Genomic DNA, 144,179 nt, shown 5'->3' with positions numbered 1-144,179 from the left:
ATAATTTCACCAGTACGATGCAATGCGAGTTACTATGCGATAGTGTCAGCTTATTATCCCCAGTATGCGGCTCTAGATTAGGACCGCAGCTGTGCAAGAAAACAGGATTTTCGCTGCAACAGCAGTTAAAATTTCGAAATGGGGTCTGCTGTGTCTGTTCGTGTGACGTATTTTTCTTAGCACGACAAGCGGGTGGCTTGTCGTGCTTGAATTGGCCTGCCCAGTTCACGCAAACGCTAGCCGGCCGGACTAAGCGAGCGTCGAGTCAGGCTGAGTCAGCCCAACTGCATGGGTTGTTTTAGCGGGACCCATTTGCAGCGTGCATGTAGACGTGGGCGGGTCGGGCCAGCCAGCGCTGAGATTTGCGGAAAACCACTGGGACGCCGCGATTTATACGCCGGCAGCGGGAATGGTGTCCATAAGGTGAGAAAAGCAAAAGATTTCTCACCACCGCCACAGGGGATCTCACTTTGTCTAGTAACATAGGAAATCAACTCTATAGAGAGGAACTTAAAAATGAAATGTCTTAACGAACTGCTTAAAACAAACAAACAAACAAACAAACAAACAAACAAACAAACAAACAAACAAACAATGCACGCATACCGGAGCTATCGCGCAACATCAGCGTTTGGAAGTTTTTACGTGGTTTTGTACGTCACGCAGACTGCGGGAGGGATGGCGTCTGTGCGCGTATTCCGAAGGGCACAGCGCGCCACACTGTAACTGACGAAGATTATGTTGTGTTCTTCGAAAAGTGGTTGCTTGAGACGTTTCTTATAACTGCGCGAAAAAAATGAGGACACAAGAAACACACACCACACCACGAGTGCAGACTGCCAACTGTTTGGCAGACTGCCAAAACAGTTGAAAGAAATTGAACGTTTGATCGCCCAGACACAACGGCTGCCTGAAAATTCTGTAGATAGTACGCAGCGAAAAAAATGAGGAAGTCGCTAGGAGATTTTCGTCGACAGCCGACGAGAGGAGTAGTACCTGCATGTGAGATTAGCAGCACGTTCATGGATGAACGAGAAGTGTTAGCTGCTGACGATGCCTTAGTGGCAACAAAGGCCGTTGAAGGCGGTAGTAAGAGCGAATAGGTGCTGTGCCAGCCGAGCACGGTGGAGACAGCTAGGCCAGCTGTGAATTGATTAGCACAGTCACCACACGTGTGTGTCGCATGTATTGTTAACGAGGTTGTTAACGAAGTTCAGAGTACCACTGACCCAACAGACACGAGCACCCATGTCGAGTCAGGGCTGCGAGCCGAAGCGCAGTGGAGGCTGGACGATGCAGGTGAGGGCAGTTCGCAGGAGTGCGAGTTGCGTAGCTCAACTTGTTTGGAAGTCTTCTAAATAATGTAACTAAGCCTTCCGTTGTCAAAGTCCCCCTCAACATCGGCCAATTAACGGCCGCACTGGTGAGCCCAGTGCAATGCAGGGCCCACCCGCGGCAGAGGTGAAGCAGGCTTCAAGCACTCCACCACTAATAATAATAAAAAGAAATAATAATAAAGGAAATCAATAAGTCAAGATGCATTGTTTCAAGTCGATGGGTATACCGGAATCGTTTGTGGACAGCACATGGACTCACGAGCAGGAGACACTACCATATACGAAAAGCACGAAATGTATGTACAACCAAAGACCTTTCACTCTCAAGAGGAAAATGTCACTGACTGTGGGGATGTCGGTGCCGTACAAACGAAAGGCGGAATTGTGATTTCCACTGCGTATATATATTTCCAGACACGCCCAAGCGTGATATCGAGAAGTTCATGACCACGCACTTTGCATGGGTTCGCCGTGGTGACACTATCCCTGTGATCATTGTTGGAAACATCAATGTGGACATTTCAAAAGCAGACTAGAAATGGTTCACTCAGTTTGTGCTAGAAGACTTTGGCTTGAAGTGCCACACCAATCCAAGTCACTTAACTACTCAACAACAGTCGTGTATAGATTAACTTTGGCCAAGAACCTGTCTAAGGTTGTAACCGAACCAATCAGTGTATATCACAGTAATCACAAAACCATCGTCACTACCATTACGAAATGATGAAAATTAATACACGCACCCTTGTCTAACCCTATGTGATGTGCTACAGCTTCACTGGTCATTTACCTTCGCAGAGTGGAACGGCTCCTCAATTTTTTCTATGCCTTCTTTCCTGGGGTGTGGCTCGTCTGCTCTGTCGACGTCTTGCCGAATAAGGCGGGCCGGCCCTGGAGATAGCACTATTGTAAACTAGGCTGATCGCGGACATGATCTGGTGTAAAGTAGGCCGATCCCGAATATAAGTGTTATCCACAGTCGTATCGATCACGTGGGTCGCGTGGTGAGGGCTTGCGCGCCTTGCTGATTTCCCCTGCAGGCGCGTGGTCGCTATGCTGCAAAACGCGTTGCAGAAGAGTAGCAGTAATGTGGAAAGTTGGGCTAGTTGGTGAGTAATCATCATACCTTAATGGTGAAGCAGCGCACTGACACGGACACAGTGAAGACACCCAAGAAAAGACGACACTCGCAGTTTTATAGCAGTTTTATAGCGTTTAATTAAACGCTTCGTGAAAGCTTCACGAAAGCCCCTCTCTCAGATTGCTGCAACAGCTCGATCACAAAATCGAGTGGAAAATTAGAACAACAACAGCGCGAGAGACAGGAACAAACGAAAAAAGACACCCGTATAGCGCTGCGTGTGTGCGACTTTCTTCGTTTGTCCCTGTCTCTCGCGCTGTTATTTTGAACATGAACTACCAACATGCCTAAGTCTCTACCCTTCTCGGAAAATTAGGTCGTGAGCCGACGTGTACGTTCTGGCCGTGGTCGAGTGGTTTCGACAACCGGAAATCAAACTCGCTGGTAAGAGGGATGTGAGCTTTCTGGTTCTATTTGGGCTCGGATCAATTGGGTGATTGGTCGCACATGGTGCTCTACGTCACTGCTGGTGTCATCGAGGGAATTTTGAACATAAAAGCTCACTGTGCACCGCGTGGTGGTGGGGCGGCGAAACTCCACTCTAATGTTTCTATTCCTGCAGATAGGTGCAGGAAATACGGGAGAAGAAGGTAAGCGCTCGTCGTCCCCTTCCTTTATTGTCACCTATTTCCTGGTGCACTTAGAGAGTCATTTACATTTGTTAATTATGAAACGCTCTAGTTATAACAACTGACAACACGTTCAAGTCAAATACAGTCAGAGAGAGAAACTATAATAACTTCATTTCCGAAGTTACGTTGATAATTGTTCATTCATTCATTATGTGAGAGCTCTTTAGTTGCCTAAAATGAGGCTGGATGACTGCCACAAAGTAGAGGCGACTGCAGTGGCGGATTTCGAGCAGTTATGAAAAGCGCGCCCGAGAATCGCGCAATCCGCTGCTCGTGCACTTGAATGCGCAGATGGCCGCGGTTGCCGAGTCGTTGCCTTGGGGCAGCCGTTTGTACGCAGTAACAGCCCATATCAGCACGCGTGAGTGGCCGCGATCCTGAGTTCCCTTGACGTTTCGCGTGTTTCCTTTGGGGCATGGAAAAAACGACGAGGACAGCGGAATCTTATCGGAAGCTGTACAGAGGCGTAGCCGACTAACCAGCGAAGTATTTAGCGAAAGTGTTTTTGTAACCACCAGCTCGACAATACGAAATGCGCCATTTGGATGGGGACAAAAAAAGCAAAAGCGCCCTTGTACTATGTATTTGTGAGCACGTTAAAGAACCCCACGTGGTCGAAATTAATGCGTAGTTCTCCCACTACGACGTGCCTCATAATTAGATAGTGGTTTTGGCACGCAAAACCCAAGAATTTAATTTTTTTAGCCTCCCCCCATGCTTCGCAAAAATCTGACGGTTGAAATCGGTGGGCAAGTTTCCTGCAGCATTACCAGATCCTGGTTTTCGCACGTAAAACCCCAGAATTAAAGAAAAAAGATGAAATGAATGCAGCAAGTGATACGCGAAAATCGATGCGGTGCCCACTACGCCGTGTCCGCAGCGCATATGTTTATGCGCGGGTGGCGTTTACAGTGCAGGTGGCTGTGAAATCTCTGACAATAAATTCGCATTAGAAAGAAGGGAAAGATACGCTGCATAACCTCGGTCACTTCATCACCACAGTGGCCGCAGAAAGCATTGTCAGCGTCACGGATAACCTTTTGGGACAACGCGCCGACTTCACAAAGCCTTTTCGTTTTGCTATATAGGGTTGTGTGACATTGACCGGAAGCCTTCGCGAGTACTGTGTTTGATAGCCCTATTGGGCTGTGCCTGTTCTTACGAACCGCGCTCTAACTTATGAATGGCTTCGAGAATGCGGACCTCCGTGCCCTTACGGGCAGAGTTCGCGCAGGAGCGCCTCGCAAAGCGTCACCAATTTGTGCTGACAGGATGAGTACCAGGAGACGCGGTAGGCCAAAAAGCTTTTTGCGCCGTATAGGTGATTTTTATCAGAAAAAGAGCGATTCGAAATAAATTGGCAGCACTGGCACGCAGTGTGTTTCAGCAAACTTGTATACGCAGAAAAACAAAGATACGCAGAGACTCGCTCAGCACCGAACGTGTGTATTAATGATACAGCGGCCAGCAACGGGTACTGCAGGTGAACGCCGAAACGTAACGGCACTGCGTTCTTGCTTCAACTAAGCGGACCCGCCAGCCCACGCATCGCTTTTTAGGCATGGGTACGTTCTACGTGCGAGCCCAGCACGCACAACGCATGTAGGATGGCATGTTTTGTCTGTAGGGCATATGATAGGCCTTGGAGGCGAAACATGCCGTTCTTCCGGGATTAAAAAAATGTGTTGGACAAAGTTTGTGCTATCGCTCTTCCTGTGAATTCACAACCGTACAGCCTGCACAGCAGTCCTCGAAAGATTTATAGAGATTGACTGGAAGCTCGAAGAGCAATTGTATTTATACGAAGGGTGAATATAAGCTGATATTTATTACATATATTCAATTATGAGAGCGAAATACCATATGAGTCTACTCTTTGTCTGCACAACTGATGGTCAATAACAGAAATAGTTACCTAGACGGCCTAAAAACCTTGCTGTACATTTATGTCCACACAGCGCTTGGCCTCCCGTGCATCCATTAAGCATTGCAACGGCTAAGGCGGCTGTCGCCAAAATTAATTAGATTAAATTCTGGGGTCTTCCAAGCTCAAACCACCATTTGATTATGGGACATGGCGTAGTGAGCGACTGCGGATTCATTTTTGACCACCTGGGGTTCTTTAACGCGCACCCGATGCACGGTGCACGGGCATTTTCGCATTTCACCCCCATCGAAATGCGGCCGCCGCGGCAGCGATTAAGTTCCACTCCATCTGGCTTACTACCGCAAGGCGGCTGCCGCCAAGCTATTCCACCAGGGTCCGGATTCAGCGCTGCCAGAGTGCACTAGAAGAAAGGAAGTGGATAGGGTGAGGGACGCTCAACATACACAAGGCACTTATTCATAACGTAACGGATGTTTGCCTATAGTTCTAGCACGGAAACGTCTTTTCAAACACTCGTTCGTTCTTGACTTTGTAAGAACAGCTAGCATTTTCGACCGCGCGCGGCGAGCTTGCCAGCAACAGGAGTCGCGTGGCATTCTGAGCGGCCTATCGCGGCACCGAAATGGATTTCCGTCCGCAGCCGCACGCTATAAAAGGGAACTTGTTGAAAAGAGAATGGGCAAGTCATGTCTTGCACCTCGTTGCTTGACTCGTCGTCGGCTGCACCAAGCATTCTTGAAACCACCTCACCCTCCTGATGTTCCATGCACAACTTGAGACGCCCGAAGCCTCTGGCGGGTAGCGGGCGGAATGGCGGCTGGTGTCAGGGCACGGCTGAACTGAAGGAAGCGCCCGACGCGTGTTGTTTCAGCGGAAGATATTTATAGGCCAAGCCAAACAATGGGGGACCCGCTGGCACCCCGGAAGCTTAGGCTACGCGTTGTTCGCGCGTGCTTCTGCCGCTCCTCCTTGGCGGTTATTTATTTCTCTCGGCCCCTTCGAGACGATCTGCTCACTTCATTTGTTCGGTACATGAAGGCCTCGAGAGAAGCTAAGGTGTATTAAAGGGCAGCCGAGGAGAAGACCGGCTCTATAGTAGGGATGGCCAGGGATGAATAAGGTATAGCAAACAGTCGCTTACTTGCGAAGCAGTGCCATGATTGCTGACGAGTAAATGTTGATGGATTCGGGTCGCTAAGGGTTCATTGAAGTTAGGATTCGACAGACTCCGTTAAAAGAAAACAAAAAGAATAGTAAAGTTTGCCGTACTTATCTTGCAACATTCGGTTTTGACAAGAAAGTGTCAGTGTTCGAGGACTATATAGAAAGGATAAAAATGAAGCGTACAGCTAGTTTTATACTCAATGTTTATGGAAATTTTGAGCTCAATATTGCACGTACACCCTGTTGCGGGGTGTGGAGGCTGTGAGAGAAACCAAGATAGGTAATATAGATAGCTCTGTTGGGATAATCCGAAATATAATTTGTCGAGAAAGAGTGATCTTAGAGGAGGAGGAAAAGAAGGTAAGCTGCTGGATGGCACAAGAAAATCCGCCAAGGACAATTAATCCCGGAGCAGCTGTTGTTTGAAACAGTAACCGTTTTTAAAATGAACGATGCTGACGCTGGCTTCAGAGAACAGATTTTCCGCATTCGTTCGCCGTTGGTCGGTTCTTCTGTGTGTGTTGGGGGGGATTTTTGAAGAATTCTCACGAGAAGGTAGCTAAAGGACGCTGGATGGAACTTTGCAGATATTAGAGCGCGTGTATCCACTGGTGATTACCTTAAAGCCTGTATGGTGAAATTGTGACGGCGGAAATTAACAAAACCGCAAGGAACCTTGAAAGCACTGTGCGGCCGCGCTTTCTTGAACATAATCTGCGATGACGTCTCACTGCGGGTGTGACCGCAGGTCGCATTCGTAAGCGTATTTGAATATAATCCTCATAGTCGGAAGAGGAGAGGTATCGGGGTGAAATTTCGCAGGTAGTGAGTAAAGACAGGTTTGATACTAACGAGATTCTTGAAGGTTTTAATAACTAACGGAGTTATTAAGCCGGCGGAGAGCCTTTTCAAAGTTTCTTGCGATCTTCAAGCAAACTTTCGCAGGCTGAAGTGACCAGGGTGAAAACTCCGATATAATTTAGGGGTATACCATTGGGAAATTATTGCGGACATATAGGTCTTCACTCGTAACATGGCGGAGGCCGCTCTTGATCTATTGCTACGAAGAAGTTAGCCTAAATATGCTATAACTTTTTTTTTCTCCCTGATTTATTCTGTTCGGTGCCGCATTCATATTTATTTTTGTACATTTGCTGTACCGGAGGCCGCGCGATAGAATTATTGTGTTTAATTCGGTGAGAACAGCGCAGGCTGTTGCCTGGGGCAAAGAACGCGAAACGGAGACGAGAACGCAGACGTCGGTGCGGCGCCACGCTGTGTGAAGGAGTGGCCGGCGTTCTTCTCTCGCTTTAGAATTCGTCAATGGGTTATTCGCTTCTTCGTAGCGACAGTCAGGCACCTTATCTTGGCGACTGCACGTCACCTAAAGCACTTGCCATTCTCGCCATAACGTAGCACATCCGGTGAGATAATGGCGAGAAGTGTCAGCGGGCTTCGTGGGCTGAAGTTAGAAAACTGTGACCCCCCTCCCCCCTATTGTTTTATGGAGTTTCGCTTTTTTTATATCTTGGAATGGCGGCAAAACACAGAAGGGAAATTGACGGGCGAAGTAGGCGCTTATTTTCACTTAATCGTTCCGCTTTTTAAGTGCAGATGTTTGCACGGTGTACGTCTACCCTATATTTTGCGTTATGGCTGCAATTGTGTTATCTAAAGCGCCGCAGGTTGACCGACCGAATGATGCAGTTGGAACGTTGAAAAGCAAAACAACGGCTAATATAAACGCCATAGTGAATGGTGCCAAATTATTTTGACCAGTTGCATTAAAAGAACCCCCTCATGTTTTGTTTCTATACAGGGTCACGGCATCCACTGCCGGGAATCGAATTCACGTTCAGCAAACAGAACGCCATAGCAATTGAGCCACCATTTTTATGTTTTATTTCATTCTGTCCAAGGGACCATCACGACCAGTAAAGTAAACAGACACACGAACGCGACAGGAATAGCAATGATAAAAGTCGAATGAAACTGGCGTATTCATAGGACTTCATCGTTTCTTGGAAGCCAGCCCGGTTCAGGCTTTTGGAGTATGCAACCCTTTCTACTCGTACATTCGCGAATATAATTGCTTACTTGCGTCGCGTCCAGGTCTGCATGACAAACGGCCATTCTCGGCAGCAAAATACTGCGTAGGCGTACAAATTGTTACCGTGTTAAATAGCTAGCGGTTTAGAAGCTGTAGCGGTACAAGTAGCCACATGTCCGCTCAGGATAGTAATACATCGAGAGTGGCAATAACGATCCCGGGTACCATGTATGTCATTTCAGTTATTCAAATTATACGCATCTTTCATTTTTATACAACGTTCCTCTTGGGCAGGTCAGTGTCGAAGACAACGGTGAGAATCTGCAGATACAGCCACTTCCGACAACTTGTGCCAAGTGTGGAATCTTCTTTTCGCGGTGCTATGTCCTTGAATGTGATCAACTCTTAGTGTGTCGAACCTACAGGCATTGTTTAGAAAGTCATCTAAACAAAAAGAGCCAAACAGAGGAACGAACATTAGACCCCGGTCAGGGGGCACCAAATGATGCCTGCGGATGAAATCAAATTATGGGGTTTTACGTGTCAAAACCACGATCTGATAATGAGGAGCGCCGTGGGGGCGGGGGAGGGGGGGATTCTGGAATAATATGGACCAGCTGGGGCTCTTTAACGTGCACCTAACTCTAAGTATACGGGTGCTTTCGCCCCCATCGAAATGCGGCCGCCGTGGCCGAGATTCAATCCCACGACCTCGTGCTTGGCATCCCAACACCATAGCCACTAAGCAACCACGGAGGGTCTTGTGCAGTTTAGAGTACCCACAGCCGTATACAGAACTACGGGTAAAAATAAAACTAAATCCGGGGTTCTTTACATGCCTAAACCACAATATGATCATGATGAACGCTGTAGTGGGGCACTCTGCATTAAGTTGTAACGGGCACCGAAATCTAAGCACACGTGCGTTTTTGCATTTCGCCCTTATCTAAATGCCGCCGCCGCTACCGGGATCGAACCCGGGACCTCAGCAGCGCAACGGTATAGCCGCTGGGCTACCGCCACGGGTAAATGAAAACTATTTCTCGATGGACATAACCCACATGCCCTGTTGGAGACTTGGGGTGCTATAACGTAAAACTATTCCAAACATTTCTATTCCAATTCTGCAATCAGCCTTCCGCGATTGGTCAAAAAATTTTTTGGGCCACCCTCACTTCAACTGTAGGTCACGCGACGTCACGAAAACCGCGATAGCTCCCCATCTGATATGACGTGTACACACTGATTATGCATGATTTGACCGAACAAAAGAAAAATAGTTATTCCTGATTCGATGCCTTTTTGGCACTAGCCCTCGGCTATTGGTCAAAAGTTTCCGGGCAGCACCCACTTCACCTGCCTGTCACGAGACGTCACAAAACTGCAAAAACTCACCGCGTCAAAGTGACGTGTACGCGTCAAAGATGCATTAATATGCCGAACAAAACTGAATTTTCTTCTGAATAACCGCTGGCTGCCCCGTTTCAAAAGGAATAAAGGATGGCTGCTGCCGATCGCTGATGCACTAGCTACTCGCACCTGTCGGAGAGCGTGGGTTTATTTGCGTATAATGAAACATTTTGCGTAGCCGTGTAACGTTCTCGAACACTTTCGGAACGTTTACGACCGCGTTCTGCCAACTCTTCTTCGGTGATGATCCGTTTTAGTGTCATTCTTAAGCTTCCGTTGCATACCGCAGCGATTGTCTCCCAGCCACCGCCAGCTAAGTAAGGGAAAGCGGACCAATCGCAGACGCCGGCACCACCCTCTTCAGCCAGTTATCGATATTCAGTACAGTGGCTCGGCCCCATCGAATCCCTCTCCACTTCAGCGTGTTCCTCCCCTCTTGTCAGCCAATTTCGTCATTCATCATTAGTACAGAAGGAGGTCCCGGAGTTACAAGAACTGTCAGGGGGACCTGCTATTAGTAATTTAACATTGCATGAATTAATACATTTTGGCAACATAGCAGCGACAGACATCAGAAAACGCGAAGTTAATGAAAAAATAAACAAATACAAAAAGTTGCTTACAATAATTCAAGTTCAATACACAAGCAAATGAAACCGATACAGCGTATGAATAAATAAATATGTAGTAATTGACACGTTATGGAACATAGGAATGACACATGTCAAAGAACACGGGGTTAATGTAACAGATAATTAGAAATAAATATATGCTTACAATACGCAAAGTACAAATTTTATATAGACTATGCGCCAAAATTTTGAAATGCCTAAGAAAGGAGAAAAAAGAAGACAAAGGAAGATATAGAATTAGATAAGACAAGCCTCTCAGTGTAGGCAATGTTATTCGTTTTTCAAGCAAACAAAAGTAACCTCCCATGATCGAGGAGAGCGTTTGATTGGTCTGCTTAGACAACCCTACGGGTGACCACCCGATGCTTGCGTCAGCGGTTACGCAAATTTGACGTCAGAAAATTGGAATAGAAACATATTGGAATAGTTTTACGTTATAGGGCCCTTGCTTTCGATTACATCTCGACTGCATGGGAAGTACCTCACGCTGGCGTCAGCGGGAAAAAGGCCGGCGCATGCTGATACGGCACCGATACGACGCATTCGATAAGGCCCCCTTTGATGCCTCGTGGCTGCCACAACTCCCTTTGTCGGCTGTTCCAGAAGCCGTGTTTGTTTTCGGTGCGAGCCTTATGAGCTCCCCTCTTGATATTTGTTCCTTCATTTTTTTTTTGCGTTGTGACATGCATGGTTGACTCGCATGATTTCACGTGATTAGGGGAGGTACTGTTGGCATCACTAAGACCAAGTTTATTGAACAAGTCTATTAACTTTCAATCCATTTACTTGCTTATTCCAATACAGAGTACCCATCTGATCCTTGCACTAGCTAACCTTCTTGTCTTTCCTTCTTACTTGCCAAACTCTTTCGAATAGCTAGGCGTTTCGGGAATTTGAAGTAGGAGTAAGGCCGTGCTAGGGGATGCACACAAAAAAGAAACGCGATTTCAGACGGTGTCACTACTGCCCGTAGTATTAGATGTCGTAAAAGTTTCCAAGAAGCGATACCATGGATAATGTGTATTAGCCATCACGAACTCAATTCTGTGAGCCTTCTTCGCGCACGACGCGTCCGTTAAGAACATAAAGGCTACCTATGGCTTTACGTGCAAGCAACTAGCGGCGTTGCCAGGGGGTGGCACAAAGGGTACGTGCCCTCCCCCCCCCCCCTCCTTAAAAAGTTATGTGGTAGCATGTGGCCTACCTAGCTCCCCCCCTCCCCTCCCCCTCCGTCCCCGGTCAAGTGATTGTCCACCCCCCTCCTATCGAAAAATATTCTGGCTGCTCCACTGCAACCAACGCTGTGAATTTTACAGGCTCTTGTTCAACGCCGACCCGTTTTACTTAATATAGCACGCCGCAAATTGTAAGGTTACTGTTAAGGCTCGTTGGCGTGCCACTGTTACTGATTTAGTAGTGCGTTACGGACTAGGGAAAAATGAAGAAACAAATTATATGCACACACACACGGCGCTAACTTTCAACCATCCCTCTGGGCGCACCGTGTGGGTGCCACTTGCTCTTTCTGGCGTCCTTGTCCATAACGCACTACGTAATGTGTATTCTTAAGGGGACACATAAGGCACACACTTATTGGGCATCCGCGGTACGAATTGTGCGCAAAGTGATTGCGGCAGTTACGGAGCAGTTGGGTTACCGAGCAGTATAGGAGGCGGTCACGTGTGCGAGTGAAGTCAGAGGGTGAACCAGCGGCTTCCGTGTATGGCCGGAGAACACGCAGTTCGTAGCGCAGCGGGTGTAGAGAAAACACAGATGGATGCTGGGAAGAGCAGATGTATATGGAGAGCGCGTAGGCGCGCATAGCTTGTGTGGCCTTGGGTGTTGCGCCACATGCAATCTCGCTCCTGAGAGCTGGAGGAAAAGGGGGGTGAAAATTATTATGCATAGAGGAGGTCGTGCGTTCTCAACGTTCCCGGCTCCGTATACCTTCGCGCGCACTGAAGAATAGCGAGGGAGACGAAGAGAAAATAGCAAAAACGAATGGTAGGGAGGTTAACAAGAGAAGAAATCTGGCTTGTTACCGTACGTGGGGAATGATAAAGCAAGGATTAAAATATAAAGAAAGAAGCACAATAAGGGCATTCACACCGGCGTGCTGTGGTAGTCTTTCACAATACAGTGTCCCAACTATCATACACCAAGATTTAAAAATACTCATATACCACGTGGCTGGACAGAAGCAAGATAATATTGTTTGCCGTCGCTTGGAGATGCTGAGTTTATTTATTGCATCCCGCCTAATTACATAATTAGTCTTAATTAAGTAATCGACCTCTCAAATATTATAATTAGACGAAAAGTGTCAATGAGAAAATTGTAGAGCAACATGAAAAACTCTCGGTGCAGGTTTCTGTTCAATGCGTGCTACATAAAAGTGTTTTTCCGAGTGTGAAAGAAGCCCGCGAATACACGCAAAGTGCCTCGAGTGCACAGTCGCGCGACAAATTTGCGTGTATTTGCGGGCTTCTTTGACGCTCGGAAAAACACTTTTATGTAGCACGCATTGAACAGAAAGCTGCACCGAGAGTTTTTCATGTTGCTCTACAATTTTCTCATTGACATTTTTTGTCGAATCATAATATTTGAGAGGTCAATTAATTAATTAAGACTAATTATGTAGTTAGATGGAATGAAAAAACAAATTATACGAGTATCTCCAAGCCACGGTAAACATTACCCCTTGGTTCTGTGCAGCTACGTGGCATTTGCATATTTTTAAATCTTAATGTATGATAGTTGGGACACCCTGTATATATAGACCTGTCGTCTTTTAACGCGGAGCTGAGATTTTAGAGTCTGCTGTGAGGGATAGCAGACAGACTTTAGGGAGCCTTGGTGATGTTAGCCGAGTGAAATACTTGGCATGATAAGGTCCAGATGATTAGGACGAAAGAGAGAAAAAGATTAAACAAATAAAGTAACACAATAATATTAAATAAACACCTGGTAAAAAATAGGAAGAACACTTCTTAAAAAATTTAACGAAAGGGACACACTCGCGGAGGAAATTCTGCGGGACTTGATTAAGGACTATGCCACGTAAGAAAGCGAAAGGCGCCTCTGTGCGCCTCTCGCGAAAGGTACCTTATGCGAAAAGCATAAGCAGCTCTCCACAGAGTGCGAGGACGTCTCGCGTAATTCAAGACGAGCAGCTAAACGGAGGTTTGAAACATACTCCTTCTGTGATTACTAGAAGGTAATTACGAAATGTTTGCACGTAGAGATTGTGTGTGTTAAGTCCTCGCGAACCCTAGATGTGTGACATATTAACATGTGGCACTGCTCAATTTCAAGTACGAAGATATTATCCGCCGTGGTGGCGTAGTGGCTATGACGTGGCGCCGCTCGGCCCGAGAACGCGATATCCAATCCCGGCCGCGGCGACCGCATTTCGACGGGGCCAAAACGCACACACGCCCGTGTACCGTGTATTGAGTGCACGTTGGATAACCCCAGGTGGTAGAAATTAATCCGGTGTCTCCCACTACAGTGTGCCTCATAATCACATCGGGGTTATGGCGCAAAACAGCATAATTTATTTAATTTTAAGTACGAAGAGATTAGGGGAAGCAACATTGAGCTTAATGCGATACAAGCACCAACAATAACGCCTGTCGAGGCCACGCGGCACGGGAAATTCCCAGTTCAGTTGACCATCGGCCCGAATTGCCATCCCGAATCACTTGCGAACGCCTCGCAGCATCATACAACGTAACATCGAGAGAAGGGTATGAGGATCGGCTGGGAAGAGCTTACCGTGGACAGTTCCAGCAGCTCGATCGGCTTGAACCACGGCTTAAACATTGCCTGCTCTACGCTGCAGTGGGCGGGATGCGGGCTATGCGAGACGCTGTGCATAGGTAGCTTATGTCACTCACTAGTTGGTACTGCGGGACCGGTGACTCCGCAAATTGCAGGGACGCGCGTGGTTCGGTGAACATCATACACGCACGTTCTAGGATGCATAGGCGAAAGCTTCTCGCAGCGCTTCCAACTCAGTAGCAGTTACCGAGGCCTTGTGGCCAAGCCTCGCTGAGATTAGGTGTTCTTACATGGAATCCATAGGGCAAAAGCTTGATGACCGTAAGTGGTGATAGATATATCAGCAGACACTGCAGCAGTTTGAAAAGTCGAGGAGAGGAAAATGCGAATGGAAGCAGAAAGGCGGAGAGATGCATTGTATAGGAAGGTGTGCCTTAGTTATGTGTTGTTTTATTCCTCTGCCATCTTTCCTTTCTGACTTTGTTCTTTATTTTATTTTAATATTTGCCATCCATATATTTATTGAAATGAAAATAAAGGGAAGAAATTTAGTCAATCATAAGGGTGACGGCTACTGCTTGCCACGTAATGGTGATATTAATAACAAGAAACGAGGTTGCAGGTTCAGAAAATCTAGGGCGGAGTCGGATAAGAGAGTAAATGAAGCCCACATATAAGGGGGGGGAGCAGGGGGGGGAGCAGGGGGGTCCTAGATATACTGGGACATCCACAGATAAAAGGAGGCTGCACAGTGCATTTACTATACTGCATTATCGACATATGCGCGTATATTGAGTTCCAAAACGTACTGGACGCCGCAGTGCGGTCCTAGATGGACATATTCGACAACAAGCGCACATAAAGTGGGTTGAACTTGCATAAATCTATGCAATTCCGTACCTAGTACACATTTAATATGTTCTAAAATATGTTCAAGTGCCTTCAGTGCTTTAGGCTGTGTTGTTTTCGAAGGCCAAGAGTCGAGTAATCCTACGAGGGCGAAACGTCGGTGGAGATCAACTGCGTGTAGTTCCTTTTCTAATTCTGAGCCTGTCTTGTTGCCTACAGATGGAAAAGCAAAGAATACATTGCGAAGGTCCTCACCATCGTTGCTACGGCAGCAAGCAGGATATGATGCCTGTCTTATGCAGTATAAGACATATCTTGTGTATACTGTTCCGAGGCGCAGTCGAACATATAATGCCTCGATACTTCTTGAAAGGTCGTGATCGTACTGGTATTTCAGATGAGGGTGCACTTCGTGAAGGATCCATTCCGTAGTATTTTCTGTAAACGAGGTTGTCATGCGTAGTAGCTTTTGTGCTTTTATACGCATCGCATATCCATTAGTGATAATGGTATGACATGTGATTCTGCGCCTTTATGGGCCGATTTTGCCAGAGAGTCCGCTAATTCATTGCCTGCTGTGCCAGTATGTCCCAGGACCTACTCTGATACAACTTGCTTTCGTTGAGCAGCCTGAGTAGCCCCAGCAGCCTGACCTGAACAACTCGAGTTGTCCTTTAGTATCACAGGTCATCCGTGCATGGTGTTGGCTTTCTTTATTTTTTATTTATTTCATACTGCAGATCATTTTACAGATCCAAGCCGATCAAATACAAAAATTGGTGACATAGGTTCAAAGGCAGCAAGTAAAAGCAACTAAAAAATACATACACAGCATCACAATGCGTTGTCAGTTATTGTGTCGGCGAATTCCACTCTCTAATGGTACGCGGGAAAAGGGAAAATTTGAATGTATCAGTGCGAGCAAAGTACGGGGTTAGTAAACCAGGTTGATGGTGACGCGTGTGGCGTGTAGTTAGAAACGATACTTAGGGTGCAAGATCAAGCGCCAATTTGTTATTTATTAGCAAGGAAAGAAATTCTCGACGCATATTTTTTCTTCTTGTTTCAAGGGGCTGGACACTGTCATTTTTCATTAGCTCAGACGGTGAATCGAATGGTGAAAATTTTGAATAAATAAAACTTACGGCTTTCCATTGAATTATTTCAAGTTTTTAAATATTGGTTATAGTTTATAGATCCCATACCACGCATGCGTACTCGAGCTTAGGCCTGATTAGCGAATTATAAGCGGGTAGTTTAACCTTAGCGGGAGCTTTCGCACGTTTATTCCGTAAAAGACATAGTTTGCGAAAGGCGGATGAGCAGATATCTTCAATATGTGAATTCCAAGAGAGATTGTTAGTTATTGTTACACCTAAGTATTTAAAACTGGAGGCTTCATGTAATAGTGATTGTTTTAGGAGATACCTGTGATCGAAAAGAACTTTTTTTCCATGATACGCGAAGGATACCTCGTCCATACATTCAAGACATGCTAAAGCCGATGAGGAGTCCATAGCGATTACCCTCTTTTTTAGCGTTTAGTAAAATCTCCAGCTCTGACAACTGCCGCAAGTTCTGCAGTTGTTGACGACATGTGGCCTAGCCGACAACCGTACTGCACTTGTAAAGCTGGTGACACATAAGCTGCTGTTGCACCTAACTTGTTCACAGAATCGTCCGTGTAAAAATGAATATAGTTCTGATATTTTCAAATAGTTGATGTAATGTTAGTTGTTTCGCTACTAATGTTGAAACCTCGTTTTTCCTTTGAATACCTTCAATTGACGTTTCTAATATAGGGACCTGTAGAAGCCATGGGAGGTAAGAGAGGTCTGATTGCCAATGAGCCCCATTTGGAAGTAGTGATTTATGCTCCAGAAACACAGCGCGTATCTTCGCACCCGCACCGTAGTCTATCAGTGAAAGTAGTAGAGGTGAAGAATGCTGCGTTACACGTCTGAAGAGTTGCTGGCACGTTTTCAGGCTGCCGATTGCAGTAAAATGCGGCTCCCGTGCTTCCGCTACAGCGAGGTGACTGTACGTAGCTTGCGGGACTCCTAGGCCCCCTACACGCGCAAACTTCTGACATTCCTTAGTGGCTAGACTTTAATCTTGGTTATTGTGATAGCCGGCCCTTCGGTGGCCTATTAACCCAGGTTCTCATAAACTAACTAACTAACTAACTAACTAACTAACTAACTAACTAACTAACTAACTAACTAACTAACTAACTAACTAACTAACTAACTAACTAACTAACTAACTAACTAACTAACTAACTAACTAACTAACTAACTAACTAACTAACTAACTAACTAACTAACTAACTCAAAATATCTGAACGTGGAACGAAGCTAGGGCTCAAAAATTAGTACTAAATGGCAGGGGTGCTGAGATTGGCCGAAATTAAATGAAGAAGTGGAACGACCTGAGGTTCAAAATGAAAAGCGACGGGAGCATCAAATGCTTGCGGTTTAGAAGCGTCAACTCTAGTGAAGAGAGGTATAATCGCTGATGTTCTCTTGCTGTCGCGCAATAGCCACTTGCACAATATTGTGACGGAGAAGCGGTGTTTATTTTCTAACAGCCAAGATGTTAGCCTCTCGGTGGTCGGCAGTTTGTCGTGTCCGTCCGTGAGCAGAAATTGTCGTTATCAGCATTGGCTCTGCCCCCTAAGCAAGCAAAAATGCGACGGCTCATCCCTTACGTCTGTAGCGGACCAAATAAAGTTGTTTCACTCACTCACTCACGGCTCATCCCCCTCGTAATGCAGACGCTACAAGCATTCAACGAAGTGAAGCGAACGGTGCATACATTCATTGAAATCACCCGTAAAACACACAGAACAGCTCACATTTCAATAAAAAACAAGCTCAAAGCAAGCGTACGAAACATAAATTAAGCATTGCATACCTCCCTCAGCAGTTGTGGCGGTTTTGTAACGGCTTCGCTGAACATCAACTTTCACTGGGTCGGGATGACAAGCCAATTTTTTTGTATATAAAAGAGCTGGGACAATGTGTTCAGTGCACTCCCAGCAAGCTATCATCATTTATATAGAATGCTGGTGCTCTAAAGCATGGCTCGAGGAGGGTAGCAGCCGCGACCGCATAAAAAACGGAGCGCCACGTTGAACCTTTGTGTGGAAAGTCAGAAGAAAGCTCAATATGACATCGGAAACACGATGTTTAAAAGCAGCGACAAACATCAGTTTGAGTGTCTGGCGGAGTCAACGGACGATGTGAGCTGGCAGGGTCACCCCGTGCGTTGAGGAAAGTATATATGGCAAACTAGCATTTATTTGTTTGGAAAACGGCTGCCGTTATGTTAATTATTGGATTCGTTTTATGAAACGTATTTTTTGTTATTTCTCGCACCCCCCCCCCCCCCCCCCCCATTTCCTTATGTAATGCTTTGTAAAGGGACCTTAAGAGTAAAATAAATGATTATGGTGGTGACGACGCTGCGTTCTGCATTCTCTGCGACACTAAGGATTGCATCGAAAGCAGCTCACGTAAGACGCTCCCGGTATCGACCTGCAAGCGGCATCAACCCAGACAAGAAGTAGGTCACTGAATGCGCAAGTTGTAACATTTACGACCGGGGCGTGAACGCTAGCTGTGTCAGATAGAGAGAGGTGCAGCCACGCATACGATGAAGTGGTGGTGTAACTCCTGTTAGGTAGCTCTCCCGGATAAGCAGCCACAGAATAAATATCAAGGTCCCCACATTACAGATTAGGCGACGATTTCGACGTGCTGTTCATAGTGGATAGCATGCTATAGGCTTGAAGTAGGTAAAGGCAAGGCGCAGAAGACCAGGACTTAGGAAGAACACAAACGACAAGACGGGCGCCCGTCTTGTCGTTTGTGTTCTTCCTAAGTCCTGGTCTTCTGCGCCTTGCCTTTACCTACTTCAAGCATGAACCAACTAGCCCAAGCAAGAGTTTTACTTGAACTTACTCATGCTATAGGCACCGTGCGCTCAACCTATCCACACTGACAGCAGCGCCAGAGCGCACAGAGCGAGCGGTGGAAACGTATATTGAAGTGGACATTGCACATTTCCGATGCCGTCTATAGCCTTCGTTTATCTCGACGCAAGAGTTTGCACGCTCTGCGAAGGCAGCACAACCGTGTATGCACGGTTTGGCCACAATTTCCTGCCCTGCATGCATGACCGTGCGGGCGCGGCATGAAATTGTGGCAAAAGCCCATGCATTATGCGTTCTACATCGCTGCCGTAGATCGTGCAAGGCTTCGCTTATGAAGTTCAAGCAAGCCATTAAACGGCTTCCTATTGGACGTCTCGTCTCACTTGCGTCGTAGTCCAAGCGGCTGATGTCGACAGCATTTGTAGGAAGCAAAAACCGCCGCAACGCCATCATGTCAGAGCGCATTGCCTATAAGGAAGTTGATTAAGCAAGCGGTACTTGCATTATAATGTTTCGCAATTCGTAACAGCTGTAAATTTCCTCGTGCGTTGGGACAACCTTCATACCGGCATTGCGCATGTGAAATTTCTGTATTCCGCCGAGATAGAAGGGAATATTTTTTTATTTCAGATAGGTTTGTGTTCATGGTATATAATGCGTCGCAGCATTAGTATAGCGCGCAGGAGAAGGGCTACGGTGGTTTGTTTCATATCGAGCTTTCCACTGTCTCTTGGGAAAACGATGTTGGAAAAAGGAGTTCGATAGATCCTATTTGATAAATTTCTTTCTGATAAATTTGATAAAGGGTGTATAAAACGGCAACCGCATATTGAATGACTCGCTTTCCGGGCAGCCTCAAGTAAATAATTCGCCAGAAGTTACAGTTAATGAAAATAACCACCAAAATTTAAGGAGCATTGTTAAATACAAAAAAAAATCAACATTTATATATGACTGCATTTTGGCCGGTGCACGTACTACATATGACAATAATAATTATTGTATTGATTAGCTAGATGCAGTAGAGGTTTAGCATGGGCTCGTCGGTGATGCGAAGTCGTTATTACGTGTGACTGTTCTTCTAAGCTCTTTATGCCAGCATTAGGCAATTAAAGTAGCTAGCTATGGTATTCCTCTTCTATATTGTCAATGTCTCCTTCTACTACTCAATATGCCAACTTATACTGAACGCCATAGTTTTCCTCAGAGGCTAAGAAAAATGTGGCGCAGGCTTTGGTTCTGTTCCGACTTCACAGCTTGGTTGTTGCTGCACAAGTGGCGCTTGCTACTGCACGATTCTTGTGAAAATAATTAGCACTCCTTTGGGTTTAACATGCTAGGTTCATCAATTGAAAGCTTTCAGAATAACGTCTTTTCGGGAATCGTTGCCCTATAGACGTTTCGTTTGACTCTACAAGCATAATTTTCTCGCCATTTTCAGTTATTCAAAAAATCTTCAATGCACCCTAATAATATTGTTCCCGTCAACTTCGACTATCACTTCGATACATTTACTGCAAGAGAACCTTTTACATGTATTTTATGCTAAGAGTGAGCAATGTTTATTAAAGAAATCGCGTTACTTGTATTTCGTTTAATTGTATGCCACTGCGATAAGCCTCATAAATACCATGTTGGTCGTTTTCTGAAAGTTCTGGCGCAAGATCAGGGGCTCGTACATGCTACAAATTTGACGAAATCAATTATTTCAATGAAATCAGTGGCTAGCTGATACCCAGCCCATTAAATTATTGATAAGAAAAAGTGCATGTGGTGAGCAACTACTATAAGATCGGCACCTTAATCAAAGGAATGTTGCAGAGTCTGTCGCTAAATTGTCCGTTTATATGGTTTTTGTTTTGAATTTACTCCTGTCTTCGTCATTTTTCGCACAGTCTACGTAACCATTAGATATATGTCGTTATTTTTCGAACACTTGGCGCAGGCTATCCCAGTGCGAGGTTTTTCTCGTGCAGCCTACTGTCGCCATGTCTAAACGTGGCAACAAAAGCAAAGCGAAACGACGCCCGAGAATTCCAGGTTTTGTTACTCTGCCAGGATGGACGACCCACTTTCGGGTCCATGTGGGCTCGGTCCAAAAGCTGTCTAATCTCATCTTGTGAATGAGTCCCACTACACGACCGGATGCTGCTGAAGGCCGCTGCTATACGCACAAATTGTGGCCCGAACCTGTCAGGTGACGTCGCTTCTCTATCGTCTGAACAGGCGCCATTATCGCCCATGGCACTTAGCCCTGGTGAAAGCGTATCTCGCGGCGTTCGATCGCTCACTGAAAGCGGTCAGAGGACGCCCGCTGTTTATACACAAAACGGTGCCATTGGAGCCCCTGGTGAGACAAAAGCCAACTCAAGAGGGTGGGCGAAAGGCGCGTGAGCCGCAAAAGGGCGGTTGACGGTGATCTGAGCACATCCGCGCCTCATTACAACTATATTACGAAGTCAAACTTCTCACAGCTAAGCAACGGTCATGTTGGAGAAGGCTGATAAGAAATACAAACAGAAGCCACACACACACACGCACGCATATATATATATATATATATATATATATATATATATATATATATATGGAACTTGAGCGGTGCTACAAGGTAAACAGAACAAGTATTTAATATCAACAGTTTCGATCAGTGGACCGATCTTCATCAGGGTTTCTTTTTTTTTTTTGTAAACCCTGATGAAGATCGCTACACCGATCGAAACTGTTGAAATTAAATATTTCTTCTGTTTACCTTGTAGCACCGCTCAAGTTCTTTACGTTTGAAAGGTAGCCTGAAAAAGTCCTCTTTGCCTACTATATATATATATATATATATATATATATATATATATATATATATATATATATATAGGTCATATCTAGAAGAAAGGTAATCGTTTGCTGTTAACTATCGCCCAATTCCCCTAATTTCGTCATGCTGTATATTCATTGAGCACATCGTTGCTAATCACATAAATGAATCCTTAAATCGACACTCTATTCTATTCTATCCAAATTTCAGCATGGTTTTCGTAAAGGGTATTCAACAGTAAGCCAATTTATACCAATCGTTCATTCGCTCGCACTTACCCTACACAGTAATGCCCAAGTTGATCTCATATTCTTAGATTTTAGCAAAGCTTTTGATAAAGTTCATGATAAATTAATTTTAAACCTAAAAGCTATTGGCCTTCCTGAGATATTACTTATCTGGATTTCAGACAATTTAACTAACCGTAATCAGTACCTTTCAATTGATGAAAAAGAGTCATACGGTCTTGCAGCTATTTCTGGTGTGCCCAAAGGGAGTGTACTAGGCCCTGTATTATTTCTTGTTTATATTAACGACATTGTTGGCACATTTGTTCCTGGCTTAGATATTCATTTGTTTGCGGATGATTGCGTTCTGCATCGTGACATTACATGTCTAATCACCCGAATGACCTAGATAACTCTATAACTAACATCCTAGCATAGTGGAGTATGGCAGTAAACATAGCAAAAGAAATGTCCTTCACGTATGACGCAAAAAAGGTTCTTTTCGATCACAGGTATCACCATGTACAATCACCCTTGCATGAATTCTCCAGCTTTAGATACCTAGGTGTAACAATAACTAACAATCTCTCTTGGAATTCGCATGTTGAAAATATCTGCTCATCCACATTTCGCAAACTATGTCTTTTACGGAATTCACTAGTCGGGTCTAAGCTCGAACATGCATGGGTGGTGTGGGATCAACATACTATAACCAATATTAAAAAACTCGAACGAATTCAAAGAAAAGCCGTAAGGTTTATTTATTCAAAATTTTCCCTGTTCGATTCACCGTCTGAGCTAATGAAAAATAAGAGTTTCCAGCCCCTTGAAACAAGACGAAAGAATATGTGTCGAGAATTTCTTTCCTTGCTAATAAATAACGAATTGGCGCTTGATCTTGCAGCCTATGTATCGTTTCTAACTACACACCGCACGCGTCACCATCAACCTGTTTCACTAACCCCTTACTTTGCTCGCACTGACACATTCAAATTTTCCCTTTTCCCGCGTACCATTAGAGAGTGGAATTCGCCGACACAATAACTGACAACGCGCTGTGATGCTGCGTGTGTATTCTTTTTAGTTGCTTTTACTAGCTACCTTTCAACCTATGTTATCAATTTCTGTATATGAACTGCTGGATCTGCAACATGACCTGCAGTATGAAATATATATATATATATATAGGACTGTCTTCTGACGTAGGCCGGGCCACCAGCCGAAAACGTTTAGTAAACTTCGAAAGAGTTCGTCGTCTCTTTCCTGCGTATGTTACATCGGGTCCTGCGTGCCGAACTTTGAAGAAACCCACGTGTGTGTGTATATATATATATATATATATATATATATATATATATATATATATATATATATATATATATATATATATATATATATATATATATATATATATATATATATATATATGTATATGTATAAAGCTCTCTCAGTTCCTTTTCAGCCATTGCCTATTCTTAACTGATATAAATGTTCAGACCAGCCAACGCATGAAAACGGCGAGGTAACTAGACATTGATATGACCTTAATGAAAGTATGAATTAGAGGCAGTGTTTCTTAAGACAAGGTATTTCACTCTGTCAGGGCGAATGGCAATTTTAGTGCTTGGTAACAGTAATCATCTTGGCCTATATGCGTCCGCCCCGTTGTCAGACTAAACGCCGCACGCAACAGCCGCGTCACATCAGGGAGGACCATTCTGCAGATCCTAACTCTCTTGCACGCGTAATCATGCGAACGACAATTAGAATTTGGGTCGGATATCTCGAAGCACAAACACGCTAGAATTCTTCCAACTGATACTGTGTACAAACACGACTGCCTCTAACTTTTCAATACAAACATACCCACTTACTGCAGTCAACAAAAAGTTAATTATTCAACTTTAGTTGATGGGGCTGCTGACAGCGATAATTGCCATTTAACTTTGTGTCCCCCTGGCCACAGAACTTATTTGCACAGGTGGTCTTCGCGTGCCTCCCAGTGCCTAATCTTAAGAAAACCATAAAGCTTAAATTTGAACACCCGGTATATGTATATATAAACATAATGAAATACTTCAGGGACAAGTCAAAGATAATAAAAACAAACAAGCAAGCAAAGAAACAAAAATAATCAATGTACCTATAATATTCAGTCCCTGGTCTGTGCGGAAGTTCGAATGCTTCTTAAACACGTCATACGCACAACTTCTTGGACTTTTCGCGTATTTTGCCGCTGTTTCGCTAAGTTTATTATTGCAGATAAAAACAAACGACAGTAAAACTCACACGTAGCGAAGAGCATCATCATATTAATCTGAAGTGCAAGCGACAGTTGGTGGTGTCTGCCTAACAACATGATAAAACAGATCAACATTTAAAGGGAAAACGAAAAACAATGTTTTTTGTTGGGCCCGAGATCACATGCGCTGCCTGAGACGTAAGAGGGACGCAAGCGGTGGTCACTGATGGATGATAGCAGAAATTTGTATCCGGCGCATTTGCCAGAGTACCCGTTTTCGGCGAAGAAAGTATCCATTTCCGGCACATTGTTAGAGGCGAAGGGCAGTAGTAAATTGGTACGTCAGACAACAATGGTCTAGCTACAGCGTTAGATGCACGAATTTGATTGTGCCCGTAAAACTTTCCAGCTCGACGTTAATTCTCTTTGTTTCTTCGTGAACTATCGCCTATCTTTCCGTATTGCATCCACCGAATACATTAAAGAAAGTTGACGGGAACGCAATGAACCCTTGACAGGCGTGGTTCGGGCCGCTCAACACTGCATATTTCAGAACAGGCTAGGTACGTTGAGAACCGGTTAGGTATTTTACTTAGTGAACTAAGACTACAACTTGCTCGATTTTCCGCGTATCTCATTATTGTTTCACTAAGTTTATTACTACAGTTAATAAAAAGGGGACAGTAAAACTCACAAGTAGGGGGACACTAACAAAAATCCAAACCCGACACTCACTCAAATAGCGATACAGTAACGTCAGTTCTTTAATATTGATGTCTCAGTAACCATTCTCTAATCTGATTAGCCAGTCTCAAATGAATTATCTATATATAAAAGCAAATGATCCGCAGTCACCGCGTTACTACAGCTGTCCCTCCTTTCAGAACGTGCTTGTGCACTGACTTCTCGTAACACATATGGGCTGTCCCCCTGCACGCACTCACTAAAGCATGATGCTTTTCATGCTTCAGATGCGAGTGGTCTGCTCAGAGCCACTATCGTCTTAGATACACGCACGTCCTCTCGTGTCAGTGAGGCCGCCTCGACCGAGAGGTCGAACGCGTCTGCCTGAATGGTGGTGTGCTCGTATCATCGGCGACAGCGGAACACATAGCACCCTCTTTGCGCCTTTTGCCTCGATCATGAAGCCCTATTACCAACTCGGTACAAGGAGGTACATCGTCGTCGCACATCGGTCGCGCAAGGTGCGTGCTCGAAGGCATCGCGGTCACTTAAACGGAGCCCGCTGCGGTGCATTGCATGCATATCCGCGGCCACTTCAGAAATCTATGGGCACTAGGAGACAGGCGCGCATGAGGATGGTTGGTCGCCGACAGCCCCAAGGGGTGACCCCTGTGGCGCGGCCCTTACCCGGTCCTTGGGACTTCAGTCGCAGGCCAGTCGAGGCAGATCCGGTGCGAGCGGCGTGCCCGACTGCGGCTCCGTGGCTCCTTTCGCTTGGCCCGGATCCCAGAGAGCGGGCTTTATTTTGGGCCACCCCCTCTCCCACTGGAAATACTTTCGCGGCTGAGCTCCGGGAGCACGCCGACAATCGCGTCGGCGACGCCGCCGCCGGTCCTTGGCGCGGGCCGCGCGGCCATTCTGCGGGGCCCGCAGCAGCGGGCACCGAAAAAGACCGCTCGCGGGCCGTGTGTGTTCAACTCCTTGAGCCGAACACGTGCATGTGCCGGCCCGTACCACACTTTCTCTTAGCGTGCGCGTGTCGCGTAAGCGTCTACGTGCTCTGCGGACGCTGACGCCGGCAGCCAGCAACAGTATATCACTGCAGTTTCTTCAAAGGCGGTGCGGTCGATTTCATTCTCCCTGCCTGGCCCCTACACACACACGCACACACAAAAAGAAGTTAGCGGTACTAGAGATAAGCATAGAAGGGCAAAAAAGCAAGGTATATACTTTTATTGCGTAAGCAGTTGCATGTGTCCTTGGGCTGCCAGAGACATCCCTACAGGCATGTCATGCTAAGCAAACATAACGTAAGGGCGCCTTGGTTCTTTAGTCTGCCGGTGTTTGGTGACGTCCTGAGTCCCAAGGCTTTGCCTCAGACAGGGATTTATTGTCGCGACCGGATATTGGCAATGATAATACCTGAACTGTGAGAATAGGATATTATATCAAGTGACATCAGATTGTTTACGTGAAACCAAAATCACGCTAGAGTTTGGCCCAGTATACTGGAGATGAAGGCGAAGGCTTTTGTGAAATTTCTCACAAATCACAACACTGAGGAGTTGCATCACATTGAGAACGGCTACACAGTAGACAAACCTGAGAAGGAGAAGAGTCGATAAACTGTAAAGAAGAGAATGAAAAGCTATCGTGAACCTACCGACGTAAAGAAAAGGTGCTTGAAAATGAGAGAAGCAAGAAATGAAGCCTTAGGAAGTCGACCTCACAATTTTGTAGTGTCAAAGGCATTGCAGCATACATTTATTTTGGTGAAATAATTATCAACTGTAGATAAATTAAAATAACAGCAACTTTAGATGTTGAAATAGATGCTTAGAACTAGCAATACCTTACTGGAAGGGTGAAATGTATATTTAAACGAGGACACGTATACTTTCTGGAAATGTTCAAAGCTGTTAACACTCAAGAGATTGCTTGTCTGAGAATTCGCTGAGGTGGTGTTGTTAAATGGTGGTCGTGGTGGTCTATCTTGGTCGGTTGGTTGATTGATTAAGGTTTTTGGTGCAGGATGGGTTATGCCTGGCTGTCCGGGCCAGCAATTGCTCCACTCTGAGAGCGTCCTTCCACTATCAGCAACGTGTTGTTTCGTGCCCATCAGGTCAGTAGAATACGCTAGTATAAAACGTGAGACTTTTTCAACACTATATTCGGTTCTTCGGGGAACACTATCTGCAGCACACATGCATATGGGACGCCTCTCATTTTCAAGTTGTCAAAGTTTACCTTTCAATCATTGAAGTGCCGACAGGAGGAGAGGAAGGTTCCGCATACAAATTTTCTTATATTCTGTGCTAGTGGCGTGCAATATAGCCAAGTTTTGAACCTCCACGCTGATGTGTAGGCGGTTCCTGCTTGTATATTGTAAATGAAAGTGGCGTGCATGCGACTAAGCATCTTCTTTATAATAAGAATAAGTAGAATAAGTAGAATAATTAGGATAAGTATCCTGATCTTCTACATGCACAGAAGTTCTCCGGGGCGAACAATGGTCGCCTCGGAGAACACAAAAGCAAACTTGGCCAGAAGCAAGGGAGCAATTTGGAGCTGCATTGTGGCTGCAAACCCAACTTCCGTGCGTGTAGGATTATCGGCAGATACCGACAGACTCACGCGTGAGCCGAAGCACGCGCTATTCACAAAGGAGACAGTGTGTGCGTGAGCACGGCTTCGATAGCTTCAAGCAAAAACGAAATGGCATTCCTGAGGAATAATCCTGAGGAATAATCACCATTATAAATTGATCATTCATGCTTTATGCACAAGAAACTTTAATCAATGCCTTTTATCCTTGACGACGATCGGCGCATGCGGGGAAGCTGTGCCTGGTTTTTATATATTGCCTTGTTGCAGTAAAGTCAATGCTGTTAGCCAGCGCTTGTGTCCTCGTCTTACGCACTGTTTACCCGGTCCAAATAATGAAGTGCAGGCCATGAGTTAATTAACATCACAGCGTTCTGTGCCGGACAGCTTTCCAGTTCGTCTTCTGTGCCAAACGCTTGCTCCGCCTCAGAACTTGTCTCAGTGATACGAAGTCGTGTCATCACATGTCTGTTAACGTGGAATGGTAAAATTATAATATACAACATAAACGCTACCATCAGTGCAGGCCACTGGTCATATTGTTTATGCGACGTTTATAGAACACTGGTGGATTGGCCAGCGCGGTTGAGGTCGCTCAACCGGTTGAGGTGCTTGGCTACACCTGACTCAGCTGTTTACGTGCTGATATTTTTATCCTCTTGTACATACATTAAACGACAGTTGGACAAAATGTGGAAGGCGCTATTGCAGAGAATTCAAAACGCTTCGCACGGTACACACGAAATGCCATTATTTAAACTAGCAATGGAATCAAATTTTACAGGAATGCAGAATGAGACAAAGCATGGACGCTCTAATTACGTTGTTCACAGATATGCTGAACACGAAGTCACGGCCTGGATTCCCGGCAGCTATATGGCGGCGGTTGGATAAAGGAGGAGGAGGGGGAGCGTTGCTTGCTTCGGGCGGACCTGTCGGACAAAGGCGAGATGCACTTCCTCTGGGCGTGGCATTTACGCTGTTCGTCAGGGCAATTTCGATTTTCGTGGTATGGTGCTGTGAAATTGACTAAAAGAGTGGTGCTAATGCATACACTTGGATATACGTGTCCTAAATTGGAACGTACCACCGAAACCGCCAGCTCAAAAATGTATTTCAGTATTTTTGGTTATTAAAGCGATAAGAATTCATTTAACTTCCATCACTCTGATTGGAGTAACTCGCGTGAAACCACTCATTAGCCAGACTACACCTGACTCAGCTGTTTACGGGCTGATATTTTTATCCTCTTGTACATACATTAAACGACAGTTGTACAAAATGTGGAAGGTGGTATTGTAAAGAACCCAAAACGCTTCACAGTATACACACGCCCTTCCATTATTTAAACTACCAATGAAATCAAATTTTACAGGAATGCAGAATGAGACAACGCATATAAACTCTAACTACAATGTTCAGAGGTGTGCTGAGTACGAAGTCATGGTCTGGATTCCGGTCAGCTATATGGTAGCGGTTGAATAAAGGAGTAGGAGGAGGAGCGCCTTGTATATAGAAATTTTTGGAAGCCTGAGCAGAAACATAATGTAGGAAGATCACTCTGGTGATTTCCATGCGTGGGCGTTTTTTTTAATTTCTCAGCGTCTTCGTATAAATTCGGAAATTTTTCACATTAAGTATACCAGCCGCTGTAATTCAGTGGCTATAGCGTTGCTCATCTGAGCGCGAAGCCTCGGGTTCGATACAGGTCGCAGCGGCTGCATTCTGATGAGGGTGGAATACGAGGGCGAATCATAAAGTCTTTGCCCCTATTTTCCTTTAGCCAAAATGCGGCTGTAAATGCGAAGTCAACATATCCATTCCCAGCGGTGGACCTTTCTTGGACCGGCCCGGCCTTATCTGCCGGTAGTTCCGCGGCACGGCGCTGCTGTCAACTGTTGAAGATGGCGGTTTTGCTTCACTCTCACACGGCGTACGAGCAACGAAGTGTGATTCGTTTTCTATGAGGCAAGGGACGAACGCCCATCGAAATCCACAAGGAAATGCAGCCCACGTATGAGGAAAAGTGCCTCCCTTTGAGAAGTGTGAGGCGGTGGTATTGTGAGAGGCCGTGAAGACTTGCATGAGAATGAGCCTTCGGGGAGGCCGCCTGCCTCGTTGAATTCTACCACAGGGGCATCTAAAATTTATTGCTGTGATGGGACAAATGCCTGAACTGGTGTGGGGACTATGTGAAAAAAAAAAGTGTAAAGTACGTAGAATTGTACCTTTATTCGTAATTACCTGTATGTACCTCATTTTGGCTAATAAAGAATAGGGGCAAAGACTTTCTGCTTCGCCCTCGTACAGAAACGCTCGTGTACCGTGCAATGAGTGCACACATTGCAATGAGTCCCCCACTACCTCCTAAAATTTAGTAACATTCAGTCTGACACTAATGCAGCGTAGAAAAACTGGCAGCACTTAACCTCTGCTGCAACGTCATTCAAAGACAAATCATTGAACAATAAGCAAGTTGTGATGAGCTGAGAATACTACCGGAGGATGGCGCTACTTGAATCGCTTCGCACCGGGAACACGTCCAAGCAAATCGCATTTTTTTGGTTACAAGAAAACGCATGTGTACCACTATGGGTTTCCATAGGAGGGGGAGGAGAGGGGTATAGGAGCAGGTGTTTCGCCGGCGCGCGCTCTTTCGCCCTATCCGTTCGGCGCGAGCGGCAGCGGGAGCTCGCAAGAGAGCGGCAGCGCCGACGCCACGCAAATCCCGAGCTTCGAGAGCGAGAAGCGCAAGCAAAGCGCCAGCGGAGGGAAGCCGCTACTACCGAGGATCGAGAACTGGAAGCGCAAGCCAAGCGCCAGCGGAGGCAAGCTAACCCCCAACTTTCAGAGCAGGAGGCAGAGCAGAGACGTCGACGCAGAGAGATTCCTCCCACGGAGGGTGCCGATGGCACCCGTTCAAGAGAGAATTCCTCGACCGTGAGTGCGTGAGGTGTGTCATAGACTGTGGTTTGATCACAGCCTCATGTAACTGAAGAGTGTGCGCAATCCGGAACCGAAGCTCGAATCTAGCAAAATGACGACCACGAGACAAAAGACTTTCATGAAAACGGCGCTAAACACGAGTTCAAACTTGAGAAAACGACCACGAGCTTCGCTGTTTTGACAACTGTCACTGCGTGGAACTAGCTTTACTTTTTTTTACTCGTCTTTTCCACGACAGAGACACTTCAAAGGCCACACCAAAAAATTTATGGTGATTCCATCACTCAGCGATCTTTAGATTTAGAGAAAGTAAAAAAAAAAAACCTTAATTGGTTCAAGTAAATCGCACATAGACTGGCTTTCTGGCAACAAATGCATACCCCGAGCAAGCAGAAACTCGTCCGCAACATCAATGCCAGACTGTAATTGCTGCTGAGTAAGCGACGGATTCGTTACGGATACCCATTTGCAAATATGATCAGCGTATATCGTGATGGGCAACGGCAGGGGAAGTTTTGACGGTAGCAGCCGACATAACAACATTAAACAAAGTCGGACTCGACATCGATGCAGCGTGGTCAGAATATGCGCCAGCGGATTGGTTGGAAAACGTCGCTGACGTTACAGATACGTTGAGCTAGCGTGACGGCAGAGAGGATAGATAAAATTTTGCCAGCCATCGCCACTGGGGATTGAAATCTTGACACTGCGGCCGTGCGGAGCTCGGAACTGGACGGGCTAATCACTGAGCCCTACATCAACTTGCGCGTTTGATGTGCACTCCACATGCACGTTTTTCTACCTTTTTCTTACTATGTCGTAGAGCATCCTTTTACGAAAAAAAAAAAAAGCTAGACGTGAGCGTGTAGCAGTTTTTACGAGGCCTGAAGCATGCGTGACGGCAGGCTCGGACAACAGTCGCGTCTGCGCGCGTATTTCAGAGGCCGCATCAGTACATACGTTGACAAAACATAGTTAGCGAAGTCTAAAACTTCTAAAATCACAATTGTTTTGATGCTAGTTGTGGTGGATGACAGGGGAAAAAATCCTAGAGTGAAAGAAGGAGATGGATGAGGGGGAACATCAACGTAGAGGGCAAATATGAACGAAAGGAAAGAGATGACTGCTAATCAAATGTCCGCGATGAGTCGCAGAAAGCCCAAAGCTAAATCAACAACTATAAGACGGAAAAGAACGTTCTTCGTGGTCGCAGATATCAGTCATGATGAAGGGAGACAGAGACTGCCAGATAACCAGATAAAAACGACCAGATAAGAAGGGATGCGCCTGGCTGAAATATCTGACAGAGGTAAGATTAATTATCACTACTTTTAAAGTCCAACATAACTTTCGATGTCCTTCCGAAAAGCGGCTGACCAAAATCGTGCTTGACTTACGCTTGAGAAACACCCTTTACTCGCACACTCAGACATAGGCCGAATGCGTATGGGCGCCTATAGACTCGCGAAATTAAACAGGATACGCAATTGCCATGATACACAAATACCGCGCATGATTGGGCCGGTTGCCCGCCCCCCTCCTCATGAATGATGACTATTACTTCTCTCCCTCTTTGCTCTCTGTATGCATATGTGTATGTGCGTATGTGTGAGTGGTAGAGAGCTATAATCAGGTTACTCAGGAAGTAGCATAACTGCGTGTCGTTCTCTTAGATTGCGCTCGATTTTGTGGTTGCTAGCCGAGTGGATTTAATCATCACGCGAATTCCGGTGCTAAAACAGCAATCACAATTCATAGATACAAGACGGCCGAGTTACAAGCGACGTATTGCATCGTTCACACGTCGGGTAATCACGCCTATGTATAGACCCCCCTTTTTTCGCCATACATTACTGCCCAACAATGGCCATCGATGGACGGCTGCGAGAGCACGTATGCACGCTCCGTCGGGCGCGGCCGGCGCGATAGCGGCGGGCTCGAGGAGGGGCTTCCCCTTCGCTCGCACCGAAGCGTGTTGCCATCGCCTCAGAGTCGCCTCGGTCGGAGCACGAGAGGACATCGACACTGCCTGCGGCCGAAGGAACAATGGACGGGCCAGCGCAGGCGGGGGCCGCCAGTCTGCGAACTTTATCGCGTTCTGTCGGGGGCACGCATTCGGAAAAAATCGTTGTTTTTAGCCAGCCGTACGCGGCGCGGCTATGTATCCTATTGTCGCGAGGGTCGTCTCATGTTTCCGAGTGTCCGGAGCCACGAGTGACAAACGGAGAGTAGGGCTCGTCGGTCACTTGTCTCCCTGCCGAATACAGCCTAAAATGTGCCGCCAAATCATGTTAATCCACGCTTACACCAAAACAAACGTTCCAAATGAAGGTTCAGTAAGGAAAAAAAAAAGAGTGATACGTAGGAACTGAACGGTGTCCTTTCATCCCGTGTGTAGGTCTGTGTGGCGTTACTACATGGCTGCATACTTACTCCCGAGAAGCGCCTGTCGAAACTGTTTCCTTAAAATGTAAAATCAATCAATCAATCAATCAATCAATCAATCAATCAATCAATCAATCAATCAATCAATCAATCAATCAATCAATCAATCAATCAATCAATCAATCAATCAATCAATCAATCAATCAATCAATCAATCAAAATTTTGTTTCTATCAAGATAGCGTGAACGCACAGAGGCAAAAAGCGCTCAGAGGCAGCTGAGGGCTCCTGGGAGTCTGTACACAACGCAGCACACACATAAATTTATGCATAGCAAACATGCATGGTATAACAGAAAAAAACCGACGTAAGAAGCAGTGAAAGAAAAAAAAAGGATCGTTAAAGAAAAATACCAACGCACATATAATTTAACCGATGTACGCGTCACAAAGGTATATATTCCGAGTTGGGTTTGGTGAGAGAACTTCGCCTATCATACTACACAGGCTGAGAAAAACGCGGTACTTGGCGCCACTTAAAGCAGATATAACATTTAAAAAGTACTTCTACCTGAGCTGCTACTGTTAGATGTGGGAGCGTTTAGGTGACGCTGCCGATTTTATGAATAGAAGTCTATAGGAAGTTCAGCTGCGGCAAATGAAAAGAACGGTTGAGGTGGTATTAACTTAGCTGCGTATACCGTGTGGTAAAAGTGAATGCTCCGAAGGGAGATTTCTCGGCCAAGTCTTTCTTAGCAAGTTACCAGCACTTCTTTGTATCGGGTATGTTTCTAGCCTCTTTCGTGGGCCGATCCGATCCCGGTGATTGTGCAGTAAAAAATGTTGGCCGAGTTATGCCACTCTGTATGTGTCCGTGGGACCACTGGTCGCCGTTATTATTCCACATATATATATATGAAAATTTCGACTGCCGGATTTAAATGCGTAAGAAAGATATCTTGAACGTATGCGGTCCTGGCATCTACTGTCTCCCATAAGGCACTGCCCGCTCACAACGGGAGGTTTGTGAAGCTTATTCGCGAAGAGTGCTGCTTCTTGGGCGAGTTGGAACTGTATACTGTGGTGAGGTGCGCTTCTAGCACAAAGGCAGAGTAAGGCACACAAATCCACAAGCGGGAGCGGTTGCTACCACTGACGTTTAGTGAAACATTCCTAGCAGGCCCTCAGGAACTTTCTCAATGCATCAGTTCTTCTTTCGGTCAAGTTTTCGCGGAGGGTAACTCTGCTTTATAGCTAGGTTTTGCCACTTTTGAGGGGAGCCGCTCTGGAGTAAAGTTGAAACTTGAGAAAGGCGCCATAAATGCTATTAAAAAAATTGCCGTTGGGCTAGTTGGTAACGCATCTTAGATAAATAAAATAGAGCAAATAGGCACACTCGCAACCACACACAGACCTACGCACGCAGACACACTCGACGCACTGTGCGGTGGACGTATCTAGTGTGTCTGCCTGTGTGGGTGCATGCGTGGTTGCGAGTGTGCCTATTTGCTCTATTTTATTTATCTAAGACGCCATTGCTGGATCACCACTCAATGTAAGCAGTGGACCAACAGTGCCTAGCGTCGCGCTTCCATGTAGGCCATCGCTGCGCCGTGACCTGGGAAGATGCAGCTAAAACACATGATGGCGAGCTCTCGGGCGGTCGAAACGGCTTTCAAATACTGATGCGTGAGACTGGCCTGTATAGACAGTCTATAAATAAACTTGCAAAAGCAAAGTTTAGCACTTAGCAGGCAAGGACATACCGAAAAATCGTCAGACGATCTTTGCCACTATTGTGCGCAGCATATAGCGTTACAAGCACACCCGCCGTGGTTGCTCAGTGGCTATGGTGTTAGGCTGCTGAGCACGAGGTCACGGGATCGAATCCCGGCCATGGCGGCCGCATTTCGATGGGGGCGAAATGCGAAAACACCGGTGTACTTAGATTTAGGTGCACGTTAAAGAACCCGAGGTGGTCGAAATTTCCGGAGTCCTCCACTACGGCGTGCCTCATAATCAGAAAGTGGTTTCGGCACGTAAAACCCCATAATTTAGTTACAAGCACGCATGTAGACAATTTTTCTCGGGGAACGATGCATTGCATCCAGTCTGCTAATTTTAAACGAGTCGAGCTGATTTTAGTGCTTACAAATGTAATACATTGTTTCGTTCAAGAGGCAGAAATGCTAGCCGCACACATTGTTTTTTTTTTTTTATTCCCACTCGTGTCTTTGACCTAGAGGCTTCGTATGTGTAGCAGTATCAGTGGCGGTATGCGTGTTTATCATGTACTTCTCGACAATCAGATACCTCATGTCAATTCATTCGACATGAAAACAATTTAATCTCCTTCACTCAGAACCTGAGCTCGGCAGATTTTAGAGGTTCCGGGTTTGAGCCACATTTCGATGGAGGCGAAGTGCAAAAACGTTCGTGTAATTAGGTTAAGGTGCACGTTAAGCAGCCCTAGGCGTCAAAATGAACTCGCGGTCCTCCACGACGGCGTACCTCATAATAAGATCTTGATAATGGCACGTAAATCACCATGCTTCTTTTGTATATTGTTTACTTTTGACCATGAGCACCTGCTGCACGCGGATAATTATCTCGAAACCTGGACGATCCGTATTCTCTTGTGTACTGCGCTTGATGCCTGCAATGGCTACGGCATATTAGAAGCAACCGAAATATTGTAAGAAGGCAGTGAAGGGGGGTACTTGTCAATTGAATGATCTAGGATGACACGCTAGCGGTGCAGTCGCGAAGCATAGAAAAACGGTGCACACATGACAGCCGCATATTGAACGAAGCGTAGTGATCGACTAGTAATAGTTTGTACGAGATCAACACATCAGGGGAGCGCTAAAGGAAAATATTTTTCCTAGAATAACTTAATCAGTAGTCACATTTAGGCTTGCATGTATTACGTCGAATGTATTGAGTTCCATTTTTCGTACCTTCACCTGCCGTTACATTAGCGAAAATACTGCAATTTGAGATATAGTTCTGCAAGCAGAGCTCCTCAAGACACCAGAGAAAAAAAAAAGAGTACAAGAGAGTTACAGTGTGTAATCTGTCTCTTTCTTGAAGCTACGATGAACCAAGTGGGAACGCCCGACTGAAAGAAAAATAAAAAAGAGGTATAAATGGTATATTGGTATATTGTATTGGTATATTGCCACTTGAGTTAATCTACGTACACTTTGGGGATGATCTCCGCAACAGTGCACTTCTGTCTTCGCCTCTCTTTTTGTGCATGCGGTGTTATCTGTGTTTTTTGCATGACCGCTACTGTAATCTTGCTGTGCAGTTTGGATGACGATGAAGTTGCTCTTTGCTGGAGCCCATATCTCTCGGCTAATTTCTAGACATCGAAAACGATGTCTAGAAATTCCACTTCGAAATCTAGGACTGCCTTAAGCAGTACTGCTATACTCTCCCTTGGAGGAACGGTATTAGGATACAGCCACAGGAACATTTGCCTAGCCATTTATAATTTCCTATGTGACACAAAAAGACTGCCTTATTACTATTTCGTAGTTTCCATTATTGATTTACTTCTACTTCAATATAGAAAATTCAAAAAGTAAAAACTCAAATTGACAGTTAAAATCTTGATAATATTATTATTCAAAATTTAACATGTTCATATTTACGTATATCCTTTACTCTATGTATTTCAGTAATAAGCTCCTGTTACTACTAGTATCAAGGCAAGGCTGACTTTCGTAATAAACACTACTTTATCTCATTTATGAACAGTTTATTTATGATCTAGAATTATTCATTCATTTTCCTTTTTTGTGTTATTTCTTACTTACTTATTTATATTATTTTTCAGTCATATTAGCACCTGATTCATAGCCTATCCACCATAGTGGTTTTGTGCCAATTATTGAAGCTTCATCATCATAATCATCATCTCTGGGCTAATTGTATTTCGTCCAATTTTTCACGATTTCCGGACCACTTTATGCATTCTGCCTCACGGCTACGGCCGCGTAGCCTCCCATCACACCCGAACGGTCAGAGGACTACGACAGCCAGACATGTCACCTTGTTCACCAGCAGTGAAGGCTCCACTGAGGCTCCTGCTCTGAAGGCCATGGACGCGGAGCTTGCCAGCCCGGTAGGCCAGAGGTCTTCTTTGATAAGCTTTCCAAGGAAGCGAGGCACTTGGTCCAGCACCAGCGAACACACTGAGGTTTACGCAGTCTGAGGCGATGACTCGTCGGATGGCAGTTTTGTGTCGGTGATCAGCCGAAAGGCCAAAAGGAGACTCATCAAGACGTCATCACGTGGAAGTGCATCAACCCTGCAAGCAAAGCATGAGCGCTGGCCGCCCACCATCCTTTTCACACCTGTGGAGTCTTCCATCATCCTTCGAGTATTAAACAGGCAAGCTCTCTCCTCATTCCTTGAGGGAATTGCGCGAAATGAAATTGAGGAGGTCCGACTAAACACGCTGAAGAATGTCTTGGCTGTCGACACGACCCGTGGAAATGCGCTAGACAAGCTCCGATAGATAACAGAGCTGGGGAACATCAAGGTGTGACTGGTTATACCGATGGAAAGAATCTGTACTGACGGCGTAATTTACGACATCGACCTGGCAATTACGAACTCGGACCTGCCCATTTATATTAAAGGGAAGCTGAAAGGTTTTCCAGAAAAAATGAGTGAAGAGCAGTACGCTGTGGTTTTCAACCCTCTGAATTCGAATATCGCATCGAAATTGAATGAAAGAAAGCGCAAACATATTTTATCTCGACGAAAAGTGCAGCAGCAGACACGCCCAGCTCGCGCGCCTCGTTTCCGCCTATGATTGGTCGGGCGCCTCGTGACGTCAACAATGGTGTTCGTCCGAACCAACTGCTGTCGCTACACACGAAGCACGGTGCAAAGTAGTTTGGTGGTGTTTTGCTGAGACGGTCATGGAAATTTTCGAGAGCTTGCGTTCCTCTGAGGAGTTCGGCGTTAAGTCCAAACTCTACGAGAGCGATGTTGCGCGCGACGGTGACGGGCGACGGCTTCGAGCGACAAAACGGGCCGTCGCTTGAACAAATCGCTCGGTGTTGTCGCTCGATCGCTCGTTTCTAGAAATCTAGAACTCGTCGCTCGTCGCCCGGAAATGCTATGAGCGACTAGCCAATTGTGCGAAGCCGAAACTGGATGTACATAACTCAAATACTGCTGTTTGTCGCACGGAACGAGCAAACTATTGAATTTTACACGTGCAAGAATAAGAACCCAGTGCAAGACCTCCAGAAATATTTTATGCTCCTTCTTCAGTAAAATACATCACCTTAAATTGATAAAGCATGCGTCACGCTAGTTTCGGCGCGTATATTGCTGCCCTCGTATACCGGGAAGTCGTCGCTCAAAGCCGTCGCTCGCGTGGAGTTCGGCTTGCAGACGACGAGTGAACGCGACAGCCATCGCCTCGCTTGTAGCGCTGTCGCTGTCGCGTGCAAGATCACTTGTAAGGGGTTTATACTTGTACATACTACACGTACGTACATACTTGTACATACTATATGTACGAGCCGATTGCGAAGAGCCGGCCTCTCCAAGAAGCAAAAAATACTGGTGCAAGCACTGCTTTCCACGCGAACGAAGGCGAAGTGTTAGCATCTCCTTGTGTTGGAAATGTTCTTTGGCGAGTATGTTTTTTGCTAAGCTGCATTCAGCGTTCCAGTGAGTACGTTTCCGGGCAAACAACTGTAGTGGTATGTTCCTGCATGCCTCCTCGTAGGACGTAAGCGGTGATGCGATCTTCAGCATTTGTGCGCTGCCCCAAAGCTGTCGGCAATCTACACAGACGGTTTAAACGCGGGAAACGTTTACCGGCTGTTGTAGCACGTGTAGTATAAAACCTTCATCAGCGCGCCATCCGCACGCTACTCGTAACCGGCGAATTCCGTCGGCTACGTGAGATGGTCGGCTTCTTATGTGTGCGAGAGAAGGGGGAGTGCAGCGTCTTGGGGTGAGCAGGCTTTCCAACACATGCAAACTTTACGCTTGCACTGCGTTATGGTAGCTGCATGCAGGCTGTTTCACAACACACGTGCGAATAGAAAATTCGCGGCGCTTGGCGATAAAACCTGCGTCAAGGGTGGGAGATAAACATGCACCTCCCGTTCAGCATGCTAACTATTTTTTTTTTAGGAGAACCCAATGCACGCATTATTGATAAACTCCGGTAGTAATCGTCACGGAAGTGGTTAGAGCACAACACTTGTTCTTGAGCGCTTGAAGTTGTTTCGCTTCACAGCAGCCTCCCACTTAGCTGAAAGCTTCTTGTATTGCAGGAACTAATGGAATATCGGAACATCGTCGCGGCCGCTGGTGTTCGCGCAAGCGTAGGCTGCACAGAACGCCGGCATGATCGGCCTACAAGTTCAATTGATGCTGCGCACGTCAACTACCACTCCTATATACACACAAATAAAGGAATGTAGGGTCGAGCGAAGCAGATTAGGACGGCACGCACGCAGAAATAAGCCCGGTCAGGCACGGTCGCGGAGACTTCGAAGGAGCGGAACACCAGTGTTGACGTCACTAAACCGCGGTTTCCGGTCTCCGCTCGCATCGTCTGCGTCAGCAGCAGCGCGCGGCGCTCGACGGGGGGCGGAGCTACAGCGCAATTTTAACCGACGATTGCGTCGCTCCTAAGTGAAAAATCCCCCCCCCCCCAAATTTTACCTTCATGGTTTATAAGGTTCCCGCATCCGTATATGAGCGTCTTATTGAATTCGACAGACTCTTCAGCTTCCCTTTAAGGCGACGTGTGAAGGAGTGGTCATAACGCACGTATGCCGCATTGGAAACAGCCGTTGCGTGAAGATAGTGTTCAAGGGCGACTCTATCCCTTCGCATGCTAAAGTCGGTCACTTCCCACACGTCGTTCGACCATTTGTCCTGAAGCTGTTTTAATGCCACAAGTGTTTCAGGATCGGACATGTCAAAGGCGCCTGTGCAAAATCTAGTCTGCCCCCGGTGTATGGAGTCGCATGCTGCAGACGTCTGCCACACAACAAATATTAGACGGGGCAACTGGGATGGGTCTCATGAAGCCACATATAAAGCCTTCCCACGTATTACAAAAAAAAAAAAAAAAAAATTTGCTATCCTGAAACAAATGGTTAGGGACAGCTCATCTCATCGTGAAGCTTCTGAAAAGATCCGGCGTTGACGTCGTCATCGACAGAGGCGTACAACGCAACGTGCAGTGCATGCACAGGTTGTGTCAACGAGATCAGCTTCAAGTACAAGCAGACCAGAGATCCCAAAGAGGTCTCAAACAGAAAAGCCTTCCCTTGTGGGAGAGTGGCCGGCGCTCCCGAGTATCGAGCCTTCCATGGAGCTTGCACGCTTGATGCCTCCATCGAAGCAAACTTCAGTTGATGACGTGCCATCAGTAGACCACCAAATGATTCTGATGCTGCAGTCCCTGTCATCAGAGTAATGTTGAACAGCATCGAAACTCCATCCGCTCAAAGGGGTCTAGAAGTGCTGGACTCGCTGAGCGCAGTCTTAGCAACCCTCGAGTGAACCATGGTTACCAATCACCATTCATTTCGTAAGGAGGTCAGAGATGCATCGATTACTCAGTCGAGCGCCAGAGGTCTAAGGTCAGTATCAGTATCAGTATGTCTGCCTAACCGTCCAAAATAGAAAGCTCGCCTTCACACTCGTAGATGCGTACTTATCTCCATCACACGCGTTAGACATCAAAAGTCTAAAACGCAGAACAAGAGCATATTCTGGTCCTTGGATTAAACACACGGTGATGTAACGTCCATCAAACCATTTGGGGAAGCTCAAGAGTTAACGCATCGAGACGGAGACTCGCTTCGTTTGTCTCCAATCATGACCTCTTTCTGCTGAATGACGCTAGTTCTACATTTCTACGGGGTACAATGTACAGCAGCTGCCTGGACTTGTCCTTTGCATCACGCCGCTTTGCCACGCAACTTAAGTGGTTTTTGGACATTGAGACACATGAGGGCGATCACATCCGCACTTACCTTAACATCAATGGGATATCTAACACTCATTCGCCTAACACACTACGAAGAATAGATTTGACTGTGTTTAAAAACCTACTGGAGGACGCTTGCCAGAAAGGTCTCTCCTCTGGACTGCAAGAAACTATTAAATAAGTGATGCAGACTGCTATGCGAACGCTCAGGTGCTCACCGAAGTACTCGCAATTCGACCTTGAGTTGGAACGACTTCGCGCGATTCGTCGTCGCGCCGAACGAAGATACCGATGTACGAAGTCCATTCACGATCTAAGGGCAGCCCGTCGCGCTCAAAAAAAGATACAACGTCGCATAGATAAACTGGAATCCGAGCGATGGAGAAAAGATTAAGTGCTTTGACCCCCGCAAACCACTGCCTCAAATACGGATTACTGTGAGAGGCCTACGTTCTGTTCCCGAACAACGCTTCCCATTCAAGGCCCTAGCGCTCTTCCAATGCTGACAAGACCTCGACGTAGCGGAAGATTTCTGTGCTATGAACGGGCACAAGTCCGGTTACGTTTAACTACGTTCCAGCCACACGACATTCACGCATGGATTTTGCCGTTCACCACCAGTGGCGTACCAACTATCTTTCGAGGGGGGGAAGTCACCTCTCTCTCTCTCTCTCTCTCTCTCTCTCTCTCTCTATATATATATATATATATATATATATATATATATATATATATATATTCTGTCCTCTACTCTGTCCGCAATGACGCTCCACGCCAACAACGGCAGCTGCACTACCCTGCATATAATTTCTTCCCCTTCGACTTTTGCAGTACATGTTCATTTTTCGTATACTTTACCACGAAGACCGACAAGGAGGGCTCCTTCAAAGGGGAGCGGAGGTTAGGTTAGCGGCATCTGCCTAACCTCCCTCCTACGCGGCTCCTTCCGGGTGGGAAGGAGGTTACGTAGATGCCGCTTTAGCGGCCACAGACCAATAAACGATGACACGTTCTTTTATTTAACTTGTTAATGACATGTTGATTGGTTGGAAAATATTCATTGGAGGTTATACCGAAGTCCACGTTCACGACTGGGCAGGGAATGCATTATATTCCAGGGAATGCCTTAGCGTTTTATTTTCCTTTTCAATACCTTCTGATATTTTTCAACAACTATTTATCATGAGTTTTTGAAAAGTTGGTCGGTTTCAAATGCCTGTCATTCTTGGAAAGCTTGTTTGCCACCAGGCTTAAAGGTGTAAAGCGGCTATTCGTGTAGTTCTTTTCATGACTGTTGTGTTTAAAACGATTTTAATTGTGCGTGGAAATTGACTGTCTATTCATTGCAAGCATATTCCTAATTATACTGAAACAAATATTCCTGCTGTAAATATGAGCGTCTACGTTTGTCTATTCTATATTCGATACTTACTATTCGTATTCGATTCGTATTTGAAAAAGTCGACATTCGATCGTCTACCTCTAATATTTACATACTGGATTATTACAGCTTAAGCTTTTCATTATCTTCAGATTGGAAAGTTACACATATAGCACGATTCAAGAGAACTCAAGCAACGTAGTTTTCCTAGCATGAAAATGCATTTAGTCTGCATATTATCCCTAAATTTTTTGTGCTTGTCGACATTCGTGGTAGCAGACATAGATTGTGTGGAACGCGCTTGGCGGCATGTTGTTAACATGGTAATGAGAATTACCCGAGCTTTGTACTGGTTAAATACCATATTTTCGCCCTTGATCTAGCTGAAAGCCGCCGTGAAGTACTGGTTGATCCGAGAGGCGTGAGAAACGGAAGCGATTTGTTCAGTTGCGCATGAACGAGCTAAGCCTTTCCGATATTTACGCTTTTACGCAGTCAATATGTCTTATTCGCCTGCTGTGTTCTAAATGTGAACATAAAATTTATTCCACTTGGTTTTGGTAAATTAGTTCTCTAACACGCTTGCCAAGCGTCTACCAATCGAATGGATTTAGTGACACGCCGAACCCGCAGTGTTTGAACGCTGCGGGCTCACATAGGTTTTGTAATTGTCAATTATATGTATATTCAACAGGTTTTGTAATTAATAAATAAGCATCAATTTTGGGACCACAATGTGAAGGCTGTGGTGACCACTGTACCGTGAAGCACTATAACATTGTGAAAGCTACCAATGTGAAGGAAACCGTTTTTTCATCATGGTCACGGAGCCTATGCTTCGTACAGCGACTTTCGGCCACTTGCATGTGGCTTTTGAATATCAAAGCGCATTCTTGAAAGCCATTTTCCAAGCAATCTTTGTAACTTATAAGTCGTTAAAATATCGCAAACCGTTCATTCAAGTCACTTAAAAAGCCACTGATTGCTAAATAGCAAACTTTGCCGTAAACAGACAAAAAAGTCGCCAAATCTAGCCTCAACATCGCCTAAATGGCAGGACAGATAATATACCGGTGAATTATAAAAGCAAATTGCCGTTTGTGTTTTCAAAGACGGTTAGGTTACACGGCCTCAAAAAACAGCGGATGATGCAAGTGATGGTAGAATAAACTTGTTTTGGGCAGCCCAGCGACAGCGTTCTCAGCAATGCAGGCTTTGCAAGGCACGTCCCGCAGGCGTCTCGCACCGCAAAGTACGGAGCAACGCGTCAGCTGCTACAGCACTTGGAGGCGAGGCCCGAAAGTAGGGTATACGTAACAAATAAATCGTACCTATGCGAGCCCAATTCTTAGAGAAAACTTGGCCTCAGCTGCTGTTTTGTTGTATTTATGCACTGTGCAGCCGACAGTGCCCACTTTCACAAGTGTGTGTGAGTAGGGGAGGGGGGGGGGCGGAAAATGGCCTACTTTGGCCATTTGTGGGTGGAGGGGCACACCTTCCCCCGAACCGGTAGATACACCTATGACAAGCATGGTGTCACGCACGTACAGGCGAATATAAACACGTATCGCTCGATGACCACGAGCACTCGCTGTCACAACGCTTACGTGATGAAGACCGCCGGCAGCGAGAAGCGGCAGAGAGAAGCGAACGCTTCGTGCTGCCTCAGTTTCACCACGAGAACACCTTTCACGACCAAATAAGTGAAAGCAGTCTTGAAAGTTCTGGGAACCTCAGTTGCACTGTTGAGGTTCAATTGCACTATTGACAGACCACGTACGCTGAATCAATGTCTAGTTCAAGACTTGAAAGACTACTGCAGACCTGTAGAGGTGAGAAACTTTACAAAGTGTTACTGAGTAGACCCTGTATGCCATGTAAATACCAGTGATAAGTGCGCTGAAGAACAAATGTGGCCGAGATAAGCTTTGCGGTGTTCGGTCTTTTTACCGTTTGCAATGAAATATATTTAAAAAAAAAGCTCCCAGTTTAGCCGGTAAGACGAAGCATTAATATAACAAAGCATTAGACAATTATACGAACGTTTATAGTTTAACAGACCTGGGCCGTGGCGCAAACAATCAGATAACGGAACCACCAACGCTAAGTGCGCGGGAAGCAGTGCGCCTGAAGCCACTAGGAATCTCGGCTCTCCCTGACTTGCTTACCCTCGCACCGGCAGCGAGGGGTTCATTATACGCGCACTTAGACTTTATATGGGACAGCACGGCAACGACGACAGTGACGGCGAAGATGCGTCTAGAGTGTTCCTGTAAATGCTATTACAATAAAACAAATGCCGGCGAAAATTCTACAAGGTGAAGACCACCTGTAACATCAGAAAAAAAAAAGAAAGAAAACGTAACCTACACTATTTCCACCACTTTCCAGATGTAGGTCGCGCGATTTTCTTTCTGTGTCAGTCGTATAGTAAACGAATAGGTCAGCCCATCAGTTAAGATACTTACCTAGATTTGAAATTCAGTGTCATAAGCGTGATCTGCTTTCTCTTCACTTTCGATTTGGGGAACTATCGCTAGGCCACGCTGACAGACCCGCTGCTAACGACTGCCTTTCCGCAAACTTGCTCACTAAACGCTCGTATGCACGGTCTGGTTTAGCTTTAAAAAAAAATAGCAGAAGAAAGCTGCGTACGGTGCACCAATAGGAAACAAAAGTGCGCCTCTGATTATTTGGCCAGATGGACATAATTTGTCGGTATGACTTTTGCGGTGATACGGGTAATTATCTGCCAATAACTTGTTAAATAATTTTGTGATGATGCACAGTAAAAAGTAAAGTAAAGTAAAAAACACATTGATACGAGACTAAACCATTTCTAAAATTGCTTTAACGAATACCGTCATGCGACATGTTCAAGCCCCTCTGGTATAGAAAGCAGGAATAACTTTTTTTTGGCTTCATATCGGCGATCGAAATAAGGTATTTTGGCGAAAAGTGAGGGTAACGAAACCTATTGTAACGAACAATTAAGGGAGTCCAGACACAACTATTTATTGTGGGCTAACTTGTGCCCTGGGGGTAAATAAAAAGGACTGCCGCGTTCTGAACAGGAGATCAAGGATGCCTTCTTCTTCTCTCTCGAGCGTCGCTTCACCTCTTCTTCTTCTTGTAGACGCTGACAACGGCCGTCTACGATGCAAGTGCGTGCGGCGTAAACACGTGCCATCATTTCGTCGTCTTTGCCTCCAATACGCCGTTGTCCTGTTGAGGGGGCGCATGAACCTGCGCGCGTTGTTTAAATATGTTTCTGCCTTGTATCAATATGTTATGAGCCTGATAAACAGCAGCGGAATTCCTATTAAGAAGGGGCTGAAAGCTAACCATTTCACCTTTAAGTTGCTGGTAGGATAGTTGATAGCGGCATTTAACTAGAAGGCAGTATCATTCCAGATATACACGCGTGTGTCAGGTGATGAAGATTCTAATTCATCCACGTGGCGAAAGAATAAAATAAAGCAGATGCGTCGAACTGGTGAATGAGTAAAACTATATGAACACTAAAATTGAGGCTATAGGAAACCGTTTTCTGTTGGCATCATGCTCACATGAGATGAGTCAAGGAAAGAACGCTAATAAAACAGATGTGGCTTGATGTCAATGAACTCTGTTGCCATGCTTCTCGTTTTGCTCTATATAGATTGACCGTATATATCACTATGCATACGCTCTCGTATCTGAAGTGTAGCAACAATTGCTTAAGCGCATGACCGAGCACCAGCGAACGGCAATTGAGTTTCTAACAAAAGGAAGCAGCGCACATTGTTGAGTTGAGTCGTTGTAGCTCATCTACAAATATGTCGTAAGGAGGCTGAGGGCATCTATTGTGTTCGAGCAATAATGGATGAATTTCGATTCTTATCACTGTAAGGAATAAATTATAGAAAGCAAAAATTTATGCGGGGTTTTCGAAGGAAACCCGCGCGTAAAAGTGGTACTTACAAAATACGCCGTGAGTCATTCAGGCGCGAATGCTGTCAGGCCTATGACCAGGCTAGTTGGCAGTCCATTATAAAAACAGCGCACTAGCGGACCGAAGGCTGACTGAAGGGCGCTTGTGTCCGTCTCTCCTGTCGGTATTTCGTCTATTGGCGCGCTGCTTTCATAACCGTGAATACGGTAACGCAAACACTCTCAGTAATGCCTTCCCGTTGTACGGGGACAAGCGTAATGTCTTAGAAAAAGGGATGTAGTGAGCGACAGCGTGCAAGGCACGTCTACAGGTTAATTTCGACTAAGGGGTATTACACTGCGACATGAAAAGCGGGTACATTATCTGCAAACGCGTTAAAAGCTTAAATCAGCTAAAGCCAAGCACAATTTAACCCGTCGAAGCTGGCGGCTTAAGAGGATATGAAGTTTCTGCAGTTTAGTAAACAGGAAGTAAAAGCTCAACAAGTAGGAGATTGAGGCAAACTGGAAAAAGAATAAAAGATCAGGAATCAAAAAAGGAATTGATCCGGACTACAGATTCTAAGAAGGTCCAATCGACTTTGAAAGACCTACGCTGGCTATAGTTCCGTCGACAACAAGAAAAGAAATTGCACGTGATAATATAACACTGCTTTTAGAAAGTGGGAGGAGGATGAAGCTTCCTGTTGCGGACACTTTGACGCTCATGGCGGACAGTTGCACAATTCCATGGAAGCAGGGGAGCCATCGACGCTTGGTGTTCCTTGGCGACGTCACTTGAGAGCAGTGACCAAGCACAACGTTGCTTTTCCTTCGGGCATCTGGCCAAATTGGTTTTTCCGGCGTGAGGTGACCGCTGACCGCCGTATGACAGTGCACAAAACGTACCAGCCACATGACAATGAACTAACCCAAGTTGTTCTTGGTTGTCGCGAAATATAGTAATAATGTTGGTACAAAAGAAACGTTAACCTTGCATGAAAAAATTACACCGAAATTACGCGCACGTTAGAATCTATGCAAAGCGAAGCTATCGTAAAATGCCTAATTAAATGCTATGTGCAAGTAAACGCCGATGCGCACAACTGTCTTTATTTTCATTTTATGCAACGTGTAAGCTTATGCACCCTTTATGAAATGCACAGGTCGCAACATAATTGTGACGCAATGTTTACGGTTACGCATTTTACTATTTACGAGCTACGCCGAAATGGTCGCCAGGCTAAACCACGCCTGTTGCTGCAACTCGCCACCACCACCACATACAACCACCAGTACAGGAGGGTGCACACTGTGAGACATCGGTGATGTTCGATCATCCTTGTCGGGGGTAGCGGAGAGATAGATGCATGGCAGAGAGAAGACCGACACATATGCAATGCACCCCGCGTCTCACAGTACAGATATGTAGGTATATTTAGGGATTCCATACCTCGTGTGTCACAGTGGCACTTACTCATTCTGGAGGACTCTCCAGGAATCAGTATACCTACGGCACACGTGCAGTGGCCCGAGTCTGGGGGTAAGCCAAATATAAGAAGTTTCAAGGGAGCTGTAGATAATCACGCACTATTCGATTAGGATGTCTGTGTATATTAAAGATACCTATGAGGCGACATTATATGTACATGTGTTGTGTCGGTATCTATCATTTGGCTGCGCACAACAGAGGTGCGCGCACTGGCACTACTTTGGAGATGAACACGCACTTCTTATGCCACAAGCCGGTGCACGTATAGCCTATAAATGTATACAGCGAGGTATTGATAAACTCGAAACCATGGTGTACTAGACAAAGAAAGCTTCGGTTTAAAGTCGCCTGTACTTCTCGAGTTTGTTTTCAGTCGGACGAACAGTTGTGAGCATAGGGCGCTTGAATGCCTTACCAGAAAAGAAAGAGAGGATGCCCTAGAAATGCGACCGTCTACTTCAAGCTAGTGAAGGCGCGAACAATTCAGCAGGTAAAGCGGAGAGGGACAGCAGTACACTGCAGTGTGCTGCGTACATTCTTTCTGCCATCCCTGTCCGTGTTGTGTGATGAATTGGTCAGGCCACGAACCACCAATAGCTTATATGGGAACCATAATGACAGGGCCACTCGGAGCGCTGGCCTTTGTCTTTGCCGCAGTTGAGCAAGTTGGCGACCAGCGAATTATTTTTCTTACCTTACCAGCGAATTCATTTCCTTCAAGAGCTACCACCTAGAGAACTAGTACCATAGCACACCATAGCAGCCAAATATCCAGGCCAAGTTGGATATATATACTGTTAAAAACGGCCAGCTGCAGTGCAAGTTTGCCAGCCACTTACGCCAGCGGTGGCAACCTCATCTTGGAACGCCGCCGCCAACCTCTAGCCACGGCGTGACTAAGTCGACTTTGTGTCGGGAAGAATGCGCGCATCCTCCACTCTCCGTCGCTTCAGCTAGGATGCATTCAACGAAGCAGGCTTTGTGCTGAAACCGCCACCGTTACGCTCTAGCCTCGTCGCCGTTGTGACTGAAGGAGTTCGACGAAGCAGGCTTTGTGCGCAACACGACAACGCGGACCTGATCTGCTACTGGTGGGGAGTTGCCGCGGGAAAGCCGACGAAGGCTCCTTCCCACTCGCCAACCAAGACGAAAGACAAGGTGCTACCTGGGCATGCTACCCGGAACCGCTCCGAGTTCTACGAAATTCGTGTGGTGTTGATTTCGGACCGTGAACATATGTGTGTGTGCGTGTGTGTGAGCCCTCATCCTCCTCCTAGTCGAGAGCCCGCCTCCTCCAAAAGGGCGGGTCATCTACAATGACGTCGAACTATGACGTCGAGCGGAATGCATATAAGCAGCGATTGTCGGCTGCTAGTGTGTGCTCGTTGTCGTGCTCGAAATGTACTCGTGAGCCGTGTGCTTGCTGTCGTGCTCGAAATGTACTCGTGAGCTGTTTGCTGTATGCTCGTCTTGCGGGCGCCATTTGGGAGTCACCCTAGTCTGTCTATGTATCTCTTGTCTAAACTGTAAATAACATGTAAATAAATCCTGCTCTCCTAAGTCCCAACGAAGAGTCAAGCTCCTTCCTACAGCTACGACTGCCAAATCTTACATCTGAATGGCAGCGGCGAGATCGTCCGACGAATCTTATAATATATATATATATATATATATATATATATATATATATATATATATATATATATATATATATATATATATATATATATATATATATAGATATATATATGCATATCATAGCATAAGAAGCCAACAAACAAAGACACCAAAGAGGAAATTACTCGTACTTACTAACTGAATAAAAGAAATGATAAATTAATGGAAATGAAAGTGGATGAAAAGAAAAACAACTTGCCGCAGGTGGGAAACGATCCCACGCCTTCACATTATGCCTATGATGCTCTACCAATTCAGCTACCGCGGCGCCGTTTTCCCATCCACTTTCTGGGGTATTTATGCGCTACTTATGTACATGGATATTGTGCGATTATTTTTTAAAAAGAAAGACAAACCCAACCGCCATAGATAGAAGCCTTTTGCAGCTGTCATCTATTGTTATTTTATAATCTTTGCTTCAATTGCAACAAATATGCCGATCCTGCATAATCAGCAATTTTCTATCGGCCAAGAGCGACAACGCGGGTTGCTTGTTCCCCACTTACAGAGGAGCGTTGTAAGCTGAAGCAAGTGTGCAGTGTGAACAGAGACAGAGAAAAAAAAGAAATAGACACAAACGTGAGAATTTTTTAAAGCGAAACTTATAGACAAACCCTCCCGAGCATCGTTGACCGTGGCTACTGGGTGCTGCTGCTTCTGTCTTGCCGTATGTCTCACACAAAGAAACTAATAGAAAGAAGTAAGCTCACGAAGGGGAGAATCGTTCCTCTCCCTCCCTGTACAAGAGCACGACGCTCTAGCCACCGCGCCACATCCGCTTTTTGCTTGTTTGATTATTCTACTGTATATATTATTTAAAAAAATGCGCGTGCATGATGACGATAAAGCTTTATTAAAATAGGGATAGGTTATCAGCCAATTAATGGTAACGGGGTTGGGGAATCAGGAGATGACAGGGCCAGCTACCGAGGGATGCTTGCATGAGATTAATGTTAGGCCCTGTGTTGTGCACAAACATGTGATTACATGCGATTACACGTTAGGATGTCAGTTAGTGGTCGGCATTGCGTCTACTTTTATAGCATTTCACTAACCGTCTCACGAAAGCTTCGCTTTCCGTAGATTTCAACATGTGCGTTGGGTATGCAGAATTTTTTTTTTTACTTCGATAAAGAATACAAAGTTAAACCACTTAGTACAGCAGTCCTTGTGCTTCAACCGTGAACTGCCCCAATCGTGACACATTCCTGCTTGTCGTGGCTACATTCCTTTGAATGGCGTTCAAAACCATTCACGCCTTCCGAGGCAGGACGTTAATTTGTCGTTTTGGCAGAATGAGAGACCAATAAAACTTCAATGTTATCGTTCTCTTATATTATAAATAATACTTGAAACTCTTGCCTACTAGTTGATGTGGTGCTTTTGAAAAAATTGCCTCATCCTGAGCCACAATATACAACCGTGTAGGAGGAACAGCAGGGCATTGGCATGCACCGATGCGCCCTATAACAGGCGCTGCTAATATGTACTTATATGTGCATCCGTAGAGCGAAAATATACTATATTTAGGGCCCTTTAGGGCGAATTATCAAGCAATCGGCAGCGTTTCTCAGCGGAAATATCGTGTAAACGAGTAATATCTTTTCGGACTTTCCTGTCTTATCATTGCTGTCTTTTGTGCTCTCCTTTCCTTAAGTGGAGACCGAGGAAAGGGGCGAGATATGAGTAGGCGGAACCAGTTTTTTGCCGTAGGACGATGGTTATACCTTCTCGAGAAAAACAAAAGGAAGAGTCAACAAACAAGAAAACAAACAAACAAGACGCCTCCTCAAACAATGTTTGCGGGAATCCTCACGGCGTCATACCAAGGTTATCTTGCTGTCACACGGGAATGTCTGCTTCGCCCTGGGGATGCTGTCTCCATGTACGCACCGTGCGCCGCCCTTGCTGCTGATGTCGCCGGACTTGCTACGCTCATGTTCGTTTGCAATATTGAGCTGGTTCTCAGTTTAGCTATGAGACTGGTTACGGTGAACAAACCATTTCAGGAATTGGGGGTTGTTGCATCCATCTTTTAGAGATGAGTGGCAACTTTAGTGCTATTAGCAATCTGTGAGATGGTTCGTGGGCAATTGTTGCTGACATGTTTTATATAATGGTTATTAAGAAAAACGGCACATACCCAGTGACACAGAATCAGCGACCCAAGTTGGCATCAAAGATGCTTATTGAAGAGCCGTGTATATGTATACCCAGTGTCCCATATCCGGTGCCCCAAGTTTGCGTGAAAGAGGGGTCAAGGAAGAGCAACACACATCCAGAGTTGCATACCCATTGACCCAACTTGGATCACTGGGTATAGGAGACTGCATTGGTATGCGCTGCTCTTCAATGACCCTCTTTCGCGCAAACTTGGGGCAGTGGGCATGGGCCGCTGCGTATGAGCCGCTCTGCAATGAACCTGTTTCTCGTCCGCGGCTGGCGTGAAAGAGGTTCATTGCAGAGCGGCTCACACGCAGCGGCGCAGACCCCGTGGCGCAACTTGACACCGGAGAGATTCATTTAAGAGCACCACATAGCCACAGTTACATACCCAGTGACCCAACTTGGTTCGACATTTTGGTTTGGAACTCTGCCGGCACAGCAGCCCGGTGCTCTATACGCATTGGACCAGGGACTACCTAGAGACCCAAGTGGCGGGAAATAGGTTAGGTGCAGACAAATATACATAGGTACATACCGAAAACTGGGGCAAGTTCACAAGGGATGATAATAACATTAAAAACGTCGATGAATAAAGTAGGGTTTTAAGCGAGAGTTTAAAACTATAATATATATATATATATATATATATATATATATATATATATATATATATATATATATGATCTATAATAGTCCCAAGCATGCGAAGTTGTCTAGACACGAGTCCACTGTCTCCAACCGATAGCAACCCCTACGTTCTCTGATCGTACAGGTATTTATAAGAAAACTGCAAGGACTGTGCTGGCTCTAGCACCGCTTTTCTGCGTACCCCGCTGGTGCGTAAGAGGCTTGCCTTTTGGCCCTCCAGACACACTGCGCTCCGACATCGTTCACCTTAAAATACATGCGATGAGACCTCGTAAAGTAAATAATTTTGACAATAGTTGAAGCTAGTCTTATACTGTCGATCGTGGCTTAGTGAAGAGAAAAAAGTAATGGCGGAATGAGAATTTGAAGTGCGTGACAGAGTGCAAGGCTGTGTTGTGGGATAGTAATTCAAAATTAAATTATGGCGTTTGACTTGCCAAAACCACTTTCTGATTATGAGGCACGCCGTAGTGGAGGACTCCGGAAATTTCTAACACCTGAGGTTCTTTAACGTGCACCTAAATCTAAGCACCACCGGTGTTTTAGCATTTCGCCCCCATCGAAATGCGGCCGCGGCGGCCGGGATTCGATCCCGCGACCTCTTGCTCAGAAGCCCAACACCATAGCCACTGAGCAACTACAGCGGATATGGTATGGCATAGTAATAGTGTTACGAATGATGCTTATTTACAGGGTGAAACGAGGTCCGAGAGGAAGCTACAGGCCATGCCCAGCGGGCGCAGAGTACCCCGAGATCACGCGCGCACACTCTACTTCTTCTTTCTCTGCCTCAGCCATGCAGTGCTGCGACATTTTCGCCGGGGGCAGACGAAGCTCGCTGAGCGAGTTAAAGGGACCTGTGATGCTACTGCTTGAGTCTGGCCACGTGAACAACTTGAGTCGCACGTGAAAGCCGATTACTTGCCGTCACTTTGGCGACGTCATAGTTCACATCACTCAAGCGGCTGAGTATAACGAATGGTCCGGTGTAAGTGGCGAGAAACTTGCGGTACAATCCCTTTTTGCGAACAGGTGTCCACAACCAAACAATCACCGGCAGTGAAGCTGACGGGGATATGCCGCGCATCATAGCGAATCTTGCTGTTGCCTTGTGAGGACAACGTCCTAAGATGCGCCAGTCGACGTGCTTCCTCAGCACGACACACAGTTTGGGCGATGGAAGGATCTTCTTGGCACGATAAAGGTAGAATAGTGTCCAGAAAGCTCTGGGGAGCGCGTGCGTACAGCAAAAAGGACGGTGCATATCCAGTAACTTCGTGCTTGGCACTATTGTACGCGTATGTTACAAAAGGTAAGACGGCGTCCCAATTCTTGTGGTCAGCAGCGACATACATCCATAACATGTTGGTAAGGGTTTGATTCGTCCGCTCCGTGAGGCCATTGGTTTGCGGGTGGTAAGGAGTGGAATGACGATATGCAGAACCACAAAGCCGTAAAAGTTCTTCAACAACGTCGGCGGTGAATTTCCGTCCACGGTCACTGATGACAACCCGGGGAGCGCCGTGACGGAGTATGACGTGATGCAACAAAAATGAAGAGACATCTGCTGCAGTGGCAGATGGAAGTGCCGCCGTTTCCGTGTAGTGAGTAAGGTAATCTACGCATACTATAATCCAGCGGTAGCCAGCTGACGTCTTTGGGAGCGGGCCAAGCAAGTCGATGCCGACTTTTTCAAAGGGTAACGTCGGTGGCCTAACTGGTTGTAAATAGCCTGCTGGAGCCGTCGTCATTTGCTTGTGGCGCTGCCAAACAGTACAGCTGGCGACATACTGTTTCGTTATTTTCCAGTGCTTGGGCCAGAAAAATCTCTGTCGAAGTCGGTGTCGTGTGCATGGAACGAAGGACAGCAGGGCGCAGGTTTTAGGGTACAACTAGAAGCAATGGAGGACCATCAGCCGAGTAATGTTTTTTGTACAGCAAACCATTACGAAATGTAAACGGTGTTGTTCTTGTTGGCTCACGTGCAGCTACTCGTAGGGATTTCAAGGTAGGGTCGCAACGTTGCTCGCTTTCGAAGGTACTCAGGTCCGGAAAGTCGGAAGAGATGAAAACTAGGTAGTCATCGAAGTCATCATCCTCAGCTTTAGTGCGCGGCGAAGGGAGACGGGATAGGCAATCAGCATCCGTGTGACAGCGTCCGCTCTTTTAGTTAACGGAAAAGCTGTACTCTTGAAGGCGCAAAGCCCAGCGGGCCAACCGGCCAGACGGGTCACGCAGCCCAACGAGCCAACAGAGTATATGATGGTCAGTCACTATCGTGAATGCGCGGCCATGTAGATACGGACGGAACTTCTGAAGACGACTGCTAGACACTCGAGTTCAGTAACGGTGCAGTTTGTCTCCGCTTTTGTAAGTGTCCGACTAGCGTAGGCGATTACATGCTCACGGCCACCGCAGAGCAGAACAAGCACAGCGCCAACACCTACACCGCTGGCGTCAGTATGCAGCTCAGTTGACGCCTCCGGATCAAAATGCCACAGAACCGGTCCAGAAGTCAACAAAAATTTCAGCTGTTGAAACGCCGACTCGCAGTCAGCAGTCCACAAGTATGGGGTGCCTTTGTGAAGGAGAGACGTGAGGGGAGAGGCAAGCTGTGCGAAATTCTTGATAAAGCGCCGAAAATATGAGCAAAGGCCCGAAAAGCTTCGCAGATCTTTCACCGTTTGTGGCTGCTGGAAGTCGCGAACCGCAGCTATCTTTTCAGGGTCTGGTCGTATGCCGTAGTTGTCGACCAGAAAGCCCAATACGAGGGCTTGAGGCTCACTGAAATGACATTTATTCGAGTTTAAAATAAGGCCAGCTTGCTAGATACAGCCAAGAACGACCGACAGGCGCTGATCGTGCTCGTGAAATGTCCGGCCGTAGATAATTGTGTCGTCTAAATAGCACATGCAAATTTCCCATTTGAGTCCGCGGAGCACGGTATCCACAAATCGCTCGTATGTCGCTGGAGCGTTGCATAAGCCAAAGGGCATAACGTTGAACTCAAAGAGACCGTCAGGTGTCACGAAGGCTGTCTTCTCCTTGTCTGAGGGGTGCATGGGAATTTGCCAATATCCTGACCGTAAATCAACAGAAGAGAAATACGACGCGGAGTGGAGGCAGTCGACGGCGTCGTCTGTTCGTGGTAGGGAGTACACGTCTTTCTTTGTGACCGTGTTTAGGCGGCGATAGTCCACACAGAATCTCCATGAGTTGTCTTTTTTTTTTACTAGGATCACAGGAGCAGCCCAAGGGCTGCATGATTCCTGGATCACTCCTTTCTGTAACATTTATTCGACCTGCTCGACGATGACTTTTCTCTCTGAAGGTGAAACGCGGTAGGGCTTCTGACGAATTGGCGTTGCTTGCCCTGTATGGATGTTTCTTCAGATCAGACGGAGTACTAAGATCTTCCTTCGTTATAAGAAAATTATAAACATCTTCAGCGGTTCCTTTAAGCAGATGTCCTACTTTGTCTTCGTCTGTCATGGTAGCGCTGACGATTCCGCATAAGTTCAAAACAGCTTCTATGTACGTTGTACACGTTTCGCCAGGTAGTTGAGCTCGTCGGGAAAGCGTCTGCTCAGCCTTCTTTTTCTTAGAGATCGGGTCCCCAAAGCACTTGAATTCTTCTACAAAATTATCCCAGCTTGTGAGAACGTTCTCGTGGTTTTCAAACCAGAGGAGCGCGGTTCCAGCGAGAAAAAAACCCACGTTATCAAGCTGCTTCGTAGTGCTCCAGTGGCTGTGGCGACTCACTCTGTTGTAGTGTTTAAGCCACCGTCCCCGAAAAGGTGGGTGGCCCTCGCACCGGTGTCCAGTAGCCGGCCTGACCTGCATGATTGCTGTCTGGTTCGCCGCAGTTTAGGTCGCCATTGCCTTCTGCGGAGTCGGCCATGTCCGCTGCTTGTGATCGTAAACCGGCCAAGCGTATACTCCGTCGGACAGTTGGTAGAGCTGGGTCGTACAGGATCGTCCAAGATTTGCCCCGCACGTCCACCAAAGATGTTACAAATAATGTTTATTTACAGGGTGAAACGAGGTCCGAGAGGAAGCTACAGGCCAGACCCCGCGAGCGCAGAGTACCCCGAGATCACACACGCACACTCTACTTCTTTCTCTGCCTCAGTCGCGCAGTGCTGCGACAATATCAATTGATTGATTGTTATATGGGGTTTTATGGTGCAAGGGCCAGATATGGCCAAGGAGCGCCATATATATCACATTACTTCTAGCGCACTAGGTGAAGCGCCAGTGGTTCGCTATACATCGCCATGAAAAACATATAGGTTTTGACATAGCGTTGATATATTCAAGAGCTGCACGCACCCACCGGTTCTGTGGCCGTGTAAGGCGCACATGTTAAGATTACACCACGAGGCTTGTTCCGGTAGAACGAATCCATCACTTGAAGGTTCGCGCTTCATACACAGTAGGCTTGACGTTAAACGTTTACTTTTTAGGGGTGCGGCACACAGTTAAATCATATCTGGGGAGAGTTCCTTTTTTTTTGCAGGGAAAACAACAGTCCCATTTGATTTCAGCGCCACGCAGCCACCGTTATTTAGCTTCGCCGATGAAGAAATTTTTGGTTAGTAAAGCAATGGAATTTTAAATTTGATGAGGGTTCTTTGATTTTTGAACTGTGATTAAGGATGTAAGAAACGTAGCTACTACGTACTTAAGAATCGTTTCATTTTTCATTCCTTAGCACAGGCAACACTTCTTGACGTCCTTCTCTAAGACGAAACCGTGACTGATTATTGTGAAGTAAAACGAAAGGGTCATTATATTGATATGAGAGTAGGAGTAGCAGTCACCACTACACGGGGATTAAATGTGCTCTCCTAGCGTGAACAATTTCTAAGGTCAGCAGGCAAAGAAAAAAAAAGACATGATTGATCCCTCTTTCATAGGAGTGGGTAGAACACCAGGTGGGAAACGTGTCTTCACAGATGCTGTTGCGTGCCGACTTCGTGAACTCACGGTCCGCTGCAGCGAAAGGCGCGCGATTTGCGGGTCGGCGACCATGATTCAGGTTTGTCTGGCGCGCGGCGTCCAGCTGCCGAGTCGCTTCGGCGAAGGCACGAGCACTTTGGTCCGGCACCGTTGTGTCTTGGGCAGCCGGTTGAGTTGCGACGCGCTCAGCTTCAGGAATGCGAGTGGCAGAGCTCGCAGCGTGCGCCGCGAACGCGCGAAGGCGTTCTGCTTCACGCTGGCGTGTCTCTTGGCGGACGAAAGCGAGATTCGCCCGTCGACGTCGTTAGCTTTCTGCGCCGCTTTCGCAGCAGTTTTCTTAATTGGTGCCATCGCAAGTGAAGCCAGCAAGCTGCGTGTAAGCACTGCTGGTGCATTTTGAAGCTGCACTCCGTAGGCGACGAGGCGTCACAGGATAATCGGACGCGAAAGACAAACCATGCGCCGAAACTGCATTGTCACCTCAGCAGAAGGCCTACGCCGCCTACACTGGGCTACATCGCATTGGAGCCTCTGGTGCGCTGAGTCTTCTGAAGCGCTCGCTGTCTGCGCTCGTTAGTGTCGTGATGCAGTACTTCGCTTTACCGCTCCTATAGGCCGCGACATGCCTGTCAAGACAGCATGTTTTACGCGTTCGCGCCGACGTTACATCTGTTACAGGAAGTTGATGGTGGACCCGGGCATAACACACTTTCGTGTTAAAAAAAGCCTGCATAAAGCTCCTTCCTTCTACCAGGGCTCCTTTGCTTTCGGAAATGCCCATATTTGTTTGAAATATAGGAACGATTACTCTGAAATCCTAACAGTCTGAAATCCTAACAAAGTAATTGACACTTCAGTTGGTGCGTATGGGGGCCACAATGAAGAAAAACGCTAAATAGTAATACGAGAGCACAACACAGGCCCGACAAACCTGTGACTATATAATTGCTTTTGTTTGAGTTCGTTAGGTCTTTACAACAAAAAGTGCAAAGCGCGTTGCGAACAAGGACGAAATAAATAGCCTTCCTATTATAAAAGAAGCAAGCGTAGGTTATTGTATTACGACCGTCAGGCTGGATTTGTTGCTTGATATAGCAGTGAATTGCTTTGGCTTGCACAAGAACTGTTGCACTTTTCGAAATAAACTTGTGAGTTATCGAGCTTTATTATCTCGTCTTTTGTTTCTTCCTTGCCTACGATACGTTGCCATTTCTGCTGCCATTTCGACAACCACTGTTCTCAAGCGTAAGAAAATACTCGTCATCATAATGAAATTAAGCTGTTAGTCAACGCATGTGTTTGATTATTGCGTTTCCTCGTCTTAAGAGCTGTTTTCGTCATCTTGGTGGGCAATTGTCGGCAGAGTTCCAACTATGTTTTTTCTGCGACAGATACGGTAACGCCCCGCACTGCTTACTTTGCACTGTACTCTTTCGCCAAAACACGTTTATTTTATGTGCGATTTAACACTCAATAGCAGCCGTAGTCTACACACAAAGAATAACTTTGCGTCGGATTTGAAGAGGAAATTCAACTTAGCAGCCTCGCTCTCATGGATACCAGTGGAAGGAAGCGATACGCTTTGTTGTGGAATGCGCCACTCGCTCAGACTTTAGCCTCTCTGACCTGAAGTCTGTGCTTGCTAATTATTTTGTTTTATGGTCGTGTATTGCTGTTATTTTCGATTGTTCTTTTTCACTTGCCTTGATTAGCTATTGAATTGAATAGGTTTTAGAACGGGGGAGTTTTCGCCAGCTGCTTATATTTCATTTTGCTTATTCCGAGCGTGGCGGCTCGTCATCGACGTTGCTCTCAAGCGAAGTTGCTTGGCAACCGCCGCGTTTACGCTCGAGATGTTATCTTGGGCCCCGTGAGTCGCACGGGCTAGTTGAATGAACAGTGGTGGTGACCACAGCGCGGACAGCGGATACATTATATCCCGAGCGTTCGCGCTGCGCGTAACATGTGGAGAAAAAGTGCGGCCACACGACGCGCGTAGGGAAACACACAATAGCAGGAACCTAGCGCGCCGCTCTGTACACGCCGCCTACTACATCGGCGATAAGCAAAGACAATGGGCTCCAGCGACGAATTGGCGCCCCACCGTGGTCGATACTCGGTGGCCGATAAGGCCAGCTCCAGGGGCCAAAAGCCCTCGGTGCAACGGGGCCAGAAGCAGACACGCTTCAGCAGCCGTCGTGCCCCGACGTTCACCCGAAGCTCCCTCACTCAGTCAGTCCTATCCTGGGCGCTGCGCGGCGCTAACACTTCCGAGCAGCCACTGGTGAGGCGGGCGACCCCGTGAATCCGGGAGAAGAAACCAGCCAGGCGAAGTTGAGCAGCAACTGGCTTTTGAAAAGACTCTCTCGCCGACGCCACCGTCGAGTCCAAGCTATCCCATGGTGATCAAGAGCGGATATGTGGACGTGAAGCTGCCACAAAGCGCCCGCAACAGCTCCACTTGGAAGGTTCGAGCATCAATTGCACTTTGCATCTGCGGCTGTGTTGTCGAACGCTTATTTGCTGTTCAATGTTTGCGCGAGAGTGCGCCCTTTTAGCGGGTGTAGAAAAGATGAACAGTTTAGAACTATTCAAAGGCTTGTATTTGATTCTCCCCTTGATTAACTTTCTCTGTGCTCCCGTCATCAGGGTTCAGAGGAAGCGAATACGATGTCAAGTTTATTGGAGAATGCGCGCAGTTGAAAAGCAGTTCGGAATAGTTACCATGTCCAAGAAAGGGCGGAGAAATTGCGCGTTGCGAAATGGACATAGTCGCGCTGGTGATCAAGTGCTGACCTCATGATCGCTAGCGTGACCTATGGGAGCTGTTCCAGCAGTTAGTATCTGCATAATGTCCTTGTGTAGCAGTTGTTATGCTCCATGCGGTCATGAGTGATTTGCTATTGTGTACTTGCTCTGTGCGTTGTACGTCATGAATTCACGTGCGCCTTTTTGGTTTAACTTGATTATATTTCACCTTGTCTCTACAGAGAACACAATGAAAATAATTTGCTTTACTATGCGCAAGCTTGTAAACTTCGACACCACATGTAATAAATTAACCTGGAAGTCCCAATAAACACAGGTCGGACAACTCTGTCGGTCGATAACGAGAGTATTTCTTGTTTTAAACGCTTAACTTTGCTCTATTCGTCGATGAGTTAGTCTAAGATGAATATCTAAGCGATAAAATGTGCGCTTGCTGAAGCTAGGGATCATGCGTGAAAAATACTACAAACTTTACAGCTTGCTGGCCGGTAAAATAGGGTAGCAAACGACTTCAGGATATTATTGCAAGTAAGGTGATTTATTTATTTGTTTATTTATATATAATGCGTCAACCAAGAGAACGAAAAATATTCTCTACACTTCTAAAATACTATATCGTGCGAGTTTTACAACATTAACATCTCATGGCGCTTTATGTCCCAAGTCTACACGCAACGAGAGGCACTGTTGTGTGCAACACCATATTTATTTGAATCACGCGGAACTGCTTAACGCGCACCGAGAGGTCAGTACACAGGTCTTCTTTGCATTCAGTGCCTATTAGAGCGCAGCCGGGAATCGTACGCTCGGCAACGGAACGTGATAGCCGCGGAACCATAGCGAAGGCTGAAAATAGTCAATATCGGGGAAATGTGTTTCTTAGCATTTTTGCGACGAGGAGGAATGACCGACTTATACGAGTGCGCCAGCGAAACTGTGTAAGAAAGAATAACGGGACGAACACTACGCCTCATGTACTATCAAATGTTTGATTGCAAGGTCTACACTGACTCTCCACAGACTTCGTATATATTTGTAACTATTCTCACTTTTGTTTTTGTCAGACGCTTGTGTTTAGATGTATCTTGCACTGGTTATTCCACATGACCACTATAAGCAGCAGCCATTATCGTGTGCTTGCTTTCGTGCTTAACTAGACCAAGGAAGGCAGTCATTGTCACTTGAAGTTCACGGTAACTTCGAAAGCTGCATTTTTTTTTTGCAAATTAATGCGGTGTTACTAGGACAGTGATGATTGTCAGTCAAAGATCAGTCGCCGCTACGCAAGAAGTCATAAAAAAACATGATTCTGAAGTTTCTTTCGTTTTGTAAGAAAATTAAAGGCCTCTTATTTCGCACGAGTGTGTAGGTACATGTAAGATATCGACGAAAGTCTTTGTTGGAATAGTTCGCGTCGGAGTTGCGCGCATTCGATAAATTTCTTCGACCGTACTCTCTTAGCAGGCTCGCTCCTGCACTTTCCCATCTGGTCTCCGCCAGCGATGTCTCCTCCAGTAATTACGAACTTCCTAATCAACACCTTGAACTCACTCTTGGTCGTCGTTGGACATGTATCGAGCACTTTGAAACTTCAGCAGCTGCGCCCTGCGCACCACGCTGGTACTCTTGAGCTCGCCGCTTACATTCGCTAGGGCGCTCGGCTTGGAATCTACTACTAGTACTAGTTAGTAGTAGTAGTAGTAGTAGTAGTAGTAGTAGTAGTAGTAGTAGTAGTAGTAGTAGTAGTAGTAGTAGTAGTATAGTAAGTAGTTGGTAGTAGTAGTAGTAGTAGTAGTAGTAGTAGTAGTAGTAGTAGTAGTAGTAGTAGTAGTAGTAGTAGTAAAATTATTGCTGATATTTAAAAATGTCCAAGAACTTCACAGTCACATATGAGATATCGGCTTATAGAAGACGTATTTTGGTCAGGTGCGGTTTTTTAACGTGCTTGAAAATCTTAGCAAATGAGCATTAATAATTAAGGAAAATATATGACACTTATAACTTGTTATACCGCAAACGTGCGTCTTCTGTGGTTCCGGCCGGCACAGGTTGTTTCTTTGCCACCTCAGTGATAAATTTACCAATTGGTAGCACACTGTAATTTGTCATTGCATTCGGCATTCGCACGCGAGGGAGAGAGAGAAAAAAAAACAGTGGTAAAGGAGAAGGTTAACTAGAAAGAGTTCTGTCTGCTAGCCAAGAGGGGGGAAATGGAAAAGAAATTTTCCTTGTCGCCTTTCCCCATTATAGAGTGTTGGTCAACAGGGACACTTGTAGGTATCGATGCGCCGCGTGGCAGTGGAGTGAGCAAACTGAACCCATATGTCCATAAGTTAACGGCGTGAGAACTCCCGCTTCTTTTCCACTATTCAAGGAATAACGCACCACTGGCACCTGCATCACTCGCGGTTTCGGAGTTCTGCGTCATTTCTTTAGCGTATACGGCTAATGCGGATAGCCAGGCTTCTGAAAATGTACAATCAACCACAAAATTTTACTGACCACGGGATCTGAGGAAAGGCTGAATATCTCCACAGCCTCACAACGCAGCCTGGCATTCGCATTTGCAGCCTCTACTACTATATGCTAACAACATTGTGACACACGGCTGTACTGGTTACTTTATAGACAGCTCGGAAATTCAACGTTTTCTGAGATCCCTTGTTCCATAAGCTGTTGTGGTGGACCGTACGTTACCTGTCTGATCGTTACATTGTCCACAGGATACCGCTTGCGTTATCAGTAGATGCCAGAGTTCGTCGAATATGTCCACTGTATCTTTTAGCTCGCAGGTACTTGCACGAAAGACAAATTCGAACAGTGCAGGAGATAAGAAACGCTTTGAGCACAGGTCGTTCATTGTCTCTGTCCGAATTCTGACGCCGCTGCTTGCAAAAGCCGGTGCTATGCGGACAGCACCGATATTCTGGGCACGCTGAAACGGCTGGAGAAAGAGACCTAAGGCACGTACGCCGCTGACGGTCGGTGACATTAATTCAACAAACAATACAAACGACACACGTAGAGTATTTGAAGTATTACAGGTTATACTTAACGCATCTAGGGAAAAAAAGCTAGAAACAACTACTACTATTCGAAGCAGATATGTCCAGCTTACAATAAAGTGAGCGGAACATACCTGCTCCTTATTGAGAGGAGGTCATCTGTGCTCTAATCCCCCCGTGTGTATGCTCCTTTGCCCGTAATCTAACTTGTGTGAAGGAAGCCTTTCTCAGGAGAATTTGGGCTGGGGTGGCTCTTACCCGATCTGTAACCTGAGCCTGGGCCCAGCACCTGAAGACCCCGTGAAGTGCCCGAAGTGCTCTGCCCCCGCGTCCGCAGCGGATGCTCGACACCTGGTGTGGCTGTTTCCAGAGACGAAGGCCACGAGAAGTGCTTAGAGGTGCTGGGGAACGGACAGACCAGCCCACAGATTAGCAACGGTTAATTATGAACGATAACTTAAGGGGGCCACTTATGCAGCTTCTTCACGAAGAAGGATTTCACGCATTAAGTTAAACCATATGCCACACGGCAAACTTGGCAAAGTGGTAGCTTGGCCTAGTTGGTGAGGCATCTTCGAGGGTGTCCGCGTCTCCTTTTTTGTCCCTGTCGTTACCATTGCGCTGTACACCCTCGAAGTAGGGCAAACCGTGCGATTAAAAACAAAAGCAAAAGGAATACTTTCCTAGATCTTTTGGGAAGCCCACGCACGCAATGCAGAATAACTACTGACACCAGGTCGTTATAGCGTTCGGACGTAGAAGAAAGCATGACATGGAGCGCCTCTGAACGGCTATATTCACTGTCAGAAAGCACGCGTCGTCACAGCGCATCGTTTATTTTCCTATTCTGCATGCTTGAAAGCAGCAGACGCGTCTTGTGGCGAAAACATGTGCCGGAGAGAAATAAACACAATAGTAGGCTATAAACATTCGTAGTATAGCATCAGCGAGGAGTAACATAGCGCAGCGAGCTGCGGTGTGTTTCTCGGCTGCGCGCACGTACTCCGCGCTGAAGCTCGCCGCGAGCGTTTGTTGACGCGGCTGTGTTCCTCATGCTGGCTGGCACGCTGCGACGCAGAGCTGGAAGCGGAAATGGGTCGACCTGACCCAGCTGGAGTCGGCGTTGGGCCAGCCGTGCGACGTGCTGCTCGAGGTGCGCGCCCACCGCAACTCGGGCGTCCAGGCTCGCGGCACGCTATCGCCCAAGAACGCCCAGGTGTTCCGGTGCGGCTCGAGCTCGCGAGAGTTCGCCTTGGCCGTGCGCTCGGGCCAGCGGCCGCCCATGGTCTACCTGGCCGGCGAGAGCGAGACGCAGAGCCAGGAGTGGATGGCCGCGTTGCGAGCGCTGCTCTGGCCACCCGTGCCCATGGTGGAGCTTGAGAACGGTACGTTTTCGACCACGCAACGTCGCGGACGTCTGTGATCGCGGAACAAAAAAAGATGCGCGCGAGCACGCCGAATGCCAAAGCAATCGTTTAAGTGAGCCCTGCAACACGTTCTGAAAAGGGTAAATACACCTGCTCTCTGGTTAGGTACGTGTCGTGAGTGCAAGAGCCAAATATGATTCGACAATACAACCGACAGTGCTGTTGTACAAGTCGCGCTTGCCCTTTTTTGAGCTTGCTGATTTTCGAAATCGCCGTCATTTAGTTACTTGGAAAGCCTGATTCCTTCACCTGCCACGGCTTGTCAATTCTAGCTCACGAGCAGTAGCAATAACGAACTGAGAGTGAAGTACGGGGGAGCAAGGCAAATGTGAAAGAAAAGACAATGCTTTTATTTATTTATTTATTTATTTATTTATTTATTTATTACTGAGGGAGTCGAAAGGGAGAAGGTGCGCGAGCACTTGATTTCGAACGTGGCCACATTTTTGTGGAAACTGCAGGCCATTGGGAAGGACACGAAGCTTACTGAAGCGGTGTACAAAACGCTTCCAAGAAAGGTTGCTACACCGACGACGCTTAACTACATAATCGTGCATGTCAAAAACACCCTGTAGAGCTCTTTAAGATGACTTCCCATGATGAGAAGAGCAGTGAGATTCCTCTGCACGCAATGAGACTTTGTCACAGGTGTCTATACATTAGCTGTAGAACTGTAGCAGGATCTTCATTTCTCTGTGTCACTGAAACAATCTATACCTTTCAAAACCTTCAGGGTTTTATCGAGAAAGTGCCGTAGAAAACGAACAGCGACGCAAGAGAAACAAAACCATGGAGGAAGTTCTTCGTTGCTCAATGAACAAAACGGCTGCGCTGTGCACTTCGCAAAAAAGTTAAAAAAAAACTAAAAAAAACAGATATATTCGTTTTCATTCCATCATGAGTGACTTGCGCAACAGCGAACAGCCATTTGTTTTTCTCCGGCTGATCGCGGGTGATTTATCTTTGAACACATCTGCGATTACTACTCTCTAGTGCACCTAATTTACAGCCACTTCATTCCATTCGCTCATATTCGGCCTGCATTGACGCTTCTCCTCGGTCTTCTTCTTTCTATTAACTTTTAGTTTATTTCTATTTTACATATCTTTTGCAATTTATAACCGGGGCATGATCTTCTGCTGTTATGTTCCCGCAGTACTGGGCTTCAAGTTCGAGGCCTCGCTCATCGACGACGCATGGAGTGGCCGCGCTGGCCTCTTGGGCAGCTACGGAAACCTGTCCATCAGTGGTCACAAACTTATCCTTACACACCCGCACACGGAGCACGTGATTCAGGAGTGGTACCTCAACACCCTCGTCCGGTTCCAGGTCTCGCGGAACAAACACGAGGCGGACCATGGCAAGCTGCTAGCAATCGAGTGTGGAAGGTGAGCATGCAGTTCTGAGCTTCGGCGACCAGTACCCTAGACACGGTGTCAGGACTCCTAGCCACGTGCTGAATTCGCTGCATATCGCGCACCGTGCCGCTGTCGGCCGCATATTAATAATAATAGTGATGAACATCTCGCAGACAGCTATATTTTTCCCCATATACAGTGAGGAGCGGCCAGCTCCCCTTGCAGGCATCAGCCCCATCTTCTGACACTCTCACATTAAAAAAATAATAAAGAATAAAGAAAAGAAGTGAATACAAATGGCAAGATTCATTTCTTGAAAGCATGAATGTGCGTGTTCGCAAAGCAACTCCTCAACCACAACGTAGGGTTGTACCCACGTAACCTAACCCCTTCTTTATTTCTATCCCGCAGCGAGAGCTCGACCGGGAGAGGCGTGCTCCACTTCTACTGCCCGGAAGCGCTCAACTTTGTCTACACGCTGCGCGGCGTCGTTCAAGGCATTCTCAAGCGCATGACACCCGAACAGTACAGCTGGAAGGAAGTACATGAGATGCGTGGCCACATTCCTGCGCGACGGCAAGGCTCCGCACAGCAGCATCGCGTGGCCGCCGTTGAAGACAGCAACGGCTACAGTGTGCCGAAAACCAACGCCATCTCCGTGCTGCAGATGCCCACCTTCAAGGGGCCTCTGCCCTCTCCTAGACTGGATGAAGTGCAGGGGTTCCCCTGCTCCCGCCAGTCGCATCTGTCCATTTCCACTTTTGACTCCGGAATCTCGATTACGTCCGCTAACGTCGACAGCGAACTTGAGTCGCCCGTGTCCGAGGTGGCGTTCAGCGTCTGCAGCGACACGGACGAGCGCATCTACGAGAAGCTCGATGACGTGCTGCTGAGAAGGGCATCGCTGGAGAAAGAGGATGACATACCGCCGCCACTGCCTCCCAAAACTCACAGGCGGCGCAAGTCGGAGCCAGCCAAGACAGCGTCCGTTGAAGAAGCTGCGAACGTGGTTGAGTCGTCCCCCAACGAACGGACTCTGAGGCCGTACTCGATGCCAGCCGATATGGTGCCCTGTCCCAACCAAGGCGGCACGCACGTCTCGCCGTACGGGTCCATAACAAAGGCCACTGCCGCGAACAGCCATATGGTGGACGACACCGCAACGCCTGCTGCTACAGAAGTGCACGACCTTAGGGATGCGGCAGCCCCGTCGTCTCAGCCGACGCATTGCCTTTCTTCTCGGGACAAGAAGAATGAAGACGCCGACATGACTTCTCGAGAAACCGCGGTTTCCACTGGAGAAGACTGCGTCTCCACAAGTGAAACTCCACATGTATGGAAGGAGACAGCGCGGCCAAGAAGCCACCTGTATACCGTAGTCGACTGCAAGAACGACTGCCAAGTTAGCCTAACCATTGGAAATCTCGCCGAAGAAAGTCGACTCAAGGATAGAATTCGTTCCCACTCGTTGGTTCTGTGCCCTGAAATGCTCAGGCAGATGAGACGACAGCGAGCGTGTAGCTTGCCCAGCTTGTTCATACGCTGAAGTTTGTGCCATGTAACCACCGTTTTTTAACGTTAAGTGCTTATTTATCAATGATGCGCAATGTATACCGCATTATGCCGCCTATATTGCAATAGCCAGAGAGAGTATTTTTACGTCATTTCTGCACACAATCGCGACATGTAAAGACATCACGTGTGCAAGAAGTAATATTGCTCCTTTTAAACGAAGCAAGCTAATGTCGAGCTTGGTAGTCACTAACTTGTGCGAAGCGAAAATATTGTCTTGTGGTCAAACCGATATTTGTCTTGTGCATGCCGACGTGTGATATTACTCTGTTCAATTCTAGTTTCTCTTAAGCTACCTGGTTACGTAACTGTGGCTGTACCTTGACATCTCAGGCCCGAGCACCTATGCGCTCCTTTGCTCCTTATCGTGAACCTGCACATTCACTTCTGGTTCTCTTAGGCATTTATGAAAAAATGTATAGAAATATACTATTACGGCATGCGTAGACTCGACGGTCACTAAGACCTCATCAAGAACATCACTCGTCGTGTGACGTTTTGCGCCTGCGCGGCGTAGTTTTTTTTTTTAAATACTGATATGTTGAAGCCTTCATTGTTCCTGCGCCATGTAGGGCACATACTGAGGGGAACAATATGAACACTGACTGGGAACCAACGACACGAACTGTGTGTCAGTTTCGTGCTTCTTCGTGTCAGTTTGTATCATCGGTTTCCAGTTAGTGTTCATCTTCTCCCGTCAGTGTGTGCCATACATGGCGCAAGAACAATGAATCTACCCCAACTATCCAATTCACCGCTCTGGTAAATGCTGCAGCATATCACTAGTTACAAAGAATAATAAGAGTATCGTTTACTTTACACCTCTACTAAATAAATATACATATTGAACATGAACTACTTGAAATGTACACATCGTGAACATAAAAATGGCGCTATTTAATTTAAAAAATACTACTACTATCTCTAGTGCCGCAGATAACAGACTGCAACAGGCAGGTGCATATAGCACGTCACAGAAACCCCAGGGAAAAATACAAAACACGAGTAAATTGAAGGCAGCAATCGGTATTAAATATTCTCGTAGTGGGCTCCGTTCCTTTTGTTTTCTGTGCTTGATTATAATATTGGGCTATAATATTGTAATATAAAGAGTGTCACTGTGGCTGGTTGTAAAAAAGATGTTCAAACACGCACTCGTTGATACATTAACTGGCGCGGCTATTCAGATGACAACGAGACAGAGCATATTGCTCTACGGCGTAGCCTAGGAGATGGTTTTGACGCGCAGACCAAGCATCGTTAGGCAAAGTGCAATTTTGTCTAGGAGCATTTTCTTCAAATAAATGGTCATATCTATTACAAGTACTTAACTAATAGAAACTTATTTAACCTCATTATAAAGAGCACGATGTAAAGATAAGACGGCTCTAGCCATGCTATAGGGGCTCAAGAAGCAGCTCAGAAAAATTTACTTCCTGCTTTAGATGTTGAAAAGTTATGCGCCTTGAATATATTGTCGTAGTAGAAAATAAAGCGCCTCCACGCAGGAAAGTAAAAGCATAATATTACTTAGTAGCAGGGTGACTGTTACCGGCAATGATCGGTAACAGCACTACGAGTGCTAACAGTTCATTCAGCGTCACTTCTAGGTGATACGACGTGATTACCTCAGATGTAGACCTTGAGAGCTAAGCCTACTACTCGTTTCTCTTGTTCGCTCACATTTTAGGCTTGCATAAGCGAATGGGGAATATTTTTACGGCTGCGAAAGGCTGGACGTGTTTCCTGACTCTCTCAATATGACATATTTGACAAATAGCGAAATTTTAGGGCACTTCCTTTTGACCACTTTGGACACTTAGGAATGACTTGCATGAGCAACGCAATTACGCTCAACTGCTATAACCAGTGGTTAGCTCCGACAACGAGAAAAAGGAGACACCGGCAGAGTACACAAAAGCACTACAGAAAGACTTTGGGACTTTACCTGAAAATTATGTGAAGGATGCAGCGAGCTCGTCGTCCATTAGTTGTAGATCTGATAAAATAGCGTCCAACAGTTATTGCTTTCATGCCATTCGTGATGCTGAAAACGACACTGAGGGCTGGAGGCGCACTGTACTTGCGGCAGGCTTGTCGGAAGGCTGATGTGGCACGTTGGAAACGCGCAGTGACCGTTGCAGCCGCTGCTGTAATTTAGTAACCGTGGAAAAGCGTGAAAGCCTGATCATATACATAGGAACCCAACGGTTATACATGTTTTGACAGGAGAAACCTCAACGGACGTGCGTGCATGACGTTAGGAAAGCGAGGGCTCATGTCCTCGCTTTCCGTCTGTCGCGAAGTTCTGTGCCATCGTGTCGCATGGCCGGGGTGGGGCGTTCTAACGCGCGTGCTTAGCGGCATTTCTACCTGTTGTGACCACCGCTTAATTACAAGCGGTGAGCATGCCTCATCTATTATTTGTTTAACACCAGTGTGTCGTCATGATTACTTATTTCACTCATCGAGTCCACTTTATCTCTCAGTGTGTATTTTCAGGTGCATTCTGTATTAGCGTGTGCATGCAAGTGCGTCAGGATATTGATATACATTGAAAGCAAGGAAGTGTACATATGTACCATTTTCATTTTGTACCATAAAAATTCATTCATAATAAATGCATTTTCAAGAAACTGGCCCAAGGTTTGGATTTTGTCACCATTCACGGTATGCACCGTTTCTCTTACTTGGAGGTTCATGGAACCAACTGGCTGACACACAGCGCGAAACAGTTAATACCACTTCTTGAAAGTGCTCTTTAACGTTCCGTTGTAATTATCAAAAACGTACTGTGTTCTGCAAGTCAATGCCTTCAATGGCTATTTATAGGCAGTTATGCCGATCGTCGCACTTATCATGAGATGTTTCAAGTATTCGCACTAACTGTCGTGGAAGGTGAACTAATATGGGCGAGAGACTCGATACCATATATTGCCTTCGCAGCGAATGCAATAACACTTCTTCAGACATGAAGGTGTCTGTAGTAAGAGGTATTCGTTTTTTTTTCTTTCCTTCACGTAATTATGTTAAGAAAGGGCTATGTGTACAAGTGAACTGGAAATTAATGGGTTATATAGGAAATGTCGTAGTTTACGGGAATTTTATGGTGACTTTAGTTCCTGATCGCCTTTAACGGGAATCCCGCGTCGTTAATTGGCAGTTTCTTGGACTTGGTGCTGCTATATCTTTACACTGAAGCATATGTTCATGATTCTTCTTAACCCGCCAAGGTGGTTTAGTGGCTATGGTGTTGTGCTGCTAAGCACGAGGTCGAAGGGTCAAATCCTGACCGTGGCGGCCGCATTTAGATGGAGGCAAAATGCAAAAAAAAAAAGAAAGCCAGTGTCCTGTGCATTCGGGGCCCGTTAACAAACCCCTGGTGGTCAAATTAATCTGGAGTTTCCTACTACGGCGGGGCGTAGAATGAAATCGTGGTTTTAGCATGTAAAACCCCAGAATTCAATTCATGATTCCTCTTAGTCACGCAGTTGCATAAAAAATGCTTTCCTTGATACAACTTGGTTCGGGTTTGTTGCTTCAAACACCGAACCTAAAGATTGTTCAGGTTATGAACGAATCCCCTTGAACGCTTAGCAATGGAGTGAGCATCTTTATTCTGATAGTTCAGTTCTTGCACGCCAACAAAGAAAACGAGAGAGATAAATTAGGGACAAACATCTTAATCGAAGCTAAATGCTAACTTATTGAAGCTCAGTGCTGGATCGGGACACAAGCTAATAGTGAAAAGGCCCGTAACATCCCTATGGAGCCTCGTATGTGAAGCTCCCTTAGTGAATAATATTTAGCCCGACCTCTCTTCCACTTACCTACTACCCCAAATAGGTCTCGAGCCATAATTTAAATGCGTTAATAATGCGAAAGTGCCTCATTACGCAAAAATCCGTCGGGGTTGTCGGCGTGACCGAAAGATGGTACCAAAAAAATGGCCGGAGGAGGTGGTGCCACGTCATGAGTGTATAACATGAATACGTTCATGACGTTGCGAGTTCTACAAACGGCATAATGCTTTCGCATTCCCACACGTAATCAGTCTTATGTGTATCTGCTGAATTTTTCTAGTACGATCTGCTTACGTTGTTCCGCTGCCCAAGTGCTTATAGGCACATGACAATTATTCCGCTCACAAACAGTTGTTACGATTGGAGTCCTACATATCCAAAAAAGTTCAAACTGAGAACGGTATTTTTTACAATAATATGGAGTGCAGCTCAATAAATGCACGTACTTTGTTTTTTCATAAGACACCTTGAATTTTGGTAAAATCGCATGACGAGGCGAATTCCTAAGTCCGACTACATCAATCTGAATGATCGCTCAGGCACAGTTGCAGAAAAAAGCAGAAAGAAAATGCGGTGTTCATTTAAAGTAGTGTTTATTGGACAAATGAGAGTCATCGAACCTAAAGAGAAGATTATGTTCAATGCATGCAATGGACAGTCAAAGACTAGAAGGTTTTTGTTGCTTTAATTTCGGTGACACCGTTCACAGCCTCACATAACGGCCAGTATGGAAACGGCAAGAAATGCTTTTTCAGCATGAAAAAAAAAAAAATGATAGAAATGATGCAGCCATGGTACTAAGGATTGAACTTGTTTCGTGTATCGAAGAGAGAAACCATTATTATCAAATTATGGAGAATATTGTTTCTAAGCATGCAATATTTTTTATGTCGAAAAGTGCCCATTAGTGCAATGATGTAGAACAATGTTTTTCTTTAATAACACACGAATTTAATTATTCTTTAACTACAACAGGTACTTTTGACTCCTTGACACTTACTCGAGCGTGACGAACTGCACAACAGCCAAAGGCACGGTATGCGCGTGCGACGGTGTGCTTTTTTTGAAGCTCACTGCGCAGTCGTGCACAGCGCGCACGTGATCAGACTATAAGCGTGAATATGATGATTGTGTTAGCCGTGAACACACGTACAAAACTCCAAAAGCTAGAGGTTGTACCGAGTGAGCGCATCTGCGCAATTGCGTAGCGAAGTGTGACGCCGGCGCAGTTGTGGCTCGCCGTTCTGTGGGCTTTGGCACTGCTGTTGTGACGTGCCTGACCTCAACCGGTATGAAGGTCGGAGGAAAGACTAAAGTAACAGTTGTGTGCGATATGCTGCCGGTCTTTTCTGTTATGGCCACCTTCAACATGGGATCAGCACCGAGACTGTCAGGCAGAAAATGAACTTCAGCTAATAAGTACTTACGACGCAAATACTTTACCTATCACAAAGCCTACTTCCGCGCATCGTATACCTACAACCTTCGTCCTCGCTTCCCGAGGGGCACATCTGCCTCGCGTGAAAAATCCTCGACCAGCAATTTGAAGTAACTTCGCGAACCGTTCTTAAAGATGGTACGTAACGCTCTGGCCAACGATGCCGTTCACGTTGTTGTTGTTGTTGCCGCTCTCCAGGTCGACGTGTGTTTGGCCTTTTTCTACAGCGCTTTCTGTCGGGACGACCCACGTTTTGTCGAGTTGAGCGCCGTTCTGAAGGGGCAATTTCTGCCGCCGCTCGTTCCTTCCGGCGCCCATGAAAATGAGCTTGTCCAGCTGCGCCGTTGGAGCCTCGCACAGTACGAACATCAGATACGTGAGGCAGTAGCTCCAAAGCAAGACCGCAAAGGACAGCGACACCTGCGCAGCAGAAAACATATATAAATTGGAGTTTAGTGCGTAGAGGGTGACCGAGATTCAAAATAATTAAGTCAGAATGCGCAACTACTCTAGACAGCTCGATTGCTATTAAAAAAAAAAATAAGGACGCCAGCACCACGAAGTACCGCCCGTGCCGCCTAAAAATTGAGTAACAGTGACTCAGACAAAAAGCGGGAGCTAATCTTAATGTTATTACTTACAAGCTATGAGAGGCGCCGTAGTGCGCGTGGGCTCTGGTATAACATCGATCACATGAGGTTCTTGAACAGAGCACGCCACATGAGCATTTTTGCAATCCCTCCTCATGAGCAGCGCCACGGCACTGCTGCGTACCCTGCTGCAATATCGTGACCCATATTATATTCTTTAGATAAGGAAAAACCACTTTAATGCACGAAAACGTAGGAAGGAAGCACGAAAGCGACAGGACAGAGCGCACACTAAAAGCCAAGTTTGTTGCTCAGATGGCGGGGAATAATACAGTCGTAGGTGTTGAAGGGGAAGGGGGAAGAACAGGCGCAAGGGAATTTTTACATTTCTAAAGAAGGCTTCACCAACCAGCCCAAGCAGCCAGCTCTTTGCCGTGTGATATACCCTGTGCCGCAACTATTAGGTGCCCACCAGTTTCAGTAGACAGGCCACATAATAACAATAATAATAATAATAATAATAATAATAATAATAATAATAATAATAATAATAATAATAATAATATAGTCCGAAGGCACCTTGGCACTATTTAGCAGTTGTGAATGCAGCGCCTGATGAAGAACTCGGCCCGCACATGCAAACCTCGATGGAGCAGAGGGACGTGCCTCTGTCTCTTCGCTCGTTTTGCTGCGTTCCTTCGCTCCCGTACTTTGTCTGCGGTGTACTGGCGCGGACGGCCACGTTTCGCTACTACCGACGTTGCGGCCGCCTCAGAATCCACTGCGGTACGTGCTGCCCGAGCCAGCAAGCAGCAGCTTCCTGCGGTGCCAGCACCGCATGCCACCGACTTCCTGCGCGACGAGAGACCGAGGAAGCAGCAGCGTCCACCAAGGCCCGAAGGTGCGCGCAGCCGCTAAGCCCAGCGGGGTGTGAGAGAGAGGCACGTGGCGGCGATGCCCTCTCCCTTTACGCAATAACTGGTGCGTTTACGCAGCAGGCGTTCCATTTCGGCCGCTCTACTCCGTCGAGGGGCGCGCTTGACGTGGCGTGCAGCCAGTAGGAACTTAGGCGCCGTTTCTCTGATACAGACGCCGGCTTTTTCACTCAATGGGCCATTTGACGCTTTCGCATCAATAATAATGCTGCATGACACTTTGTTTTGTTGTGTAGCATCGAGCCTTCAAAATGGCGTTCAGCGTGGCGAACGCACTCGCTCATAAGGACACTAAAATAGCCCATCCGTGAACAAACAAACAAACAAACAAACAAACAAACAAACAAACAAACAAACAAACAAACAAACAAACAAACAAACAAACAAACAAACAGAATTTTCCTACTTACCAAAGTGAAATGCGAAAACAACATCCGTTCTCTGGAAATGTGCAGGAACAAAATAATGAAGGGATAATGAATCAGGTACACTCCAAACGTGAGTCTGCTCAGTGGCACAAAAGCATTCCAGGAGAGGAACTTGTTGATGTACCCTGAAAAGAAAGAAAAGGGCTTCGTTGCATGAACAACGTTAACCACAAGGTCTGTACTTGCAGTTCTGTTATGTGAAATTTCTAGACATAGCAAGAAGCACGCGATTCATTTTGATAACGGTGGCGATAGTTGGTAAATGCCCTAATAGATGTCGATTACCAAACTACACTGAATAAAATAGTCAAAGTGTTGCCCTTTAAAGGGACACTAAAGAGAGACAATTAGTTTACACGGATACAGCATACCTTCAAACCTCTACTTTCGTTAATTTCACTTTGAGTTTTAATAATACAAGAGAAAATAGAGGTCGAAGCTCCATTCTTTAAATTTCGTGCCGAAACCCCAGCATCGGTACGTCAGTGTGATGTCACGTATTTCAAACAATTTTCTCGTATTTGGGCCATTGAGACTGAAAAAAAAGTTCTTGAAACTTTCCAATTTCAGTATCTGGCCCTTTTAGACGAACATTTTGTCTATCTTTACCGATGAAGAACTAACTACGCCCGAGCAGCTGGTATCAAAACCTATGACGTCACGGCAAGCTGATGCGGGAGATTGAAGGCGGCATCGCACCCCAGTCCTCGTGTCTTCATCTTTTTCTGATCTCACCGAGCCTCTTCTCACGAAAGGAGTGAGATTTACCGTGTTGTAGAAAGGAAATTTATCAGTACAGCTCAACCTATCTTTTTTTTTCGTTTTAGTATCCTTTTAATATATTCGTCCTTTTTCGTAAGCCCTACCGGTGATTGCCCTTCTGGCGTAACAGAATAAATAAACAATAACTATGCCTGGAGTATCGGCGAACGCACTCAAGAATTCGCAAATTTCCACTGGAAAGATTTAGGTCGTTTACGTACGTAAATGCAAAAGCCTGAAGCATGATGAACACTACTAGTTGTAATTTTAATGTGAGAGTATTGAAGAGCTGGATGCTGTGAGTAGATGATACTGTGTAAGCGATTATAGCGAAGACAAATTGCGGGCACATAGCACCATCTGCTAGCTGTGAAAGAGACACCTAAAGCTTGGTTGCAAAGTTTAAGCTGTCACAAATACCACGGTTCAAATGTGGTGTAACCATTTGTCGCGCGCTTGGAGCTCTTAAAAAAGTGCAAAGTTTCCCATTCAGATGTGCCACAAACTAATGAACGTGAATGTAGAGAACAGAAATGGTGGCGCATTGTCGTCAATAAACGAAACACTGTCAAACTCGACCTTTATAACGCTAACAGCTCTCATGAGCATGCAAGCATTCGAGAACAACTCGTCAAATGGCAGAAATGTCTTGCCTCCTCGTCCCGTAGCGCACGCAAGCGTAATCCAGCTGAGGCACACCGACCACAGTATCCGGTCGAAGAATGCCACGCACAGCTTGCCAACCTCGGAGGTCGGATGTCGCTCCCTGTACCAGGGTTGCTTGTCAAAGACGCAGCCAGCACCAGCAACGAGGGCGACGATCCAGAGGAGTGCCTCTACGATCTGGATTTAAAAAAAAAGCGAAAAAAACACAACCATGGTTATGTTGCAAAACCTACTGAACACAAGATACACCATTTAGAGGAGAAATAAATGAAGTTATCTCTTTGAGTACTATATTATCAATCGAACGCAAATTTAGCTCCGAGGCATGTTTAAAGAGAGACAGATAGAAAGAGAGGAAGGAGGAGGAGGAGGAGCAAATAAAGAGAGAAGGCAGGGATGTTAACCAGAAATGCGTCTGGTTGGCTACCCTACTATGGGGGACGGGAAAGAGGGAATAGAAAGATGAGATAGAGAGAGGTGGGGGAGGGGGAGGAAAGCCGCGGTGAGCTCGCGCACGCACGCGGAGGGCCTGAGCGAGTCAAAGACGTTCACATAGGCCAGTCACCCTCAAGACAAAAGTGCCTTCATAGATTTGTGGGCCGACGAGCGATGGGGACTCCGGTCTTCAGAGAGAGAGAGAGAGAGAAGGGAAGACAGAAAGGCAGGGAGGTTAACTAGACTGAGTCCAGTTTGCTACCCTACACGTGGGGAGGGGAATGGGGAGTGAAAGAGGGAGAGAGAGAACTTAGGTATAGGATGTCTACAGTCTGGCACTCAAGTCTGTTTCCCTCAGGTAGCGAAAAAGCGCTCGAACTGCTTTCTGGGCCAATGAACTATGAGGCCAGGCCCCCAAGATCTTCGCTTCCGTAAATGGCCTGTCATCCAGTCTATTTAAGGCACACTGGAGAGTCTCGCGTTGATTATCGAAGCGAGAACAGTGGCACAGAAGGTGACTGATGGTCTCTTCACACTTGCACTTCGCGCACATTGGTGAATCCGCCATTCCAATTCGATAGCTGTAGGAGTTGGTGAATGCTACTCCTACCCACAGCCGACACAGCAGTGTTGCGTCACGTCGTGGAAGGTTCGCTGGTAATGTAAGTTTCAGTGATGGGTCGAGGCTGTGTAAACGACACTTAGAGTTCTGAGGTGTATGCCAGCAACCTAACGTGATTGTACGAGCGAGACTGCGAAGCTCTCTTGCAGCGTCGACTCTGGATAAAGGTATAAGGAGTGTCGGTGAGCCAGCCTGGGCACGTCGGGCAGCGTCACCGGCGAGGTGATTACCAACGATGCCACAATGTCCCGGCAGCCACTGAAATATGATATTATGTCCTCTTTCAGAAGCGCAATGGCAGGTTTCGTGGATTTGTGACACCAGCTGTTCATAATTGCCACGTCGTAAACTTCTCAAGCTCTGGAGGGCTGCTTTCGAGTCACAAAATATTGCCCATTTGTTGGGCGGTTCTTTTTCAATGTATTCGACAGCAGCGCGAAGAGCGGCCAGTTCAGAGCCTGTAGATGTCGTTACGTGTGATGTCATAAACTTGATGACGACCGATTGAGATGGTAGAACAACGGCGCCCGTAGAATTTTCCGAGACGGAACCATCCGTGTAAACATGAATTCGGTTAGGGTATGAACAATGCAGAAGTTCCAATGTGATCTGCTTGAGAGCCGCGGTGGTCAGGCTAGCTTTCTTCACTATTCCTGGAACAGCAAGGTACACAGGAGGCTTCTTCAAGCACCACATAGGGGATGGCGTTCTTGTTGCGGGTGAGTGCCTCAAAGACAAAGAGTGCCGGTTAGCCGCAATTGATCTGGAGAACGCTGCCCTGGGTCTTTTCTCAGGCAATCGAGCGAGATGGTGGTCAGGGACTCGGGATATATGGCGAACATGCACCCGGAGCGCGTCGATATCTATATAGGTCCTTATTGGGTGGTCTCTCGCGGTGGCAATTGTTGCCACGGTTGAAGCATTTCGAGGTAGCCCCAGACATGTTCGAAGGGCTTGGCCTTGAATGCTCTGTAGGACATGGATGTTAGTTTTGTTAGCGTTGGACAGCACTGGTGTGCTGTATCGCAAGTATCCTAGGAAGAGCGTCCTGTATAGTTGAAGCATAGATGCCACGGATGTGCCCCACGTTTTACCGGCGAGAAACCTTAGTATATTCGAGATAGAAGTAAGCCTCTTCTTCAAATATGTGATGTGGGGGCTCCATGAAAGGTCTCGGTCTATAATAACGCCTAGGAATCGGTGAGTTTTTGCGTAGGAAATTGGTTGGTGGTCAATAGAAATGGGGTACCAGGTCATGGGCTTGTGGGTAAAGGCGACTAAGGCGCACTTCTCGGTCGAAATGCTGAGGCCTTGCGCACGCAGGTACGATGATGTTAGGGTCACTGCTTTTTGGAGCCGTGCACGCACCTGGAGACGTGTAACTGCCGAGGCCCATATGCATATGTCGTCAGCATATATGGAAAGGTTTACTGTATGTGGTAGAACGTCGGCAAGGCCAAGGATTGCAAGGTTGAACAAAGTGGGGCTAAGAACCCCACCCTGAGGGACGCCACGGTAAGTGTAATGGTCAGCAGTTCGGCCATCTGCACTGTGCACAAAGAAGGATCTTTTGAATAGATAGCTCCGAATCCACCGAAACATGCGTCCACCTATTCCATTATTTTCCAGGGCATCAAGGATGGCTTCATGCGTTACATTATCATAGGCGCTTTTCACGTCGAGGAATAGTGCAACCGATATACGCTTGTGGTGTTTTTCCTGTTGTACAGACGAGACTAGGTCGATGACGTTGTCAATAGAGGAACGGCCTCTTCTAAAACCAGCCATTGCATCGGGGTATACGTTGTGGCGCTCAAGATACCATTCTAGGCGGGTGAGAATCATTCTTTCCATGACCTTCCCAACACAGCTGGACAGCGCAATGGGTCGGTAGGACGCTAGGTCAAGTGGCGACTTTCCAGGCTTCAGGAGTGGTATCAAGCGGCTGGACTTCCACCGCTCAGGAACGACGCCATCATTCCATGACTGGTTATAACATTCCAGCAGTCTGCTTCGGCCATCTTCACCTAGGTGGCATAAAGCAGCGTAGGTGATGCCATCTGGTCCTGGCGACGATGAGCGCCTGCATGTGGCCAGCGCAGCGTCCAATTCCTCAAGTGAGAAGGACACATTCAATTCTGGGAAGCGTGTCGCAGGAACTTCACCCAGAATTTCACTATTGATGGTGACCACACTGCCCGCAATCTTCACACAGAAATCTTCGGCTATCTCGACCTGTGAGCGGCCTTGATGGAGGGCTAGGGCTGAGAATGGGTGTCGTTGCTGTGGAGACGAGCCAAGGCCGCGCACCGTCCTCCATATGATAGACAGAGGCTTGCGGGGGTCAAGTGATTCGCAGAACGTCTTCCACCGTTGTTCCTCCAACCTGTCCATACGACGTTGGATTTTCTTCTGTATACGTCGAGCGACTCTAAGGTCATGAATTGACTTCGTGCGCCTGTATCGCCTCTCGGCTCTTCTGCGAATCGTTCGAAGTCGCTCAAGTTCCATGTCAAAATCCGTACGTCTTTTCGCAGATGTAAATGTGTACTTAGACGATTCCAGTACACTTGTAATAAGGTTTTCAATGGTGCCGGTAAATCCTTCTTTGCATGCCTCTTCCACCTTTGTCTTATACGTTGACCACCTTATATATGCTTGTCGGGAAGTACAAGAGGAGAAGCTTCCAAATCCATTGATAATTAAGTAGGTGGGAATATGGTCACTACCATGAGTCTCGATGTCAGAGAACCATCGAACATTTTGACCAAGTTGTCGTGACACCAAGGTCAAGTCTAAGCAACTGCTATAGTTCGCACCACGCAAGTACGTCGGACTGCCATCGTTCATAATGCTAAGTTCATGGTCGGAAGCAAATTCCACAAGTTTCCGGCCCCTGGAATCTATTCTGGAGCTTCCCCAAGCCAAGTGATGAGCATTAAAATCTCCTGTGAGAATCCAGGGTCCAGTAGTTGCCGTCAGGATGTCTCGCAATCGGTCGCCGTCGAACCGACTATATGGGGATATGTAGGCGCCGATAAGGGTGAAGGCCACTTTATTCTTTGTAATGCGGAGACACACGTATTGGTTTCCATCATGAGGCTGCACTGAGTGGGGGATGTAAGTCAGTTCTGTACGGATGTAAACAATTACTTTGCTGGGTTGCCCGCACGTTGACGCCATAAAGGCTTCGTATCCAGAGAGTCTTAGCGCTTTCGAGACGTTCGGTTCACATATTACCACTACAGGAAATCGGTTCGTGAAAACGTATTGGCGGAAACATGAAATCCGTGATTTAAGTCCTCTGGCATTCCACTGGAAAATTGTCGCGCTACGCACTTCATCACGGAGTGAAGGCAGTGGAAGAGCCATTGTGCTTATGCAAGATTTGCAAGCACTGGGCTCAGGGCATCCAACACTTGAACTGCGCTTCGAGCTGTTGGCGTATTCGAGTTGCCCACAAGCGTGCGAATCGCATTTATCAAAGACTTGAGCATTGTTACAATTCGGCGGTCATGCTCTGTCAGCTCATCTGGGTGAGGGGTGGAGCATTGTGGTGCCTTTCCTTGTTGGGGTTTTTCCACAGGGCTTATCCTTGGCAGTGGTGGCCATTCCTCATTCACGGCAGTCTTTTCAGATGCTCCGTTATCTATACACGGTTTGGAAACATTCTGCACTGAGGTTGGAGCAGATTCAACAGCAAGAGGCTGTGAGGCACGCGTATTCTTTGTGCGGAGAGCAGAATTCCTTGATGAGCGTCTGCGACGAGAACGACGTCGCCTGACGTCAGCAGCTGCTTCACGATGGGTCGACCGGTCCCTCACCATTTTCTTCAAGATGGAGAGTTCTCGCCTAACTCTAGGACAATCCTTTGATGAGGCATCGTGGGGCCCTTGACAGTTCGGACACTTATAAGCTTTTGCCTGGCAGTTGCCTGCAGAGTGTTGTGCTGCACAGCGGGAACATATAGCAGACTTTCCACAGACGGCGCTCACGTGGCCGAATTTCTGACAGTTTCTGCACTGAAGCGGCTTGGGAACAAAGGGCCGGACAGCATGTCGAAAATGACCTACCTTCACATGCGATGGAAGGCAGTCACCTTTAAAGACAATTTTCACGCATCTGGAAGTTCCGAGACGGGCCACCTGTAGTATGTGGGTCCCATGATTGGCAGGCTTTATCAAAAGTGGTAAATCCTCGCCTGAAATGGCCGCATCAATGTCATATATGACGCCTGTAGTAGTCTCTTTTCCCATCGGGATGATGGTACGGACGTTCATGCCACCGAGAACAGTGACAGCTCGCAGAGAATCTAACGCCGACGCTTGGGCGACGTCTACCGCGACAATATTCTTCCGAGGGTTGACTCGTACGTCCTCAATGCCATTTGGCAACAGTCTCTCGAGTTCAACCGATGCAACTTGCCTGTTGAGGAACCTCATGTAGCGCTTGTATAGGCAACGACCGATCGTCCAGTCGTCGTAATGCGATAGATAATGTTTGTCTTTCCGACTGAAATCGATGAAAATGGCAAAATAAATGTTCGATGTTCCCTTCCACACCGCAGACGTCGTATGCAGCACTGTTGGTCATTCCAATCAAAGTAGTGTACGCATTCGTGGAAGCCACTCCCAACCACAGCTGGTATAGAAGCGATGTCTCACGCCGGTGAAGCCCGGGTGGGGGTCGGAGATGTAGCGAAGGGTACAACCTGGTGAGCCTTATATTTGGGGTGTTCCACTCTGTTAAAGAGAGCTTGCGTGCCAGGTGATGACGCTGCTTTGCAGTGCCTGTCCTGGAAAGAGGAATTGGAACACTGTGTTGTTCTCGATGTGACTCTCGAACAGCTTTGTCTGCCCGATCATTTCCACTGATACCGCAATGGCCAGGTAGCCACTGGAAAATAATTTCGTGGCCTTTCTGTTTGACGTAGTGATGAAGTTTGACGATCTCGTATGTTAGCTGTTCGTGAGCTCTACGTCTGATAATTGACTGAATGATGTGTAAAGCCGGTTTCGAGTCGGAAAACACGGCCCATGTACCAGGACTCTCTGTGTCAATAAAGTGAAGCGCACTGCGCGAAGCCGTGAGTTCTGCAGCCGTGGTCGTCGTGACGTGTGACGTCTTGAATCGCAGTGTTACTCCTCTTGTCGGTATAAACACAGCACTCCCAGAACTGGTCGATGTGGTCGATCCGTCAGTATAGATGTGTACGTGGCTACTGTATTTCTCGTATAACAGGAGTAAGCTCAATTGTTTTAGTGCAAGCGGTGGGGTGCGTTTGGCAGGCATTCTCAGATCATGAACAGCAGGTTGCCATTATCCCTCAAGAGAAAAGTATACCAGCTGTGTCTTGCCAGTACTCACGTACGGGGCAGAAACCTGGAGGCTTACGAAAAGGGTTCTACTTAAATTGAGGACGACGCAACGAGCTATAGAAAGAAGAATGATGGGTGTAACGTTGAGGGATAAGAAAAGAGCAGATTGGGTGAGGGAACAAACGCGAGTTAATGACATCTTAGCTGAAACCAAGAAAGAGAAATGGGCATGGGCAGGACATGTAATGAGGAGGGAAGATAACCGATGGTTATTAAGGGTTACGGACTGGATTCTAAGGGAAGGGAAGCGTAGCAGGGGGCGGCCGAAAGTTAGGTGGGCGGATGAGATTAAGAAGTTTGCAGGGGCAACATGGCCACAATTAGTACATGAGCAGGGTAGTTGGAGAAGTATGGGAGAGGCCTTTGCCCTGCAGTGGGCGTAACCAGGCTGCTGCTGCTGCTGATGATGATGGTGGTGGTAGATATGACTTTTTCTGAAGTCCTTGAATTCTGAGGTGTACTTCACGACGGCACAAACACCATGGAGGAGACCCCGACCTTGGCGCAGGTGTGTACCCCGATGTAAGCGAGGAACGATATGCCCTGACAGTTGTGCTAAATCACGGGCGAGGTGGTGGCAAGGGGTCCGAGCAATGTGCCTGACATGTACACGCATTGTCTCAACGACGATGTGCGTCGTAATTGAATAACCTTGAGCAATGGCAATAGTTTCAACCGTTGACGCACTACATGGTAATCCAGGGCATATCCTCAGAGCTTGGGCTTGAATGCGCTGAACTGTACGCAAATTGGTTTTGCAGCTGTTGGATATTACAAGTAGGCTGTACCGGAGGAACCCAACAAACAACACCCTATACAGCTGTAACATGGATTGTGTGGACCCCCCCCCCCCCCTCCTCAATTCTTTCCTGCAAGGAACCTGAACAGATGACATATAGCAATCAGTCGCTTTTTCACGAGGTTCACGTGAGGAGTCCAAGATAAGTCTCTGTCAATCACAACACCCAAGAACCTGCGACTTCTCCTGGACGATATCAGAAGGCAGCGAGGTTATAAACAGAACGAAGCCCCGGTAACTATTTGGTACATGTGATTTAACGAGATAGGAAGAGAGGTGGATAAGAGGAGCGAAATGGGAGTCCACAAACAAAATTCAAAGGCGGCACGCGTCCCTATACCGACCTACTTTAGGCACGTTTCATAAATCGAGAGAAAGTGTAAGGCTCTCGTCCATGGTGACGCAACTATGCCAAAGCATAAATTACGCGAGAAGTGCAGCGTGAATGAAGTGTGGGGTGAATGTAGCAGCCGCACAAAACATCAGTAATACCTATCCTGAATTTTGAGTGAAATGTCTGGTTATAATACGTTCTCTTCTAGTTTTCGTGCTACAAATTTAATTAGGCAGCCACAATTGCAAGGGCAGCGTGATACCTCCTTATGAACGTAAATATGTGGCTCAAGATACTGTGTGGCTCCAACTAAGTAGGAGTTATACACACGACTGTAGCTTTTTTCACAGCCCAATTAGTTGTCCACTTTTTATTTAAATGAACGTATCAATGTGGAAAAGGCGTGGATTCTTAAAATTCCAAATGGCGAAGTTACATGGCCATTTCTTTCACAAGTTTATCGGGACAAATTTAGAAAGCTATTCGTTCCAAAGTGTCATTTGCCATGGCCTGGTCACGTTTAATAATAATATTTTCGCAATTGCGATTACCTGGCACTTTTTTTTACAAACCACGCAAGCGTAACAATCGCTTCATGTGTATGGGCCCTCATACCGCTCTCGCGACCGGTGTGAACTCGTTGCTTACTTCACTCACGCGAGATTGCACTCACGCGAGTAGCTCACTGGGCCCAACGACCCAGTGAGCTACTGTGCAGTACTGTGCAACGGCCCATGCTACTGTGGGAAACAGACCATGACATGACTTTTTGCCTCCCAGCTGAACTTAAGCAACGCTGAGCAAGTACGCTCCACCGGATTCGCCTGGACGTCGCCTTCAGTCGACGCTGCGCACATTTTATCGGCCGTGCTGACAGTTCGAAGTGTGAACATTGTCAAGTGCCTGAGACTACAAGATGGATTTTGTGACTGCCCTCAGCATACCGGTCACAGTGGAAGACGCTGGCTGATGCAGGAGGGCAAAAATTGCCGGAAGTACTATTTCAGCCGCAATGTGTGAACACACAGCTCCAATAATAGGTACAAGGGCTGTTGTGGACTATATAAAGATCACCGTGCTAGTCTGAAAATTTTAAGGAAACCACTGTGTTAGGTGGTTATTGTACATGGGCATCCCTTCTTTCTGTCCTAATATTTCATCTTTGTTTCTTGCACCCTTTCTGCTTTTTTGTGTGCAGAGTAGCTCAGGCCGACCTCTCTGCCGACATTTCCTTCAATTAATTATCTTTCTACTAGGGCCTGGAACCAAACATGCCTTTGTAATAGATAAATTATTCATCTTCTGAATCACGTTTTGCAGCATAGCGCATACGTGCTTTCGCGGCAAGATGCGGAGACCCCCACCACGCGATTCACGTGACCAATGCAACAGCGTATTACACTCGATCAACCCATTTCGCTATTACACTGCTTTTGGGATTGGCCCTGTTAACTCTGCGAGAAACCGACCAAGCAGAAGCGCCCAAACACCGGGGAAGAGGGCACAAACAGCTAAAAGGAAGAAGGCCTAGAAAATAAAATAATCTTGCGCTTGAACGTGCATATGTGTTGGAACCAGGATAAATAGGTAGGCACAGGTTCTAGATTCACTGCGTAATTCCTGAGCGAAGGTAGTCTGTCACCGGCGCATCTGTAGGTGTGTTATAGAGGAGTATATATATATATATATATATATATATATATATATATATACGCCTGCGCGCAGGCATAGTAGGGAATGATTGGCCAGTATTGCACACACTTGCGGAAACATGCTTCGCCATGAATGTTGGGAACGCGAGGATAACTATCACCCTCCGCTTTCAAGTGGCAGGTGCTCTCACTCGAGCGGAGCGTGATATTCCCCGGTCGATCTAAGGGTCGTTATGCTTCCTTTCTGGGGTGTGTGTGTTCCACTCACGTAGCTGTTAAAAGCTGAGCGCGGCCTTCCAGATAAATGCTAAAATATAAAACACAAAAGATAAAGAACAGTGTCTTCTGTTCTTGGTCTGTCTCCGCCTTTGGACGGAAGCATACATTGCGCCAGCTAGTGCCAATATGAGTTATTGTCAATGATAACATTATTCACAGTTCACATCGATATGATTAAAAGCGACACTCGACATCGTAGTTCACTCATTTGAGATAACGTCTCTTCATTGTTGCTATTCATGATTTCTACGTATCGGCCGGAGATCAGGTCCATGTGTTCACAACGAAGTTCTTATGCTATAAGATTGTTCTCAAGAGCAGTCGCCAGCCAATCGTGATGTACATGCTAGCAAAGGCGTTCGGCCAATGGCAAAAAGCACTTACGAACGAAAAGCTTTTAGAATTCGGCCTTGAACATTAAAAAGGTCCAAGTATAAACCAAACCTTACAACTTCAGGCGTATTTGTCAACCAAAGCTAGAACACGCTTGGCGAAAGAAAAATGCGAAAAAGGAAATGAAAAAAAGCAAGAAAGAAAACCACGTAAAGAGAAAAAGTTGTGTATTTTCGAAAATTGTACGCACTTACCTTCGACAATTTGACATTCTTGAAGCCTTGCAGCAGATAGAATGTAATGCAGCCGGAAAAGTAGCATACGCCGTGGTAGAAAGGGAACATGTAGTAGTTGTTCAATGTGTCCTCCAGTATTCTGTAAAATTCAAGTAAAACAAAAGAAAGATTGTGGTTTTTAGCAGGAGCGCATGAAGTCTAACAAAAAATTTATATGTGAGTGTTCTCATCGAATAAAGAAATCAATGCCGCTTTCACTGTTGTGGAAGGCCGATGTAGCAAATTGCACAGTACGCATGAATGCGATACGGAAAAGTGCTTTGACTTGAAGCGTCACTTTTACGAATGCATGGTGGGTTCAAAAGACTCAACAATCAGGAGTATTCGGAGAAAATACAAAGAGCTCACGAAGCCTCGGTTACGAAAGTTCGCTTCTACTAATGCTCGGAAAATCAGCCATTTAAACTTCACCTATTCAGTATTATATTTATTTAAGGCAAAAGGCACAGCAGGTGGTCGATGTTTTCTTCGGTGCCACAGACCTCGCAAGCTGCACTGTCAGTCATTCCAATTAATGTAGAGTATGCCTTTGTGAAGGCCACTCCTAACCAAAGGCGGCAGAGATATGCCTCAGAGAGACAAGAACTTGCCAAAGCTTTCCAAAAACTGGACAATCGGCCGCTTTCTGTGCAGGTGCTACTAGAACACCGCCCCCATCGCCCGTCGGCCCATAAAGCGGTGAAGGCGCTTTTGTGTTTCTTAAGGACGACGGGTTTGTGCGACCATCTGTGACTATTAACGCGATTTCTGTAAGACCACACGCGTCAGCGAACTCGCCGCAATTTCCTTCTTTCCTTCCCTCCTCTCTCTCCCTGTGATCTTTGTTCTCCCCTTTCCCATTCCCCCGGTGTAGGGTAGCCAACCGGACGTTATTCTGGTTAACCTCCCTGCCTTCTTTTCTCTTTCCTCCTCCTCCCCTAAGGCAAAAGGCGTGAGATACAAAAATAGTACAATATAAGGCGTCATACTTTATACCCCATGGTTGAGGAGTGTTGTATACTTTGAAAACATGAAATATCATGCATGCGATGTCGGAACCAGTACACGTAAGTTATTTCGTCGTTCGGGTCTTATTGCAGCTGTTCAAGAGGCAATAGAAGTGGCGTTAGGGTGCTCAAAAGAGGTGCATAATGAAGTAACTTTATTTTCGCGTTTGGTTTGCAAGCTAAATACTCTAGATAGCTAATAGAGCAGGTGAAAAAAAAAAAAAGGTTCTATGGACATATGTTCCTATGAGTGAGTGTCAAGGCATGAGAATGCCTGGGTCGTCAAAGAAGCGGAGCCTGTATTTCCCAAAACGTCTTTTTTACCCAAGAGAGTTGGCTGATTGGCCGGTGTTCGGGCGCATGCTAAGTGATAGCGAGGGGATCGTTGCAGCGGTGGCCCATCGAGAACGGAGTTACATGAGAGACGTTTTGTCCAATAGTGTACCAAGTAAACTGTAGCAAGAAATAAAACGTCTACTCGGGTCAGAAGGGCAAATATGCGCGAGCGCATAACTTGGTGTAACTTGGCGACATCAACTGAGGTGCACAATTTTTCCCTGGTGCAGTCTTATTCATAGGTACTGCGAATCGTTAGGCAAAAGATATAGAAGTGCGCCCTAGCGAGTGCCAGGCGGGAGAGATCCAACGCTCATGCAACTTATGTGAAGCGAAACTTAAGTGGAGCGGTTAATGAAATGTTATACAACTAATTCTGATGTAGAATTGCGTTTATTTGCATCCTATGCAACGCGTAGCCTCGTGTAATGTTTATGTTTATGCCTAACGTATAAATAAAAGAATAATTTCTGGGGTTTTTACGTGCGAAAACCTCGATATGATTATGAGGCACGCCGCAGTGGGGGACTCCGGATTAATTTTGACCCCCTGGGATCCTTCAACGTGCAACCAATTGGTGGTACACGGGCGTTCTTGCATTTCGCCCCCTTCGAAATGCGGCCGCCCCAACCGGGATTTGATCCCGCGACCTCGTGTTCAGCAGCGAAAAGCCGATGCCACTAAGCAACCACGATGGGTACGCCTCGCATAGGTAGCAACATTAAGCTAACGCAATGTTTATGTTTATGCGTTGCAGCGTTCACAAACTACGCCGAAATGCAAACACCCAATGTGACGGATACACACAGTGAGACGTCGACACACAGTGAGACGTCGACACACTGATGTCACGATGACTAAGGTGATGTATGATGTCTGTCGAGGGAAAAATAGCGATAAAAGCTGTATGGGCACAGAGGAGTACGACACGTGTCAAATACATTCAACGATTCTGTTCCCCTTGCGCTGCAGTGGCAATGACCTATTCTGGAGGATCGGCCAAAAGTGGGCACCAACCTAGTGGCACCGAAAATGCAGAAATTGCTTTGATGTTCTATATTCTCGAGTCCAGCCAAACAACTACATGGTTTATGTCGAGCTGGTGCTTTAAAATTGTATTTCATTTATCTGATTTCCTGCTTGCTTAATGATGTAGCCATTTACTCTCGTGGGGTGGTCGGCTACAGTAGTGGCCAATATTTCTCATCTGAATAAGCATAACCACAGACTGCTGAAACTAAGAACTGTTAGGATGAAATGTTCCCGAAAAGAAACGCAAACCTTTACTTCAGTCTGACTGAGATATATTTAGTATTTAATTACAGAATACCTGCATCGACTTGGAGGCATTAGGTTGGGGGAACAGAAATCGCATGTTTAATGTACCCATTAAATATAACTGAAAAACAATGTACAGTGCTCACGGATTGAAATAGGACACGGAGCATTTAGTACAACCCTACATATGTGCAAAGTACGCGAGAGCACAGTGTCATGTCGCTAGGAATTTGGTCACCAAAGGTGACGAGGACTCCGATGTAAGTGTACGCGCCAGAATTACGTCGATGTGACACGAACTGCAGCCGGTTGAAGCGAAAGTATGCGCATTACTTAGCCCTAAATTGACGCGTTTCATTCCGTGAGCGCTGTACATATCTGAATATTTACCCATACAGATGCACGCTGGCAAACCACGCGCAAGATATACTAGAACTTACACATCACATTCGTAGATAACGCAGTGTAATGACCCCTCGAAAAATACATATAAATAAACTGAACAATAAATATTTAAGAAGAGCACGTACAATATACAAAAAAGGCAGTTGTAATTCCCTAGAAATCACCCAGCACAGAAAATAATAATTCGTTATTGGATACATGTAATACATCATCTGACAAGCGGTTTGAACCTCTTATAGTTTTTGGGAAGGAGTAGTGGAAAGTGCTTCTTCGGGAATTATGTTCCGAAATCTTTTATTGTTATCAAAGCGAAAGTATATACTATAAGCTGGGTAAAAAATATAATTACAACGGTTTATGCCTATCTGACTGTGAAATATATGGTGCATTAGCTTAGGTCTCAGTTTTTGCCTACGTACAGGTAACGCTTTGAGACGTCATCCCTATATAGTGGCCTTTATTTCTGAACTGCTTAAGTATGGATCGTAATTACTGCATGGAAACCTTGCTGCTTTTTGATCTGGTAATAAGATAGGCTAGCCTTCTTGGTATCTGGCCCATTATGCGCAGACACAATCAAGTATTGACATGACACGTAAAAAATAGTTTCCTTGACTTCCGGCGTTGCTTGCTCAATACATCTCGAAATACCTCCAAATCCTACCAGCTTATGATAGGGCATAGTCAACTTGTTTGTTCCAAGTGAATGATTCGGTGAAATAGACTCCTAGATACTTGCATTTAGACAGTTTGTCCATAAGCGTTTATTGATTCTACATTGGAGCTATAATTTGCATAATTTCTTGGAAAAACTGCCTTTTCTAGTATTCAAATGCACGTTCTATTGTTGACATCAGTTTTGTGTATTGTCGAATCTGTTTGCAAAATATATGTGCCATTTTCAGACGTGATTTCTTTAATGACACAGTTGTCGGGAAATAGTTTGATTGGTGACCTAATTTTTTGAACAATGTTGTTTATGGAGATTAAAAACAATATTGGGCCCAAACAGGCTGCCTTAAGGGACACGCGAAGCTTGTTATTTGTGAAGACTTTGGTGTTGTTCAGGACAACGGAAGGAGTCCATTCAGGTAGCTTTGTATCCAATTGCGAGCTTTAGTGTTTATGTTTAAAGCAGCAAGTTTGATATCTATGAAGTGTTGTGACACTGGCACTCAGAAGCATTGCGAGAACAACAACAACAACAACAACAACAACAACAACAACAACAACAACAACAACAACAACAACAACAACAACAACAACAACAACAACAACAACAAAATTAAATGACGCATATCTGGCTATTGTTATAATTGACTCCGGGTACGAAATGCTGAAATCGCGTGTGTTGTGTATTACATGAATAACCTTTGGAGAAACCGTGCTGACAAGGTGCAATAAGGCAACAAAATCAAGAAGTGGGAATATGGAACTGCTAATAGTATGCTCAAATACATCGCACCATATTAACTTCAATGAAATAGGCCGATAGTTTTCTGTAAGTTCTTCAGCGGGTGATTTCGAAACAGATGTCGGGTTCGTAGCCTTACAATCTTGAGGAATGAACCTTGTTTCAAGACAATGCTTGTAAATCGTCATTAAGCACGGGGCATTGATGCTATGACGTTAAGGACGACTGTAGATATATATTCCCTCAGGGCCACTCTCTTCTGTTTCATGCATGTAAAATATGCACATCTCGAAGAAACCATCACCAATACTTAGGCCCTGTAACGTTAAGCGTGATCTTTGACTATGTGAGTGTTGTAATTTGATTAATGACATACATCACTTGTGTCATTCAAACGCTCTATTTTTATTGTTAATCCCATGCGGTCTTATTTACCGAGAACGTATTTTTGCGACAAATGCTGGTTGCCTGCGGAATGTTCGTGCATTAATATTTAATTACTTTCGCGGCTTTATCTCCTGACCTCCCACTGTACCTGTAACCAACATGTCTTGAAAAAGACAAGTCCATTTGTCGAAACGTTGGCTCCCGCTTTCACATTGTTCTCGTTTTGCTCATAGTCTTGAATTTCCATCTCCCGCCTTCCACCTGCTTCCCCATGATACCAACTGTATTTCAAGTTTTCTTCCTAGGATACTTGCGATACAGCACACCAATGCTGTCCAATGCTAACAAAACTAACATCCATGTCCTACAGAGCATTCAAGGCCAAGCCCTTCGAACATGTCTGGGGCTACCTCGAAATGCTTCAACCGTGGCAACAATTGCCACCGCGAGAGACCACCCAATAAGGACCTATATAGATATCGACGCGCTCCGGGTGCATGTTCGCCATATATCCAGAGTCCCTGACCACCATCTCGCTCGATTGCCTGAGAAAAGACCCAGGGCAGCGTTCTCCAGATCAATTGCGGCTAACCGGCACTCTTTGTCTTTGAGGCACTCACCCGCAACAAGAACGCCATCCCCTATGTGGTGCTTGAAGAAGCCTCCTGTGTACCTTGCTGTTCCAGGAATAGTGAGGAAAGCTAGCTTGACCACCGCGGCTCTCAAGCAGATCACATTGGAACTTCTGCATTGTTCATACTCTAACCGCATTCATGTCTACACGGATGGTTCCGTCTCGGAAAATTCTACGGGCGCCGTTGTTCTACCATCTCAATCGGTCGTCATCAAGTTTAAGACATCACACGTAACGACATCTACAGGCTCTGAACTGGCCGCTCTTCGCGCTGCTGTCGAATACATTGAAAAAGAACCGCCCAACAAATGGGCAATATTTTGTGACTCGAAAGCAGCCCTCCAGAGCTGGAGAAGTTTACGACGTGGCAATTATGAACAGCTGGTGTCACAAATCCACGAAACCTGCCATTGCGCTTCTGAAAGAGGACATAATATCATATTTCAGTGGCTGCCGGGACATTGTGGCATCGTTGGTAATCACCTCGCCGATGACGCTGCCCGACGTGCCCAGGCTGGCTCACCGACACTCGTTATACCTTTATCCAGAGTCGACGCTGCAAGAGAGCTTCGCAGTCTCGCTCGTACAATCACGTTAGGTTGCTGGCATACACCTCAGAACTCTAAGTGTCGTTTACACAGCCTCGACCCATCACTGAAACTTACATTACCAGCGAACCTTCCACGACGTGACGCAACACTGCTGTGTCGGCTGTGGGTAGGAGTAGCATTCACCAACTCCTACAGCTATCGTATTGGAATGGCGGATTCACCAATGTGCGCGAAGTGCAAGTGTGAAGAGACTATCAGTCACCTTCTGTGCCACTGTTCTCGCTTCGATAATCAACGCGAGACTCTCCAGTGTGCCTTAAATAGACTGGATGACAGGCCATTTACGGAAGCGAAGATCTTGGGGGCCTGGCCTCATAGTTCATTGGCCCAGAAAGCAGTTCGAGCGCTTTTTCGCTACCTGAGGGAAACAGACTTGAGTGCCAGACTGTAGACATCCTATACCTAAGTTCTCTCTCTCCCTCTTTCACTCCCCATTCCCCTCCCCACGTGTAGGGTAGCAAACTGGACTCAGTCTAGTTAACCTCCCTGCCTTTCTGTCTTCCTTTCTCTCTCTCTCTCTCTCTCTGTATTTCAAGTTGGTTATATTAATACTGATGTACTTAAAGAGTCGACAAGCGTTCGCAAGCACTTTTGAGCATTTTAGAATGAAGCACGTTCAGTTGGCAGCGAAATTGTACGCGTCCGCAAAATTGCTCTAAACTTTCTTGCAGGGCCCAACCGAGGTACTCCCTAACCAAGCTAAAGAACGATGATGAAGGCTGCGTCAGGATTCCTCCCTTGAAATTATATAATCTATGCTGTAGACAACCTATGTAATTCTTTCCCAACCAATAATATAACATCCGCGATAACACGTGCTCTCCGCACAGACCATAAAGTTTGCATGCACCCTGAAATGTCCGCACTGCCTTGTAAATCTGAAACAAAATTAATTCAGAGATTGCCCCTCACTTGAACCACATATGCCGATAACTTTATGGGTGCTATTACTTATCGCCCCTTACCCCAGTCTTTGACTTGTGCTATTGAAACTAAACGAATCAAAAGATGGATTACTACGCTTTACAGCATTGCAGTATGCTAAAATACTGCCGTTTTGTGAACTTCACGTTATTGCACGAGCAAGAGTAAAGTTTTAGCTACAGAGCTTCGCTCTCGTTCTTGTAGAAACAATGCTGACGCGCAGTTGACGAGAGCGAACACTCTGAATAGAGGTAGTTGTTAAAATAGTATCATTGTTATCTTTGCCGGTAGAGTTTCTCCAATGACATAATAAGTTCAGCGCGTGCACACACACATATGCGTATGCACGCTCACACACGAATGCACACGCACGCACACACGCACGCACCAAAAAGCGTTTTCTCCAGAAGTGCTGCTACTACTAGAAAGAAATTAAAAATTCATTACTTACGACATTGTTTCCGTGATAGCAATCACGAAAGGCGTATTGTGGGTTCCGCTGATCTGCCATGCTGAGATTGAGCAACTTACTATAGAAAGCAAGATGAAGACGCCAATCGCCCAGCGTTGTCGGCTACAATGAAAACGAATACAAGAGATTGAAGTGGCTAGCACGTTTCTATGCACGTCTTTCTAGCAGTTGTACAGCCTTTGCAAGAGAAACGTAGCTACTAGGTGCTTGATCGCTGATTAATCTCGGCTGCGCGGTGCTGGGGAGTGTGGAACTTCTGGAGACAGAATTTGGCGAGTGAGACAATGGTTCGCCTCCCCATACGGAGCTTTAAGAAGAGCTGCTACAACAGGAGGCTGACCCGAGATCTCGTAGTCAGCTGCGGCTCTCTGCTAAACTGCCTTGTTTCTTTTTACAAAGGCTGTACTCTAGGAACTAGCTGTGGCTGTATTACAGCTTTAGCAGGACGTACTTTTTCAAGATGATGGCTATCGGGAGACTTATAAGGAAGAGCTGGAAGTCGACGGAAAGGTACCACAGGTGCACCAGTATGGACTGCGAACGAGGTAGAAGAACAAAGAACAAGAAATACCGTGAAGCCATGAGAACAATATTCGCAATGTGAGAGTGACAAAATTGACTAAAAATTATCTTTTAGGACATTAGTGAGATTGTTAATTATATTGCTCAGTTCTAAGTGCAGGTACCCTATTGCAAGATAATAACAACTTACAGACGAGCGGCAGTCTGCGTGTTTTGCTAAGTAGTAGCAGTACACAGGGACCCTCCTGTCCCATTATTGCAGTCAGAGGTTGTCTAAGGCTAACAAGGCGACAGTGGCCTTCCGGAGAGAGGAACGGCAAGCACCAGCACTGGCGGTATCGGCTACGTGACCATGAAGTGTTCCGGGTCGGGTTCAGTTTGCAGTACGAATAAGGCTACTTCGCCACTAAGAGAACAAGGAAGTTTTGCATTCACCTGCTACTGACGTGCCGCAGTGCAGCTGCTTCACTGCGCAAGCCCACAACAGTTTCGGCGATATCGCCACATATTCGGTTTTCGTTTCATCAAGGAAGCGAGACCTTATAGCGTAGGCCTATTTGTCATCTCTGGCTGTTGTTTCCCATTGTTCGCTCTGCGAAGTGCTTCTGCTTCTTCCAGGAACATTCAACATGAGAGCCGAGTGAATTAGAATAATGCATGGCGTATTTACCAGAGCTGCTGAACTAAAAGCGTGTATTAAGTATATTTTATGAACTTTAAGCAAGCAATAATTTCAGAAGTCTGTCATTTTGTTTCGTAGGATTCATATTTTTTAGCAAGCCTATTCGTGTGCTAGGGAAACGCATAAATATTACCAGAAAAAAAAAAACATTGTCTTTGATTGGTACACAGGCAGCGCCTGCTTCATCAGCTGGTCATGCCTGAAAAACGTGCCTTACATAGAAGTAATGCCATTGCAAAATCTTTATTATAGCTCTGCACTTGTTGCACAAAAAGGGCTTTATCACCACTCATTGCCTTCATTATTCGGTAAATTTTGAGGGGTTTAGTGCCTTCATCTGCTCAAAATCGAATAACAGAAGACTACCCGTTTACAGCCTTATTTGCTCTGCTACCTGCCATGGTGGCTATATAGCCAGAATGTTCTGCTGCCTGGCACGAGCATCCCTGGAAACGGCGGCCACATCCGGATGAAAGTGAACTGCAAGAACGCTCATGTTCTTCGATTTGGCTGAATGTTAAAAGAATCCAAGGCGGTCAATATATAATCCGGAGTCGTCCACTACAACGTCTCTCTAAGTCCCAAGATTGCTTTGGGATGTTAAACACAATAAATAAATAAATAAATAAATAAGTAAATAAATAAATAAATAAATAAATAAATAAATAAATAAATAAATAAATAAAGCAACCATATTTGCTGTAGATCTATTTTTTGCACGTCAAAGAGATAACAGTAGAAATAACTAAGATAATTATTACACGCGAACAGAAATCATTGAACGAAGAAGCCTGAGCATATAAGCAGTATTTTGTACAAGTCTACAAGACCACGAGTTCTTTGTATTCTGCTGTGATCACAGTGCGGTCGTAAAGTTCGCAATGCTCCTATTTGTTTTATTAATGCTCCTGGGCGTCAGTAATCCAATAATCGTAAATGCTGCTGGTCGTTCGAAAGCAGAAGTACGGTCGCTGCGCTCAAAGTCGTTCGTCTCAAAAGCCCTTGCCGCTTCCGCCGGTCTATAAGCCAGACGTTGCAGTGGATACAGTAAGTTCCTTGTCCGAAAAAGGATAAACCGAAAATACTGCGCCCACTGATCCCAGCGTATCTGAATCTGACGTAAATGCAGCGGGCCTACCAACAACTGCGCTCGCCTCTAATCCGACCGTTGACCTCTTCACGCACCATACTACGGCAGTCTGAACAAAATGTGTAGTTACGTTCTTTGATTCTGCGGTTGCGTTTCTTGCAAAATATCTACGCACTGCGTACGCAGTCTGAAGGCAGTTTTACAGTGATAGCTGTTATGAGTTCTTAGCTAACTAGATGATCGTCTTCTGGGTAAACAATACAATACAATACAATACCGTCCCCACCCATAATCGGTTCAGAAGGCAGTGAAGGCACTTTTGTGCTTTCTGAGATTGTTTGGCTTGTGCGAGCGCCTTTGACTCTGTAGTGCTGTCCGTGCACGTCTTCCTGCCCCCAGCTCTCTCTTCTTCTCCCTTCTTTCTATTTCCCTTCTCCCTTGCCCCAGCGCAGGGTAGCCAACCGGACTCTTGACTGGTTAACATTCCTGCCTTCCTTTTATCTCTCTCTCTTGCAAACTCAAACGTAACCTACACCAACCACAGGCTGAAAAGAAACGTACGCATACATGTCAGCTTATTACTGTGGCCACCATTGGGTGCTGTAGCTTTGGCTACAGTACCCAATTGGCCCAAGAGCTTGCGCTAAGGCGGCTTTACAAGCTCATAGGTTTACTCTATTTCAGCAAAATCTGGTACATCGAAGTTCGAACAGTAAGAATCTGCAATTACATTTCGAACACTTACGAAAGCAGTTTTCCTGTAGTTTTGAATCTGAAGTAGTATGTCCAACCAAAGCCGGTTCATTTCGTCGTAGAACTTCTCAAAATAACTCTTTGCGTCTGGTCCAGACGTAATCACCGGGAGCAAGTACATGCACATGAGAAGGAAGAATACCGGCACCATGGTCCTGCAAGAGTTGTGAATAAGCTGCGTTGTAAAGCTTGGCGGCAGCACATCTTGTTTTATAGAATGGGCACCTCGCCGTTCGCCAAATTTGTGCAGTCCGCAGAGGCCGAGGGCTTACCTTATAAACCGTCGGATCACCGCGAATATGAACACGACGATGGCAGGTTTCTTTTGTTTTGATATCGTGTAGCACAGGAGGAACGCACTGCAACGAACCAGACATTCGAAGATTGATATTAGTGCCAAAAAGTGTGCACTCGCCAAGAATAAAAGAAAAATAAAGAACAGACGTTTCGGGCCCCGTACGGGTCCCTTGATCACAATGAAGAAGTAAGCATGGGCGCGCGGCTGTTTATGGGTGAGGTGGCGCAGCGTGCGGGTGTATATCTCGGGAAGATTACCCCGCGTCCTGTTTATCGTCCGTCTAGTTGATTGGACGTAAAATTATTCTAAAAAAAAACGGGCAGATAAGTGTTTCTCTTTGGCGATGATGGCTGCCGAGTCCCAGTCAATGATGTGTCCGGTTAGTTCGGGATGTTCCGCCAGGGCGTTCGCGGTTGTGTGGCCCTTGGCGACGTCATTCATGTGTTGTTCCAAGCGCCGTTTAAAGTTTATTCTTTATCATTCTTTATTTTTCTTTTATTCTTGGCGAGTGCACGTTTTTTCGCACCAATATGTTTCCTCGCCAGACGAGTTTTCATCGAACACTTGACAAAGATTGATATTAAGAACGACTCATTTCAGCGCTACCTTTTCATGATATCTTTACCGTGAACAGGACTACACTGCACTTGACACCATCGAGCGATGAGGGTGAAGCACTCATTCTTCCGTCCTGTTCGCACTGAATCTATCACACGTAGCGCATGATTCCTTCATCAAAGAAAGTGACTAGTCCATATTCTTGCCTACATGTATACACAGACACGATAGAAGCTGAGAAGCCTACAGGACCCTGAATTGTTGGGATTGAAGGGTAAAGATTCTACATGTAGTTTCAACAGAACTACAGTACTTAAATATTGTTTGACATGAGAAAGAGAAAAAAAATTGTCATTTTATAAAAAAATGTATGTCCCTTCGTTTTGAGGCCCATCTTCTCCGATGTTATGCGTTAAAAGAAAACTTGCCTAATTTGTTAGTATATACTTAAATGAGAAAACGTGTAAAATTCCAGAAGCAACGAGAATATATTGCAAAGGTCAGCTCGTTAAGCGCCTTGGTTCCTCTCGTTCTTTCTCTTTCTTTATTTGCCGTTACGTGTCCGTTATATTCTTGCCTACATCTATACACATACAAGATAAAGGCTCAAAAGCCTACAAGAACAAGAATTCTTGGGATGCAAGGGTAAAGCTCCTACACGAAGTTTCAACAGAACTACAGTACTAAAAAGTTGTTTGACATAAGAAAGAAAGCGAGAAAAAGTAGTTATTTTCTCAAATATCTACGTCCCTCTGTTTTGAGGCCCACATTCTCCGACCTTATGTGCTACAACAGAACTTGCCTAATCTGTTAGTATATACTTAAGTAAGAAAACACATAAAATTCCGGAAGCAACAAGAAGTCATTGGAAATATCAGCTCGTTACGCGCCCTGGCTCCTCTCTTTCTTTCGTTTTGTATTTTTTTTTTTGCCGTTATATGTGTTCAAAGAGACGTTGGTACCTGTTGACGGTGCCAGCAACTGTGTCCACTCAACTGACAGATGTGCATCCAACGACACAAAAGTCTCAAACAAAGAACTGGGAAAGTAATATAGTGACAACAGTCTAAAACTCATGTATAGTATATACACACAGCATAAATACGCAAAATCAAATGCCGCTGAGAAGTTCATAAAATACAAATGTTCATGTGGAAGTAAAAATATCTGCTCTAATTTGTACTTCCACATAAACCCTTGTGGCATCCAATAATGTTTTAACAGGTCGCTCCGTGCCTCTGGAAAGCTTGAGCAATAAGGTCAGGAGACTGCCTACCCTGAGTCAATCGAGTCTTTGCCATAAAAGGTGGAAAATTCAGTTCCGGCAACTGCATCCGTAGCACCCGTGGTCATTTTTGTAGGCAAAAAAAGCAAGCAGCTTTTTTTTTTTTACATCACAAACCGGCACCCTTGCCTTTAAAAGACATTAACACAAACAAGTTGACATCTGACAAGGAGACATGACTCAATATAATTTTTGACGTGCGAACAACTGAGCTGAACATGCTTCTCCTACTGGCTCTAATTGCACGTAATGTATTTTTCTTTTGCGAGGAAAAGAATTTGATAAACTCGCCACTTTATACGGCAAGAGACAGCATTCGTACAGCATTTTTTTCGCTACAAGCACACTATAGTTGGAGACAAAAATAAAAGACAGATACGCGTGTTCGAACGATGCAAATGCTTTACCAGGTAGCCTCAACTGCAAGACCATAAATAGCGAGCGTGTGTTAAAAGCAATACAACTTCGTAAAGGAGCTGACATGCCTGAGGAAGAAGAATGTGTCCACAGCTACATAGGCCGCCGGAACCACTAAGCTTGGCGTTCGCTGGGCCATGAGCAAGTTGTTTAGCAGTCGCGCTGCAAGAAAAAGAGCAGAACAAGCTTCAGTTATGCGGCAGAGCGCAGGACGACAGCAAACAACTCGGTGTCCCAAAACAAAAATTATTATAAGCGTTTATTCGTCAAGTTCTTGCTGGAGACACGCAGAAAACACCATAGACAAATAAGTACGCTGGGGAATTTTGTGTCTTTAGACGGCACTTCAACGCGATAACACGCAAAGCGTACAGTGGGAGTGTTGGCATTGGAATGTGTTTGTACTTGGGCCGCCGAGCACCACAAACAAACTTCGCCTCCAACTTGGGAAGCTAGCCAACGGCAACCGCGTCTTTATTTGTTCTTTTTTCATTCCGTCTATATATCGCGCAACTACGAATGAGGCAATAAATTCCAGTTTTCTATAGCTTGCTTCAGCTTCATTAAGTGGACCCAACAACAAGGAAGAGACATTCAAACGACTTTTCCGCGTTGACTACAGCCGCGGTACTACTCTTGGTTCTTTGCGACGCACAAAATGTCGAATTGCTGCACAATAGTGTTTCAGACAGCACGCATTATTAAGATATATATTTTTGCGCTTTGTTCAGGTTAGCGCTGCCTTTGCTCAGTTCATACTCCACTAACGTAACTAGGTCAATCACCCTCAATAGAAGCGAGTAGCCTACAGCCGTTGAAGCTACAAAGGACGGCTGACGGGCGCGTTGTTAAAAATGTTGAACACTGTACACAGGCGCAGAATGCCCAGAAGGCACACCGCACTGTTTGATCTATTAAAGGGGCCCTGAACTACTTTTTATCGAAGTTGAGAAACGCATTTGCAGTTAAATTAGACAATTTCAGAAGTATTTTGCAGCAAAGAGTACTTCAATGAGTTATGTAGCGGAGTTCATTGGCAATCTAAGATCGCGTTAACGCTGCTTCCATTCCTTCTTCAACGAGTTGCACTGCGGGGGCTACGGCAAAGCGAGGCGTGCCCACAATGCTCCGCCTACTCTATGTCACCGTGGCGCGCAGCTTAAATTTGGTTCCGGGTGTTCGCGTAGACGCCACCATATTTCCGATACTGGCGCCTATCACGCGCCAAACGCGGTTGTTCTCAACGGGCCGCAATGCGCTCAGCCAGCGGACTCATCGCAGCATCCCGCGGCGACTTCGGTATCTACGCTACGTAGCGGACCGCAGCTACATGCAACTGCAGTGCGCATGCGCAGCGTTTGCTTTGCGCACGACAGGGCTTGAGTGCCCGCTCGCGCTCGTATGCTCCAGTCTGGCCGTGCTACGCGGTGCGGAGGGGCTTTTTCCTGCTCCAGCTTTACCCGCGGATAGTAGCCATACACACTTGCCCGTTGCGAATTGCTGTCGACAGCTCATTACTAAGCGAAGAATGTCGAGGCGTCTAACAAGGAGCGGCCAGGAGCGAGCGCGCGCTGGCAAGCGTGCGTGTGGTCTGACCTTAGGTTCCGCGTGGTTATAGGCGAGTCGAGTGTTCAAAACTAGTCAATATTAGCGAGACCCGACGGCTACGACGCCAATAAACAGGGTGGCGAAAGTTTAATTCCTGTGCGGGCAGCCGTGGCCGAGCGTGTGCAGACGATAGTCAGCTTCTTCGTGAAGTGCGCAATCATTATTGAAATTCGAAAGCAGGTTTTTGCTTACTTCGGCCTGTTCATTAAACTGCGTCGATCAATGTACACAGTAACAGCAGCAAAAAAGCGCACTGATCCAAACACCCTTCTTTATAGGCGTGAACTATTGGCCAATAGCATCCGCGTATGAGAATCTGCTATATTACGAAATAAAGCGCCCAGAAATTAGTGAGGAGCAGGCTTCTGTTGAAAAGAGGGCGTTTGAGAAAAAAAGGCGACTTCGCGCTCCGCTTGCGAGCTCCACGCACCGCGCACGACTGCAAAACTTGGCTGAGCTGTTCACAGCAGCGCGTGATATCCGCGGGCTGTGTTTTTTTTTTCCACCAAGCCCGAGGGGTGGTTGAGGGCCTCCTTAAATACTATAGCTGTCGGCGCAGATGCCCAGCGCGCCGCGATAGCGATATGCCTACTCGCTGTGATCATTAGACTCAAAGCGAACCCTTGTAGTATGTGCGTCTAATCATACTGTGTTTATGCATAATGCTGTGTTTAACTAACTCGGTTTGATGCGCTAGCTTCTGCACACACAAGAAAGGCTACTCTATAGAGGACAAGAACGAAAAACTGCGCAGTTGTCCTTTTGCACAGTCATCCTTCCTTATGTTGTCTTCCGTGCGGGAACCGCCGCAGAAAACCTCATTTGATGTTACACCAACTAGCCCCAGTTCAAGCCTTATGGCGTTTTAAGATTGCTTTATTGAAAAAGACAATTTAAGTCTCGTACAGCTTTGTCACTTGGATAGGTTTCTCACAGAGTGCATTGTGGCCTAGCACATACCGTAATACATACAAATACAAATACAAACACACACACACACACACACACACACACACACACACACACACACACACACACACACCCACACACACACACACACACACACACACAGACACACACACACACACACACATATGTATATATATATATATATATATATATATATATATATATATATATATATATATATATATATATATATATATATATATATATATATATATGTATAAACGAGAAGAAAGGGGGTTAACCGAGGGGCCCGATTTTTATTAGTCATATCATGAAAAGCCAACAAACACTGACACCATGCAAGGACAACATAGGGGAAATTACTTGGGCCTATTAAATGAAGTAAAGAAACGATACATTAATGGAAATTAAAGTGGATGAAAAAACATCTTGCCGCAGGTGGGAACCGAACCCACAACCCTGCGGCAAGTTGTTTTTTCATCCACTTTAATTTCCATTAATGTAAGTAAGTACCCCATCGAGGTCTGGTTAAAAGCGTAGCAGGCGATGTATGCTGCACAAAAGGGACGATTTCGCCCACTTTTGGAATCACATGGTCTCGCATAGCCTGCGTCCCAATCCACAAATCATTTGCCTACCGATTGTTGGCTAAGACTCAGCAAGCGCACGCACATCTAATGTATATGATATGGCGCAACATCATGAAAGTACATCCGCTACGTTATTGCCAATCATTTTGACAGTTATCGGAGTCTACCGTAAGGGGATCTGATGATCGAAAAATGATGCAAGACTGCAGTTGTTGCGACACTCAAAACCCACGACTCCAACGGCGTAGCAGAACCACTTACACCAAGTTGGAGATATGCTTCCGTAACAGTGGCCGAGCACAATCCACGTTAAACTGAAGAACCTCAATCCGTGGAAGAAACGAAGGGTGTAGGCGTCGGAACTTTTGTCCTTGACCACTTGTAGCAGTACTTTTGTATTCGAGATGAGGGAAAATGCCCTGAGACACCTCAGCAGAATATCTGAAAAGAAGGGGTGAGAACGTCATTTTCTGCCATTCGCGTTGCACTTCACAGCTCTCTAGCAGATGTGGCTCTTTTCTCACCGTATGCTGCTTTGTTCTTGGGTTGTGAGCGCACGCAAACATCGGTGACAGTTCCAATCGCCAACAATGCGACAAGGACTCCTAGAGTTATCCTGAAGAAGAAGAAGAAAAGAAAAAGCAACAAACAGACGGGAATCTAAGTGGGATGCGTCGTACCCAAAAAAAGAACAAAAAAGGGGGAGGGTAAGAATCGAAGGTCAGTGCACACACACACACACACACACAAGAAAAAAAAAAGGTAGCAATCATTTTGGGATAACTCCATTTAGACCCTTCGTGAGGTTTATTTTAAACAACCCATGAATTTTAACAACTAAGCTATACTACGTTACCTGAGACATTTTGAGGAAAGTAGTACTGCAATCGACGCACTAGGGTTTTTCCTTTGCTCTGCAACGTGTGAATGCAATTGCGAGATGTAGTCAATATTTATATAGCCGGAAAGCACACAAAGAAAAGAAGAGAAGAGAAAAAGAAGAAGAGAAAAAGAGAAAGGAGGAAGTGCGTTGCTGTTTGTTGGCTTCACTCTCTGGTTTTTCTTTTCCAACGCAACCAGTTAGTTTGATCGCGCACATTTTAGCCTGAGATGAGAGCAGTTGTCGTATTAACCTAGGAGACCACCCGCGCAGCTCTTTCCTTTCGTATTAATGCTATACTGAACGGTAGGCACGGCCAAGGCGAGGGAAACTGCCGCGGAAGAAAACTGAAGGCTGCTCAGTCAGTCGGTCCGGTGCCACCTTTGTCAATATCCTGAATCACCGTACCGCATCAACAAAAACTGCGCTGAATACAAATGCGGCCTAGCGAACAACGCTCAGTTTTCGTGCGGCGTGTCCACAAGTAGCAGTTTTCACGTTTCTGCGGAAAGCACTCTTTGCATATTTAGTGCGAGCTGTCATAGCTTCCACTGCTATTATATTTTGGATGCGCAAGGCACGCAACGCGTTACAAGTAATTGCTCACTTGTAACTATACGCTGACAGCGAAGCTGTTATTGAGAACAGAAGCGTTCGAAAAAGAAAATATAGACGCGTAAAACGTTAAGGAGACACGTTAAAAGAGCAAACACAAGCACAAAGGAGCACCTGGTGATGAGGCTGATGCGTGGGCAAAGTTACAACCAGGAGAGCTGAATAGGTGCGCTGCGGGAAAATTATGTATTTTTCTGCAGTTGCTTGCACAGGTTTACTTCGACGCGGTACAAGAGCGCCGCGACGTAACTACTGTGTGTGGCGGATAAGGACATTTTGTACGAATAGAGTATCGTACAAATACAGTCGAGAACGTGCTGACGAAGTTTGAAAGTTGTACAATGATTGAATTAGCCAAAAGATAATGTAAAAAATTGTGGCGTTTTCGACGCACCTCAGGGCTTGCCGGGCGTCCGAAATGTTTCCCGTAAACGTATTAATGAGTGCATTGGCCAGATAATTTTGCACCCATTATGTAGCTTCGCTATAGTGATTGGGTTGTGATTCCTGCGAGGTAGCACAAGTCTGCCGTATTTCTTATTTGTCAATTTGTAAGCGAGTGAATGCTTCTATGGAGTGGTAGCGCACACGGTAGTTTAGTTACTCTTTTTGAATAACTGCCGACTAACTACATGATTCCGTTATAATATTCAGCAAAGAAGTTACAAGAATTGAGGCAACTTTGAGACCGCGCAACAGGTGGCTAATAATTCTGCCGGGTTGGAGGAGTGACTCGTACGTGGCAATGTATAGAGCAGCGGTCAACTACAGAGCACAGGTTCGGACTTGCCCGCCAAGCTGCTGTCACTTTTTTACATTTGCAAAGAGAACGCAGGGAACAAAGTGAGAACTCGGTGAACAACAGCAATCCATGTCGCGGCGTGACGAAATGGCAACCGCGGAACATGGGGCTTGCTCGTGAATATCGAGTATTTGCGACGCCGCGAGTGTTAATTTTGTGAGGATAGGGCTGAACATCTTCGGCAACAACTCCCCAAAAGAACATTCCTTGAAGGTCACATGGCACCGACAACAAACAATGTATTGTAAATATTCAATGTATTGCAATGTATTCAAACAATGTATTGCAATGTATTCTTCATTTTCTTGAGTGTACAGACGCGAAATTGTAACAAAGGGGGTAAGCCGTAAATAACCTAATTATTTAAAATTTTGCAATCAATCAATTAATTACATTTGCGAAAGTCTAATTAATCATTTGAATCAATGGTATCTTGAGTGAATTAACTGTAATTATGCTCAGTTACATTGTCTTTGTCTGAAAAGTGCACAAGATTGCTAGTTTACCTCGTTTCACTTATCTGTAGCCTACTTCACAGCGACTTTTCGCCCTTTATATAGTTCTCCTTAACGAGAATTTATTAGGATTTCGTTTGCAGCATTTGCACTTCACTAAAGCACTAATTATTAAATTACACTCTATTCCGCGCAGAGAAGACACTGACAGTATGTCCGCAGTACTTTTTCCAGTTCCTCTAAATACATTATGTTGATGGAAATGCTGGTGGCACCGGCGCCTTCTATTCACATAGTAAGAACGAATGAAAAAGACGGAACAGAACAAAAGGCACGTCACAGGAAGGATAAAAGGGTAATATAAATGCACTTAAGGGAGCTGACAGAAGAAAAAAAGGTCACGCAAGATACACTGAAACACAAATTCAGGTAATATAAGTACGCTGAATACAAGAAAGAAAAGACGACACGAAGACATCGAAAGGCACATGAATTGATGGCCCCGATCGCCAGGCTAAACCTGCCTGTTGCTACAATATACCTGCACCACGAAATGAAGTAAGGCACAGAAAGGAACATAGAATAAAGTCAAATGTAACACATGCAGTCAGCTTACAACAGGTGATACAAACTATACTCAAGATTTGCCAAAAAAATATATACGCTTCCAGAAATCTCTGGAGGGAGACTACAGCGCTAGTCTTTGTATCTGTTGACCTAAAGACCTTGATGAGATGGTTAAGGGACTGCAGACAAATTCATTAGACCACATATCAAAAGTCGTGTTCCAGCGTCGTGTCATGGTCATTCTAATAGCCGATGTTGTGCATCCTCATTCGAGGTGTAACAAGTGTATTTTGGACTACTAGCCCAGCAAAGTTTATGCAGAAAGTGTTTTGGGAACGCGTTTTACCGATCCGCAATCAAGGACCCAGAATATCGTAAGATCTGCTGGCGTTCAATGTGTGTGGATATTAAGCCCAAGGTAAGGGTAAATGTCAAACAATTATGAAGATGTTGAAGTTTGAGGCATACCTATGTGGCAACCGCAAGCCGCAGTTTGTCTCAATATGACGAAATTCGCCTTGCAGCAGAAGTCTCGATGTTACGCTCTACCTATACGCTTGGCGTGCAGTCTCAACAACTGCAACACTTGCAGAGATACTGTATTGGCCAGACACACACTGAAACATTATTAAGTAATTTTGGTTGGTAGCGCGACTTGTGTGAATTTGTTTAGCGTTTTATTAACTGAAACAAAGTTTCGCGAACTGATGTTACCATTAACAAGAGATGATAGCGCTACTTGAGAATCACGCAAGATCAAGTTATTTTCTCCAACCTTGTACTGAATTTATCTAGTCTAGCACCAATAAAATGACCAAAAAGTTTTGCTGCAGCTGACTATACGTTGCGCGAGGTGGCTTAAAGGTGTGTTTTCGGTTGCATTCTAATAACCGCCGAAATTAACGGAGAGCACATCGGAATATATTGCTAGGCGGAAACGCAGCTAAGTATTGCTCGGGGCGATCCTTTTCAAGGACGGAATAATTTGTTATCGCAGCTGATGGAAAGTTTTCCGTCGCAAGGAAAACGAGCGACGCCTATGCCGCTGTTCGCGTCCTTCACGCTTGAAAAGCACACAGACGGCAGGCCTTCTCGGCGAGAGTTAACTAGACGCGCGGATGATCTCATTGGAATACGTTATATCTTGCGCGAAGAACAAACAAACAAACAAGCAAACAAACAAACTATTAAGAAAGCGCGATAGTTGGCAATGTGGCATACTTACAATATCGCTTTTTGCCCATTGGTTAGTGGCACTGGAAGACTTGTCACGCAGTTGCTCAATTTCAGATTAAACGCAGGTGGTATCACTGGAACGTGTGAAAAAAGAATGTAAAGCCGGTCGGCACCAATAAAGCAATATACTTTTCAATGTTACCAAGACTGCTTTAACATTTCGAATATACACGGTGTTTAAGTAGTAGGAATGCCGCCAAAATCTGTTACTGCTTTCACAAAGGCGAAAAACCACGAAATGCGTTCAACAGGGGGTACTCTTTAGAGGTATGGACACTGCCATGTTACAATTCGCTGACTGACGCCACAAGTATAGCCGCCACGCGCAACTCCCTCGTTCAAATGGGGCACGTAAGGCAAGAGAGAGAGAGAGCAAAGAAAGGAAAGGCGGGGAGGTCAACCAGACGAGCGTCGGTTTGCTACCCTACACTGGGGGAATGGGAAAGGGGGAACAGAAAGAGGAAAGCGGGATAGAGGGAACACTGTCTGTGCACGCAGCAAAGCGCCTGGAAATCAGTCAAGTCAAAGGAAGTACTCCGTCGATACGTTAGGCTGCCGTCATTCTGCTGTCTGAAACTAATATTGGTGCTTCATAGCTGGTGATGCACGTTGAAGTCACCAGTTAAGACCAAGCAGCCGGTGGGCGTCAGCAGTACGTTGCAGTGCGTGGCAGTATATCTTTAAGCTAAACTCCAGCCGTTCTGACTTCAGTGCGGATATAAGGATGCGGATGAGCCATGATGCTTACTCAATAGTTGCAAGTACTGAATTGATAGCATCCAGCACTTGCATTGCACTTCGCGCTGACGGAGTGTGCAGGTTATTTAAGAGCATTCGAAAGGTATTCATCAGAGACCGGAGCTTCATAACCACTTGCAGGTCTTCGGGCAATTTGTCAGGAACCCGCGCTGTTCGCTCTGCAGCCATGCGCAGCTGTATCACTTGACGTGGCTCCGGCTGTGGCATCGGCTGCGGCATCGGCTGCGGCATCGGCTGCGGCATCGCCTCCGGCTGTGGCATCGGCTGTGGCATCGGCTATGCCTCTGACTGTGGCATCGGCTGTGGCATCGGCTATGACTTCGGTTGTGACTTCCGCTGCTGTTCTGGCTTTGGCTGTTGCTTTAGTAGTGAGGACCAAGTTGTATTGTTCTCCGCCATTACCTTGTCAGATTTAGATTGAATTGCCCCAGGCCTAGGGGGCAGAGGAGGAAGTCTTGTCGGATGGGGCGTACTCTTCCTAGAGGCATCACCGTTCTTTGAAGTCCAGCGGCGTCGGGAGCGTCGCTTTCTAACGGCCGCAACAACTTCCCGACGAGTAGAATGGTCTCTCGCCATCTGCTTCAAGATCGCCTTTTCCATCTTCATTTTGGGGCAGTCCTTCGAGGAAGCATCATCGGACCCAAGGCAATTGGTGCATTTGAGAACCGTGGCTGCACAAGAGTCTGCAGCGTGGGGCTCGCTGCAGCGCGAGCAAACTCTCGTGTTCGCGCACACGGCACTCACGTGTCCCAGCTTCATACAACTGCGGCATTGCAGTGGCCTTGGGATAAATGGTCGCACAGCGTGCCTAAAGTGGCCCACCTTGACGTGCGATGGGAGAGTCTCGCCCTTGAATATAATTTTCACAGAGCGGGATGTGCCGAGGCGATACACATGTGTTATGGCGACGCCATCAACGGCAGGCTTCAATAGAATCGGCAACTCAGCGCTGGAGATGGAGACGTCCACGTCGTAGATGACACCAGTAGTTGAACCACTGTTCAGGGAGATGTACGAGCGGAGCTTAACGCCACCTAGTTCTACACATGAGTCTGCGCTGAGAAATTTGACTAAAGTAAAGCAATAGAAGTGCTCACAGAAAAAATTCGCTGCGGCAGACTCGCGAAACCATGAACCCATACTGTCACTTGATGGTTCACATCTATGCGCTGACGCTACAATATTGTGGTTAAGGGAATAATTGTGTCGTTGAGGAAGTTATAATTTTTTAGCTTAATTGGAGGAAGGGCAGGCACAAAAATAGGTATTGCTGTGGCTCTGAGAATGGAAACTTGTGCTTAGTTTTACACCCCGACACATTAACCACTTAGGCCAAGAAGCCCACTCTACCTCGTGATGCAAACGGCATATCCTTATACGTTATATGTGCATTAAACACTTATGGCAGCCCTGTTTCATTCTACGTATGTGTGATGGTTACATTGCTGCTTTAGGAAACAATCTGTTCTCGAAACAGGTTAACGGATTGAAGTGTCACAAATAAATGAGGTAAGTTAGTTAAGTGCTACACCATCGACGAACGAGTAAACAGAAGCCCCGTGGTTGAAATATAAAAGAGGAAGCTACAGGACACGAGCGCGTATAGAAAGCACGTAGCGTTCAGAGGAAAAATAATAACGACGAAGAAAGCATACGTTGAAAACCACTTTCTATAAATGATCAGGGTCATCGAAAGCTGTGCCCATTTCCAATAAACGCGGGGTGTTTCACTCACTTGGCTCCGTACGTTTTCGCCCTAGTCACTCGCATTTGCGGCACTTGGATAAACTGAGACAGAGCAAGATTTTAGTGAATAAATCATAGTGATGCCAGGAGATACCACTTCGCTTTTCTGCGGCCACCAAGTAGCTGAGGGATTTCCACCAGCCCTCTTCAGGTGGAGGAACGTACACAGCTGCACCAAGCGAAGCCAGAAAAAGGCTCTGCGAAATCACTCTGTGGTGAAGAGGTGGAAGACTGGAATCCCGGGATGCCCACCAACATCTTTTACAAGCATCGCACTGACGGCATTGCACTGACGGGTCATGAATATAAGGCCACGTCACAGGACCTATGATAATGTAAAATGTCGCTGTCGCCTAAAGGACCAGCAGCAATGTTGTTCCTCCGTTTGTAATTTGCATTTTTCAACTGCCCAATCCATAGCTGACTGCACAGACCGTGTTTTGAAGCGACATCTCGTTCCTCGTACTTCGTACACGACCACTGCACCCCCGCCGGTGTGCTTTGACGTTGCGTATAGCAGTTGCCCTACTTACTTTTGTTGATGAGTTCTTGCAATTCCTCCTCGTTACAGTCGTTCGTGACGCAGATTCCAAGGCGAATTGGTGGCAGACGTAAGTCTGTTATATGCTCCTTGTATCTGTTAAGCTGCAAAGAGATGGTTTGCATGCTTGTTGAAACAGGAGTAAAAAGTATAAGTTGTAAAGTCGAGCGCTAAAGAGAAAAGAAAACGCTGTTCTTCCGCGGTAGTTTTCTTCAAAGGTGAAAGAAAAAGGAAGTTTGGTGTACTACGCCACCCGAAATAGCACTCCTGTGATTCTCGTGTAGATGTTGATTTGACGCAGTCACATCCAGGCTGTTACAGTTCCCTTTGTGCGGCAATGAATGGAACGGATGCCAAACGCCTAAGGGTCTCGAATCCGACAACATTGATGCCTTCAGGTAGCATGTGTGGGTTTACTGACCAGTTGCCTTCATTCAAAAAGATCACGTACTCGCGGCGCCTGCAGCAGAAAGGATGTTCCACATCCTCCGCCAAGGTTTGTGAGTGGTTGCGCTGGCTAACACTCCCAGGGTTAGTTCCAGTCGTAACACATAAATACCCCAGAAAGTGGATGGGAAGACGGCGCCGGCGGTAGCTGAATTGGTAGAGGATAACACGCGTAATGCGAGGACGTGGGATCGTTCCCCACCTGCGGCAAGTTGTTCTTTCATCCACTTTCAATTCCATTAATTTATAATTTATTTATTTCAATTAGTAGGTACAAATAATTTCCCCTGTGTTGTCCTTGGCGTCTTTGTTTGTTGGCTTCTTATGATATGATTAATAAAAATCGGGCCCCTCGTCAAAAGCAGCACTTGTCACTTTCATCAGCGCCTCCCCGCCACAGGGTCCGGCGACAGTTCTTGGCACTTGCTTAGTGGAGGCGTCGCGTGCTCACTGGAGGCGTCAATGGAGGCGTCGCGCGCGTAACAGCTGAATTTTTTTTTATGTTCCTGTCACATGGGAAATTGACTGATCTATCGATAGTTTGCACAGACATCATAGCGGCTGCCTTTTTTGGGTACTAGCACGTCAAGAAGCGGCCTAAACAGGAAACGTGAAAGCACGACAAGCGCGTCTTGCGTCGAACGACGCGGCCATAACAGTGATAAACCGGTGAAAAACACTGGCCGTCAAAAACGAAAACAATGTGCGCGTGAATATATGATGCAGCTACGTCATCGTTGCCGCCATGTTTGGGTTCTAGCGCGGTGAGAGCTGCGTTCCTGCGGTCACATGAAAACTATCTCTGCTCCCAAATACTGACTTCGTAATCCGAGAGCTGAGAAAGAAACTGAGAGCATTCTTCTAAATTTTAATTATACACAGTAATATAACGCCTGGCGTTATATTACTGTGTATAATTAATATTTAGAAAAATGCTCTCAGTTTCCTCTGAAAAAAAAAAAACCTATTTTTTAAAGTTTGTGCTTGCTTGGATGATTCTCTGAAATTTTACTAGTGTATGCAGAACATTTACGATCAATTAGACTGATTTGCTTTTGTGAGGAATACAAACGGCTAAGCTACAAATTATGATATATCACACTATACTTCGCGGCCAATATTTCCTGCATTAAAATAAGAAAACACGAAGCCACTGATAACGAGTACATTTTCTGCGCTAAGGAAAGCATTAAACTGCAGTGATGCATTAAATATAGTTAAAAGTGAGACCCAAGGATCTACGGAAAAAATATTATTGCCATGTGCGGATTAGCCTCTTTCCATGAGGCCCTGTATGTTCACACCTAATGCTCATATATTATGTGAGTATTATCATATAGACACAGTGAGCGCGCGCATGCGCGCAATCAGAGACAGTCAAGCAGTCAGCGATCTTTGCACAGGCCAGTTTTCTTGAAAAGTGCTAAAGCGCACAGGTTGTTTACATGGTACAATTTGGTTTTTGGGCTATACACTGGAACAGCGGCCAGTGAAAACAAACAGAAACGTGCATAAGCTTACTAGATCTTGGTAATTAATAAAGTATATTTCGCGTGTTTAATTACAAATGTGAATACAGGGAATATCTACGCAGACAAACGATGCAAACTCAAGAACTCAAAGGAATCTCCAGAACAATAAGTATCTCTAACTTTAGCGAAAGGCGCAAAAGGTTTTCGGAAAAGAAGTATAATTACTTACCTGCGGGAAGGCCATTCCCATTGCAGCTAACGTCGCTTCCACAAAGGTGCTACCTTTACTGATGCGCATATCCAGATTGCAATACTGCCCTCGTGTAACCTCGTGACCAAAACTGTCGCGCACGACAGTTTCCACGCACTCGTCGAATGCTCCAAGGTCAGCTTTTGTGGCTTGCATTAGTCCAGTAGGGTATTTGCCCATCGCATCGATGACTGAAATAAAGGAGTGACGCAAATCGTGTAACGTATTACTGGGAAGCATGCGTGCACTTCTTACATGAGAAATACCTGAGGATTTCGATGCCTACAGCTCAGATATAGTTAGTCAGACCAAGCCATATGCTATAAAGACACGGGAAGTTTGAGGGTCCATCTGTACCGTTTGAGGTGACTACTGTTCGTCGCTTAGTGTCAGTAACATAAGGTATTAGCATTAATAAAGATAAAACATACACTTAATGATGCACATTTCAAAAATCATTGATGCACATAACAATAGCACTTGTGGTTATCAGGCACATATTTTCAGAGAGGCCAGGGTCCTGATGAACGCAAATGAACAAAGGTAACTTTCACATAAACAAAACTACGAGGCCATTCTTGTACTTGAGAAGAATATTCTATACATTTTACAATAACAGCGCAACAGTTTGTTTGTCTACGTCGGTTAAACGAAACTACAATGAAGACCGCCTTGACCCTACTGATTGGTGAATGTTCAACGTGCCTCGTCGTCTGGCAGATTGGCAACTGTGAGGTGGATGAGTTCTACGTGTTTCCGCCATTCTGGCTTGCATTGGCGACGCACGAGTCATGAAAGTAGTGATTCACAACGTACATTTGAGCGCGAAGCCATTCAGGCGTAATTACTATAACGACGCAAGTTTATCTGGATCCGATGCCGTTTTGTTATCATTGGGACATCGTAGCAGAGCATTACCGTCGAGCGTCCGGATTGTGCGACGAATTGTGACTGGATGACACTGTGAACTTTGTGACGTTGTATCTTACTGCATGTTATAATGACACTATCTGCGACTGCGTGGCTCTTTGATGGTCTGGGTGTCAGGATAGACCCACAAGGATAGTCTAATATTGCTCATTCTTATACTTGCTTTCTATTTCTTTGTTCTCACCCATCTTTTCGTATTTAATTTACATTTCCCCAGTACAGGGCAAAGCCAACCTGAGATATCCTCTGATTAACCTTAACGTCTTTCCTTCACTTTTATTTCACTCTCTCTCTCTTTCTCTCTTTATACAAAATATTCTAATACAGAGTTTTTTGGTGAAGTTGTGTGATCGTACATGTCTGCAGTGAGAGACAGAAGCGAAGGAAAAGCAATGGCATTAACACGACGTATGTCCAGTTTTCTATTCTACACAGGGGATATGGGTTATGAGATGAAGAGAAATAAAGAAAAAAACAGAAAACACTTTGGGTATCACTTGGACCGGAGGTGCAAATCTAAACTCCAGTCGCTCACTGAGGTATGTCGACTTCAGAACTGTTGTTGAATGCACGTATCACTTTCTAGGCATGTGGGGCATGTGGCTGCGGTCCAAGTACTTCTGTCACTGCGAATGACCTTGCAGGTGATCTACCATGGCGCAGAGAAAATGGAACTGGTCGCCATATAGCGGGGAGAGACGCAGAGGGGTTGTTAGATAGACCGCTCACACCCGCACCAGTCGCACGAAAGTGTATCACTCATCCCTAGTAGGAACGCATAGCTTTTTTGTAAACGCCACACCCAGCCACAAGCGACGCATTGATGTCGCATTGCAGCAGGATAGGCTTTGCGGTAGCTGGAATTTCATGGAAGGGTCGATAATTCCTAGGCGGCAATTCTAGAGACGGGGGGAGTTCCTATAGTCAGCTCGAGTAGCGGTATCAGCTAGTGATCTCAGCTCTTTTGCAGAGTCCGTTCTAGACACCGGTATCCCAACTGCCTGGGCATGTGTTGTGGGCGGACATAGCGCTACCGTCAGCGAGGTCATTGCCAACGATGTCGCTATGACCCAACAACCCTTGAAAAACGATGTTATAGCCCTTTTCGAAAGCAGGATGGTGAGCCTCCCGGATCTCGGACACAAACTAGTCGTACCTTCCATGGCGTAGACTTAAAAACTAAATTATAGGGTTTTACGTGCCAAAACCACTTTCTGATTATGAGGCACGCCGTAGCGGAGGACTCCGGAAATTTTGACCACCTGGGGTTCTTTAACGTGCACCTAAATCTAAGTACACGGGTGTTTTCGCATTTCGCCCCCATCGAAATGCGGCCGCCGTGGCCGGGATTCGGTCCCGCGGCCTCGTGCTCAGCAGCCTAACACCATAGCCACTGAGCAACCACGGCCGGTTGGCGTAGACTTGACAGAAGGCGCTGAAGGGCTGGCTTGGAATCGCAAAAGGGACCCCATTTCCTAGGTGGTTCTTCAATGACGTAATTAATCGCGTTAAAGAGAACAAGCTCCGTCGCCATCGAGGTCGTTATGTGGGGCACTATGAACTTGATCGTTACTAATTGCACCAAGATAACAGCCCCTGATCAGCTCGCACACGAAATGGAGCAGTCGGTATAGATGTACAAGCAATCGCTCTGCTCAGTCTATGCGCAATGAGCGTGGGCGTAAAATATAGTGCTTGGCTCCGTGGTAAGGTGCCAACTTAGCTGCCGCTTCAAAGGCATCGCTGATGATTGCGAGGGTGGAGTGTGAATGAGCATACAAGCAGAAGCGACTGAAATTTGAGCAAGTCTGAATGGATTCATTATAAACGGTGCGCAAAGAAAACGAGTACGCACGCAAAGAACGCAGTGGTAGCTGGAACGAGATGACGAGGCTGCAGTTCTTCGCTTGTGTCCTCGTTCCCTTCGCGCGTCATTTATAATCAAGCAAAAGCCTGTCATCTAGATAGGAACAAGTCCAGCGAGAATCCCGAATAATTACCAGAATGCAGTTTCCGGTGCATGATGCAGACTGCAGAAATTGAAAACGTGACGCCGTTCAGCTCTCACATAGTTGTTTTAGACATATATTTGGAGAGGGAGAAAGAGAGAAAGATGGACAAAGGAGAAACATGGAAGTTAATCACGATCGAGCGTGGTTGTCGCTCATGGACGGGGAGAGGCAAGACAGATTTGATGCACTCGCGAGGCTCACAGGAGAGGCGTCACATGCGGCCACTCAACTCGACTGACTTCGGAAAACATGATAGCAGTCGCGGTGGCCCGAGTCCTGAGCTGCAAGAAAGCTAATCCACCCAGCTGACTTTAAGCGATCCGAAGAATAGCCTGTTATCTTCTAATGGAGGGTAGTCGCGCCTAAAGCCTTTTAAGGTGTCCTTGCCACCACCGGTGTTAGAGTAAACGCTGTGTGTCATTTTAAATCAATGATGTCAACAAAGCCAATGGGTGTCAGTTACATTAATGTTGATGTCATTTAAATTTAACGACACCGAATACCACCAAGTAGTCGGCGGATCTGTACAGATCGGCCGGCTGGCGAGAAGCGACGGTGAGTGGCACCAGGCGAGTTCTATAGCCGGAAATTTGTAGCACAAGCAAGCTTGCTAAGGTGCGATGCTGCGTTCGTTCTCGAACACGAAAGTGATACAGAGCCTCCTTCGTGTGCTGTGCAGTGCAGGAAGCTTCATTTGATGCCACAGTGGACTATACTAACCACTGAAGGACGTTATGTCCTTTCTTGATTGCGCGGTGGTGTATTTCTCGCGCTGTCAACCCCACTTGTTTACAGGCCCACGAAAAATATACTCGTAGATTCTTGGGCAGCGCACATACAAACGAAACACGAGAAGGAAGACAGGACAAACGCTGTCTGTCTGTCTGGTTATCCGCTGACAAATATAGCTCACAGAAGACATTCTCGGGATTTATTCGAAGGTTGCTTGGTTGTTCCTCAGTTAAATGGCGCGACTCAAACTGTTGGATCGGCCATAAATCGGGTGGTGCAAGGGTTTTAAATAATAATAATAATTAGGAGTAAAATAAATTAAGGGTAGATTATTAACTGGAGGTTGTGCAATTAAAAGTTATCTGATATACATATTAAGTCTGTAGTAACCAATAAAATTAAATTTGAATACACAAACGAAAAAAAAAAATCACCGACGATTACGATACCCCCTAATGCGAAATTTGAGCGCAGCTGTATACGCTTTTCATTTCGCGATGTATTGTCTGGCGCGGACAATCTGTCTAGTGCGGCATGCTGCAAACGGAGCGAAGTGCGGCGCGACTGCCACGCTAATCGGGAGATCGCGAGTGGCAGCGCGTGGGCGACGCGTGGGCGCGATTCACAGCAGTTGCCGTAGACAGACCTCCTCTAATGCCGCGCTTTGTTTCCATATATGGTATCGGTGGCATCACCGCTGAACAGAGGAGGCGCGCTACTCTCGCGCCATCTCGTAGCTATTATCGCCGCAGAACACGTCTTGCGCAGCACCACGCTTTTGTTGTCGCGCTTTCGCCCTATTCTCCTTCTCCGCTTTCAGCCTCATCGTCCCGCTGCACCCTCCTCCTCCTCTTTCCTCCTGGCGCTCTCTTTGCTATCACCGTATTTCACCTTCCGCTGCGATTTGCATTCGCTCTTTCAGCCTTCGCTGTGCTCGTTCGCTCGGTTACGCCGAGGGACGCCGACACCAACGCTCAACGCAGGAAAGGGTGTCTATGAGCTGCGCTCTAATAAGAAAAGGAAAATTTCAGCATGAAATCTTGTTTGCCTCGTACGGAAAATTGCATAGAGCATCTCGGACGTTCCGATGGCTAAAACCCAGTTCTGTTTTAAGAACCTTTATACAAGCAATGCTTTATTAAACGTTCTTATAAAAATATTTTCCTTTGAATGGTAAAACGGTGGCACGCTAAAACGAAATATTCTAGTGATTCATTCTTATTGCAGAAATGACACAAAGGTGATATGGCCAGATCAGACCTCTGAAGATAAATGTTGAGTGGGGGGACTTGACAACGTATAGTCACGAATGGCAGGATATAGCGCAGTGATTAGCTGCTTCCCATTTTCTTATTAACAAATAAATAGCTCCAGGGAGGGCTGCGAGCTCGGAACACGTCGATGTTGTAACGTGATAAGTTTTGCACTTGCTGTCGATTGACGTTCACGCAATAACAAGAACAAGCGGAGAGCTTGTCAGAGAGTTAACGCTTAGCGTTAATGTGAATTCGGTCATGGCAGGAGGGGGGTATAATATGCTAGGTTTGGGCGGATAAGATAGGTACATACGTAATACATCCCAACGCTGTGTTGGAAATATGTAGATACGGGACTGAAATTGACTCCGCGCCTATGTTATAAAAGACCATTGCTGGGGATCACTGTACATGTGTTTTTACCATATTCCTTCTGCATCACACCTCGATGGAGGTACTAGGTACCGTATTTTCATTAAAGATTAAAGAACGATAATTTAACTGGCGGGAAATAAATTTCGGGCAACGCCAGGTAAGGACTCCAAGAATACTCTCATACAGCCGAATTCACAAAGCTTTTCACAGGTAGGAATCGTACTTTTCCTTGTTATCAGCCGTTCGTCGAAATAGGAGGCTGTACTAAGCAGCCCCAATCTCGAAGCACAGCTATGGGCTGTACCGCGACGCAGCAGAGAGGCTCGGCCTTTCTGTACCGACGTGGGAGCGGCCCGCTACGTGCTGACGCGCTTTCCGAAGGACCGGAATAAAGTTTTACCATACCATACTCGTAGCTTCCAGTGAACGCATTTTGTAGCTCTCATGTGTGTTGCGCATGGTCAGGTTATACATTTTTCTGTTCATTCTGTTCACGCCATTGCGCCTATCATTGTGCCTCCAGTTTCCTTCTTCTAAACATACTTTTTCCTTTTCTATGATATTTTCTTCTCTCTGCACTCGCATTTTCTCCCAGCTAGGGTTTTCTGAGCCTTGAAGCTCTGGGTTTGAGGCAGGTCTTGGTTCCTTCCTTAGAACTTCTAATGGACAACACCTGATTCGTAAAGCACCTGCTGTACCGCGAAACCTACGCGTCTGCAAAAATGGACCCGAAAAGTACACGGGTAGCACGAAACCACAAAAAAAGCAGAAACAAAGATATCTTCGGCATTACGAAGTCGCGGACAGAGATGTTTGCAACATGTAGAAGAGGCAGCAACGTAATTCATATTTTTTACTGTTTTATCTCTCTCTCGCCTGCACACACAGGCGGGTGCGCACGCACGCATGTACAAAGATGGGGCTCAATTCACAACTCTTTTTCCTTCCTAAGAGCTTCTTAGGAACTTCTTAGGAAGTCGCATGAACTGGACCGCAATGATGACGTTATAGCAGCTATGGGAGGCCGACCAGAGCTGCTGCCGGCCATCAAGTTAAAAAAAAAACAAAAAACAAATGTGCAGATCCCAGGCACTGTGGGAATCGATGTAAGCGAAGCTTTCTGTGCTGTTTGCGTTCATTGACGGTATTTGGCGGTGATGTTGACGGCGTACGACCGTCGTGGTGTGATGTTAAATGCTAATTTGCCTGCACCACTTGTGTTTGTCCGCGTAGTACACAGAACACAGAGAGGTGGTTCGTTCGTTCACTCATTCCTTTACTGAAGAGAGCCCAAATGAGCAATGCTTTTTGGCGACTCCTTTTCTCCCTCCCGTGCCATGTTAGGTGAACCGCCACGAGCGCAGAGGGGCAAGGTTAATCATCCGTTTCCTGAATGTGTCGGTACGGTATCCGGTTGTACCAATTCACCTGCCTCCTTCCTCTCTACTCTCTCTCTCTCTCTTTCCAACATTCTCCCTACCTCCTGCCTGCACTGTCGTTGCTGTTGCGCGTGAGCACAGAGGCAAGCGCGGCAGTTCCTGCAAAGCTTGTGCGGGCGGCCACGCCTAATAACGGCGTCCAGAGGGCATTGTGGCCACGCTCTACTGAAACGTCGTTGACGTCGCCTATCTCGTCTCCCGCGTCCCTGCCGTGAGCTCTCAACCACCTCCCGACGGGGCGTGCAAGTCGGTGGAAGCGGCGGCAGCGGCAGTGGAACAGTCGAAGGAAGAGGCAAAGAAAGCTTCGCTTTAAAATAAGTACAAACTTGTTCCGCCAGTACAGAACCTCAACGCTTGGAAAGGGATATATGCTCTCAACCCCGGAGTGTCCCCACCTATTAGGTGCTTTGTAATGCCATATGAGTATGGTGCCACAATGGAAGCAGCCCAGATCACCTTTAACAGGGTTTCTTTGTGCCCACAGGCTTTCAACGAGTTAATGACACAGTAAGGGCTCCTTCCCCATGCTGCTCACGGCTGAAGAAAACCTAGTAGACTGTCCCCATTTTTACAGACGAGCACTTGGTGACATCGGATTTCAAACCCAAGACATCCCGCAGCCGAGGCGATGCTCTACTACGAGGCGCGCAATGACAAACAGTTCGTAATCTGCAGAAGTAACAAAAAATATAATATCGAAGAACGCTTCATAAGCAGAAGGTACCTAGAAAAGCTGCTAAAAGTCATGTGGTCTTAATATCACTGCGGTTACAGTAATAAACACCATAGCGAAATAATTACTGGTCCAGAAGTTCGAAATAATTATCGACGCACCACTCCCCCCCCCCCCCCCTCCGGCCTCCTCCAGTAGCACGTCACAATTAAATCAGCAGGTTAATAGCTTCATTGAGCTCCTTACTTTGAACGCCAAGAAGAGCGGGATACTACAGCGTTTTAGAAATGCTGTAATATTCCTCGAGTGGCTCATGTAAAATGGTCTCTTGTCTTCTTAAGTTGTTTAACGTATTCAAAAGATCTACTTTTCTATCAGCGCAAAAATATTGTAATGCCAAAAGTAACTCACGTCTAAGTGCCCATGGTTCCACCCTTCGAATTGCGCCGACGAGTTTGAGGAGTCCGATGCTGCACGTCGGCGAAACTTCAGCCGTCAACAATTTTCGCGTCACGTCGGGAGGTATTTTGTCCATTATGCTGGCAACGAACGCCTGCACCTTTTTCACGACACCATTGTCTGGTTGCGGTGTAGTAGTTGTGGTTGTGTTTCCTTCATCGTAGCACCAAATCGCCGGCAAGCACACTATCAGCAAGCAAAGGAGCGATACCCGTGGTATCGCTTTTGCGGCGGCCATTCCGGCCCACGATCCACGATATACGAGAGCCGATCTGTTGTGAAGCGGCACCGGCGGCCTTATTGAAGAGACGAGCGAAAACGAAAGTGTTGCGAACCACGAATGGAATTAATCTCGGCTTTCCGCAGCCAGTTTGGGCAGCGCAGGTGCGCAGCCGTCGTCCGCGAAGTCGCTCTCGCCGTGATGCGGCTCGGTCCGGCCGCGCGAAGCGACTCTACGACTTCGCCCTCGCCCAATCTGGCCTCGGGGCAATCTTGGCTGGTCGACGCTGTTCGTCTGTTTGAGCTACGCCGAGCAGCCAAGAGAATGAAGTTCGCTCGGGGCTAACGTCACCCCGTGGCTTTGCCCGGCCAGTGACGCTCGCGCGCTCGTCACGCCGGTGGCGTCGCCGGACAAACGCGCGAGCTGGTTGCGAAGCGCCATTTGCTGAAATAAACTTTGCTGGGAAAGGGAAGGAAAATAGTCGCCTGCATACGCAAACATTGTGGAATGGGAATTGCTCCCGCCGGCCAACCTGCTAAAGGACACGCTTAGTGCCAGAAGAACGAAAAAAGATAAGAGAGGTAGCTGCCAAAGGGAACAGGAACCCGTTTCGATATCGTTTCTGTTCGGAAAACATTACGAAATAAGTGAATCACTAATGATCTGGAGGATGTAAAAGGCTAACAAAAATTATGGCGTATTTTCCAGTCGACTGGGACGCTTGCCAACGCGGTAGTCTCTGGAACTACGATAAACGACCTCTGCTGAGATTTTCTATATGAATGTCGACCTGCGGTGACGACCGGCCGGTGAACAGCCTACCGATGTTGGGTGAAGGATTTACCATAGCGTTAATTTGGGCAGTTAGCTTGATTCTGGTATCCTTAACTAGTGCATAATATTCTTGTCGTTGCCTCTGAATATTCAAACTTAACTGCTCGTTTTCTCTTCGACATAACTCTAAAATTGTTTACGCACTTATGGGTGCTGGTTTGTCTCGTGGCTAACACCTTCACCCTTAAAGCCGTTAGGAATGTTATTGTAGATAAGAAAAGGGGTCAAACTATAGTTGTGATGAGAAAAGCCGCAGCTTAAACCTGTGCGGTAATTCTGACTCACCTGTTCCCGCGCAGAAATCCCTGACATAAGAATTTCATAGCGATAACTATGAGAAGTAGTTTTCGTGTCCCCTGTCGCAGCTATGCGCACGTTTACTTGCCACAAAAAGTCGCGAAAGAAAGAAAGAAATGCTTACTTGTCCCCATCATCGATTTGATCTCACCCCTGAAGGGTGAGGTCGTTAACTGTAGGTACCTTTTATATACCCGTAAGAGTGTTAAAATATTGCTTTCGCTACTTAATACAGAGTCCTGACCAGGCGAACATACAGCTAGTATTTCCCTCCTTCACCCTTCTTTCTTTATATATATATATATATATATATATATATATATATATATATATATATATATATATATATATATTTATTTATTTATTTATTTATTTATTTTTATTTTCAATACTGCTGCTCTCCTTCGAGAGCGTGGCAGTTGGGCAGTACAATAATTCAGCTGTACAATGCAAGGAAAGAGTATAGATTACACAAAAAGTAAAAAAAACGACATAAGCAGTGCAAATTATACATAGTACTATACAAGTAAACCATGTTAAGATTAAACGGAATAGTAAATAATAAAAAAAAAGAAATGTAAAAGAGCAAGATGCTTTATAACAATAGCAGAGATATTACTAAGGGCAAGTAATAAAACAGAAATAACTAAAATAAACTACGAGTGTTAGGGAATCATTATGGCAAACGAATAAGCTGTCGAAAATTAGAGTGTTTATTAAAATTTCCTAATGAATAAAGCAATCTGTGCCGGTGTCCCTGCATGCATAATAGGTACTGTTATTCACACAGTTTTTTCTATTTGTAAGATAAATTCGGATAATGATTCAATGTTGGCGATAGTAGGATCAAGTTGGTTCCATTCTGCTATCGCGAGCGGGAAAAAAGAATACTTAAATGTGTCATTTTTGCATGTGTATTCTGTCAATGTGTGCGCATGCTTGTTACGTGTAGGTCGAGCCTCGGAGAATGAAATGTATCGGGAGGTATCCATTCTGTAGTTATTTTTTAGTAGTTGAAACAAGAATTTTAAGCGAGCGTGTTTAGCTCTTGTGGATAGCGTTCGCAAACCGGACTGGGTTAAAAGATGTGTTGGCGAGTCTGTACGTCTATATTTGTTATGGATGAACCTCACAGCTTTCCTTTGTATTGATTCTAGCTTACTTATGTTAGTCTGTGTATGCGGAAACCAGACTGTGTTAGCGTATTCGAGAACAGGCCTTACAAATGATGTGCAGGCTAGCAGCTTCGTTGACTTGGTTGCGAGTGCCAGGCTTCTCTTTAAGAAAAATAGTTTGCGCAGCGCCTTTGAGATTATATACGAGAAGAAAGAAAGTTGCGAAGACGTGGGATCGTTCCCCACCTGCGGCAAGGTCTTTTTTCATCCGTTGTCATTTCCATTAATTTATAATTGCTTTAATTCAATTATGGAGTACAAGTAATTTCCCCTATGTGTTCCTTGCTTGGTGTCTTTGTTTGTTGGCTTCTTATTATATATGAATATGATCTTAAATATGAACTTAAATATGAACTGAAATGAACAGTTAATATTTATTTGTACTGCATTTTAGTACCCCGACTCTTGGTGTACATTTGGTATCATATTTTTTTTTTCATTTCATTTGATTTATTGAACTCTCAGGGCCAAGGGCATTAAAGAGGGGAGTGGTTACAAAACAAATATACATAAATAGATAAAATGCATATTATAGAACAAGTATTGCCATCCTCCTGTTATACAATGTTAGCTAGTACAGACCGAAAATGCTGGTTATCAATTATGTCGACGATATCTGCAGGAACGCGGTTCCATTCACGTGATGTACGAGGCAAGAAAGACTGAAATGCAGTTTTACTGTTACGTGTTTCAATGCCAACTTTGTGACGATGATCAGTGCGATTTGACACGTATCTGGGGGACGAAATGAGGGAGTCGCGTAGCATGGGGTGATGGTATAGTTTATGAAAAAGGCTCAAACGAATTGTCTGCCGGCGGGATGCTAAAAGAGGCAAAGAAAGATTAGCTTTCATGCTTGTTACACTTGCGGTACGGTTGAAGTTGGACAGGACAAAACGAGCAGCGTTATTTTGAACCAGCTCAAGTAAAGTTATCAGTTTTTCATGATGCGGATCCCATATCGCGGCGGCATATTCCAGATTAGAACGTATTAGTGTTTTATAAAGCAATAATTTCAAAGAAGACGGAGTTTTGGAAAAGTTATAGCGCACGTAGCCCAACATGTGGTTAGCTTTGTTAGTAATGTACTCAATATGACGCTTCCAATTAAGGTCAGCAGAAATACCAACACCCAGGTATTTATATGAAGTAACCACTTCTAACGCAACGTTATTTAGGTAGTACACAGGCGGAGAGTTGGCACTTCTTGATATTCGCATAATTTTGCACTTATTAGTATTAAGTTCCATAAGCCATTCATTACTCCAAAGAGAAATGTTAGAGAGGTCACGCTGAAAAATGTTAGCATCGTCGGGGGATTTTATTTCGCGGAAAACAACACAGTCGTCAGCAAACAAAAGAATGTTAGATGATACAATGGAAGAGAGATCATTGATGTAAATAAGAAATAAAAGGAGTCCAAGCACTGACCCCTGTGGCACGCCCGAGTATACTTCCCTGAAAGATGAGTTAAAATTATTAGCGTAAACGAACTGCGATCGGTTCAGAAGAAAGTATTCAATCCATTTCAGAACATTGTAGCCGATATTCAGTTCGGTTAGCTTTAAAAATAATAAGCGGTGACATACCTTGTCGAATGCTTTCGAGTAATCTAGGAAAATGCAGTCAGCTTCTGATGCGCGATCTCAAATATGGTGAAGTTTGATAGTGAAGCTGGCAAGTTGTGTTTAGCAAGAAAATGACCCACGAAAGCCATGCTGTGTGGGTGTAAAAAATGAATTAGACTCGAGAAAGTTCACAAGGTTAGTGAAGATGACATGTTCTAATAGTTTGTAACAAGTACTAGTGAGCGAGATGGGGCGATAATTTATAGGGGTTGTTCTATTTCCTGATTTGACTAATGGAACAACCTTCCCGACTTTCCATTGTGTTGGCAAAATGGAACTATCGAGAGTCTGCTGAAATATCTTTGTTAGTATTAAGGAACTGTAGACAATTGTATATTTAAAAAACATTAGCATGAATGCAGTCAAAACCGGGCGATGAATGAAATTTTAGGGCATCAATAAGTTTAGCAACGCGAAAGGAATCGATGAAAATTTGAGGCATAGTTAGGAAATCATACCGGAGTGGAACGGGATGTTTGGTGTTTGATGTGCGCGAGAAGTTCAGAACAAAGGTTTCGTTAAGTTATGATGCGCATAAATGAGCCGGAATAGGGTCACCTGACGCGTCAGTTAAATTAATAGATTCTTCGGTATGCGGGTTGATGACGCGCCAAATTTTTTTAATGTTGGTAGATAGCATCGATGGTAAAGTGTCAGAAAGGAAGTTATCTTTTGCTTGTTTAAGCGCAGTTATATACGCATCAGCGGCAGCCTTGTATGCGTCCCAGTGTGCGTTACATTGTGATAGCCTGGTTGTACGATATCGGCGCTTTTTTCTGTTAGAATAGTTTGAAACAAGGGACTCTGGCTTTACCATCGCGCGGAATATGAATGGGTCACGACGAAATAAAGAAGACTTGAGGGAGGAAAGAAAGCGATCCAAATGCTCACGAAGGGCGTCCTAAAATGCGGGGTAAGCTATAGCTCATAACGGCGGTCCTTGCGTAGCGCACGAAAGTAGGAAAGGAAGGACAGAGACGAGTAAAGAGCGCCAACTTCCAACTGATCTCTATTTGCGGACGGGCATAATATATGTGCGGTAAACAGGAAAACAGGAAAGGGGGGGATACGCAGGACCAGCACATCATTGATAAGTCACTTTCGTGCGCTACGCAAACATCGCCGTTATGAACCACGACACACTCGCCCAAGCCTCTACCCTAATTAGCTATAGCTACTTTGAATGCTCACACTCAAGCAAAGTATCTACGCAGCTGCATGTTTGTCTTGATGGTGTCTGATAAAACAACATAGATACAGAGAGAGTTTCCTTGCAACCAGACAGAAGTCGTCAATCCCCCCCTCCCCACATCCCCACAAGGTAGCTTCAATATTTCTGCTCTGGAGCCGAAATTGTGTCTGACTATCGTCCATTGCAACCGTGCGCGCTTGTTAAGAAAGCCACACCATTAAACACTACCGGAAACACTCCAAGAGGCGACTGCGGCTTTTTGCCCGGCGACAAAGGGCACCTGGCATTTGTCCAAGCTGGCTCTGAGCAGCGAGTGCCGTCAATGCAAGTAATCGCGTGCACGCGAACGCACAAACAAGACAACAAAATGGCGAAACAAAATGGCGCTTTCTTCCAGTCTGCGTGCATGTCTCTTGGCGTTGGCGGTCTTCGCCGCGACCTTCACGCGTTTAAGCGAGGAAATACGGAGGCACGCACGCTGGCGTCATCATTTAGCTCGCATATGGTTTCGATAACCCGTGCTAGCGCAACGCTGAGCTATCTGTGCGTGAAGTGGTTTGATCGCCGACACCTTTTATATAGTTGTGGTGCTTCTCTATCAAGTCACACAGCGTATGTACGTTTCGCACAGCTCATGTTTTCTTTCCGCTTTATGTACTAGATGTCTAACGTATCTAGGCCAACATTCGCCAGAACTTCGGTTCCTTAAAGGGCCCCTCACCAGGTCTGGCAATCTTGAGCTGACAAGCGCAGAGCATACATTGCGCGATAACGATCGTGTCTGCAAAGTATTTCATCGCTACGCGCCACGGAAAGACTTGAAATTTCAAACTGAACGCCGTTTTCCCTTCTCGCCGCCGCCGCGCTCCATGCCGGAGGATGACCTACACGTGCCAGTGCGGCTACGTACACGAGCTTGTGCTTTGACGTCGCTCGTGGTGACACGTCACTTCGACAATTATTCAAAACAACACCTCTTATTTGTGTAATATGTTGCTAGCATAGAGGAATTGAAGCTTAGAGAAATAATAAAACACAAACTGAATGTCTGCATGTTTTTGTTTTACTTCGCACCGCAGCACGAGAGGTGTACTTCTGTTTCGTCTGCTTGTTCCCACGTCGTGAAGTCGCGAGCGCAGACACCGAAACTGCGTCATTTTCTACCGTGTTCCAGCGCGGGATCATGCTCTGTGATCCGCTTGTGTCTGCCTCAGTATTCGTGTAGCACAGGCTTATACCGCTAGTCAGGTGTCCTCGTGCACAGAGAGCAAAATCGTGTGCTACGCGAAACGAGACAGTCGCAACAGCAATTTCGCTTGCGGAGGCTAGACAGGGCGAGAGGAGAGAGTGTCTAGCTTGGCAGTGGAGTCCGCGCCTGGGTTCGCGGCAATGAAATATTTCTATCTCGGCTATTAATGAGCCGATTTGAAAATGTTTGCGGCAGAACGCTCTCTAGAGGACGCGTAACAACTTCCAGCGTATAATCAAAATTTACTATGGGAGCTGGTGAGGGGCCCTTTAAGGGAATTTCTTCAATGGCTGTTTGTGGTGCACCGTCCACTCGTGAAAGCGATCGCTGCGACGACGACAATCGGGGATGGCAATTAAGTAAGAGACGGTCTACGAATACAGGCGCCGATTTGGCATGCAGGGACTGTGCCGCTGTACTAGAAGGAACGAACTGTCTATTTCTTCGTAGGCTTCTGACTAACGAAAAATCGAGCCCCTTGGATCAGTTTATTTGTTAGTTAGATTCCCCCCCCCCCCCCCTGCATTTTGTCAACTATTGCTGTTCCCCTCCGACATATCCACCACTGAGATACTTAATCTGATTCTGGTAGGACGTCATGTAAATGGAAGGCAGATTGTAAAGCAGCCGCCACGTGGTTTCTATGCAACTGGCGCCGCAAAGAAACGACGAATGACCACATACCGGTGGTGAACTGGTTGTGGAACCAGCCGTGGTTGCTTAGTTGCTATGGTGTTGCGCTGCTAAGCACGAGATCGCGGGATCGAATCACGGCCATGGCGGCCGCATTTCGACGTGGGCGAAACGCGAAACACCCGTGTACTTAGATTTAGGTGCACGTTAAAGAACCCCAGGTAGGCAAAATTAATCCGGAGTCCCCCACTACGGCGTGCCTCACAACCAGATCGTGATTTTGGCACGTAAAAACAGATAATTAAAAAAAGAGAGGAGCTTGTTGTGGCCAATTAGCAGCAGTGAGCATTTCTCACCAGCGAAAATGTAGTTGTACTAGAGGGCAGGCTGCAAGTGCTATAAACGCTTTTCACGACGCTGAGTTCAAGAAAGAAAAAGAAAAGACAAAGTGTATAGTGCACTTGATATCTCAGTTTCCCCGATATGTTGCTTCATATACAGTTATATCAGTCAGCAGAGGTGAGCAAAATTGGTCAAGACGCCCATGCAGCCGGAGCTGCTTGTTTCACGCAACGGACGACAGCGTTTTACGGCTTCTTATAATTCCGATCACTTCTTAAAGATCGACGGCTGACGTGTTAGTTCTCAAGGTAACATTTTTTCACCAACTAGAAAATAAAAAAAAGTTCAACAGAGACACTTGAGACTGCTTACGTGTGAGATTGCGAAAGCATTATAGTCTATTTGGTGAAATGCTTAATTTTCTGCGCGTTCGTTGTCTGCGCAAGATCTCGCCGGCGTTTTAAGCGCGCCTCGTTAAGGCCAAATGAAAACGCGCCAAGCGTCTCAACGAGCTCGCTTTCCCGCAAGAAGTATATAATTAGAAGAACCTCTCAGGCGGCGTTCAATTGGACAATAATGTTGTTTTTTTATTCCATACACTCATGTTATACAGTCACGACGTGGCGCCACCTACAACCCATTGGCTGTGCCGCCACCTGCCCAACGACATACGCACTAGGCCACACGTTTAGTCAATCAAAACTGTGGAGCTGCCGTGGTTATCGGAGAAGCCTCCTCGTCTCGCATCCCGGAGGCTTGGATTCGATTCCCACACAAACCTAAATTTACCTAATATTCTTTTCAAAGGGCATTAGTTTACTTTGTTTACAGGAACCTCCCTGGGAAATTCGACGTGAATCCGGGTGATTGTTGACGTGTTCTTATTCTTTCCCGTCGGCCATTTTTGGCACCATCATTCGGTCACGCCTCCGACTTAGCGCCGGATTTTCGCGTGATGGAGCATATAATACTTTCGCATTAAAACGTGAGGTAAGGTGGCCCGGCTAATAACACACACACACACACACACACACACACACACACACACACACACACACACACACACACACACACACACACACACACACACACACACACACACACACACACACACACACACACACACACACACACACACACACACACACACACACACACACATACACACACACACACACACACACACACACACACACACACACACACACACACACACGCACGCACGCATTAAGCCTTGCGTGCGTGTTAAGCCTTCGGAGCGCACAGCGCCCCGAAGGCTTAACAAAAGGGGAGAGAACATGAGACACAAAATTCATGCTAAGGTAAGACCTTGAGTCGTCCCCAACCGTTCTGCATGCAGCATTTAGGAGTGCAACAGCCATAGCAACGAGGTAATGCATTGAGATTATTTGCATGAGCCAAGAATGGCCTGGAATATTATCCGCGATAATTTTACGCGGTCAGAAAGCGGCGCTCGTCGCTGGGCGTCACACGAGGAGGGGAGCATTCCTCTGTTTTAGCGCGGGTGCTGTTTTTCGTACACGGCTATCTGGTGCTGAGAAATTGCTCTTTATGAAGATGGGAGTAAAAAAAAAGTTAGGAGTAGGGAATCGAAAAGTTAACTGACTTTATGGAGCTCTTACATATACAGTGCAGAAATAAATTTTTGTCGCCGTTAAGTCTGCCCGTGTGAAGTGAGCGCAACAAGTCGTTATACATAGATGGGTGAAGTTCTCGTTAGCACTGATGAACAGGTAATGTTTAGTACATGAGAGAAGCAGGATCACAGCGGGCTAATTCAGTGACGCACCGCCCGGCGCAGCAGTTGAACTAAGACCACAGAGTGGCCTCATTTACATAACTTTGTCACGAATGAAGGCGAACATTTTTCTAACCCTTCGTCTCACGAGGAAACGAAATGCGTCGGAGAGCAGGGGTGCTGCAATCTGCGGGCCGACGTAACATAATAAAAGTTGCCGGCAGTTTTTTCGCCTGAGCACCACTTATCAATCGAGGTAGAGCCTGAAACCGGTCACAACGCATACAGGGCGAGGATGGACTTGAAGCGTGGCGCAAGGCGCTGAGCAACATCCATACCTCGTCGCCGCGCTATAGCTCTCCCACGGTGAGGAATTTGAGGGGCGAAACACCTCCCTTTTAAATATTCAGTGTCCTTGAGGGGATAAATTGTCCCTTGCGCTTGTGTACGAGGGCGTTTTACGTTTGATTTCCTCTACTGAATCTTTCAATTCGATATCAGGTTCAGGAAACTCTAACGAAATATTGGCATTGTCACCAAGAGCTTGACAGCGCAAACACGATGATTACGCGCCAAGTCCTGCCTTGCATCGCCACGGTGGAGTTTACGCTGACCCTGTGCAGATGCGATAGAGGAGGGTGGCTTCGGTCCTGCGTAATGCTTTAGTCACACAATGGATCGGTGCCGTGGGTACCTCAACCAACGAAAGTGGGCAAGAAGAAAGCAGCAGGTTACGCCTCCGTTCTCTCTGAGCCGTGCTACACGCAGGAATGACAGACGTATGGCATACTGTGCAAAAGAATCCCGACGAAGAACGGTCGGATTCGAGGAAGTACTTTATACTACACGACCTCGGCTAAGAAAACAGTCGGGGTCATATATTTGTCTCTTTGTACCTGACTTGGCTATCACTTTACGGTATAGGTACTTGTAGCTGCTTGTGGCTTGGTGCGAACGCAACTGTAATCTGTGTTGTCCTTGGTAAGTGTAGCTGCAGTGAACGCAGGTAAATGGAACAAGGAACATGGTATCACGCAGATTCACTAAAATGTTCCACTGAACTTTCCGTGACGCATCGTTTACAGGGTGTTTCAACTAAATTTAGCCAGAGTTTAAAAATATGCTGATGCACTCTAAGACGACGCGACCAAGTGCATGTTGCTCACTTTTGTATGTAGTGTGTCACTGTTTTTTTATTTTGCTTAATTAGATAATTAGTCTAGGTCAATTAAGCAGAGAGAGAGAGAGAGAGAGAGGAAAGGGGAAAGGCAGGGAGGTTAACCAGAGAAAAAGATCCGGTTGGCTACCCTACGCTGGGGAGAGAGGGGAGGGGGAGGTAAAGTGGTAGCAAAGTAAAGATAAGGAAAGGAAGGAGCATAGACACACAATCACAATCGGTCACTGTCACCGAATACTGTCATCGCACAGCACAGTGACACTTGCAGCACAATCAACATCTGTTCAGGCTATAGCCGCCTGTCCAATTCTGTCGCCCTCAAAAACCGCAACAGTGCCCTCGTCGCCCTCTGCTGCGATGGCTTATGATGGCGGCATATTAAAATAAGTTCCTTTGTGAGAGGTCTTTGGTCAAAGCGCGCTATCGCGGTTGCGAGTGATTGTCTCTGTAAATTATATCGAGGACAGTCACAAAGAAGGTGTTGAAAAGTCTCCTCGTTACCACAGTCCTCACACGAGACGTCGTCGGCCCATCCAATTCGGTAAGCGAAAGACTTGGTGAAAGCCACCCCTAGCCATAGTCGACAAAGCAGGGTAGCTTCGCGACGGCAGAGTCCAGCTGGAATACAAAGGCGTAGTGAGGAGTCAAGATTGTGGAGTCGGTAGTCGTGAAAACTTCCAGCGTTCCACAAGGAGAACGTGATGTCACGGCTGATCATTCGAAGTTTTCGAGCGGCATCTGTCCTTGATAACGGTATCGGCTCCTCTTCGTCCCCTTGAAGAGCCGACCGAGCAGCGTTATCAGCGTGTTCGTTCCCTATGACTCCGCAGTGACTTGGAAGTCACTGAAATGTCACGTGGTGTCCTTTCTCAGTTAAGGTATGAATGAGTTCTCTAATCTCAAATACCAGTTGTTCGTGTGGTCCGCGCCGCAAGGCCGATAGCAAAGATTGCAGTGCAGCCTTCGAGTCACTGAATATTGACCATCTTCGAGGTTGTTCTTGGCTGACGAGACGAAGTGCAGCGCGAAAGGCTGCAAGTTCCGCGGCCATCGGTGTCGTTGGGTGACATGTCTTGAAACTGATGGCGGTGGCTTTCGCTGGGAAGACCACGGCTCCAGAGGAACACTGGAGAGTTGCCGATCCATCCGTATAAATATGTACGTGTTCGGCGTACCTCTCGTGCAAAAGGAACAGAGTTAGTTGTTTAAGAGCAGGTGATGACAGCTCAGATTTTTTCCTGATTCCTGGTACGGTGAGGTGCACTGCGGGTCGAGCCAAACACCATGGAGGAATCGATGGCTTAGTTGCGGGGGTGAAGCCTGATGGGAGGCAGGTGTAATACTCCGAAATCGCAGTACAAAATGCTGCCTGTGGCCTTTCTGACGGTAGTGTTGCCAGATGGTGGGAACAGGCACGGGCAACGTGCCTAATGTGCACTCTCAACACTTCTACCGCAATGTGTGTTTGTATAGGTTGGTCCCGAGCAATCGCAATAGTCGCTGCTGTCGATGTGCATTTTGGCAAAGCAAGACAAACCCTGAGAGCCCGAGCTTGAATAGCCTGTAGAGCACGAAGATTTGTCTGGCAGGTGTTGGTCAGTACGGGCAAACTATATTTCAAGAAGCCCAGAAAAAGAGCCCTGTACAATTCTAACATTGCATGCACTGACATTCCCCAAGTCTTTCCTCCCAGAAACTTGAAAAGTTGGGAGATTGCTGTCAGACGCTTTTTCAAGTAGGTCACGTGCGGGCTCCATGAGAGATCTCTATCAATGATTATGCCAAGAAATTTGTGAGTCTTCTCATAAGAAATTATCTGGCCATTTATTGATATGGCGTAGGGTGTGATTGGTTTGCGAGTGAACGCCATCAGTGCACATTTGTCTGACGAGATTTCAAGACCTTGGTTGCGGAGGTATATAGCTGTTAGAGTAGCAGCTTTTTGAAGTCTTGCACGTATCTGAGGACGTGTCACACCTGAGGTCCATATACATATGTCGTCGGCGTACATTGATATCTTGATCGCTGCTGGCAGATGATCAACGAGACCAATGAGTGTGAGGTTGAATAGGGTAGGGCTTAGTACACCGCCTTGAGGAACACCTCGGTACGTGTAGTGTAGTGCGGTTTTACCATCACCGGTACAGACCAAGAACGATCTCACAAAAAGGTAATGAGAGATCCATTGGAAAACTCGACCACCTAGGCCAACCGTCTAAAGAGCATCGAGGATAGCCTCGTGAGATACGTTATCGTATGCCCCCTTGACATCCAAGAACAAAGCTGCAGATAATCTTATGCGTGACTTTTGAAGCTGGACGTACGTAGCGAGATCAACGACACTGTCTACTGAAGAGCGACCTCGACGAAAACCAGCCATGCAATTCGGTAACATGTTGTAATGCTCCAGGTACCACTCCAAGCGGGCAAGGATCATCTTTTCCATTATCTTTCCCACACAGCTGGCCAGCGCTATTGGGCGGTATGAGGTGGGTTCAAGTGGGGACTTGCCTTGCTTCAGGAGAGGGACCAAGCGGCTTATCTTCCATCCTTCGGGAACCATGGATGCCATCCTGCCAGGATAAGTTGTAGAGATGTAACAGTTCTCTCCGTGCGCCATCACTCAGGTTGTTCAAGGCGCGGTAGGATATTCCATCTGGTCCCGCGGATGAAGAACGCCTGCATAGAGCAAGAGCCGCTTCTAGTTCCCCCATTATGAAAGGAAGATCCATGCGGCCGTCACGTGAAACAGGGATGCGACTGGGGGCTCGAAAGCCTGGACCGGTTGCATGGCCAGCGATCCTTGCACAAAAGTCTTCTGAAACTTCAGCCTCTAGCCGCCCCTGGAAGAGCGCCAGCGCTTTGAATGGGAAGCGTTGTTCAGGGAAGGAACGTAGACCACGTATGGTTCTCCAGATGTGGGAAAGTGGCTTTCGGGGGTCTAGTGACTGGCAAAATCTTGCCCAACGTCGAGATGCCAATCTATCCATGTGACGTTGAAGTTTCTTTTGTAGTCGTCTGGCTGTCCTAAGGTCTTCGATGGATTTTGTACGCCGGTAACGCCGCTCCGCACGACGACGGAGTGCACGAAGTCGCTCCAACTCTATATCCATTTCCGTGTGCTTCGACGAAACCGTGACTGTGCGCGCGGCGTGTAGCATTGCAGACTTGATTGCTTCCTCTAATCCAGAGGACAAGCCCTCTCGACAAGCATCCTCCATGGTGGAAGTAAAAGTGGTCCAATCAATTAATCGAATGGTGTTCCGTGGGGTTGGACTGGACATTCCTTTGATGACAAGGTATGTGGGAATATGATCACTCCCGTGTGTCTCGATATCCGAAAACCATTTAACATATCTTGTGAAAGTGCTGGAGACGAAAGCTAGGTCAAGACAGCTGCCATAATTCACGCCTCGTATAAACGTTGGGCTGCCGTCATTCAGGAGTGAAAGGCCGTGGTTACAGGCGAAGTTTGCAAGTCGTTGCCCTCTTGCATTTGTTCTTGCGCTTCTCCGTGCTATATGGTGCGCATTAAAATCTCTGATAATGACATATGGGGCAGGGCACACAGACAAGATGTTCGTTAATCGTTTGGGATCAAAAATAATTGAAGGCGATATATAAACGCCTACAAGTGTAAACATGAGTTTGCCCTTTTTAATTGTTAGGCAAACGTATTGATTTTTATCATGAGGCGGAATCGGCTGGCGAACATAGGTCAGTTCTCGACGAATAAAAATGATGACTTTGCTGCATGCATTAGTTGTTGCGGATATAACAGCTTCGTATCCAGATAATCTGACTGGTTTTGACACATTAGGCTCACATATGAAAATGATTGGGAACAAATTAGTACATATATACTGACGAAAGTCCCAAGGGCGTGATTTTAGTCCTCTTGCGTTGCACTGTATGATTGACGCTGCCTTGACTTCCTCTCGAAACGATGGGCGATGGCTGGCCATGTCTCTATTCGAGGGACTCAAGCACTGGGCTTAAGGCGTCCAGTACTTTCAGTGCATTTTGAGCAGACGTAGTTCCAAGGTTCGACAGAATCACTCGAATGGCATCTATGAGGGGACGCAGCATTGAAAGGACTTGATGATCTGCTTTGGGCGTGGCATCAGCGGCAGGAGTAGGCTCCCGAGCGGGCTTGACAATCTGTAGTTCTGTGGGAGATTGCTGGCTCGGAAGCGCAGGCCATTCTTCTTGAGACAAATTCCTTTCAGGCGACTTCCTTGTGCTGTTCAGCCCCTTATTGGCCTGATTGGAGAATGTGGGTGCTACAATGGAAGCGGCCCTCTCCTTTCGCGGCTCTGCCTTTTTTGAGGAGGTTCGGTGACGCCGACGCCGACGCCGGATCGTTGCTGCAGCCTTCCTGTGTGTCGAATTGTCCCGAACCATTTGCTTGAGAACAGCGACCTCTTTCTTGATGCGAGGGCAGTCCCTAGACGAGGCAGCATGGGAACCATTACAGTTGCCGCACTTTAGGACAGTAGCCCGGCACGTCTCCTCCGCGTGAGGTTCAGCACAACGGGGACACAGTATCGAGTTTGGGCAGACACCCTTGACATGTCCAAGCCTAAAGCACTGATGGCATTGAAGAGGCTTTTGTACGAAGGGCCGAACAGGGTGTCGGAAGTGACCGAGTTTGACGTGTGTTGGTAAGCAATCTCCCTCGAAGATCAGTTTGACGCAGCGCGATGTTCCAAGGCGGCTCACACACGTGATGACAACACCCTCACTTGCTGGTTTGACGAGGATAGGCAAATCCGCGTTGCGAATGGCGACATCGATGTCATAAATGACACCTGCTGTGGATGCGTCATTCACCGGGATATATGAACGCACTTTGATGCGCCCTAGCACCAAGATTTGCTTCAGTTTTTCGAGCGCACTCCCGTTGGTAACATCGATTGCGAGGACATTTTTGCGTGCATTTATCCGAATGTCCTTAATTTCATTCGGCACGACCCCTTCCAAGAAAACAGATAGTTCTTGCCTGTTTAGCAGTCGGAGGTTGTTTGAGGGCTCTTCGGTTACGAACACGATGGCGTGAGGCCAGCGTTCAGGCCTTGACTTCAGAGTCGCCGTGCTCGCTTGCGTTGATGGGTTCGCGTTGACAGTCCTCCTTTTGGCCCTCTTTCTGCGGACAGTGATGAAGCTATCATCCGATGAGTCTTCATCCGACATCGAGTATAGCTCAGTGTCCTCGGTGTCACTGAGCACGCTTCCTCTCTTCCTCGTGAGGGACGGCCTTGATGACCTCTGGCCAGGAGGGCCTCTGAAAGGCTCCGCGTCCATGGCCACAAAACTGGGAGCCGAGGCACCAGGAAATTCTGAAGAATTCGTCGGAAACCAGAGAACACAGATAGAAGCGTTCTAAGAAGAATGCACTTCGTCGTCGTCCTTCGTTAATTAACCAAGTTCTGAAGCAACGAAGTTAGTAAAAAATCTCAATTAGATAGTTGCAGAGGAGTTTGCAATACCTCCGGATCAACAGTTTTTGTCTTTCTATCTATTAAGTATTAGTGTTTTTCAGCTTACTGCGGATGCCCGCGAAATACAAATAAAAAAAAAAAAACACCACATGACATGCCCGCTTGCGCGTAGTGATTGCACTGCTCCCAAGCGTTCCGCGCACAAACGAACATAGCATTTAGCAGGGCGTGCTGCCGCTGCGTCTGCTTATCGCTATCATGCATGAATCGCCGCGAGGGAAGCATATCGCTGGCGTAAATCGCACAGCCAACGCCTTCGTCACTGCCCTGTCGCCTTTTAAGCGGCAGCACGCCCTGCTAGTTACTCTGTTCGTTCGTACGCGGGCAGTTTGGGAGCGCTGCAATCACGGCGCACAAGCGGGTATGTCACGTGGCATTTTTTTTTGTATTTTGAGGCCATCCGCAGTAACCGGAAAAACACTAATACTTAATACATAGAAAGTTAGAAACTGTCTAATCGGACGTTTTGCACAGCGACCTACAACTTCCTAATTGAAATCTTTTGCCTAACTTCATTGGTTCAGAAGTTGGTTAATTATTCTTGACTAATCATCTAATTAAGTAAAACACAAAAATAGCGTGACCCACTACATACAAAATTGAGCAACACACATTTGGTCACGTCGTCTTAGATGGCATCAGCATATTTTTAAACTTTGGCTAAAGTTAGCTCAAACACCGGGTATCAAGTAAGGCAAAAAGAAGGGGAAAGGAAGGAAGTTATAAGTAATAAAGAACAACAAAATGCTTTCTGTTCAAAAGCCAGTAATTGCATTGTATTGGTAGACCACTTTGATATGGATTGCAAATGCAAACCCTATGCGCTGGTTATGTTGTTTTCTTCCCATTCACAATATCCGTACCTTTTTCATTGTATCTCACCGCACGATAGCAGCATCGAACATGTCCTGGCTTAACGACTCTAGGGGCCTTCCCTCTAATTTTTCTGGCATAACCGCCTTCGTCAGCTTGAATGTACATAACTTTCTGCGCCTAAAAAAACTAGGGCACTATTTAATATAAAATGAGAGAGAAAACAAAACAGCCGAAAATTGACTTGGCTGGTCAGTTCCCAGAACCTGGTTACACTGCTTACATACAGGATGTCGCACACTTCTGATGAGCATGACGTACTGATAACCGTTTTCTAGCACTGCGAAAACGTACTGCTGCTTGCTCTATTTCAGTAGCTTACTGATGAAGTTAATTCATTTTGCAAGTGAAATCGAGGTGAGCTGATGTAAGCTTTTGTTACCCTCGTACTTGTTAATGGACAGGCTCATGGTGTTTAATGTCTTAAATTGCTACGCGGGGGCTATGAATTCAAGGAAATGCGACCACTGCGCCGGGAAGTCGAACCCACCAGCTTTAGGTGCTGCAGCAGCACCAGAACCCGATGGTCAGCGAACCACCAGGACGGATATAATTGGGAATCGCCCTACAGGGTTTATTGCTTCATTCTTTGCGAAGATACCGCCTTTTTTATTCCAGACTTAAAGTTTGACACGCCATGACACTAGTAAAGTGTGCATCAGTTGCGAGCGTCCAATAAAAGGACTTTGTACGAAAACATTTCAAAAAGGTTTCACCGCTGCAGCAATTGTACAACTGCGGGCTTGCTTATTTAATAGTGAGAGATATAGAAACGGCATTGCACACGGAGAATACCTTTTGGCCTTGGCATAATTTCTTCAAGTGTACTGCTGTGGAGTAGTTCGAAAAAATGCGGAGAGAATAAATAAGCGATAGATGTCCCTGAGGTTTACCTTCGTATGTGTAAAAAAATATGATTGAGCACACCATGTGAGAACAAGGTGGCATACTTAATCAGCTCAATTGTTAAGTGACAGACAACGCTGCATAATTTGTATAAACGCTGACGTCCGCTGCAGTAGCAAACCTTTTCTTTTTCGTTTGTTGCCGATATGGTTATATGAAAATGAATGCTGCTGTTTGAAGTAACAGGCTGTTCAGTTTAATTCAACATAGCATGCAGCATTTTTCAGCACCGCGCACTTCTGTTCCGTGGCGGACATGTGACTCGTGACATTCATTTGTCCTCTTTACAGTCTTAAATTGTGCCAGTGTTCGGTATTCTTACCTATACTCGTAAACGACAATTACCTCATGTTGTTAATTTAAGAAAAGAATAAACCTTGCCGCTTCAGGACACATTTTCCCCCCAGCATAAGATTGCCTAAAATGCTCAAATATACAACGAACTTCATGAAGTTAAACTGACGTAATCAGTGCTGTGGTTCGGGCGCAAAATTAAACAAGGGGATTTATCAATTCCCGGTTTTCTTATAAGCAACAATTTTCTTCCAATGAAAGCAGCTTTGAAGGAATAATTTTTAGCAGATTTAGTGTTTGTCGTTCATGCTCCTTGAACATTTTCATTTCCCCACAACACCAGACGTCGAAGGTGCCCTTTGCTTCGTCACCTGGTGACTAAAGGTGAATCATTTTAGGCCGAGATTTTGCAACGACGGTGTCATTATGGCGAGACCACAGCTGGAACATTCGCAGCATACAACGTAGCGCAGTTAACCTTTTTTTTTTTCTCAGCATGACTGCTGAAGACCATATCCAAGCTTTAATTGCCACGTTTGTCTTCCGTTCAGTCTTCTCTGTAAGCTAGAATGAGTCAAGGCAAATACGGAGTGATTGCTTTCACGCAGGGTAAACAAGGGCCACTGCCAGACGCACGTTGCCCGACCCTCTAGGTCGGCGGAGCGGAAATACCCCGCCTATCTGTACCTCGATCGGGGGCAGCCCCCACGGCCGGTCGCTATAGTACGAAGAAATCCCCGTTTTATCGGCACCGCTTGCGACTGCAGTGTTTACGTTTTAGGTTGAGCACTCTTCTCGGGTGCCTCAGCTCTTCTTTCATCTTTATTAGAAGTGTGTTCGCCTCACTATTTCTTTTGGTCATGGCTAAGGGCATAAATTTGGTACCTGTATTAAGCCTTAGAATGCATGCTTTCGGCTCTGGACGAGAACGATGGTTGAGAAGAATTTCCACGACGTCCGGGGTTTAGCTGTCAGTTAGAAAAATATATTGCTTATTTTGCACGAAGGGGAATTCGTCTTACATACTACGTAGGCACGAAGTGTTATAGCGTACGCAGAAGTCTTGAGTCACAAGAAGTCACAAGCTCCCGTGCGCGCCTAAGGCGGAGTAGAGAGAGGAAGCAGCACTTCTTGCTTTTATTTTTTTTTTGCATTGAAATTTTTCTGCACTAACTCTCCTATGTGGAAAGGGAACTGCGTTTCCTGGCGCCCTATAACGTAAAACTATTCCAATATGTTTTTATTCCAACCTCTTGACGTCACATTTGCGTAACCGACGACGCAAGCATCGGGCGCGGTCCCGAACGGTTGTCTAAACAGACCAATCAAACTCTCTCCTCGTTTATGGGAAGTGACTTTTGTTTGCTTTAAAAACAAATAACTCTGCCTACGCTGAGCGGCTTGTCTTATCTTATTGGCGGAGAAGAAGCGAGAAGCATGGGGCTCAAGGGGAGAGGGATACAATGGGGCCGAGCCACTGCACTGCAAATAGATAACCGCATGAAGAGGGTGGTGCCGGCGTCTGCAATTAGTCAGTTTTCCCTTACTTAGCTTAGCTTAGCGATGGCTGGTAGAAACTCGCGGCGGCATGCAACGGAAGCTTAAGAATGACGCTAAAACGGATCCTCAGCAAAGAAGAGTTGGTAGAACGAGGTCGTAAACGTGCCGAAAGTTTTCGAAAACGTTACACGGCCACGCAAAAGGTTTTTATTATACGCAAATAAAACCATCCTCTCCGGCAGGTATGAGTAGCCAGTGCCTGAGCGATCGGCGGCAGCCATCTTTTATTCCCTTCCGAACGGGCAGCCTGCGGCTATTCCGAAAAAAAAAAAATCAGTTGTGTTCGGCAGATTAATGGGCCTTTAATAACGTCACTTTGACGCCGTGAGTTTCCGTGGTTTTGTGACGTCGCGTGACAGGCAGGTGAAGTGGATGCCGTCCGAAAACTTGACCAATAGCCGAGGGCTAATGGCGAAAAGGCGTCGAATCAGAAATAGCTATATTTCGCTTGTTCGATCCAATCATGCATAATCAGTGTGCAACGTCATATCAGATGGGCAGCTATCGCGGTTCTCGTGACGTCTTGCGACAGACAGGCGAAATGGGGGTGGTCCAAAAAAGTTTTCGACCAATCGCGGCGGGCTCGTTGCAGAATTGTAATAGAAAAGTTTGGAATAGCTTTACGTTAGAGCGCCCCTGAATGCAGAAAAACAAACAAACAAACATGCATACCTTGCTATAATTGGACTTCCAGCTTTTGAAATTTCGTTTATGGGATAGTAAACAAATTAAAGCGAATCAACGTAAAGGGCGGAATAAACGGCTTAACTAGCAAAAAACTTGCAAATACTCCATAGCCGGCGCCTAATGATTTCAAGTTTTCCAGAGACTTGAAAGAATGACCCAACTTCTTAATTATTGCTCAATGAGAAGCGATACTTACGCACTATAGACTCATCAGCTTGCTTTCACTCTGAAAAAAATAATGTAATTAGAATATAATGACTATGGTATTTCGCTTGAATCCTCCCAGGGCCACAAGTTGGCTTTAGAAAGGGATATTCAATAATGGATGACATCCACATCATCAATGGCGTAATTGAGAAGTCTGAGGAATATAAACAGCTATTTGATATGGTTTTCATAGATTACGACAAAGGCCGTTCAATTCGCTAGAGATACGAGCAGTCACGGGGCCACATCACCGTCAAAAAGTAAAGAAAACATACGCATAAAATATATCTACCCCTAGGGTTTCCACTGCATCTGTGATTCTTCACGAGGAGAAATATACCGGCCTAATACTGTTTACTAACCGCATTGCTCACATTAGAAAGACGACTTTATTGGAAATTCTTGAATTAACTGAGGCGTGTTAGTTTTTTTCTTGTCACACCCTTGCTTCGCTGTACATTGCCTTCATTCACAGCCGCTTCAACTGCACAGCATTGTGTCATGAGGAAATACATGCCAGTGTCATATTTCGTCTCTACAATATATAAATAGTCAAGCATTTTATATCCTGTCTCATTTATATCCCGATTATAAAACTAACACTCTGTTTTCATCCGACGATGTCATGAATGCAGCTTGTATATTTCGTTATAATCTCATCGGTTTGGCGTATCAGAAAAGTACAAACGATATTTTGATTTAATTAATAATGCCAATCTTTTCACAAACATCTACTGCACCACATTTACTGCGAATATATTTTTTTTTTACTTCTAAGGCTCTCAGTAATTACAGAATCTATACCTAAGCCTTTGGAACGACTAACTTCTGGAATAACTTACCGTGTAGTTTAAAACCTACTTCGTAAATAACACGATTCATTCAAAGGCTGTCTAAAAGAATGCCTATATAATTCATAACTTCAGACCTCTTTTTGTTGTGTTATTGCATCGGTATACTGGAGTTCTGGTTAATTCGTTTTTTATTCATTGATGTATTTTCATGGTATTTGTTTTTCTGTATGCCTTTGCCTTTTTCTTGATACTGACGCAATTTACCTCATATGGCACCAGCTCCTCGAGCTGTATAGATACACGTTGCCTTTTGAGGTGTCTAATATTAGCGGTGGCGCGCATAGTTTCATAGAATCGCTAGAGGGAACTGAGTCCAGCCAGCATGGGAATGATGCGTAGTACATGGATTTGCCTAAACTTCGTCCTTGTGGCTTTACATGGCTTCGGGACTTTGCAAGGTGATCATTGTTAAGAAAGTACTGCGTTATAAACAATTAAATAAATATTACTAATATTGCCCGACAGCAGGATTCAAACACAGGACCTCCAGCACAGAAGCACGATATTGAGATCATTACGCCACGGACGCATGGACAAGCGAAACCACTGCAATTAGCAGTGATTATGCATACTTGCAGAATCTTATTACGTTCTGCATAAGAAAAGTATAAATTGCAATGAAAGTTAGTTCAATTTAGGCCAAGCTAAAGCATAATAAACGAAGCCACAAGAACATCTGAAGCCCCAAGCACGAAGATCAGACAAATCCATGTACTACCCATCATTCCCTTGGTGGCTGAATGATCGCAGTGCAAGAGTTCCCTCTAGTAATTGTATCAAACTCTATGGAGGTGAGTACAGGCCCGGAAAGGATGGCGAATGGCCCAAGAGTTCGCTGAGTCTTTGCCGTAGACGTGATCGAACAACCGCAAGAATATTCTTGCAATAGAAGTCGGACATGCGGTGGCGTTAGAGACATTGCGCCAGGCCCCAAACCTCGGTAGTATGATAGTCAGCTCTCATATTAGCTCTCATCGACTAGGCAATTTCCAACGCGGATTTATTGATACTTATTAAGCCAGCTACAGATGGAGTTGTTATTACACATGTTTCCCGCATCGGCAAGTCGCGTTGCGTGAAGGTTATATTCAACGGTGAATCGCTTACGTCACACGTCAAGGTTGAAGATTTTCGGAATATTGTTCGTCTCTTCATACGAAGACCACTGCAACGCAGGAAGCGCATAAAGGTTGAACACGTGAGTAGTGTGAGTACAAACACGATGGCGCGCTCCCGCTGCTACAAGCTTCAAAGAACTGACAGCTGCAAAGCCACAGCTCGGAAGTGCTTCAAGTGTTTTCCGGGATTTATATTATTTGATTTATTATTTGTGTTTTTTTTCATCAGTTGATGCATTTTTTGTTTTTAGAAAGTAGACGGGAAACGGCGCCGCGGTAGCTCAATCGGTAGAGCATCGCACGCGAAATTCGAAGGTAGGTTGTGGGATCGTTCCCCACCTGCGGGAAGTTGTTTTTTCATCCACTTTCATTTCCATTAATTTATTGTTTCTTTATTTCATTTATTAAGCACAAGTAATTTCCCCTATGTTGTCTTTGGTGTCAGTGTTTGTGGCTTCTTATGATATGACTAATAAAAATCGGGCCCCTCGGTTAACCGCATTTCTTCTCGTTTAAAGCGAGCAAAGGTAAGTGTCTTCTTATTTATTTTTGTACTTAGTCTTTTATTAGCGAGGACACATAATTTTTTTTTTTTTCGTTCTCGCTACCCCGGGCTGTCGGAGCCAGCCAGAGCGCATACGTTTTTCCCGTGTTGCCCCGGCAACCGCGCGGCGCACTTGGATGCGCGTTCGTTTTTCTCTGGCAGAGTGGATTTTCGCCTGGCAGAGTTTTGGACGCTTTCTGTCTAGCAGACGAGAAAAAGAAACAATACATGATCGTTCGCCGCCATCACTACGGGGACTTGACGGATTGCAACGCGTTCGCTTGAGCGCAACCTCTCCGGAAAATTTTATCTCGCCGGTGTAGTATACCGAGCAGTATGTGTATGGTTCTCTGTGGACCAAGCCTCTTACGTTTTTTTCGATATTCCTTCGGTAGCCACATTAGGTGCCCAAAGTAGGCATTTGATTGTCGCCAACATGCTTTCCTTTGCGTTCTTTTTTCGTTTACGTGCCCCCGCCCCACAAAAGAAAAGAAAGACGTTGCGGCGCAGTGAATTGTCGCATGGTGAAAGTGCGATTTTGTTACTTCTTCTTTTGCGGAAAGTAATGGGCCACGGAGCGCTTCAGTTGCCAGATACTCTTATTATGTTATTGCGATAGCAATTATGTGGACACTCCAGGCGCATCCATGCCGTCGCCCTCATGTTCCGTATAAAGTCCACGGGCGATAACATCGTGACCGCGCGCCGCAGGCTCCATGTGCGAGTGAAAGCGTAGGGGGGGAAGGGGGGGGCATGGATGAGCCGACGATGGTGGTTCAGTCTTGTGTGCGCAAGGGAGAAAAGCGGGAAGGAAGCGCGCCGCGTCCTGTCGCCCGCGATGCATCAGGGGGCGTGGAGGGAGGGGTGCTGGGAATCTGTAGTGGCGCAACATGTTTATTTGCCTTGTTTGACGCATTATACACAGTGACGTTTTCTTAGATACGTATATTTATTGTCAACTTATACCTATATATTTAAATATCTTGTTGCGAGGTTTTGTGTGTACGTGCAGTGAACTTTGTTTCCATTGACACTTTTTTGTCCTTTATCAAGATGTATCTTCGCATTGGTCTATTCCATTGTATCTTCGCATTTCTAATGTACGAGGGCGAGTCAAATAAAAGTGAGCCAGCCAACCTGGAGCAATAATGGTTCTTTTCGTTACCTGCGAGGCATGCGTGTAGCACACAGGCATCTCTCATTTACAAAAGTGACACGCAGGTGTGAGGATAAAGGTTCTTTAATGCTCTCATACACTGGGTCGAACATGGTTGCGTGACATAATGAACACTCCAAAAGTTGAACAGCTTGGTGTCGTGAGGAATTTGACAGCTGAAGGTGTTTCCCAAGAAGAAATTAGTCGCCGTACGGTTGCCGTATGCATTGAACATTGCATTTCATTGGCCACAGCGAAGCGTTGGAGCAAACGGTTCAAAAAAAGGACGTAAAAGTTGCAAAGACGATCCAAGATGGGGC

General features: G+C 46.0%; 3 protein-coding genes across 3 annotated transcripts in view; 1 reads left to right on the top strand and 2 right to left on the bottom strand.

The window, feature by feature from the left end:
* LOC126545881 (uncharacterized) overlaps positions 1-25,549 on the bottom strand; it is an 84,744-nt gene extending 59,195 nt beyond the window's left edge. Inside the window, exon 1 of the mRNA XM_050193910.2 lies at positions 25,476-25,549. The gene's annotated coding sequence lies outside the window, so the exon portion shown is untranslated. The remainder of the gene's footprint in view (positions 1-25,475) is intronic.
* Positions 25,550-59,116: 33,567 nt separating this feature from the next.
* LOC126545879 (uncharacterized) lies at positions 59,117-70,418 on the top strand. The gene is made up of 4 exons (XM_050193908.2): positions 59,117-59,414; positions 63,799-64,105; positions 65,304-65,535; positions 65,917-70,418. The coding sequence occupies exons 1-4, from the start codon at positions 59,346-59,348 to the stop codon at positions 67,049-67,051; spliced, it is 1,743 nt and encodes a 580-aa protein (XP_050049865.1). The 5' UTR covers positions 59,117-59,345; the 3' UTR covers positions 67,052-70,418.
* Positions 70,419-71,456: 1,038 nt separating this feature from the next.
* On the bottom strand, positions 71,457-120,194 carry LOC126545880 (nose resistant to fluoxetine protein 6-like). The gene is made up of 15 exons (XM_050193909.2): positions 119,606-120,194; positions 111,757-111,968; positions 109,601-109,712; positions 106,552-106,636; positions 102,532-102,623; positions 102,269-102,448; positions 98,948-99,041; positions 96,594-96,680; positions 96,314-96,476; positions 93,726-93,808; positions 93,254-93,376; positions 85,786-85,906; positions 75,687-75,876; positions 74,254-74,396; positions 71,457-72,738 (listed from the first exon to the last, which is right to left on the bottom strand). Exons 1-15 carry the CDS (start codon positions 119,889-119,891, stop codon positions 72,448-72,450), a joined length of 2,262 nt encoding a protein of 753 aa, XP_050049866.2. The 5' UTR covers positions 119,892-120,194; the 3' UTR covers positions 71,457-72,447.
* Between the last annotated feature and the right edge of the window lie 23,985 nt (positions 120,195-144,179).

Source organism: Dermacentor andersoni, chromosome 1, assembly GCF_023375885.2.
Source record: "Dermacentor andersoni chromosome 1, qqDerAnde1_hic_scaffold, whole genome shotgun sequence".
NCBI lineage: Eukaryota > Metazoa > Arthropoda > Arachnida > Ixodida > Ixodidae > Dermacentor > Dermacentor andersoni.
Note: the sequence above shows the minus strand (reverse complement) of the source record. Positions and strands in the feature narration are given on the sequence as shown.

What these genes read in the sequence shown, in the direction of transcription:
- LOC126545879 (XM_050193908.2), top strand. Translation starts at nt 59,346, where the DNA reads ATGGTGATCAAGAGCGGATATGTGGACGTGAAGCTGCCACAAAGCGCC. An exon ending in GCAACAGCTCCACTTGGAAG is followed by an intron (nt 59,415 to 63,798) that starts GTTCGAGCATCA and finishes GCTGCGACGCAG; the next exon opens with AGCTGGAAGCGGAAATGGGT. An exon ending in CTAGCAATCGAGTGTGGAAG is followed by an intron (nt 65,536 to 65,916) that starts GTGAGCATGCAG and finishes TCTATCCCGCAG; the next exon opens with CGAGAGCTCGACCGGGAGAG.
- LOC126545880 (XM_050193909.2), bottom strand. Translation starts at nt 119,891, where the DNA reads ATGGCCGCCGCAAAAGCGATACCACGGGTATCGCTCCTTTGCTTGCTG. An exon ending in GCAAGAACTCATCAACAAAA is followed by an intron (nt 106,637 to 109,600) that starts GTAAGTAGGGCA and finishes CACACGTTCCAG; the next exon opens with TGATACCACCTGCGTTTAAT. An exon ending in AAGCATATCTCCAACTTGGT is followed by an intron (nt 99,042 to 102,268) that starts GTAAGTGGTTCT and finishes TTTTTCTTGCAG; the next exon opens with CGCGACTGCTAAACAACTTG.